At 42.8% G+C, this 144179-nt stretch overlaps 1 pseudogene; it reads right to left on the bottom strand.

The window, feature by feature from the left end:
- Positions 1–47959: 47959 nt before the first annotated feature.
- LOC122551046 (sestrin-3-like) lies at positions 47960–112680 on the bottom strand (annotated as a pseudogene).
- Between the last annotated feature and the right edge of the window lie 31499 nt (positions 112681–144179).

Below are 144179 nucleotides of genomic sequence, written 5' to 3'. Positions count from 1 at the left end.
AGATACACTTAATGCAATGTGCATGCAGGTCAGTGGTCCACTGCACCATGGGGAGATCAGCAACCTGTGCAAACCTTTGTGCAGGCTTCACCTGTTCTTCTCTAGTAAGAGGGAATAAGAATAAATCATTTCTCTTTACAAAGAAAAGCTCAGTGATATCCCTGATGAAGCAGTGCATTACACGCTGGGAGTTGTTTCTTGTATCTTCACAAACAGCGTGGATGGAGCCAAATGAATAAAATTACTTACAATCACAGTCACTGGGATCCTTCTGCAATTGGCAGATTTTAGGTGTTGATCACATTTATGAAGTAAAGACAGACTAGCTAACATGTCCATTTCTTAAGTTGACAGGCAAATGCTTCAGCACCAGCCAAACCACTATTATAGACTATCCAAACCTTGAGCTGATACAAGAAAATTTCAAAATATATATAATTGTATCAGCAGCCAGAAAAAAACTAATACAGCAATAAAGAATAAAGTAATGCATGATCCACTTAAATATCAGTAAAAAGAGGTCATGAATAACTCTGTGAGGTTAACTGGAGTGTGTTAGCTGGAGTGTGTAATAATAGCATGGCAATACTACCTCATAAATTATCTGCTGTGCCTACTGTTGGTAGTTACTAAAGTTATGTTACCTGTTCTCTCAGCAGCCATTGCACCATTTCTATGTGGCAGATCCAGCAGTACTGTTACTTCTGACTCCATTACCTATTTAGACTGCACACGCATAGACCATCTAACCTCTTCCTATCTGATGACCCTCTGGCAAGTCTAGAAACTAAACAAAACTCCCAACAAACTGTAAAGTACACCTAAATATTTGCAATAAATAATTAGCATACTTTCAATTATCCTTTTAAATAATGTTAATGTTGATTGCCCAAATTATACAGAAATTTTGTTGAGTAAGTAAAGGAAAGACACTGACTGGACATTCATTGTCCCAATTTATGATCATCAGTTGAATTTTTACACCTAAGTCACGTATGTAGAGTCACAAGAAAATTCCCAACTCCTTAAACCCAGCTGGGGACTGTTATGATTTTCATTCTGAGGTGAAGAGATGGAGGCAGTGGCTAATTGTAATCATACTTATGCCCCAGAAACTGTACAGAAGTAGACACAGAGGTTACTGAGTATGAAGGCAAATTTCTTAAAAGACTCACCTCAGTGCTCTGGCATTACATTTCATAGTTCCTTCCAATTCTAATAAAAACAGTGAGGCACACTAGTCCTCAACCCTCACAGCCTTATAGTCTCCACCACAGGCTTCTCAGGCCTCATCTGTGTCAATTCAAGCCACCTCATTCTCCACACTTACCCATGTTCCTTCACTATCCATGACAACCAATGGCCCTCTATCCAGTCCTCACAGCTGCTCATACCCTCCATAGCTTAGCACAACTCAGACCAATGTAGGGCCTCCCATTCATAGCTCCTATTCCAATTAACACTATCTCATGCCAACCCATAGTCTAACCATCCACCACCCCTATTCCACCCTTTCCCCTTACACTCCATGCCTATTTATCCAATATCCAACATGAACAGATCTGAAGAGCTATGTTGAGGTCACATAAAATTAAATTATATATGGAGAAGAGTATTAATTACTGATTTCACAATATTAAAATAGTGATGACATTGATAACAGCTCATTCAATGCATTTAATTTTTTAAAATATGTAATTCCTTATAAAAATAAACACTTTATTTATAATTCTATCAAAGACTTCTATCTCTTTTTAACCACTTGCAACAATCAATAAAATTGTGAAGGTTAGAGCATAGAAGCTGTCACACAGAACAAATCGGAGAATGGTAGCCTTCAATCTTCTGTCAACACACATCCACTCAAATTGTATGCACCAACTCCTTTCAACTGACAGTCCTATGAGAGGACATTTCTAGCCTATAACCGTGAATACCATGCATCTCAAGCGGTATCTCATGTATAATTCTTTAAACTTTAATGAACACAATACCTTGCCAATACCTTTTTATTCCCAATCTGTAGCAATTGTACAAATGGAAAGACAGGAATATTCAATTGAAGTTAGTAAAGGCATTCATTACATCTCAACATTGAAAAACATTGCTAAAATTCTTGAAGAAAATGGACCTTCACAAAGAACAACTCTTGGAACATATCAGAGGAAACTTTCCTGATGGAAAATGGAAGAAAGAAAGAATGCTAAGTTCTTCCATCAGAGTGAAGAACTAGTCAATTCAACCCCTTAACACTGCTTCGCCATTCCACCTGATCATATCTGATCTCATCTCGTCCTCAATTCCACTTTTCTGCCACTGTTCATAACTCTTCAACTCTATTAATTAAAAATCTGTCCATTGTCTCTTTAAGTTAACTCAATGTCTCAGCATCCATCACACTTTGGGGTCATCAATTCCACAGTAAACTTAGATGTTCAATTCCCAAACCTGGCCTATTTGTAATATCTCGGTAATCACTGCCAAAGCAGTGTAGCTTGTCCCTATTCACATAATTAACTCATCAATTTTAATCAAAATGCTTTGGGTATTCAAAGACAAAACCTTTAAAATTATTCTATTATCAAATTTCCCTGTTTTCGTACAATTTTTTGGTACGACATTCACACATTATATTCATTCCTTTAATTTGCTGATAGCGATTAGTTTCATCACTAATCTATACTCCAACCTTATCCTTGATTTCCTAATTTTCAATGCAACTAGATTGAATACCATTCCACAATTCCACTATTTAGTATAAAGTCCTATCTATAGCCCTAGTTATGGGATTTGTGAAGATTCTGGTCCCAGCATGATTCAGATGGAGCCCCTCCCGTGGGAAGAGCTCACTCCTTCCCCATGATGTGGAGGAGCCGGTGTTTGACTGGGGTAGATAAAGTTAGAAATCACACAAAACCAGGTTATAGTCCAACAGTTTTATTTGGAAGCACTAGCAGTGCTCCAAAAGCTAGTGCTTCCAAATAAACCTATTGGAGAATAACCTGGTGTTGTGTGATTTCTAACTTGCCCTACTACTAGTGCCAATGTCCAATGAATTCGAAACCATTTTTTCTGTACCAATCTTTGAGCCACACATTTTCCTTTTTAATCTTATTGAGCTTGTGTCAATTGGCTCATGGCTTAGGTAGTTGTAATCTGAAGACTATCACCTTTTTAGATCTGCTTTTAACTCATAAGATCCACCTTTTTCCTGGCTGTTTTCATCTGCAGGGCATTATACTAGATGAGTGCTGCATCTAGGTGGCACGTGAGGACTGGTTTCATCAACAGTAATCAGCTGCTGCACTATACAGGACACTGTTAGCAATAATGAGACCCTTCATTTTTTATAGCTGAATACAATGTTGTAGGCTTGAAATGTAGTCTTGGGCAGTTTGTTACTTCATCCTATGTGCACTCACAGTCCTGTGCTATAAGGTTCAATGTTTTTATATATTCTCTGAGTCAACTGGTAAATGATTTTATGCAGAAATGCAGCAGCAATATGCCAGTTTATCCCAACTCTGCAAATGGTACTTAACCATTGCTTGGTTGGCCACAAATAGTAAACATTGTTAGAAAGAAGCAAAACATAGCAGGTCATAGGGTCATAGAGTTTCAGAGACATACAGCACGGAAACAGACCCTTTGGTCCAACACATTCATGCCGACCCGATATCCTAAACTAATCTAGTCCCTATTGCCAGCGCTTGGCCCATATCCCTCTAAACCCTTCCTATTCATATATCCATCCAGATGCCTTTTAAATGTTGTAATTATGCAAGTCTCCACCATTTCCTTTGGCAGCTCATTCTGTACATGCAACACCCTCTGTGTGAAAAAAAGCCCCTTAGGTCCCTTTTAAATGTTTTCCCTCTCCCCTAAACCTGTGTCCTCTAGTTCTGGACTCAACCTCTATAACATCAGTCCTCAACCCTCAATGCTCTGAGAAAATAGCCCCAGCCTCTTCAACCTTTCCCGATAGCTCAAACCTTCCAACTCTGGCAACAACCTTGTAAATCTTTTCTGAACCCTTTCAAGTTTCACAACATCCTTCCGATAGGAGGGGACCAGAACTGCACACAATGTTCCAAGAGAGTCATAGAGATGTACAGCATAGAAACAGACCCTTCAGACGAACTCATCAATGCCGACCAAATATCCTAAATAAATCAGGTCCCATTTGCCAGTATTTGGGCCAAACCACTTCCTATTCACATGCCCACCGTGATGCCTTTTAAATGTTGTAAATGTACTTGCCACTTCCTCTGGCAGCTCATTCCATACACACATAACCCTCTGCTTGATAAAGTTGCCCCTTAGGTCCCTTTTAAATCTTCCCCCTCTCACCTTAAACCTATGCCCACTGGTTTCAGGTACACCCAAAATACCTTGTCTATTCACCCAATCCACGCCTCTCATGATTTTGTAAACCTCTATAAGGTCAACACTCAGCCTCCAACACTCCAGGGAAAACAGCCCCAGTCTATTTAGCCTCTCTCTATAGTTCAAACCCTCCAACCCTGGCAAACATCCTTGTAAATCTTTTCTGAACCCTTGCAAGTTTCACAATATCCTTCATATAGCATCTATGGTTCCACTAGCTTCTGCAATTTCTGATAAATGTTGATATCTCTCAGTTTCCTCTCAGCTGTGTTTCCCATGGTCTTCAGAACAGCAGACTGTGCTTTTGGTAAGGTATCTTCCTAAAAGTGATAATAGAGTTAAACACTGAGGAAATGACTCTCACTTTTGAGTTACTATGTGCTTTTAAATCCAGAAGCAACCATTCTTTGCTCACTCCATGATTTATTCCATGTTACACAGCAATTGTGTTCCAATGTAAACGTTGAGTCATGGACTGAGTTGACCCACAATTCAGCAGTGAAATTTTCTGCTTTGTCAGGATTACGCCAGTACAAATATGTTTATTTTTGACTGCACGGTTTTTGAAAATAGTAGAATTCACATTCGAGGGCAAGTATGCTTTCATGATTAATCATGATCAATAAACTAATATTTTATGATGGATTTATTATGCAGACAGAAATATAATGATTATGATGCCCCTCTATGCTTATTTGTTGATCATAGTCCTAAATTCAGCTACTCTGTGCTCCTGTCTCCATTTCTCGAACTCCTGTGGACAAATATTCTAAATGCTGTTTTGTCAAAATTGACTTTTTTCTTTGTCACACATATAGAGTGTCCTGAATTGAAATATTTTTTCAATCATCCTTTTGACCTCATCCTGTCTTCATGTTATATCTCATTGATGATTCAAAATATATTTTTGTATTCACTCTTTATTTGTTCAGAGGAATTTTGACCTGTGTGTTCATGTTACCAAAGACAGGCAGACGAACAAAATATTAGAGCAGATGATATGATGTTGGTCAGTTGTTAAAAACCAGTAAATCAAAAAGGCTTAAATTCAATCTTTTCCAGTTTTAGTTGGCTAGTTATTTATTATTTGCCTGGGTACCACCTCAGGTTAATTTTCATTTTAACCAGTTGAATGCAAAATGTTTTAAAATATTTTAAATGTTTTAAACCTTCTAATAAACCTGAAAGTGTGTTGTAATTTTTGCAGAATAAAACCAACAGTATTATATTTTGTTAACCAAAAAACACGTGCTCAAAGAAATAGGCAAGACACAGTTGTATTGGTACTATATTGATACAAAATACAGTAAATCAATCACAATATAATTCTTGTCATTGAGCTTAATGCCTTGACATACTTCACGTAAATAGTTAATAGTCTGAAACAAAGATGTTTTAATAGAAGAGAGAAAAAGCTGACATGCTGAGACTTCAATAATAAACAGTGTATAATAATTTGATTACATAGTCATATATGGACAATAGTAGCATGCTTTTCTTTAACATGACCATGATTCAAGTTCATACTTCAGGTTCTCTTTTGCTCTTTATGAAATATAAACAGACTGTTTGTAAACCCTGGAGTAGAATTAAATTAACTTTATTCATTGGTTGGCCCATATAATGCCTGAACTTTAAATGCCTGTATCAAGTAACAAAACAATGCATCAATCAGGATTGACAAATCCTAGCTCTAGAAACAAATTATTATAAGTAAGAGCATTTACTCTGCAATCTTTTCATATTTTACTAGGCGCCAGACCTCCCAACAATTGCCCACAGCCATTACACAATTTCTAAATGCCTCCTCCAGGGGCAGGTTGTCCATCTGCTGCCTGTCTCTCTACACTTCATCTGAAGACTCAGGCAAGATCTGGAACTTGTTCAAAGCATTCAAGCCAGCAAATAATGCTTGAAACACCAATCTTGAAACTACTGTGGTGATAATAGCAAATGAACAGATAATGGGCAGAATTTTGCAGACTCCAACATGTGGCGTACAAGCCAGATAAACTCAAAGAGTTAGCTTTGAAATCTAAGTATAGCTGCATCCACTGCGATATATGGACAGTCTCCAAGATCAGATAGTTAGCACTGCTTCTCTATTGTATTTTGTTCCAGTCTGTTTCTCTTACTATTAACAACTTAGGTTAACCAGGTATCCCTTAACAAGTGTAATATGGTTAATCAGCCTTGAGCTAGTATAACCAGTCATTTTAGTTAATATGCAGTAAACTACGTCTTGATACTCAGCAACTGCTCTTTTGCTAAAGAATTATTAGTGGTTAATCCTTCACTATTTAATAGTAGTAAGCACAATAGTCTAGTGTTATAAGAATTGATGACAGCATATTTATTAGAAAAGCAATCCTAGCAGAATGATGTACAGACATTTTTGCAACAGGAATGGCAAACAGTGTGATCTACATGTCGATGGAAGAAATCATGAACATTGCAAGAATCTACAGCTATCTATAGAGAAGGGACAAGAAATAATGTTAATGAAAAAGTAGTACTGTACCTCTAAGAATTCAGCACCGTTTAAAAAGGACCATTAATGCAATCAGCTCCTACAACAGTATCAGCTAACAGCAACAACCAGCATCTTAGAGATGGGAAATATGTAGCACAAAGCAATGTTGACCGTCCTTAATCAGTTGTTGCTTTTCCAAATGTGTGTAAATCCTTTCCCTCGGACTCCCCTCCAAAAAACGTACCCAGCACTGACATCAGACTCACTGGTCTGCAGTTCCCTAACTCTTCCTTACCACATTTTGTAAATAATGGCACCACATTAGCCCAACCTGCAGTCTTCCGGCACCTTAGCCCTGGCTATCAATGATGCAGATATCTCAACAAGAGGCTTCTTCCTGAGCTTCCCACAAAGTTCTAAGATACACTTGATCAGGTCCCAGGGATTTCTCTACCTTTACGTTTCAAAATCATGGATTCAGAAAAATTAACAAGTTAACTATTAAAGTGAGTTTTGAGAAGATTTTGAGAAAACTATTAAAGTCCCTCACATTCATCAACCAGAATACACATTCCCCTAATTTAAAATCCAAATTAATTGATATTACATGAAAATTATAAATCATTCATTATATCACAAAGAATGAACTTTGAAGCCTTTGTATGTTCCTTCCATTGGCATACATACAAGTCTTTTGGAGAGAGCTGATCAGTTCTAATTATTTAATGTGGTTGTTTTAGCTGTTAGGCTCACCTGTAGTGTTAACATGCATGTAACTTAGGTTAGCTGGATAGTTCTTAGGAGGTGAAAGTGAGGACTGCAGATGCTGGAGATCAGAGCTGAAAATGTGTTGCTGGAAAAGTGCAGCAGGTCAGGCAGCATCCAAGGAGCAGGAGAATTGACGTTTCGGGCATGAGCCCTTTTTCAGGAAGGGCTGATTCCTGAAGAAGGGCTCATGCCCAAAACATCGATTCTCCTGCTCCTTGGATGCTGCCTGACCTGCTGCGCTTTTCCAGCAACACATTTTCAGTTTCTTAGGAGGTGTATAATATAGTTAACTACTTGTAGCCTGCTTTCTTAGTATGTAATAAATTACTTCTTGTAAAGAAGGAAGCATATGTCAGCTATAGACAGGATAGATTGAGTGAATCTTTAGTATAAAGGCAGATGGGGTACATTTAAGAGGGAAATCAGGAGGGCAAAAAGGGGACATAAGATAGCTTTGGCAAATAGAGTTAAGGAGAATCCAAAGGGATTTTACAAATACATTAAGGACAAAAGGGTAACTCGGGAGAGAATAGGGCCCCTCAAAGATTAGCAAGGCAGCTTTTGTGTAGAGCCGCAGGAGAGAGGGGAGATATTAAACGAGTATTTTGCATCAGTATTTATTGTGGAAAAGGATATGGAAGATATAAAATATAGGGAAATAGATGGTGACATCTTGAAAAATGTCCACATTAGAGAGAAGGAAGTGCTGGATATCTTGAAACGCATAAAAGTGGGTAAATCCTCAAGACCTGATCAGGTGTACCTTAGCTAGGGAAGTGATTGCTGGGCCTCTTCCTGAAATATTTGTATCATTGATAGTCACAGGTGAGGTGCCGGAGGACTGGAGGTTAGCAAACGTGGTGCCACTGTTAAAGACAGTGGTAAGGACAAGCCAGGGAACTATAGACAAATGAGCCTGACATCAGTGGTGGGCAAGTTGTTGGAGGGAATTCTGAGGGACAGGATGTACATGTATTTGGAAAGGCAAGGACTGATTAAGGATAGTCAACATGGCATTGTGCATGGGAAATCATGTCTCACAAACTTGATTGATTTTTTTGAAGAAGTAACAAAGAGGATTGATGACGGCAGAGCAGTAGATGTGATCTAAATGGTCTTCAGTAATGTGTTCGACAAGGTTCCCCATGGGAGACTGGGTAGCAAGGAATACATGGAGAGCTAGCCATTTGGATACAGTACTATCTCAAAGGTAGAAGACAGAGGGTGGTGGTGGAGCATTGTTTTTCAGACTGGAGGCCTGAAACCAGTGGAGTGTCACAAGGATCGGTGCTGGATCCACTTCTTTTCATCGTTTATATAAATGATTTGGATGTGAGCATAAAAGGCATAGTTAGTAAGTTTGCAGATGACTGCAAAATTGGAGGTGTAATGGACAGCAAAGAAGGTTACCTCAGATTGCAATGGCATCTTGATCAGATGGGCCAATGGGCTGAGAAGTGGCAGATGGAGTTTAATTTAGATAAATGCGAGTTGCTGCATTTTGGGAAAGCAAATCTTAGCAGGAGTTTTACACTTAATGGTAAGGTCCTAGGGAGTGTTGCCAAACAAAGAGACCTTGGAGTGGAGGTTCATAGCTCCTTGTAAGTGGAGCCGAAGGTAGATATGATAGTGAAGAAGGCGTATGGTGTGCTTTCCTTTATTGGTCAGAGTATTGAGTACAGGAGTTTGGAAGTCAGGCCACTGTTGGAATATTACATGCAATTCTGGTCTCCTTCATATTGGAAAAAGATGTTGTGAAACTTGAAAGGGTTCAGAAAAGATTTACAAGGATGTCGCCAGTGTCGAAGGCTGAGGGGTGACCTTGTACATGTTTACAAAATCATGAGGGGCATGGATAGGATAAATTGACAAAATCTTCTCCCTGGGGTGGGGGAGTCCAGAACTAGAGGGCATAGGTTTGGGGTGAGAGGGAAAAGATATAAAAGAGACCTAAGGAGCAACGTTTTCATGCGAGGGTGGTATTTGTATGGAATGAGCTGCGAAGTGGTGGAGGCTAGTAAAATTGCAACATTTAAAAGGCATTTGGATGGGTATATGAATAGGAAGGGTTTGGAGGTATATGGGCTGGGTGCTGGCAGGTGGGACTAGGTTGGGTTGGGATACCTGGTCGGCATGGACAGGTCGGACCGAGAGTTTGTTTCCGTGCTGTACATCTTTATGACTCTGTTACACTATGTGTCTCTTCTGTTAAAGACACATTAGTGTTTAATTCTTCACGATTTAATACTAGTAAACCCCAACATTAGATTTAAGGAGGGGATTGGTGACAGCATATCTACCCAGGGGAGATGCCAGCAAAACCATGTGCTATGAACCAGAACAGACCCTTCAAAATATTCTAAGAAGGTAATCCAGACCCTAATTTCTTTTTATTTTAAAGGTAGATGGGAAGTGCGTGTCTGAGATGTGATGCGACTGTTAAACTACTCAACATTAAGCAAAACACAATTTATTTAAATACTATAGTTAAAGTACAAACAAAAGAAAGAGAAATTTAGAATAACTGTTGGGAAATTTAACCAAATAGTAGATTCAGTGCCTATCACTAATTAACTGTTCCAATATAATAACCTCCTGTAAACAGATCCCCTTGGCAAAAAGTTAAATTCAAACACAGATTCTTACATGAAGTTCTCCAATCCAGGAGGAAACTACATCAAGAGCAATTTCAGAAAAAGGAGCAGCTAAGAAACATTCAATGAAATTCCAACTCTTCTTAAACCCCAATCAGCTTCTGACTGCTAAAACTAAAAAAAACTAGAAAGTCTGGTCTGTGAGAACTGGCCACTCCCATTCAAGCTGCTTCCATTGTTCCAATTATTTTAAAATAAAAACCTAAAAGCCTTCTAAATTATTGACGTAGGCTGTCCCCAGTAGCCAGTTTGACACCTCTGCCTTTACAACCCCTCTTCAAAAAACCTAGGACAATATAACCTTTTTAAAGTGACAGCATCAACACACCATTTATCTATTTTCGATACCTTTTTTTTTAAGATTACTTACAGTGTGGAAACAAGCCCTTCGGCCCAACAAGTCCACAACAACCCGCCGAAGCATATACCACCCAGACCCATACTCCTACATTTACCCCTTCACCTAACACTAAGGGCAATTTAGCATGGCCAATTCACCTAACCTGCACATTTTTTTTGGATTGTGGGAGGAAACCGGAGCACCCGGAGGAAACCCATGCAGACATGGGGAGAATGTGCAAACTCCACACAGAGAGTCGCCTGAGGCGGGAATTGAACCCGGGTCTCTGGCTCTGTGAGGCTGCAGTGCTAACCACTGTGCCACCGTGCCGCCCACATACCTCTCACAACAACTTGCAGTGTCTCTGTAAAATACCCTTGGTAACCTTCATGTCACCCTCATGCCTATCCCAGTACTTCATAATCAAGACCTGTAGCCCAGTTGCGTCAGTCCCAGGTTTGTTCCTATTCTGGCCAATTAAAGGTCATGTCCCACTTTGACCTCAATTGTAAAACTAGCAGGAGGAGTTAAGCGGCAGGAACCTCTCTAAGTCATTCTGAACTGGCCTTGGGCAAGGGTGGGCACATCTCCCAATCCTCCAAGCAAATACTGCCCTCTGTGGATGTTGCTTCTCATTTTTCTTTCCAATAAGACATCTCTCAATGGATTTCTTCTCGCTTCCCCGCTGTGAGATCCCAATCATTTTGCCTGGGCCTGAAGTTCAGGTTTTAAAAACATGGGGCCTGCTTGTAGTCCCAGTCTTGGCCACTATTGGCACTGCTTGTACAGAGAGAAGTCCCTTTCCCAGTCATTTTATGTTCTAAGGCTTAAATGGCCATGGGATTGCTATGCTTAGCAGTGTCCTCTTCCCTGCTCACTCTTTGGGTGGCAGGGTGGGTCACTCCATCATCTGAAAGGTTCTGCCCAATACTCTTGTATGGAATTTACTGTATTATCTCAAAGCTGATGTTAACCCATTTATTTTTCATGGAATTAGTCTCTTTGCCAAAAATCAGGCAAGAATAAAAGTACAAATAAATTACTCAAGTGCTAATAAGAACCACGATTCCTTCAAACTCAAATTTAGAAAAGAGAATGTCATTAATCTGGTTTAGTTCCAGAATTGTTAGACAGTAGATAAGACCATCAGACATAGAAGCAGAAATTAGACCATTTGCTCCACCAATCAATCATGGCTGATTAGTTTTTCAACCCCATTTTCCCACTTTCGCCCCACGGCACAGTGGCTCAGTGGTTAGTACTGTTGCCGCACAGCAACAGGGTCCCAGGTTCAATTCCAACCTTGGGTGACTGTCTGTGTGGAGTTTGCACATTCTCCCCGTGTCTGCGTGGGTATCCTCCCACAGTCCAAAGATGCGCAGGTTAGGTGAATTGGCCATGCTTAAATTGTCAATTAGGTGCATTAGTCAGAGGGAAAAGGGGTTTTGATGGGTTACTCTTCGGAGGGTTGGTGTGGACCTGTTGGGCCGAAGGGCCTGTTTCCACACTGTAGGGAATCTAGTCATAACATTTGATCCACTTGGTAATCTAGAATTTATCTATCTCTGTTTTAAATATGCTCAGTGACATGGCCTCCACAGCCTTCTGTGACAATGAATTCCATAGATGCACAACTCTCTGGCTACAGAAGTTTCTCCTCATCTCCATTCTAAAAGGACTGCCCTTTACTCTAAGGCAGTGCCCTTGGTCCTCATCTCTCTTGCCAAAGGAAACTCAAAGTTCACTGTGTCCAGGCCATTCAGTATTCTGCTAATAAGTCATAAAGTATATTGTAAACATTATTTAGTTTCAGATTTATACCAATTCACTCTAGCTATATCCTGCATAATAGATCATAATTTAATGAAATTGCTATTCAAGGCTAGAAGAGGCTTATATAAGGAACATTTTCAAAAGAACAGTTACAGTATGAAACAAATAAAAAGGTTAATTAGTCTGAGCAATTGTTTCTATACTTAGCTAACCAATGATCATTTCAGTTTTCATGACAGTGGGAAAATGTCACATACCAAACAGTAAAAGATTCCTACTAAATGAAGCAGAAATCAGTTGTGCATTTGATTTTGATTTCTAGAAAATTAACAATTATCATTTAAAATTAAGAACATAGAACATAGAAAAGTACAGCATAGAACAGGCCCTTTGGCCCACATTGTTATGCCGAGGATTAATCCTAATGTAAAATAAAATAACTTAACCTGTGCACCCCTCAATGCACTGCTATCCATGTGCATGTCCAGCAGTTGCTTAAATGTCCCTAATGACTCTACTTCTATCACTACTGCTGGTAATGCATTCCATGCATTCACAACTCGCTGCATAAAGCATCTTCCCCTGATGTCCCCTCTATACCTTTCTCCTAATATCTTAAAACTATGACCCTTTGTGCCAGTCAATCCTGCCCTGGGGAAAAGTCTCTGGCTATACATGCCTCTCATTACCTTGTTTACCTTGATCTCTTCCTCCTTCTCTCCAGAGAGAAAAGTCTGCGCTTATGCAACCTCTCTTCATAATGCAAGCCCTCCAGTCCAGGCAGCATCCTGGTAAACCTTTTTTGCACCCTCTCCAAAGCCTCTGTACCTTTCCTATAATAGGGAGACCAGAACTGGACACAATATTCCAAGTGTAGTCTCACCAGGGAGACTGTAGCAAACTCTCGCGGGTCTTAAACTCGATCCCCTCTGTTAATGAAAGCCAAAATGCCATATGCTTTCTTAACAACTCTATCCACTTGGGTGGCAACTTTGAGGGATCTATGTACTTGAACATCAAGATCCCTCTGTTCCTCCGCACTGCCAAGAATCCTGTCTTTAATCCTAAATGCAGCATTCAAGTTTGATCTTCCGAAATGCATCGCTTCACATTTATCCAAGTTGAACTCCATCTGCCATTTCTCAGCCCAGCTCTTCATTCTGTCAATGTCGCGCTGCAGCCTGCAATAGCCCTTGATACTATCAAAAGCACCTCCAACCTTTGTGTTATCTGCAAATTTACTAACCCACCCCTCAACTTCCTCATCCATGTCATTTATAAAAATTACAAAGAGTGGAGGCCCAAGAACAGATCCCTGCGGGACACCACTCAACACTGACCTCCAGGCAGAATGCTTTCTACCTTCAACCACTCTCTGCCTTCTGCCAGCCAACCAATTCTGAATCCAGATAGCCAAATCTCCCTGTATTCCACACCTCCTATGAATGAGCCTACCATGGGGAACCTTGTCAAATGCCTTGCTGAAGTCCAAATACACCACACCGACTGCTTGACCTTCCTCAACCTGTCTTGTCACCTCCTCAAAGAACTCAGTAAGATTTGTGAGGCATGACCTGCCCCTCACAGAGCCATGCTGACTGCCTTTAATCATGCAATGCTTTTCCAAATAGTCATAAATCCTATCCCTCAGACTTCTTTCCAAAACCTTGACAAACCACAGACGTAAGACTGACTGGTCTGTAACTGCCAGGGATATCCCTATTACCCTTCATGAAAAGAGGATCAACATTCACCTCCTTCCAATCCTCCGGTACGGCTCCCGTGGAGAGTGAGAAAGCAAAGATCTTTGCCAGCGTCTTAGCAACCTCCTTTCTAGTTTACCAGAGCTGCCTAGGATAAATCTGGGGATTTATCAATCTTAATGTTTGCCAAAGTTTTCAGCACATCAACTTCATCAATCTTGATCTGTTCAAGACTATATCCCAGCTATATCCCAGCTCCTCTAAGTTCTCATTCACAGCAAGGTCCCTTTTCTTGAAGCAAAAAACTCATTTAGGGATTTCCCTATCTGCTCAGACTCCACGCACAAGTTCCTTACGACCTTCTCCCTGATCATTCTCTTATTCCTCACTTATGAGTAAAATGCCTTGGGTTCTCCCTAATCCTTCCAGCCAAGCCTTTTTTGTGCCCCCTCCTCACTGTCCTCAGTCCATTTCTGAGCTCCTTTCTAGCATGCCTGTAATCCCCTAAAACTGTGCTAGATCCTTGCTACCTCCACCTTACATAAGCTGCCTTCTTCCTTCTGTTCTTGTCATCCAAGTTTCCTTAATCTTAACCCTTACCTGTCTGAGAGGAACAAATTTGTGCATCACTCGCAATAACTGCTCCTTAAACAGTTTCCACATGTCTACTGTGCTATTTAGAACATAGAACAATAAAGCACAGAACAGGCCCTTTGGCCCACGATGTTGTGCCGAACATTTGTCCTAGCTTAAGCACCCATCCATGTACCTATCCAATTGCCGCTTAAAGGTCACCAAAGATTCTGACTCTACCACTCCCACAGGCAGCGCATTCCATGCCCCCACCACTCTCTGGGTAAAGAACCTACCCCTGACATCTCCCCTATACCTTCCACCCTTCACCTTAAATTTACGTCCCCTTGTAACACTCTGTTGTACCCGGAGAAAAAGTTTCTGACTGTCTACTCTGTCTACTCCTCTGATCATCTTATAAACCTCTATCAAGTCACCCCTCATCCTTCGCCGTTCCAACGAGAGAAGGCCTAGCACTCTCAACCTATCCTCGTACGACCTATTCTCCATTCCAGGCAACATCCTGATAAATCTTCTCTGCACCCTCTCCAAAGCTTCCACATCTTTCCTAAAGTGAGGCGACCAGAACTGCACACAGTACTCCAAATGTGGCCTAACCAAAGTCCTGTACAGTTGCAACATCACTTCACGACTCTTGAATTCAATTCCTCTGCTAATGAACGCTAATATTTCTGTGGAACAAATGCTCCCAGTCTGTACTTCCCAAGTCCTGTCTGATCACGTCATAATTTCCTTTTCCCGAATTAAATATCTTCCCTTGTTAGCTGCTCCATTCCCTCTCCAAAGCTATGATAAATGTGAGGTCACTGTCACCAAAGTGTCCTCCCACCGTGAGATCTGACACCTGTCCTGGCTCATTGCCAAGCACCAAATTCTAAATGGCTTCTCCCCACGTCGACTTGTCTACCTACTGAGTAAGGAAACTCTCCTGAACACACCTAACAAAAACGGCTCCAACCAAACCATCTGCATTAAGGAGGTTCCAGTCGATATTGGGAAAGTTGAAATTACCAATAACCACAACCTTGCTACATCTGCATTTTTCCAAAATCTGCCAGCCTATGAGTTTTTCAATCTCTCTACTGCTGTTAGGGGGTCTGTAGAAAACCCCCAGTGAGGTGGCTGTTACCTTGCTGTTCCTAACTTCCACCCGTACTGATTCACCAGACAAACCCTCCTCAACAATCTGTGCTTCTGTAGCTGTGATGCACACTCTGATTAGCAATGCTACACCCCGTCCTCTTCTTCCACACTCCCTGTTCTCTTTAAACGTTCTAAACCCTGTAACATCTAGCAACCATTCCTGCCCCTGTGAAACTCACATCTCCGTTATGGCCACAACATCATAGCCCCAAGTACTGATCCATGCTGTAAGTTCATCACTCTTATTTCTGACACTCCTTGCGTTAAAGCAGACACACTTTAACCGATCCCTTTGATTCATCACGTAAGAAACCTTCCCGATAGATTCACTACATCCTGTCACTGCCCCATCTACAACTGTCGCCCCCTCAGATATGTAGCTCTGATTCCCACCCCCTTGCCAAACTTAAACCCTCCCAAACCACACAAGCAAATCTCCCACCCAGGACATTTACGCCCCTTCAGTTCAGGTGCAACTCACCTTCATGTACAGGTCACACCTTCCCCAGAAGGCATCCCAATGTTCTAGGCATTTGAAGTCCTCCCTCCTGCACCAGCCTCACAGCCACGTGTTGAGTTGCATTCGCTGACTGTTCCTCACCTTGTGGCACCATTAGCAAACCCGAGATCACTACTCGACTGGTCCTGCTCTTCAGCTTCCAACCTAGCTCTCTGTAGTCACTTCTCAGATCCTCAATCTCTTTCCTGGTTATATCACTAGTGCCAATATGTACCATGATTTCTGGCTGCTGACCCTCCCCCTTCAGAATCCTGTAAACCCGATTGGCAGCATCCCAGACCCTGGCACCAGGGGGGCAACATACCTTCCGGGAGTTCCGTTCATGATCATAAAATCTCCTGTCAAGATGAAAGTGTACATAATTTTCAACTGTAGTCAATGTCAGACACATATTCATGTAATATAATATCTTCTCGGGACTGAAGAGGAACTTAGAGTGGGAGAGGAGGGATCCAGTTATTGTCGTTTATGTTGGAATTAATGACATTGATAGAGTGGAAAAAAGGTTCTGCTGAAAGAATTTGAACAGTTAGGAGCTAAACTAAATGTCAAACCTTCAAGATGATAAATTTGGCTTATCATTTGAACAACAGGCAAATTAGCAAGGAATCAACAAGGCATTAAATGTGTGGCTTAAAGATTGGTGTGGGCGGAATGTGTTTCAGTTCATGAGGCACTAGCAACCTATTGGGGTAGAAGGGAGCTGTTTCGGCGGGGTGGATTTCACTTCAGTTAATCGGGGACCAGTGTCCGAGTGAATTGAATAAGTCGAATGGGCTTTAAACTAATTGGAATGGTGAGGAAGATTTCAACAGCAAGAAACATAGGCTTACAAAACAAGAGTTTTGCTAGAAACTCTGCCAATGTTTATTCAGTTAGGGAGGGAGACAATAAAAATGGGGAAATGTTGAAGTCTATTACAATTGATGTAATAACAGAGTATTTAGAAAATCATAACAACATCACTGTCATCTTGGCTCATGAAGGAGCAAAGGTACCTGACAAATTTGTCACAATTCTTTGAAGAAGTAACAAGCAGGATCAGGAACAACTTGATGTAATATATTTGTACTTTTAAAAAGTTGAGCTACTGCACATCAGACTTCATAATGAGAGGCCATGGCGATGATGGGTAATATACGAACGTGGATCTGGATAACATGAAAACAGATGGGAAGGCAAGTGATGAGGATGACACAAAGTCTGCTATGAGATATTGGGCTCAAAAGTTATATCTTCAAACTAGACCATTAAGATTTAATCATTAAGGGTTAATGGCAATGCACAGAGTGGAAAAATAGGCTGATGTAAAAAATTGTCTATTGTGTCTGCAAAGTAACTGCATTGGCTCAATAATCAGTGAGAATTATTATTTTATGGAACTAACATTGAGCCACCAGAAAATCTGTTCTTTTTTTATGCACAACAGAATATCTGAAAAAGTACTGAAAGTATTACAAAATTGTTGTGGTTCTGTTCGCCGAGCTGGAAGTTTTTGTTGCAAACGTTTCGTCCCCTGGCTAGGCTTGGGAGCCTCCTGCGAAGCACTTCTTTGATGTTTCCTCCGTTGTTTATAGTGGTCTGTCCCTGCCGCTTCCGGTTGTCAGTTTCAGCTGTTCGCTGTAGTGGTTGGTATATTGGGTCCAGGTCGATGTGTTTGTTGATGGAGTTTGTGGATGAATGCCATGCCTCTAGGAATTCCCTGGCTGTTCTCTGTCTGGCTTGCCCTATGATAGTAGTGTTGTCCCAGTCGAATTCATGTTGCTTGTTGTCTGCGTGTGTGGCTACTAAGGATAGCTGGTCGTGTCATTTCGTGGCTAGTTGATGTTCATGTATGCGGATTGTTAGCTGTCTTCCTGTTTGTCCTATATAGTGTTTAGTGCAGTCCTTGCATGGTATTTTGTACACTACATTCGTCTTGCTCATGTTGGGTATCGGGTCCTTCGTTCTGGTGAGTTGTTGTCTGAGCATGGCTGTTGGTTTGTGTGCCGTTATGAGTCCTAGGGGTCGCAGTAGTCTGGCAGTCAGTTCCGGGATGCTCCTGATGTATGGTAGTGTGGCTAGTCCTTTTGGTTGTGGTATGTCCTCGTTCCGTGGTCTTTCTCTTAGGCATCTGTTGATGAAGTTGCGCGGGTATCCGTTTTTGGCGAATACCTTGTATAGGTGTTCCTCTTCTTCTTTTTGCAGTCCTGGTGTACTGCAGAGTGTTGTGGCCCTTTTGAATAGTGTCCTGATGCACTTCGTTTGTGTGTGTTGGGGTGGTTACTTTCATAGTTTAGGACTTGGTCTGTGTGTGTGGCTTTCCTGTGTACTCTTGTAGTGAATTCTCCGTCTGGTGTTCTCTGTACCATCACGTCTAGGAATGGGAGTTGGCTATCCTTTTCTTCTTCTCTCGTGAATCGGATTCCTGTGAGTGTGGCGTTGATGATCCGGTGTGTTTTTTCTATTTCCGTGTTTTTAATGATTACAAATGTGTCATCGACATATCTGACCCAGAGTTTGGGTTGAATTTGTGGTAGGACTGTTTGTTCTAACCTTTGCATAACTGCCTCTGCTATGAGTCCCGAGATTGGGACTCATAGCAGAGGCAGTTATGCAAAGGTTAGAACAAACAGTCCTACCACAAATTCAACCCAAACTCTGGGTCAGATATGTCGATGACACGTTTATAACCATTAAAAACACGGAAATAGAAAAAACACACCGGATCATCAACGCCACACTCACAGGAATCCGATTCACGAGAGAAGAAGAAAAGGATAGCCAACTCCCATTCCTAGCTGCATCAGGACACTATTCAAAAGGGCCACAACACACTGCAGTACACCAGGACTGCAAAAAGAAGAAGAGGAACACCTATACAAGGTATTCGCCAAAAACGGATACCCGCGCAACTTCATCAACAGATGCCTAAGAGAAAGACCACGGAACGAGGACACACCACAACCAAAAGGACTAGCCACACTACCATACATCAGGAGCATCCCGGAACTGACAGCCAGACTACTGCGACCCCTAGGACTCATAACGGCACACAAACCAACAGCCACGCTCAGACAACAACTCACCAGAACGAAGGACCCGATACCCAACATGAGCAAGACGAATGTAGTGTACAAAATACCATGCAAGGACTGCACTAAACACTATATAGGACAAACAGGAAGACAGCTAACAATCCGCATACGTGAACATCAACTAGCCACGAAACGACACGACCAGCTATCCTTAGTAGCCACACACGCAGACAACAAGCAACATGAATTCGACTGGGACAACACTACTATCATAGAGCAAGCCAGACAGAGAACAGCCAGGGAATTCCTAGAGGCATGGCATTCATCCACAAACTCCATCAACAAACACATCGACCTGGACCCAATATACCAACCACTACAGCGGACAGCTGAAACTGACAACCGGAAGCGGCAGGGACAGACCACTATAAACAACGGAGGAAACATCAAAGAAGCGCTTCGCAGGAGGCTCCCAAGCACTGATGATGTCGCCTAGCCAGGGGACGAAACGTTTGCAACAAAAACTTCCAGCTCGGCGAACAGAACCACAACAACGAGTACCCGAGCTACAAATCTTCGCACAAACTTTGAAGTATTACAAAATGGCGGTTCAGCAAGTAATCTGAAATTCACAATAATATTACTATCAGGGACTTTGCCTCACTCATTAAACTTTTCAACCATCAGGCTGGGGTTCGCAAGATTGGTGTCATGGAATCTGAAGTAGAGACCCAGATGTCACTATTGCCAAAGTCCCCAAAAGATAGAAGGCAGTTTGTGATTCAAATGTCACTTATATAGTTTAAGCTAATACATTCACTCATGAGTTTGCATATGTCTCTAATATATAGTAAGCAGATTAAGCTAATAAATTTGCCTCACATTAAAGTGCATGTGTCTTCTTGTATTAATTTTGATCAGTTGGGTACTTTCATCCCAACAATACAGATATCGACAAGTGAAAGGGCAAAAACTTGGCAGATGGAATATAACATGGATAAATGTGAGGTTATGTGGATTGGCAGAATAATTTAAGAGCTGAATATTAATTAATGGGGTAAGACTGTAGAAAGCTGCAGCAAAGAGGGATTGGGGTGCTGGTGCATGGATCCAAGTTCAGCAGGTAATAAGGAAGGCAAATGGAATGTTTATTTCAAAATAAATGAAACATAAAGATATGAAGTATAGAGTATGCCAAATTTATATAGGCATGATTCAGACCACAGCTGGGATATCATGAACAGTTTTAGTCCCCTTATCTTAGGAAAAATGTACTGCCATTGGCGGCAGTCCAAAGAAAGTTCACTAAGTTGATCACAATTGTGGATGGATCTTATGAGGGAAGATCAATCAGGTTGGGTTTCTACTCATTGGAGTTTAGAAGAATGAGAGGTGACATAATTGAAGTACAAGATTCTTAGGGAGCTTAAAAGCGTAGATGCAGAAAGGTTGTTTCCCCTTATTGGAGTGACTAGAACTAGGGGCATAATTTCAGACTGAGAAGTCACCCATTTAAGACAGCAATGAGGATGGCTTTTCTCAGAGGTTAATGAATCTCTGGTATTCTTTACCTCAGATGACTGTCAAGGCTGGGTTGTTAAGTATATTTATGGCTTAAATGGACAGATTTCTACTTATTCAGGAAATCTAGGTTTATGGAGGTAGGAAAGTGAAATTGAGGATTTTCAGATCAGCCATGATCTCAATGAGTGGCAGAGCTGACTCAATGAGCTGATTGACTAACCTTTGCTCATATTTCTTATGGCCTTTTGCATTATAGGAAACAATTTTCCTACACAAGGATAATATAGGAACATAGGAATGGGTATAGGCTATTCAACCTCTGGGCAGCACGGTGCCAAGGTGGTTAGCACTGTTGCCTTACAGTGCCAGAGACCCGGGTTCAATTCCTGCCTCAGGCGACTCTCTGTGTGGAGTTTGCACATTCTCCCTGTGCCTGTGTGGGGTTCCTCCAGGTGCTCCGGTTTCCTCTCACAATCCAAAAATGTGCAGGTTAGGTGAATTGGCCATGCTAAATTGCCCGTAGTGTTAGGTGAAGGAGTAAATATAGGGGAATGGGTCTGGGTGGGTTGCACTTCAGCGGGTCGGTATGGACTTGTTGGGCCGAAGGACCTGTTTCCACGCTGTAAGTAATCTAATCTAAAACCTCTCAAGCATGTTCCACCATTCAATGAGAATGGTGATCTGTGCCTTTGTCCCATATCCTTGCTTAACAATAACTTATCAACCTCAGATTTAGCACCAACAGCTAAATTTGTGGGAGAGAGTTCCAAACCTCTACCACCCCTATGTCTGTAGAAGTACTTCCTAGCAGCTCTTAGAACATAGAACATTACAGCACAGTACAGGCCCTTCGGCCCTCAATGTTGCGCCGACCTGTCATACCAATCTGAAGCCCATCTAACCGACACTATTCCATGTACGTCCATATGCTTGTCCAATGACGACTTAAATGTACTTAAAGTTGGTGAATCTACTACCATTGCAGGTAAAACATTCCAAACCGTTCTGAGTAAAGAAACTACCTCTGACATTTGTCCTATATCTATCACCCCTCAATTTAAAGTTATGCCCCCTCGTGCTCACCGTCACCATACTTGGAAAAAGGCTCTCCCTGTCCACCCTGTCTAACCCTCTAATTATCTTATATGTTTCTATTATGACATCTCTCAACCTTCTTCTCTCTAACGAAAACAGCCTCAAGGCCCTCAGCCTTTCCTCATAAGACCTTCCCTCCATACCAGGCAACATCCTAATAAATCTCCTCTGCACCCTTTCCAAAGCTTCCACTTCCTTCTTATAATGCGGTGACCAGAACTGTCCACAATACTCCAAGTGTGGCCACACCAGAGTTTTGTACAGCTGTAGCATAACCTCATGGTTCCAGAACTCGATCCGTCTATTAATAAAAGCAAAAACACTGTCTGGCTTCTTAACAACCCTGTCAACCTGGGTGGCAACTTTCAAGGATCTGGACACCAAGATCTTTCTGCTCATCTACACTACAATTAGCCCAGTACTTTGCATTCCGGTTACTCTGACCAAAGTGAATCACCTCACACTTGTATGCATTAAACTCCATTTGCCACCTCTCAGCCCAGCTCTGCAGCTTATCTAGGTCTCTCTGTAATCTACAACATCCTTCATCACTGTCCACAACTCCACCGACCTTAGTGTCATCTGCAAATTTACTAACTTTCTACGCCCTCATCCAGGTCGTTTATGAAAATGACGAACAGCAGTGGACCCAACACCGACCATTGCAGTACACCACTGGTAAGTGGACTCCAGGATGAACATTTCCCATCAACCACCACCCTCTATCTTCTTTCAGCAAGCCAATTTCTGACCCAAACTGCTATATCTCCCACAATCCCATTCCTCCGCATTTTGTACAATAGCCTACTGTGGGGAATCTTATCGAACGCCTTGCTGAAATCCATATACACAACATCAACCTGTTTCCACTCATCTACCTGTTTGGTCACCTTCTCAAAGAACTCAATAAGGTTTGTGAGGCACGACCTACCCTTCACAAAATCATGCTGACTATCCCTAATCAAATTATTCTTTTCTAGATCTTTATAAATCCTATCTCTTATAACCTTTTCCAACACTTTACCAACAACTGAAGTAAGGCTCACTGGTCTATAATTACCAGGATTGTCTCTACTCCCCTCCTTGATCAGGGAAACCACATTTGCTATCCTCCAGTCTTCTGGCACTATTCCTGTAGACAATGACGATTTAAAGATCAATGCCAAAGGCTCAGCAATCTCCTCCCTGGCTTCCCAGTGTATCCTAGGATAAATCCCATCCAGCGCAGGGGACTTATCTATTTTCAAACTCTGCAGGATTTCTAATACTTCTTCCTTGTGAACCTCAATCACACCTAGTCTAGTGGCCTGTATCTCAGTAATCTCCTCGACAACATTGTCGCTTTCTAGAGTGAATATTGTTGAAAAATATTCATTTAGTGCTTCTCCTATCTCCTCTGACTTCCCACTACTATCCTTGATTGGCCCTAATCTTACTCTTGTCATTCTTTTATTCCGTAAATACCTATAGAAAGCCTTAGGGTTTATCCTGATCCTATCCACCAACAACTTCTCATGTCTCCTCCTGGCTCTTCTGAGCTCTCTCTTTATGCCTCCTGGCTCTTCTGAGCTCTCTCTTTAGGTTCTCTCTCTTCTGAATGGTCTGTTCATAATTTTTGGGCTAGGCCTTCGAGTTATAGAACCCCAATTATATAGTTTATCATTATCCATCTAGCCTTTTTCTGTGGCTTAGTAGTTAGCAATGCTGCGTCGCAGCACCAGGGACACGGGTTTAATTCAAGCCTCGGGCGACTATCTGCGTGGAGTTTGCACATTCTCCCCGTGTCTGTGTGGGTTTCCTCTGGGTGCTCCGGTTTCCTCCCACAATCCAAAGATGTGCAGTCAGATGAATTGGCCATAGTGATAGGTGCATGAATAGGGGATTGGGTCTGGGTGGGTTACTCTTCGGAGCGTCGGTGTGGTCTTGGGCCGAAGGGCCTGTTTTCGCACTGTAGGGAATTTAATCTAATGTTGAAGACTTCAATCAGGTCACCCCTTAACCATCTAAAATCTAAAGAAAACAGGTCTAATTTGTATAACCTCTCATCATAAAAACAAATGTCTAAAATCCTTCTAAATTCTTCTAAACCTGTATTGTATTCCTCCAGGGCCAATATATCCTTTCTAAGATAAAGAAAAGAACTGTATATGTTGGAGTTCTGAAACAAAAATAGAAATTGCTGGCACTCAGCAGGTCTGGTAGCATCTGTGGGAAGAAAGCAGAGTTCACATTTCAAGTCCAGCAACCCTTCATCAATACTGCTGTTACACCTGCTGAGTTTTACCAACAATTTTTCTTTTTGTATCCTTCCTAGGTTTGGTGCCCTGATCTACTCTCATACTCCAAGTGAGGTCTAACCAGGGCATTGTAAGCTGCAACATAACTTCTGCACCATTACACTCTCCCAAAGGTTTAGATTAGATTACATTACAGTGTGGAAACAGGCCCTTCGGCCCAACAAGTCCACACCGACCCACCAAAGTGCAACCCACCCATACCCCTAACCTAACACTACGGGCAATTCAGCATGGCCAATTCACCTAACCTGCACATCTTTGGACTGTGGGAGGAAACCGGAGCACCCGGAGGAAACCCACGCAGACACAGGGAGAACGTGCAAACTCCACACAGAGAGTCGCCTCAGGCGGGAATTGAACCCGGGTCTCCGGCGCTGTGAGGCAGCAGTGGTAACCACTGTGCCACCGTGCCGCCCATGAAGGTTGTTAGCAGGAATCAGAAACATTCTTGATTTTGTACAGTCACCCTGGGAGGAAGTGACCTCGGAGGAGAAGAATGATATCAGATTAAAGGAGAGAGAAACAATATTGAAGAGGCTAATGGGTACAATCAATATCAACTAGCTCGCATTTCAAGAATTAATACAATGCTCAATTCATTCTCTGTCTCAATTTAACCCCACACAAAATATTAGTTCGGAAATTTTAATTACTCAAATTCCATTCAACCAGATTGTAAAATGACTAATTGAATGGAGTCCAGGACATAATGTAATTGCTGGTTTTCACAGAAACATTAGAATGCAAAGAGGCACCAATTGGCTCATCATTCCTGCAACTGTTTGATTATCTTATCCAACACTATTATTTAGTGCAAGTCTCTTGCCTTTTCCCCATATACCTGCACATCATTATCAATTGAACACACCTCCACCACATTTCTGGGTTGTACATTACATACTCTAGCAGGACATAGTGATGACTGCAGTTGCTGAAGATCAGAGTCAACCAATGTGGCAGTGAAAAAGCACAGCCAGTCAGGCAGCATCCGAGGAGCAGGAGAGTCAATGATTTGAGCGAATGTCCAGGATGGGGCCCAAGGAGTTAAATGGGAATGGGGTGGGGAAGGGGGGAAGGTAGTTAGGATTGCAAAAGGTAGATGAAGGTGGGGGGTGATGGTGATAGGTTGGAGTGGAGGATGGAGCAGATAGGTGGGAAGGATGATGGACAGGTAGGACAGTTCAAAAGGGGGTGCCGAGTTGGAGGGTTGGATCTGGGATAAGGTGGGGAGATGAAACGAGATGAGACGAGACAAGACGAGACGAGGAAACTGATATGATGAAATCAATATGATGAAATTGACATTTGGAGGGTCTCAAAGCAAAAGATGAGATGTTCTTCTTCCAGTTGTCGGGTGGCTAGAGATTGGCAATGGAGGAGGCCCAGGATTGCATGTCCTTGGTGGGAGGGGGCGTTGAAGGCCACAAGGAGGTGGAATTGTTTAATGCATGTGTACCAGAAATGTTTTCTGAAATTTTCTGCAAGGTGGTGTCCTGTCTCCCCACTGTAGAGGAGACAACATAGAGAGTAATGGACACAGTTGATGAGGTATTTGGGGGTGCAGGAAAATCTCTGCTGGATGTGGAAGGATCCTTTGGGGCCTTGGATGGAGGTGAGAGGGGAAGTATGGGTGCAGATTTTATATCTCTTGCGGTGGCAAGGCAAGGTGCCAGGAGTGGAAGATAGGTTGGTGAGGGAGCGTGGACCTAATGAGGGAATCGGGGAGGGAATTGTCTCTGTGGACTGCTGAAAGGGGTGGGGAGGGAAATATATCTCTTTGTGGTGGGATCTGATTGTAGCTGGCAGAAATGGCAGGGGAAGTTGCCATCTGGAGGTTAGTGGGGTAGAGGGTGAGGACTGGGGGTGTTCTGTTCTTGTTGTGGTTGGCAGGGTGGGTTTTGAGTGAGCAGTGTATGAAGTGGAGGAGATGTGCTGGACGGCATTGTTGATCATGTGGGAGGGGAATTGCAGTCCTTGAAGTAGGAGGCCATCTGGGATGCTCTGGAATGGAACTGGTCCACCTGGGAGCAGATGCATGAGAGGCGAAGGAATTGGGAGTAAGGGATAGCATTTTTAGAGGATGGGGGGTGGGAGGAGATGTTATACAGGTAGCTGTGGGAGTCGATGGGTTTGAGGAAGATGTCCATGTTGAGCCAGTCGCCAGAAATGGAGATGGAGGTCCAGGAAGGGGAGGGAGATGTCTGAGATGCTCCATGTGACCTTGAGGTCAGGGTGGAAGGTATGTGTGAAGTTGATGAACTGTTAAACCTCCTGTGGGAGCACAAGATGGTGCCAATACAGTCATCAATGTAACGGAGAAAAAGGTGAGGAATGATGCCGGTGTAACCGTGGAAGATGGACTGTTCCACGTACCTGACAAAGAGGCAGGCATATCTGGGGCCATGTGGGTGCCCATGGCTACCCCTTTGGTCTGAAGGAAGTAGGAAGATTTGAAGGAGAAATTGTTGAGGGTAGGACCAGTTCAGCCAATCAAATGAGTGTATCAGTGGAAGGGTACTGGTTGGGTCAGCGGGAAAGGAATAAATGGAGGGCTTGGAGGCCTTTGTCATGGCGGATGGATGTGTACAGGGACTGGATATCCATAGTGAAGATGAGATGTTGGGTCCAAAGAACCGAAAGTCATGGAGGAGGTGGAGGGCATGGGTGGTATCCTGAATGTATATAAGGAGATCCTGGACTAAGGGGGATAGGATGGTGTTAAGGTATGCGGAGATAAGTTTGGTGTGACAGGCACAGGTGGAGATGATGGGTCAACCAGAACAGTCAGGTTTGTGAATTTTGGGTAAGATGTAGAACTGGGTAGTGCAGGGTTCCCAGACTTTGAGGTCAGAGGCTGTGGGTGGGAGATCCCTGGAGGTGATTGAGATGTTAAAGGGTTAATTTGTTCTGCTGACATATGAGAAATTTGGATGTCTGGGGGCGTGGGGGTGTTTTTCTGTCTTGCAGGCAGGATGTAACAATTTAATCATACTCTGCAAAGGCTGTAGTTTAAGGAAAAACCTTATCGAACACTGTTTTAAGGAATAACCTAATCACACATTAGGTTCTTTCCAGAAACAATCACTTTCCATTGTTCTTGGGTGGCAAGTGACTATGAGGGAGTGGCAGGGGGTTGTGTCTTGCATACAGGACTGACTGTGATGTAAAACCCTGTATAAAGGGAGGACGGATCAGTTGTTCAGCTTGACACGCCCCGGAAGCATCACCAAGAGTGTTGAGTGATCCTCCAAAAGCTTACACTTGCTGAAATAAATCGTGACTGTTCACAGAAGTTGGCATGTTGCAGTTGCATCAAGCATGTAAGAATCGCAATTAGGAGCCTAACATTTGGTGATGGGAGTGGGATTTCAACATATACAGAGCTTCTAGCTGGACTGAGTAAGTGATCGCCTGTGTGCCAGTAATATGAGATGGATGGGCCCACTAGGTAAGATTTACCTTGATTTCTCTCACTAACTTATCACTCAGTTGATCCCTCATCACCAGTACTCTGTAGTGATGGAATCTCTGAGATAATCTTTGCACTTGTACGCGGACAAATTCGTCCCGGGGAAGTTAGAGCTCCTATAGAATTCACAGGTTAGAGTGATCATAACTATAAGTTCTTCGAAAGGGAGTTTAGAGTCCACCTGGAATTTGAAGGGTAGAGTCCTCAGAACTATAAATTACCGGAAAGGGAGGTTAAAGTTCCCCTGGAATTGGGAGATTAGATTAGATTACTTACAGGGTGGAAACAGGCCCTTCGGCCCAACAAGTCCACACTGACCCGCCGAAGCGCAACCCACCCATTCCTCTACCCCTACATTTACCCCTTTAACCTAACACTATGGGCAATTTAGCGTGGCCAATTCACCTGACCCTGCACATCTTTGGACTGGTTAGAGTCCTCCTGGAACTTGAAGGTTAGAGTTCTCTAACAGTGGGATTTGAGGCTCTGAAACATAGTATATAAGATAACGGATAACTACTGTGTCTGTCTCGATCACCCTGCCTTAGACTGGTTGTTAAGAGGGGAAATGTCCCATGCGAAGGCCTGGATCCTGAAGTGGGTGTGGAGACTGAACTAGTATATAGAGAGAAGTTAGGAAGTTGAGACATTTTAACGAAAAGGACAGACATTGGATAAGTCGGGTATCAGAACCCCTTTGCATCGGTTATGCTGGGATGACCCACAAAAAGAGGAACAGTTCAAGTGCCTGTCAGGATGTTTAAATAAAAAATTGGGAAATGAAATTTGGCCGATAGGAGGAACTTGGGATATAGATCTGTTTAAAAGCAGAGGAAGCAATTTGGAAATGTAATACGGGGACTAAATGGAAAACTTTAATATCTGTGTGGAGAAAGACTGCTGTGGAAATAATGAATAAATCTAAACAGGCCAGCTGGGAGAATAACATAGGTCAAAAAAGGAGTGTGTGATCATGAGGGAAATCTTACGTCTTGAGAGATGATGAAGGTGATAATATGAGCAGAGAAGAACAGGAAAAATTGAGATAGGAGAGGCAAAATAAGGAATCAGATTTGAAACGCCAAGCCACACTATCAAATGGGAATAAAAGCGAGGTACCTCCTGACATGTCTGGTCTGCCAATAATGTTTCAAAATAATGAGAGCGATGACCAGATATGGTGACAATGATATCTGACCTCCTCAAAGACACCTATTCAGAGCTCACTATATGTCCAAAATCTCCTCAATTCCATCCTCCTCCCCAAGCAATTGGCCAGAATCAAATGTGTCTCCCATGTAATGGACAATTCAGACATTAGCACTGGCAATGCCAGAGCTGATCGAGCTTTCAAAGATGCGGAAACCATTCGCAATTTTATTGTGTCCTCGATGATTTAGCGCCTGCTGATTCAATCATCTGCCTTGAAAACAACGAGCATACCAGACATTGTCATGGTCCAGTGTTTACAAGAGGATGCTCCTGACCCAGAAAAACAAATATGGAAGATGCATGTGTGTTCGCACTCTGCATCAAAAGGCCTCTGGATCACTCCAGTTTGCCAAGTGTGTATACCTGATGCTTTGTTACCAATGCTTATTGACTGTCTTCATACTGATACCCACCTTGGCAAGGAGGGAAAGAGAGGAAATGCAAAGATACTTTCAGCAGCTAAAATTGTCTCTAAAGTTTCTCCATTCACAGGTAAAGCATGCCTTTGGACCACCGCCCATCCCTCCACAACCTGATCCAAGTCCCACTCCACTTACCCAGCCCCCTGGAAATGTTACCCATTGCGTAAGCAGTGCCAGGTCACATTTCTGGGAACCTTGCTCAGCGCTTCTGATAGACAATTGACCCCGGAACATATCGCATCCATTCTGGTCTCCCAGCACCAGCATCGCCTGCCCAGAGTAGGGGGTCACAACAGATTCCATCACTGTTCGTGCTCATGACTGGGGAGCTGATTAAGCTAACAACAGTGAGGAGGAGGTCTGTATGCTTTTTGTCAGTGGCCTTCTTCTGGACATTAAACCACATGGGCTTTACCTTCTCTTTTGACCATGTAAGGGATTGAAAGTTCACTGATCAAGCTATCATCAAAACAGCCAGTTGGCTTTGTTACATTTGACAGCAGAGGCAGAAGCAGCAAAGAATGCATTAAAAGGCATTCAATTTGATCCCGAAAATCCTCAGACTCTCCAGTTAGAATTTGCAAAGGTGAATACGAAGATGGCAAAAAGCAAACTGATGGCTACACCTAACCGCACATATATACACTCTGTCTTGGGATCACATTTCATTGCACTGTACCCCAATGACCTTCTAGGAACAGCACTGTTCCCTGCACCTCTAGAGGCCTGGCCTGCCCGTCCACTGTACACAACTGAACTGACTCCTGTTCACCTACCCTGCTGCTGCAGCTGCAGCACTTCATGCTCAGATGCCCTGGTATCCTCCATCTGAAACATCTCCGCAATAATGGAAGTCTTGTCAGTTTTGTTAAGTATTTAACTGTCCTTGCCCACGAATTCAGATTTCTCCCTGGAGTGATGCGTAAGGACAGACTGGATTGTCTTTTTGTATAGTTGCAGCATGACACTATGGCTCCGGAACTCAATTCCTCTACCAATAAAACATAGAACATAGAACATAGAACAATACAGCACAGAACAGGCCCTTCGCCCCACGATGTTGTGCCGAACATTTGTCCTAGCTTAAGCACCTATCCATGTACCTATCCAATTGCCACTTAAAGTTCGCCAATGATTCTGACTCTGCCACTCCCACAGGCAGTGCACTCCATGCCTCCACCACTCTCTGGGTAAAGAACCTACCCCTGACATCTCCCCTATACCTTCCACCCTTCACCTTAAATTTATGTCCCCTTGTAACACTCTGTTGTACCCGGGGAAAAAGTTTCTGATTGTCTACTCTATCTATTCCCCTGATCATCTTATACACCTCTATCAAGTCACCCCTCATCCTTCGCCGTTCCAATGAGAAAAGGCCTAGCACGCTCAACCTATCCTCTTACGACCTATTCTCCATTCCAGGCAACATCCTGGTAAATCTTCTCTGCACCCTCTCCAAAGCTTCCACATCTTTCCTAAAGTGAGGCGACCAGAACTGCACACAGTACTCCAAATGTGGCCTAACCAAAGTCCTGTACAGCTGTAACATCACTTCACGACTCTTGAATTCAATCCCTCTGCTAATACCTAATACACCGTATGTCTTCTTAACAGCACTATCAACCTGCGTGGAGAAAGTGAGGACTGCAGATGCTAGAGACCAGAGTTGAAAAAGTTGGTGCTGGAAAACACAGTAGGCCAGGCAGCATCCGAGGAGCAGGAGCATCGACGTTTCGGGCATAAGCACTTCTTCAGGAATCAGGAAGGGCTTATGCCCGAAACGATGATTCTCCTGCTCCTCGGATGCTGCCTGGCCTGCTGTGTTTTCCAGCACCACACCTTTTCAACTATCAATCTGTGTGGCAACTTTCAGGGATCTATGTACATGGACTCCAAGATCCCTCTGCACATCCACACTACCAAGAATCTTTCCGTTGACCCAGTATTCTGCCTTCCTATTATTTTTTCCAAAGTGAATCACCTCACATTTAGCTACATTGAACTCCATTTGCCACCTCTCAGCCTAATTCTGCAGTTTAGGCTGCAACCTGCAACACTCTTCCACACTGTCCACTACTCCACCGATTTTAGTGTCATATGCAAATTTACTAATCCATCCACCTATGCCTGTGACTAAGTCATTTATAAACATGACAAACAGCAATAGTCCCAAAACAGATCCTTGTGGCACACCACTAGTAACCAGACTCTGGGCTGAATATTTTGCATCGATCACCATTCTCTGCCTTCTTCCAGAAAGCCAGTTTCTAATCCAAACTGTTAAATCACCCTCAATCCCATGCCAGTGCATTTTCTCCAACAGCCTACCATGTGGAACCTTATCAAAGGCTTTACTGAAGTCTATGTACATCATGTCAATTGTCCCACCCTCATCCACATGCTTGGTCACCTTCTCAAAAAACTCAATGAGGTTTGTGAGACATGACCTGCCCTTGACGAAACCATGTTGACTATCTGAAATCAAGTTGTTGCTTGCTAGATGATTATAAATCCTACCTCTTATAATCGTTTCCAAAACTTTTCCTACAATAGACACAAGGCTCACTGGGTCATTTCTATTGCTCTTCTTGAACAAGGGCACAACATTTGTAATCCTCCAGTCCTCTGGCACTAAACCTGTAGACAATGATGACTCAAAGATCAAAGCCAAAGGCTCCACCATCTCCTCCCTAGCTTCCCAGAGAATTCTCGGATAAATCTCATCCGGCCCAAGCACTTGTCTACTTTCACTCCTTCTAGAATTGATAACGCCTCTGGATTCTATTCTGCATGGACTAGTCATTCTTGTTGTTATAATCATTGTATGTTGTGTGTGAATACCTTGCTTAAATACTGGCTGTCAGATTAGAACATAGAACATAGAACATTACAGCTCAGTACAGGCCCTTCAGCCCTAGATGTTGTGCCGCCCTGTCACACTAATCTGAAGCCCATCCCACCTACACTATTCCATGTACGTCCACATGCCTGTCCAATGATAACTTATATGCACTTAAACTTGGCGAATCTACTTCTGTTGCAGGCAAAGCATTCCATACCCTTACTACTCTCTGAGTAAAGAAACTACCTCTGACATCTGTCTTATACCTATCTCCCCTCACTTTAAAGTTGTGTCCCCTCGTGCTTGCCATCCCCATACTTGGTAAAAGGCCTGTCCACTCTATCTAACCCTCTGATTATCTTGTATGTCTCTATTAAGTCACCTCTCAACCTTCTTCTCTCTAACGAGAACAGCCTCAAGGCCCTCAGCCTTTCCTCATAAGACATTCCTTCCATACCAGGCAACATCCTAGTAAATCTCCTCTGCACCCTTTTCAAAGCTTCCACATCCTTCTTATGGTGCGGTGACCAGAACTGTACACAATGCTCCAAGTGTGGCTGTACCAGAGATTTGTACAGCTGCAGCATAACCTCCTGGTTCAGGAACTCAATCCCTCTATTAATAAAGGCCAAAACACTGTATGCCTTCTTAACAACCCTGTCAATCTGGGTGGCAACTTTAAGGGATCTGTGTACATGGACACCGAGATCTGTCTGCTCATCTGCACTCCCAAGAATCTTACCATTAGCCCAATACTTTCCATTCCGATTACTCCATCCAAAGTGTATCACCTCACACATGTCCACATTAAACTCCATTTTCCACCTCTCAGCCCAGCTCTGCATCCTATCTATGTCTCTCTGCAACCTACTACATCCTTCGTCACTATCCACAATTCCACCAACCTTAGTGTCGTCCGCAAATTTACTAACCCACCCTTCTAAGCCCTCATCCAGGTCATTTATAAAAATGACGAACAGCAGTGGACCCAACACCGACCCTTGCGGTATGCCGCTAGTAACTGGACACCAAGATGAACATGTTCCATCAACTACAACCCTCTGTTTTCTTTCAGCAAGCCAATTACTGATCCAAACTGCTATGTCTCCCACAATCCCATTCCTCCGCATTTTGTACAATAGCCTACTGTGGGGAACCTTATCGAATGCTGGTAGCACCTTTTTCAACCCCATGAGTTGGTTATCATGGAATGATAAAAGGAGGGAATGAGATGTTAAAGGGTTAATTTGTTCTGCTGACATATAAGATATTGAATATCCGGGGGTGGGTGTGTGTCTTTATATCTTGCAGGCAAGATGTGACAATCTAAACGTACTCTGTAAAGGCTGTAGTTTAAGGAATAACCTAATCATACACTGATTTAAGGAATAACCTAATCTCACACTGTTTTAAGGAATATCCTAATCATACATTGTTTTTGGGTGGCATGTGACTATGGGGGAATGGCAGGTTGTGTCTTGCATGCATGACTGACTGTGATGTAAAATCCTGTATAAAGGGAGGATGGATCCCTTATTCAGAGAGCCTCGCTTGACACGCTTCATAAGCATTGTGAAGAGTGTTAAGTGATCCTCTAAAAGCTTGTACTTGCTGAAATAAATTGCAACTGTTCACAGAAGTCGGTGTGTTGCAGTTGCATCAAGCGTGTAAGAATCTCAAGAGGAGAACCTTACAGTGATGAGGTTGTGGATGGTCTGGGAGATGAGGACGTGCTCGAGGGGGGAGTAAGAGGAGATATCCGTGAGTTGGTGCCTGGCTTCAGTGGTGTGCAGGTCAGTGCGCCAGACTACCACTGCACCCCTCTTATCCACTGATTTGTTGGTGAGGTTGGAGTTGGAGCGGAGGAAGTGGAGGGCTGTGTCTTGTAAGGGTGAGAGGTTGAGGCAGGCAATGCCACGACAGCATTTCGAGATGAAGGGTGGGTAACAGACTAGCACGGCAAGTTCAAGTAGATGGAGTATGTTGGAGCCGGGAGAAGGGGTCTTCGGAGGTTGGGTGGAAGTCCTGATGGAAAAAAGTAAGCACAGAGGCGGAGGTAGTGGAAGAAAAATTTGATGTCACGACGTGTGTTGAATTTGTTGATCTGGGAACACAGTGGAATGAAGGTGAGGCCTTTATGGAGGACTGATCATTCACCCTCAGTTAGCAGGAGGTTGGGAAGATAGTAAACACAAAGTGGGGTGGGGGCTAGGTCCTGGTAAGGGGCTGGAGTTGGGAGTGGGGGTGGAGTCCGTCTCTGGACTGCATGTGATCGTGATATTGTGGGTGATGTCACCAAAGGAAGTGATGGGGTCATTATTCCCTGGGGGTCAGTGGGAGCGGATGTGGTGCATTCAGTGGCATTCGTGTGGGCAGAAGTGATGTTCCATGTGACATTGGCGATGTCTTCGGGAGTGGCTGCGTGTTTGTCAGTGGTGTTCTGGTGAGTGATATCGGTGGGGGCAGAAGTGGCTGAGGTGGCAGCAACTAGCAGGACAGAAGTGACGTGATGGGTAATGTTCACGGTGGTTTTGGCAGTGGTGGTTCTGGCAGCAATCGCAGAGGTGGTATAGTTGGCTGTGGCTGATGTTTGTGGGGTGATGGGGGGCGGGGGGTGGAAGCAACATCATTGTTTGCCGTGGTGGTGGTGGCTACAGCAGCCGCATGGCTAATGGTGTCTGTACGGTTCCAGAGACCAGGAGAAAGTTTTAGAATGATTGAGGAATCATGGGTTTGGAGGTAAATACATGAAAGTTAAGTGTACTTATGTTTCTCGATGTAAGCTGTAGAAAAGTGTTTGTTGAATGTGCGGATTCTTCTCAGGGTGAAGAACAGCAGAGTTCCTTTGCAGCTCTGGGAGAGTGTGACTGGGGCAGGGTTGACTGCAAGGACTGTAGGATGTGGTACATTGCTACGAATATGGAGTTTTCACATCACTTTAAATCTATGTTCTCTTGTTCTTGCTTCTTCTAAAAGCAGAATCCTTCATCCTATCTACTCTGTCCAGTGTGCTTGTGATTTTGAAAACCTCTGTATCTCCTCTTGGCCTTCTTTTCTCAAGGGAGAACGGTACAAACTTATTCAACCTATCTTCACAACTTAAATTTCTCATTTCTGGAATCATTCTAATAAATTGTTTCTGTACTCTCTTTAATATATTTTCATATTTCCTAAAACGTAGCACTCTCAATTGTACACAGTGTCTTGTATATGTTCAACATGACCTCAGTGTTCTAGTACTGTATTAATAAAGCTGAAAACACTATGCTTTATTTATTAGTCTTTCCACCTGTCTTGCTATCTTCAATGATGTAGGCACAATTATGTAGGTCCCTCAGCTACTCCATCCCCTTTAGAATTGTAGACTCTATTTTATATTGTCTTTCGGTGTTCTTTCTACCAAAGTGTATGACATCTTACTTCACATGATAGGCTTCAATGCATTGCCAGTTGGTCAATAATAATCAACTCAATTTCAACAGTTTGAAGGTGCCAATTCAAACTTTATCCCATAATTATGCCACACATGCATCAAAGTCTCAACCTCTAACTTAATGAATTTAAGCAAGTAGCTGTTATTCTTACTTATCCAATACCAAAGTGACAAGTAATTTCAGGGAATATTTGACTCCAAATTAAACAAAAGAAAGATCTATGAAGATGCTAACTTATTTCATGCTCTCTGCTACTAACTAACACTCTGTACATATTTTCAATTGTCTTTTTGTACTGATTTACATCATTTGTCATGTAAAATTACTAGAGTTGTTTAGGAATTCCATAAATGAAAAAAGGTAGAGTTCTGCATAAACTAGTTCAAAAAATAAACTCACCTTTTATTCTCCACTTTTACTTAAAAACCCCTCAAAGTGTTAGCATACTAATATTTGAGAGTCGTTGCTTCCAGAAATGAAAGCAATCACCATAGCAAAAGCCCTGGAAATTTACTTCCACCTTCTCTGTGTACTGCAAATAAAATCAACGATTTCATGTGAAAATTCAACACGTGCTTGAAGGAATTCAATTTGCATGGTTTACAGCGAATGAGAGATTGATTGATTGCTTCTCGGAGATTTGGAGGATTCATAGAGTCATGCAGCATGGAAGCAGACCCTTCAGTCCAAACAGTCCATGTCGACCATGTTCCCAAATTAAACTAGTCCCATCTGCCTTTGCTTGGCCTTTTTCTTCCAAACCGTTCCGATTCATGAACTTATCCAAATATTTTAAATGTTGTAATTATTATTTGCAACCACCACTTTCTCTGGCAGTTCATTTCACACATGCACCACTCCGTAAAAAACAAAAGTTGCTCCACGTATCCAAAGGTCAAATAGCTGACATCTGTGCCTTAGATTACTAACGTTTTGTAGGTGTTGCATTTAATTCTGGACAAAAACATTGGCATGAATAACTTGAGTAGTAGCAGCAATGTTACTCAAATGCTGTTGCATGCAAAACTCCTCCTGACTCAACTCGTCTGCAAATACCTTCAAGAATCTTTGAATCCCAGTTGTTAAAAGAATGCACAATGAGAAAAGACATAGTCCTATTTAGCATCACTAGCTGCTGTATTCAGACAAGTTTAAAGATCTTGAATGAGGGCTAGTGAATGGATGACAGGGTGAGTGAAATAAGTGGCAAGGTTCAGTCTCTCTTTTGGAGTGAAAAGAGATACAAGTTTCAGATGTTAGAACAGGTCCATTTTCTGGGTCACTATCTAGTTAAGTGGTGTAGATCTTCAACTCAAGATTAGGAGAATTGGAGAGTTTGCTATGTCCTAAAAAGCAGGAGAATTTCCTATCACAACTTTAAACTTCTCAGGCAATTCTGATGTAGGTCCTGGGTCAGAACTATCACAGACTCCTGTTGTATATATTCAGTTCTACGTCTATTCTCTGATTATCTGGAGATGAAGATTTGGGCATAGAAATTCTTGATAATCAAATTTTGCTACAATAAGGAGAATTGGGAATAGTTTGAAGTGATGGGTTACTGAAAATACAGAGCCATGAAAGGATCATTTATCTAAATCTGGCTAGCCTAAGATTTAAAAACAAAGTAGACAATTCACTTCCTCTATCACTCTCTTCAATACATGCTGCTGGAGTATTTTTGACAGCCAGAATACTCTGCTTTTATCATTACCTATTTCATTCAACTGATTCTTTTCACTAGATGCTTAAGAATGTTAACTTTTGCCCTTTAGAGTCAAAACTGTTTCCAAAACATCCACTCATGCTTAAAAAGAGCAATGTAAAGTTTTCTTTTATAATTTTATAAAAATGAAAATATTTTCTTCTTCACCATTAAACATTTTTAGTCTCAGCCAAAAAAGGTGCAGAATATCCTTCAGGTGGAAAATATTGTTCAGAACACACTCTCATTCTATGGTCACTCTGGCATGAAAGTAAACATGGTAAACTATCAGCCTTGCTCACTGAAGTGCAATGAAATATGCGATCTGTTCAATATCCACACATAATGTCTTTTATTTTGCAAGGATAAAACACAAATGTAAATATCACAGGTAAGAAACTTTGCGATATTGCAACGTTAAAATTTTCAGTAGAAAATGAGAAAAACAAACAATTCAGAAAAATGAGAATTTTGACAAGAATGCGATGAAATCCAAAACACCCTTATTGCAGCTGACACCATGCTGACCACTTTTTATATTAGCAGCTGAGAGGGATTATTTTCACTAAATGTCCACGTTTTCCTTCCCTATTTGCTCCTGCGTTATCTGCAGCAATATAAATCAGCAATACTTCTGCTGTTAAAGTGAGCTCACAGTGATGCTGCATTTCTCCAACAAAAACAAAAATTGCTCGAAAGGCTCAGCAGGTATGGTAGCATCTGTGGATAGAAATCAGAGTTAACATTTGGGGGTCAGTGACTCTTCTGTAGAACTGATGGTAGCTAGGAAAAAGTTGTTTTTTTTATGAAGTAGGTAGGGTGGGGATGGAGATAAGGAATGGTGATGGAGATAAATTCCAAAAAAAATAGTTGGACAAAGGAATGGGAGAGTGAATAGTTATTAGTGGATAACGATGGGTGGTGAATAGTAGCAGACCATATGATAAGAGCTGAAAATGTGTTGCTGGAAAAGCGCAGTAGGTCAGGCAGCATCCAGGGAACAGGAGAATCGACGTTTCGGGCATAAGCCCTTCTTCCGAATGGCTTATGCCCGAAACGTCGATTCTCCTGTTCCCTGGATGCTGCCTGACCTGCTGCGCTTTTCCAGCAACACATTTTCAGCTCTGATCTCCAGCATCTGCAGACCTCACTTTCTCCTCCGACCATATGATAAGGCCTGGAATGGGCGGGGGGGAGTGGGTTTGAGGTAAGGCCATGGGAGATGATGCCACAAGCCCTGAAATTGTTGAACTTAACATTGAGTCCAGAAGAACGCAGAGTTCCCAAGCAGAAAATGTGGTGCTGTTCTTCCAATTGCACTGAGCTTCAGTGGAGAATTGTAGCAAGCCTGCATTTCTGAACATGTACATTTGTTGCTCCACCTATTGGCAACATTGCTTATAAGCACAGCCTACTTGCAACACAACACAGAACAAGGAGGATGGATCGAAACAGAATGATCCACTTGTATCATGCAATACAGCATTTTTTTTTCATTTAATTATATAGTAAGACAGCATAAAACAAAGACATAAAGTGATGGCTTTTCTAATACTTATTGAATATATGTTATCAAGAAAGCATCCAATGGTATTTATAATACTGTTAGATCACATAAAAACACAAGATGAAAACAGCACACACCACAAAATGCTTGTTTCTTTTAAATTATCTTTTTACTTCAGTCATTACTTCCAAAACTTGACTCAGAGCATAGTTTCTGGAAGTAAAATTCAAATGCACATTCATTATATTTAGTCATGCAGAAAATTAAAGGCATGAGAGAAGATTTCAAGTTTTATGCATATTGTTTAATTTAAATCCAGTTGTTTAACCAGTACACAAGAAAACTGGTGATGTTGACTACACCATCTCTAAGTGGAGAACTTGCTGTTTCTGGGCTGGATACTTAATGTAGGTCATCGCCTGTGCAGAATTCTACATAGCTGAAGAAATAGAAAAATAATTGCATTTTTAAAAGATACTTTCAGAACCTCAATACATCCACATAGCATAATCACTGTTGCAAAGGACTGGTATAAGTTTACATTCCTAGAAATTTGCCAAGTGCCATTTTACAGTATGTGTGGAGACAATGCATCACAAAATTGCTATAAAGGTGAATCCTAACTGTGTGGTCCAGACAGGTTGGGAACTTGCAGCCCTTTGGATAATGTTTAATTAATTGTAAGCCATTGCACCTATCTAGGCGGTGAACTGGAACAGGCATTACAAATACTCTATTAATCCCAGAGAGTTTAATGCAATACTAGTGCTGCATTTATGACTGAAATGAGTTCTTAAATAAATTTGATGGATGTCTTTAAGCAACCACAAATCCCAAATGATAATAGTAGTGTTAATATGGCAAGGAAATTTGTTGGAACAGATCAAAACCATGACTAATTAAAATCATGACTGGGAGGTGCCGGTGTTGGACTGGGTTGGATAAAGTTAAAAATCACAACACCAGATTACAGTCCAATAGGTTTATTTGGAAATACTAGTTTTTGGAGCGCTGCTCCTTCATTAGGTCATTCACCACCTGAATGAGTGGTGCTCTGAAAGCTAGTGCTTCCAAATAAACCTGTTGGACTATAATCTGGTGTTGTGATTTTTAATTAAAATTAGTTAAGCAAACTGCGTTGATTTTTAACATTTGTGTTTTTGGAAACCACATGGCCCTTTTCTGATATGTGTAAAGTAAATTAAGGTTTAGTTAAGAACATTTGATACAGATGCTTAAACTATCAAGTTGAATTTTAATAGGATAAACCCATTTTGTAAATGCTGCCTTTACAAACAGTTATCCAAATTACAGAAGACTCCTGTTTCTTGGAAAACCAATATTTACAGTTGAAAACTGGCAATGTGTTCATTTTAGCAATGCTTGTATCGTGTTATGCAATTTCGACATATTTGATAATTTTGGCACAAAAGTAACTAGTATTTTTAATAATCTTATGAGAAGTCAGCATATCAAAACATCCACTATGAATGCCAAATCACTCCAGTTAGAATTAGATTTTATTGTCATGTGTGCTCAAGTATGAGTACAGTGAAAAGTGCACAAAGTCGTCATTCTTCGGCGCCATCTTGGTTACAAAAACCAGAATTAAAAAAACAACAAAGCCAAAGGAAAGAAAAACATCCAGATCTTAAGTCCCATCCCAATAAATGCTCATCCTCCAATGCAGGCATCCAAGCTGAGCTGCAGCCTGCAATTGCAGGCAAGAGATTTGCTGCTGCTGGTGCCCTGAGCGCTAAGAGGAGTCACAAATATTCTGTCCATCCCAATGCTGCTGATTTTCAGGAAGAGCTTTGCCAATTGATGGGAGGAGTCATGAACATCCTGACACCACCTCCAAATGCTGGAAGACAGCTGCCAATTCAGTGAACAGCCCATTCTCACCCCTGTGCTGATGCTGATGACCTCATCGCAGAAGGCTTTAAAGGAAAATAAAACAGAAAAAAAGACAAAAAAAGCAGATGGGAGCAGGCATGCCCCAGATCCAGAAGTCTGAACAGCTCTGCTACTTTGCCACCATCTTGTTTGTTAAATCCTTGAGTTTTTAATTTATCATTAAGTATTAATCATTAAACAGACATTCTAGATTATATCTATTCCTTTTAAGTTGCATTTTGGATCATAACAGGTACACAAAAGGTGTGTTAGTCACATTCATAGAGTCATAGAGATGTACAGCAGGAAAACAGACCCTTTGGTCCAACTTGTCCACGTTGATCAGATATCCCAATCCCATCTAGTCCCACCTGCCAGCACACAGCCCATATCCCTCCAAGCCCTTCTTATTCATATACCCATCCAGATACCTTTTAAATGTTGTAATTGTATTAGCCTCCACTACTTCCTTTGGCAGCCCATTCCACACACGCACCATCCTCTGTGTGAAAAAGTTGCCCCCACGTCTCTTTTATACCTTTCCCCTCTCACCCAAAACCTATGCCCTCTAGTTCTGGACTCCCGCCCATCAGGGAAAGGAACTTGTCTATTTATCCTACTTATGCCAGTCATAATTTTATAAACCTCAATAAGGTCACCCCTCAGCCTCCAACATCCAGGGAAAACAGCCTTAGTCTATTCAACCTCTCCCTATACCTCAAATCCTCCAACCCTGGCAATGTCCTTGTAAATCTTTTCTGAACCCTTTCAAGTTTCACAACATGTTTCTGATAGGAAGGAGACCAGAACTGCATGCAATATCCCAACAGTGGCCTAACCAATGTCCCGTACAGCTGCAGCATGACTTCCCAACTCCTGTACTCAATACTCTGACCAATAAAGGGAAGCATACCAAATACCTTCTTCACTATCCTGTCTACCTGCAACTCCACTTTCAAGGAGCTATGAACCTGCACTCCAAGGTCTCTTTGTTCAGCAATACTCCCTAGGACCTTACCATTAAGTGCATAAGTCATGCTAAGATTTGCTTTCCCAAAATGCAGCACCTCGCATTTATCTATATGAAACACTATCTGTCACTCCTCAGCCCATTGACTCAGATCAAGATCCTATTTTAATCAGAGGTAACCTTCTTCGCTATCCACTACACCTCCAATTTTGGTGTCATCTGTAAACTTACTATCCACACCTCTTAAGCTCACATCCAAATCATTTATATAAATGACGAAAAGTAGTGGACCCAGCACCAATCCATGTGGCACTCCACTGGTCACAAGCCACCAATCTGAAAAACAACCCTCCATCACCACCTTTAAGCCAGTTTTGTATCCAAATGGCTAGTTCTCCCTCTATTCCATGAGGTCTAACCTTGCTAACCAGTCTCCAATGGGGAACCTTGTCAAACTCCTTACTGAAGTCCAGATGGATCACGTCTACCGCTCTGCCCTCATCAATCCACATTAGTTGTTGTTTTGAATGTTTACAGCCCAGTGAACATTTGGATGGAATTCTCTTCACAATACAGTACATGGGAACAGCAATTTGAATAACATTGCTGGTGTCACCTTTTAAATTATACACCACATGGAGATTGTGACTAATATTAGTGCTCTCTGTATCCAAGTGTGTAAATGGACACCCAAATGTGCTAATAAGGAAACTTCACTACTGAATGTTGCTTTGCTAGAAGTAGCTGGCCAGATGCCAACAGTGTGGAAAGCATAAAAGCGAATTACTGTGGATGCTGGAATCTGAAACCAAAAGAGAAAATGCTAGAAAATCTCAGCAGGTCTGGCAGCATCTGTAAGGAGAGAAAAGAGCTGATGTTTCAAGTCTAACTGACCCTTTGGGTCAGTTAGACTTGAAACATCAGCTCTTTTCTCTCCTTACAGATGCTGCCAGACCTGCTGAGATTTTCCAGTGTGGAGAGCATCACTGGAGCCTATGCCAGACAATGAAGAGCTGCACCAGTCAGATTACAAGGATTTTCTTTTGGCGGTTTGCAAGCAGTTGCCGAGGTGTTGACTGAGGCAAGGCAAACCCTCCCAAACCTAACAGCAGGATGTCTTGGAATTTCTGTTGGGAAATCAGTTACTTATATCGCCTGCCAGGGAGGCAGGTAATTCCTGATGAAGGGCTTTTGCCGGAAATGTCGATTTCGAACTCCTTGGATGCTGTCTGAACTGCTGTGCTCTTCCAGCACCACTAATCCAGAATCTGGTTTCCAGCATCTGCAGTCATTGTTTTTACCAGGCAGGTAATTAAGCCAATGGAGATTTAAGTTCCTTAAGTTGTTGTTAATTGACCAAATAGGGACCTTAATTGGTGGCATATCAAGATGACCTTCCCACCCAGAACTTGATAGCTGAGGTGACAGGAACGATTGGGCAGCTCAGTAATACCCTACCCAATTATTTGCCCTGCCTATCACCTGCTGCATCATGTCTCAGGAGAGGCAAAACCTTGCTTATGTTTTTCCAAGTTCAGGCAATCCTGAAATCAATTAAGATCAGATATTGGATGGTGGTGTACATTGAGGTTGGGGTTGTTGATTGAAAGGGAGGGTAAAAGGATCTAAATTGTTGACCAATCAACAATTTGACACCTCACAAAAGGAACTCCTGTATATTTTCAAACACCACCCAAAATAGGGAAACTGTCGGTATTAATACTCATCTTTACTCACCTTCATACCTAATTTCATCATTAGTTCCAGTGGTCCAAACAAGCTTTAATATTATCATCAAACCTCATTTAGGCTATGAAAAGATATTAGGCACTAAATTAGATCAACCATCTGATGAATGTTTGTTTTAACAAGTTTTGCAGAACAAGAAAGTAAAAATTCTGAGGCATCTGAACTTGCCTTTGAAAAATTCCAACTTCGCCCTTCCTCACACCCTCCACCAAAAAAATTTCTTAAATAGTCATTGTTGGTCTTAAACTTGAGGAGATGCAAAATTTTCATTTCTGAAATTTTGCTGCACCATCTTCTGGCAATTTTTTTTAAAGTTTTGTGACAAACAGCAGAATGTACATTTTGAAGGTTATGGTATCTCAGCTTCTCCAGCCAAATACAAATTATGAATTGGTGAGATTGACACTATTGCTCCTAAAATGGAGCCACTGGAACCCAACTTCTCTCAACAAATGATCTAGTCTCAAAAGATCTCTTTTTCTTTTTGATTGTATTTGAAGAAAAGATTGTGGCAGATTAAAGTAGTCTTCAGCATGGTACCAGTTTCTCAGACTATAACTTCAACATTTAGTATTTATTATTTCATGTTTTAAAGTGTACAGCACTTGAATCTTAAAGTATTTTTCCCCAATTAATATTCTGAACTAAGCTATTGTAGACAAGTATTTTCAAGCACAGCCAATTCTTCAAATCTCAAATGTTGGTACTGTCAACGTCTGAAATCATTCTCCTGGCTCAAAGCGTTAAGCACTCAAACGTATAAAATTCAAGCAATGTTAAAGTAAATGTACTAAAACTAGGTATGAACTCCAACTCTTAGTATTGACTTAAGCAATACAAATTCTTAGGGAATATTTCCTCAAGGAAACCATTAACAATGTAATATAATAGTAGCAAATAAAGGACAGTGAACTTTAGCAAACAGTTTACAGCAAGGTGTCTTGATTATCGTACGATACAAATAAATATCTAAAGTTACTATAACCCAACTTCAACAATTCATTACCTACTGCCAATCAAATAACTTAGTAATCTTATCAAAATTAACAAGCTTTTGATTTGGTTGAGATAATCCTGTCATTGACATTAAAGTGGATCATTTCTTTGTTCAAATTTCATTCTGGAAATTACAATTCTCGTCAAAAGAAATACTTGTAACAAATTGAATACGACGGAGGATGATAAACAAGTAAAACAAAACTCAAATCAGGTTATCGATCTCTCTCTCACACACACACAAACACGTTTTAAATTTTAAAAATCACAACATCAGGTTTTGGTTCAACAGGTTTATTTGGAAACATTAGCTTTCGGCGTGCTGCTCCTTCATCAGCTGGTTGTGGAGAATAAGATCGTAAGACACAGAATTTATAGCAAACGCTTACAGTGTAATGTAACTGAAATTATACATTGAAAAAGATCTGGAATGTTTGTTAAGTCTCATCTTTCGGAATGACCGCGTTGCTTTCAGTTCTTTCGTATGTAAATCGCAAAATTTTTAAAAAGTTACATTCGCAAGTGAACTTTAACAATTAGTGTCATATCGGCCTAGTTAACGTATTGAAGGTGTGAGCTTCCTTGTGTGGGTCTGTCTATGCCACAATGGTCAGACTGATTCTAATCTAAAAACAGATGTACGGAATTTCACATGAATTCATGCAGTTTTTGAGCAAAGTAATTCTGCAAGTATAAATTCACCCCACAAACTTTTATATATGTGTGTGCGTCCATGTGTGAGTGGAGGGGTTATGAGTGTCTTGTGAGAAGGTGTGTGAGTGTAAAGGGGTTTAAGTCTGTGAGAATGCGTGTGGAAGTGTTTACGTGAGTGTATGAGAGACAGTCTGCGATAGTGGGTGTGTCTGTAGGAGAGTGTGTATGTGTATCTGTCTTGTATCCCCATCTGTCTGCTTGTGTGTATAGTGCAATGGAGTCACCTGTAGTGTGACAGGAAACCAAGGTCCCGGGTGAGGCCATCCCCATGGGCACCGAGCTTGGCTATCAGCCTCTGCTCAACCCTTTTCGTTTTTGCCTATCCTGAAGACCACCTTGGAGGACGGTCACCCAAAGGTCCGAGATAGTGTGTCTCGGACCGCTGAAGTGTTCTCCAACTGGGAGGGAACACTCCTGTCTGTTGATTGATGATTGAGGGGGCATCTTTGCCTCCTCAAGAGACAGACACAAGCTGCAACCAACAGGGTACCCTTTGATGGCCAGTACTTCCCAGGAGCCAAAACACTACGCCATGTTCTTCGCAGCCTGCAACACATTATCAATGAGGAAGAGCATCTTGCCAAGGCCTTCCCGACACCTCCACTTCTCACCTTTAAACAGCCACCAAACCTCAAACAGATCATTGTTCATTGCAAACTGTCCGGCTTTCCGGACAATACCAAACAACCTTGTCACAGTAGACGCAGCAAGATGTGTCACAGAATGTTGACATGGATACCACCATTATGCATGGGGACACCTCCCACCATGTACGTGGCAGGTACTCATGCGACTCAGCCAAAATTATTTGTCTATCTCATACACTGCAGGCAAGGATACCCTGAGGCATGGTACATTGGCAAGACCAAACAGAGGCCATGGCAATGGATGAATGGACATCACACAACAATCAACAGATAGGAGTGCTCTTTCCCAGTTGGAGAACACTTCAGCGGTCTGGGACAGTGAACCTTGGAGCTTCTGGTGACCGTCCTCCAAGGCTGACTTCGGGATAGGCAACAGTGAAAAGTGGCTGAGCATAGGCTGATATAGCCAAGTTTGGTAACCATGGGGATGGCCTCAACTGGGACCTTGGGTTCATATCACATGACAGGTACCCCATTGCACTATATACAGACAGACACACACACACAGACGCCATCTCACTCACACACCCTCTCTCAGACTTAAACCCCTTTACACACTCACACATACACCCTCTCACAGACAATCGTAACCATCCTCTTCCCCCCCCCCCACCTCCCTCACCACACACACACACACACACACACACACACACACACACACACACACACACACACACACACACACACACTCCAGAATCACCTGACCATTATGGTACAGACATACCCACACAGGGAAGCTAACACCTTCAGTATAATATCTGGGCCGACATGAAACCAGTTGTTAAAGTTCACTTGAGAATGTAACTTTCTAAAAAACAACGTTTTGCAATTTACATATGAAAGAACTGAAACCAACATGGTCATCATAAAAGATAAGAGACTTAAACAATCCAGGTCTTTTTCAATATATAATTTCAGCTACATCACACTGTAAACATTTGCTATAAATTCTGTGTCTTACAATCTTATTCTCCACAACCACCTGATGAAGGAGCAGCACTCTGAAAGCTGGTTTCTAAATAAATCTGTTGGACTAAAACTTGGTGTTATGTGATTTCTCGGAGAAAGTGAGGACTGCAGATACTGGAGATCAGAGCTGAAAAATGTGTTGCTGGAATGGCGCAGCAGGTCAGGCAGCATACAAGGAGCAGGAGAATTGACGTTTCGGGCATAAGCCCTTCTTCAGGAATGAGGAGGGTGTGCCAAGCAGGCTAAGAGAAAAGGTAGAGAGGAGGGACTTGGGGGAGGGGCTTGGGAATGCACTCGGTGGAAGGAGGTTAAGGTGAGGGTGATAGGCCAGTGCTGAGTCCGAGGCTTGGGACTGAGATAAGGTGGGGGGAGAGGAAATGAGGAAGCTGGAGAAATCTGCATTCATCCCTTGTGGTTAGAGGGTTCCTAGGCAGAAGATGAGGCGATCTTCCTCCAGGCGTCGTGTTGCCATGGTCTGACGATGGAGGAAGCCAAGGACCTGCATGTCCTTGGTGGAGTGGGAGAGGGAGTTAAAGTGTTCACCCACGGGGTGGTTGGGTTGGTTGGTTGGTGCGGGTGTCCCAGAGGTGTTCTCTGAAACGTTCCGCAAGTAGGCGGCCTGTCTCCCCAATATAGAGGAGGCCACATCGGGTGCAGCGGATGCAGTAAATGATGTGAGCTTAGTTTATGAAGGTACATGTGCAAATACAATTCAACTGTAATGCAAATGTGGAAACAACTCATAGAAAGGTAAACTGCCCATGCTAGTTTTAAAAGCAACAATATATCTAGAAATTTTATGATTCAATTCACATTTTACAAATCATTAAGGTTGTCTTTCACCCCATATTTCACAAACCACTTCACATTACAACTGATTGCAAATAGAATAGCACAGGCAAATATATTAACTAGGTTATGTGAATCAGTGAGTTATTAGTTGTGACATTAGTTTTCAGTGTTAATCCTAGGAACATTTTCATCATTCTACAGTATTAACTGTACATAATAGCAAAAATTCAGGACAAGCTTCTAGAACATGTTCATCATCACAATCCTGATACAATTCAGAATCAGCATTCTTTCACATCTTCATTAGTCAGCAAGCAAAATTCCTGGAGAAAATATCTTCCCTGAATTTCAAGTCATGTACTGAGTTATAGCACGCAGGGCATACAGAAGTTCTGCTTGCATATGTGCTTTCATCAATAGCAAATTAACATGGATCTGAAAGAAAAGGAGAATAGACTTTGACTGGATTCTCTTAGGAATAAGAAGTTTTGATAGATTTTTTAAAATGTTGTCAATACTTGAAAGTCACTGCATTAGCAAAGATTGGATAGGTTAGGGTTGTTTTCCTTAGAATAGTAGAGGCTGAGGGGCCACTTACTTGAGATGTACTAAATAAAGTGGAGCTTGGATAGAGTGTATTGGAGAGGACAATTGCCAGAGACACAGATTTAAGGTGACTGCAGGGACCATGAGGAGAAACACTTGCACCCAGACAATGGTAAGCACATGGAACTTGTTGTCCAGTTTGGTGGTTAAGGTGGAAACCATCAACACTTGAAAGGAATCTGGATCTGAACCAGAAACACGAAGCTGCAAGGTTACCGACCAAGTAAAGTTGGAAAGTGGGATTAAAATGGCTGACTAGTTTATTCAGCTGGCACAAACATAGCTGAATGTTACCTTCTGTGCTGCATTTGAAGTTGGTGATCTTAATTATGTTCCATTGGGAAGACGCAATGTAAAACATTTCTTTCAAAAATATGAAGGGATTCTGCCTGAAACTTCGATTCTCCTGCTCCTAAACTGCCTGGTCTGCTGTGCTTTGATGCTCACACTTTTCGACTCTGATCTCCATCATCTGCAGTCCTCACTTTCTCCAAAGTGAAAGTTTACTGGCATATCCAAATTTAAAAATCCATTCACTCTTCCAAAATGAGGATTCAGAATCACACATTTACAGCATGGAAACATACCCTTTGGTCCAACTCATCCATGCCAACCAAATAATCTAAATCAATCCAGTCCCATTTGCCAAACTTTGGCCCACATTGATCTACACCTTTCTGTTTCATATCCCCATCTTTTAAATTTTGTAATTGTACCAGCCTTCGCCACTTCTTCTGGCAGCTCATTACATGCATGCACCATCCTATTGTGTGAAGAGGATGCCCCTCAGATCCCTTTTAAATCTTTTCCCTCTCACCTTAAACATATGCTCTCTAGTTTTGGACTCCCCACCCTGGCAAAAATATCTTGACTATTCACCCCTATCCATGCCCCTTATAATGTTATGAGTTCTATAAAACTCCTCTGATGCTACAGGGGAAATAGCTCCAGCCTATCCAGCCTCTCCTTACAGTTCAACCTGTCCAATCCTGGCCAAACCAATGTTATATACAGCTGCAACATGACCTCAACTCCTACACTTAATGCACTGACCAATAAAGGCAAGCATACCAAATCTCAGTTTTGCTACCCTGTCTACCTGCAACTCCACTTTCAAGGAACTATGAACCGGCATCCAAAGCTTCTTTGTGCAACAACGCTGCCCAGGACCTTACAGTTAAGTGTACAAGTCTTGCCCTGATTTACTCTACCAAAACACAGCACCTCATTTATCTAAATTAAATTCCATCTGTCACGCCTCAGCCCACTTACTCACCTGATCAAGACCCATTGTATTTGGAGGCAACCTTCTTTGCTGTCCACTACATCACCTATTTTGGTGTCATCTGCAAAGTTACAAACCATATTTACATTCAAACTATTTATATAGATGACAAAAATCAGTAGACCCAGCACTGATCCATTGTGGCACACTGTTGGTGACAGGCTTGCAGGCTGAAAAACAATCCTTTACCACCACGTTCTGGCTTGAAGGTAGGACTTAATCTTGTATCCAAATGGCTAGTTCTCCCTGTTTTCCATGTGATCTAACCTTGCTAACCAGTCTATCATGCAGAGCCTTGTCGAACGCCTTACTGAAGTGCATAGAGACAACGTCCATTGTTCTGCCTTCAATCTTCTTTCTCACTTCTTCAAAAAACTCAATCAATTTAGTGAAACACTGTTTCCCATTCGCAATGCCACATTAATTATCCCTAATCAGTCGTTGCTTTTCATTTAAAAGATGTATTTGGAAAGGCAGAAGTAAAAAAGGAAAAATATTAAAAGGTAAATTGTTTTGTCAGCACAAGTCAAATCTTCAACACAAATTTACTAGTGAAAAAGGTATCTTGAATATCTGTGCGTTATGATAAACTAGGCAGCTAATTAAGTACAAATTAATATTAATAAATTCAATGAAAGGAAACCATTTACAGCTTTTAACTTGAAATTAACAAAGCTACAGATCTAAAGCTAAAATCAAGATCAAGTTTAAAAACTAAAGTATAACCTGCATTCAATTATATATTACACCATTTCTGAACAATTTATTTTTAAAACCGATATTTGGATTAAGCAAATTTTGATTCGATTTGATTTTTTAATTGTCATATAGAACATAGACCATTACAGGGCAGTACAGGCCCTTTGGCCCTCAATGTTAGGCTGACCTGTGAAACCAATTCAAAGCCCATCTGACCTACACTATTCCATTTTCATCATAATGTCTATCTAATGACCTTTTAAATGCCCTTAAAGTTGGTGAGTCTACTACTGTTGCAAGCAGGGCATACTACGTCCCTATTACTCAGAGTAAAGAAACTACCTCTGACACCTGTTTATCACCCTTCAATTTAAAGCTATGCCCCTTGTGCTAGCCATTAACATAAGAGGAAAAAGGGTCTCACTGTCCACCCTATTGAACCTTTTGATTATCTTATGTCTCAATTAAGTCACCTTTCAACCTCCTTCTCTCCAACAAATACAGCCTCAAGTCCCTCAGCCTTTCCTCGTAAGACCTTCCCTCCATAACCAGGCAACATCCTTGTAAGTTTCCTCTGAACTCTTTCCAATTTAGAACTTCAACTTTTAGATCTGGTTTATCCTTTTCCATCATTATTTTAAATCTAATAGAATTATGGTCGCTGACCCCAAAGTGCTCCCCCACTGACAGCTCAGTCACCTGCCCTGCCTTATTTGCCAAGAGTAGGTCATGTTTTGCACCTTCTCTAGTAGGTACATCCATATACTGAATCAGAAAATTGTCTTGTACACACTTAACAAATTCCTCTCCATCTAAACCCTTAACACTATGGCAGTGCCAGTCTATTTTTGGAAAGTTAAAATCCTCTACCATAACCACCCTATTATTCTTACAGATAGCTGAGATCTCTTTACAAGTTTGTTTCTCAATTTCCCTCTGACTATTAGGGGGTCTATAATACAATCCCAATAAAGGTATCATCCCTTTTGTATTTCTCAGTTCCACCCAAATAACTTCCCTGGATGTATTTCCGGGAATATCCTCCCTCAGCACAGCTGTAATGCTATCCCTTATCAAAAATGCCACTCCCCCTCCTCTCTTGCCTCCCTTTCTATCCTTCCTGTAGCATTTGTATCCTGAAACATTAAGCTGCCAGTCCTGCCCATCCCTGAGACATGCTTCTGTAATTGCTATGATATCACAGTCCCATGTTCCTAACCATGCCCTGAGTTCATCTGCCTTCCCTTGTTAGGCCCCTTGCATTGAAATAAATGCAGTTTAATTTATTAGTCCTACCTTATCCCCGCTTGCCCTGACTGTTTGACTCACCTCTGTTCTCAACTGTACGAGTTTCAGATTGATCTCTTTCCTCACTATCTCCCTGGGTCCCACGCCCCACCTTACTAGTTTAAATTCTTCAAAGTTTGTGCGAAGATTTGTAGCTCGGGTGCTCGTTGTTGTGGTTCTGTTCGCCGAGCTGGAACAGTTTAAATTCTCCTGAGCAACTCTAGCAAATTTCCCTGCCAGTATATTAGTCCCCTTCTAATTTAGGTGCAACCCGTCCTTCTTGTATTTTGTGTGCAGTAAAGGCGAATCATACCATACAAAGATCACAGGGTGCTAGAACAGGCGAGAAATACAAAGTTTGGCTGCAAAGAAGGTACACAAAAGCATGATTTGAAATTTAAGGAAGTCCGTTCAGAAGTCTAATAACAACAGGGAGGAAGCTGTCCTTGGACCTGTTCATACATGCATTTAAGTTTTTGAATCTTCTACCTGACGGAAAGGGTTGAAAGAGATTATAACTGGATGGGAGGTGTCTTTGATGATGATGGCTACCTTTCTGAGGCAGCGAGAAGTGTAGATGGAGTCAATGAAAAACAGGTTGGCCTGTGTGATGGTCTGGGCTATGTTCACAATTATCTGCAGTTTCTTATGGTCCTGGGCAGACCAGGGGCTGTGCCAAGCTGTGAAGCATCTAGATAGAATTCTTACTATGGTGCATCTATAAAATATGGTGATACCCAGCAGTGAACCCCTCTGCTAATTAAATCAAACACCCAGAAAAGCTCATCTCACCTCGTAATCTGTTGAAGTATGAGTGACAGAACTCCCAAATTCCACTATTTAACGAAAAATATCAATTTATTCGTTAAATCTAAAATTGCACATTAAACAATTACATTTATAACTATAAGCCTTCTTTCTTTTTCTACCTCAAACTCTCTCAAATATACTGTTCCAATACACACCCCTATTAAAATTACATCAGTTTAATTTTCAAAATCAGACAGCAGCAATCATCTTCGGTGATTCCTTCCTCTGGTTGTAGATGGGACCCTGGGCATCATTGGTCTTTTGCTTCATATGAAAAATGTACCATTTGAAGTGTGTTTTGAATGGCAGTCTCTCGCTCTCTCTTTGGCTAACCTCAAAATGCCTGCTTCTTTATACCCCCAAAACATTGGATTGCCTCATTGAATTTATTGTTTTTGACAACCAAACTTGATTGGGTTTTAGTATCTGAGGCATATTTTAAATTGATTGGTTAGATTTGAATGGTGGTCAAAACAACGAAGGTATCTAGTTATATATTTTGAATTTTCTAGTACATACAGATAGCTAGTCAGTCGCATGACAGTTGCCTGCAAGTTTTATGTAAAACAGCTTTCACTCTCAAAAGGTACAGTACATGCCTTCAACTTTATAATGATGTCAAATTTCCTTAGCCTCCTGACCTTCCCATCAACATGTGTGGTCCAGGACAGATTGTTGATAGTTACTCCTAGGAACTTGACCCTTTTCACCTCAGGTTCATTGATGTAGATAGGGGCAGGCCATCCTCATTGCTTCCTGAAATCAACCAGCTCTTCAGTTTTGCTGACGTTGAGGTAGAGGTTGTTATCTTTACACCACACCACCATGTACTCTTTACTATATTCAGTCTTGTAATTGCTTAATATCCAGCTCAGGAAGTCAAGGATCAAGTTGCAAAGGATGGAGCAGAGACTTAGGTCTTTGAATTTAGAAATTAGTTTGTTTGGGATTATAGTGTTGAAGGCAGAGCTGTATTCAATAATTAGAAGCCTGACATAGGTATCCTTAATATCCAGACATTCCAGAGAATGAGGGAATGAGGGCAAGGAAAATAGCATCTGCCATGGACCTGTTCCAGCAGTAAGCAAGTTGTAAGGGATCAAGGCACACTGGGAGGTGGGAGTTGGTATGAGCCATGACTAACCTCTTGAAGTAGTTCATAATTATGGAGGTCAGAGCCACTGGATGGTGGTCACTGAGGCATGTTGCATGTGCTTTCTTTGGTACTGAATGATGGTGGTTTTCTTGAAGTAGCTTGGCGACCTCTGGTTGTAGCAAAGATGTTAAAGATGTCAGCAAATGCAGCTGGTCCACACAGAATCTGAATGCATTTCAGTTACTTTCCATAGGTTCAATCTCAAGAAGGTCAATCTGATGTCTGCAAGTGACTGAGAGAACAGGTGCATCTGAGGCTGTCAGGGGAGATGAGATGGTTTCACTGACCTTCTATTCAAACCAAGAATAGAATGTATTGAGTGCATGAGGGGAATGGGCAGGGGCGGGATTTATTTTTGTCCACTATTCTGTTCTGCTTCACTTTGTAGTCCATATATCATGTAGGCCTCGCCACAGACAGCAAATGGTTAGTTTGGGTCTCAAACGTAATCCATACTGCTGCTGCTCATCTTATTCTTCAGCTGAGCTCCATGGTAAAGGTGCTTAAGTGATATTTGTACTCAACTGATGTTTAATAGATGGAAATTATAAATGAAATATACTAGGTTCCAAAGGAACAGAAATTTTCTCAAAGTAAAGATAGTACAATTACAGATAAAATCCTTTGTCTCTTGGCATCTCTAATGGCCTTATGAAGGTCGTATCTGAATTTCCTGTAAAGGTTATGGTCATCTGACTTGAACACTGCATACCTGGTCTTCAGTTGTCAATAGATTTCCTGGTTCAACCAGTTTCCAGCGTGGAACATACAGGTCGAGTTCTTTGGCATACAGTCCTCTACATGCTTGCTAATGAAGTCCGTGACAGTGGACATACTCACCTCGGTTGGAAGTTATATTCTGGAATATGGATCAGTCCACCAATTCAAGCAGTTCTGCAGAAGCCTCAGACCAGCACTGTATTACTTTCTATAATGGGTCCTCACATTTCAACTTCTGCTTGTAAGCTGTGAGGAAGAACAAAATCGTGCGATCTGAATTTCCAAAATGTGGACGGGGTATGGAGTGGTAGGCATCTTTGATCGTTGTGTAGCAATGGTTAAATGATTAGACTATATTAGATTACTTACAGTGTCGAAACAGCCCTTCAGCCCAACAAGTCCACACCGACCCGCCAAAGCGCAACCCACAGAGACCCATTCCCCAAATGATGTTCAGCCCCCTGGTGAGAGTGGAGATAGGTTGATGATATTTTGGTAGCACCCTCGAGGTTGGCTCGATTGAAGTCTCTGTTTGTGATAGAATGCTACAAAGCCTTACCTATCTCGAGTACACCATCTCATCAAGAGCATTTCCACATTAGGAGCCATGTAGACTGCTGTCAGGATAGCAGAGGTAAACTCAAATGGCATTTCACTGTTAGATATTCTAGGTCCAGGGAGCAGTAACTCACCAGGGCCCCTATGACCCTGCACCAGATGGTGTTGGTTAGGAGGCAGACTGCACCGCCTCTTGTCTTCCAAGGATGCTGTACGGTGCATGTGATATATAGAGAAACCTCCAGGTTGTGTTATAAAGTAAATTTCAAATCTCAAAATATAGGATATTGTTGTCATAAATCTAAGTCATAACAGAACACTGTCTTTGGAGATTATGCACATTCAAGATGCACCAGTTCAGTACTAAATACTGAACAGTGATCATGGGATAAAATGCTGAAGATGATGTTGAACTAGAAATCATCATACTTCATCAATCACAATAGTACAAGTGTCAGCTTGGTTCAGTTGATCATGTACATCTTAATAGTGTTATTCAGACAGGTTACGATATACATTTATGACATGAACCCAGGTACAATGGCTCAGAGGTAGGGGCACTACCACTGCACCACATTCCATGAACACATGTTAAATCAATCTATTCATGGATGTTATTACAAGCCACTGGGGCAGGTGGAACTTTTCATTTGTACATTAACTTTCTGGTCTAGAGACAGCCCTCTTTTAGTTGGTACACCTGCTCAAATTGGAAGGTTGAGGGTCCAAGCCACAATATGGCTGCACTTCACAACTAACGAATTATTTTATGTGTACTTGGAGACAACTAGCACATTTGGTAATCCATTGAATCTTGCTCTAATGGTTGTAACGTTAACATTTAATTGGATTAGAGCAGATGAACCACCACATCAAATACACAGCTGCTCTAATAGTCAGGATCAAACAATTGTACGGAGCTCTTGTGGCAGAGTGGGTCAGGTTCAAGTCCCATCTGCTCCAAAGTGTATAATAACATCTTTGAACAGAGTAATCAGAAAACATGCAGCAGTGGAAGCACAAATTATGAGGAGCCTCAAATTGTTTCATCAGTTTAAAACTGGAAAAATATCTGATGGAAAAATACAAGGAGAAAGCACCTGGTAAAGTTATTGTTTTAAAAATAAATCGCACTTCCAAATGTAGAAATAATTTATACATTGTAAATCGTTAACAAAATAAAATGGTACACTAATTAGTTCTGGAGAATTTCAGCATTTCACAGTGGTTTCTCTTAATGTTAGAGATTCTAGTATAAATGTTAATTTTTTTCAAAAAGCCTTACCTTTTGTCTCAAATTCCTGGAGTTACTGAGGATTTTTTGATGTCAAAGTTCCTAACATATTCTCAACTAGTTTAAAGCATATCTGTATTGATGTTTTGGCACATTAAAAAAAAATTAGGAGCAAGTTCTCCAAACAATTAGTGAGCAATTTGGGTATGACAGGAGTTAATTTGTAAATCCACATGAATTTCTAGCTGTATTAGAATGAGGTAGTGTGTTTTAATTAACTTCAGAAGTAACAATCAAATTATTTAAGATCTGTTTTCATTTATTCTTATTCAAGAAAGTAGTCAGGTTAAAATAAAAAAATGCCAAGCCACTGTGACGATATTATGGCTTTCAGAGATGTATTTTGTCCTCGTTTTGTGAAGAGCGGTTTTAAGACAGAGGTGAAATGTGAAGCTTTTTTTAATATAATAAGTTGGAACAATAGAAGCAGCCTGAATAGGTGGGGCTAAGCTTCCGCAGAACCGAGATTTTTAGTTTTAGATTTTTAGTAGCAGTTGCTGAGATCTTGAAGCTGGATGTGGAAGTTGTTTTTCCTCTGTTGCAGATAAAAACTGGGAGTTCTCTTCCTGTTGCTAGAATTGTATGAGACAATCTGTATTACTTACTCAGTTGGCCTTTGCCAAAAGTGTGTTTATGGAGGATCACTATATTAGAACAGTTAATGTTTAGATTAGATTCCCTACAGTGTGGAAACAGGCCCTTCGGCCCAACAAGTCCACACTGACCCTCTGAAGAGCAACCCATCCAAATCCATGCCCCTACGTTCACCCCTGACTAATGCACCTAACACTACGGGCAATTTAGCATGGCCTATTCACCTAACTTGCACATCTTTGGACTGTGGGAGGAAACCCATGCAGACATGGGGAGGATGTGCAAACTCCATGCAGACAGTCGCCCAAGGCTGGAATCAAACCTGGGCCACTGGCACTGTGAGGCAGCCGTGCTAACCACTGAGCCGTTTTCACCAAAAAGTTAGGCTATTCCAATTTCTTCTTTCTTCTGTTTGTATTTTAACTATAGTGTATGAATAAAGTGTGTTTTGCTTCAAATTTTGTAGTTTGACTAATTAAAATGCATCTGGACCACAATTCCTGGCACTTGCCTTTAAAATAAGAAATAATTTGGGTCTAGGCTATCCTCTTCATATAGTTTGAAGGGGTTTGGTCTGGTCCATAATAACAAATAAACACATTCATATGCTGGTTCAGCAGAGTTTCTGTGAAAAAGTAATGTGGCTGAACTAGCATTACCCTGGAGGCTTTATTTGGAAATAGAATCTGAGGATGTCCCCATTCTGTGCCAAGAAAGATAAAGCAACAGAGTTTAGCCAAGGATGGGAACAAAGCATAGGCTTCGGAGAGAAGATAGCATGGAAGCTGGGAAGATAACAAGTGGTGAGACCAGGGTAGCAAATACCTTACCCCTTTTAGCATGTTTGAAAAACAAGATGCTTGCCTAAAACAGACCATTCTGGAAGTTACGTACTGTCTACATGACATGCAATGCATAAATATCTGATGAATCTTCTGAGGAACAGTACTATCTTAGAATCATTTCTGGCTCAATAGATAATAACTGACTAATCTCAAGGTTCCGGAGAATATTTTGTAAAATAATATACTTAAGAATTTGTGGTAGATTAAGATGAAATGCAATCCGAGAGACTAAGGAGCGAAATGACAATTAAAGTCTAGGTGTAATTCACAGCCACAGCAAAATTGTATTTATATTGTGCATCCAACATAGGAAAACAATCCAGGATGGTACACAAGAGTGTTATCAGACAAGAAGATAAACATCATTTGGGTGTTATTCATGCAGGTAAATGAAAACTTAAATCAAAAACAAAGGCTCTACAAAGTGTGCCTTAAAATAACCAGAGTTGGAGAGGCTTATGGCAGGAATTGTGAAGCAGAGAACTTTGATAGCGGATTGTTGTCCAAGAAAAAGGTGCTGGGTGTTTTATGTTTTGGCAGCAGCCACTGGTATAGTCGAAAACTGTGGCAATGGAAAAGTGTAGCAGATCAGACAACATCCAAGGAGCATGATAGTTGACATTTCAGGCATAAGCCCTTCATCAGGAATGATCCTGAAACATCAACTTTCCTTCTCCTCGGATGCTGCCTGACCTGCTTTTCCAGTGTCACACTTTTCAACTCTGACTCTCCAGCATCTGCAATCCTCACTTCCACCATCCACTGGTAGCTCAAAGTTGGGGTACAGAGCTGCTGACAATCCTCCTTTCGAATATTGAAAATGAATCAAATTAAGTGAACAACAAAAAAAGATTAGCAGCCCCTTGAGGGTACTACAAAAAAAATCATAAACCAAAAGAAACTTACAAATTTAAATCAAAATATAATTTTTGAGGTGGGGGAATGGTGACACACTTCAGCAATTCTCGTCTCTTAGCTGATCCTATCTAATTAGCAGTGAAAATACAAACACCATTGAGCCTTAACAAGATGAGGCATATCTTACAAAGTGCATTGAATTATAAGATAGCAAGCATTATAGGGTACATTGACTAGTTAGGCATAATTACAAGGACCACGAGAAACTAGAAATGACATATTTGTCACTATTCAGGCCTCATGCTGAAAATCAAAATACTGTGAATTCTGGAAACCTGAAACAAACACTCAGAATGCTCAAGAAACTTAGATCTGACAGCATCTGGGGAAAGAGAAACAGAGTTAATGTTTTGATTCCAGTAGGACTTTTCTTCATAATACTATTTTATTAGCATGAGGTCGTAGTGGAGGTGAAAAAGAGAAACATACAATTAGAAGATGCTACTTTCTAAAGTGTGACACCTGAATATCGATGGATTTCAATCCTGAAAAAAAATTCTATGGAGGTTGATCTCCAGACTCTTAGTTTCAGTCTGTCAGAGCAACAGTGTAGTGCTTCAGGAAATTCATCTGAACAGAGCTGTTGCATTGTAGATAGAAGAGAATGGAATGCAGTGCAAATTTTACTTATCACTCATTACAGCTATAGCTCGAACAAAACCATTTGTTATAGAACCAATAAAGTGAAGTCCGCACTGAAAGGCTGATGAAGAGTACAACTTATAGGTTAACCATTCACCCATGATAGCAGGTGATTTTCATTATTGCCCATACTACTGTCACAATCAGTGGATATTATACTTACAACCAAGGCTCAAAGACTAAATAATGGTTACTGAAAAAAAAATGGACTCTTGGTGCTACAAAACGATAACTTGATGAGTTAATGCCCACAAAATAGAATGGTAGGGAAAGAATGTTCAACATTTATCGTTCATTTATATAAAAAGAGGAATGTAAGATTTGTTTTGCATTTTTGCTAAAAAGTATGTTCGATTTCCAACAGACCCATCGAGCTCAACAAGAAATAATTTCTCAAGTTAGATGCACTCACCTTTTCAGAATGTTTGAATTGGTGCCAAAAGCTATCATACATGCATTTTGTGTTTTTTTCAGGGTAGCAGGTCACTGTCTTAATATAAACCTTCAGGCTTCGCTCTAATAACTGATTGACTTCACCATAATCATAATCGTCATACCTTGAACAAAACAAAGTAATCAATTCCAAATAGGAAATCTTCTAGAAGTCTTAAGTAGCAATTGCAAAATAAATAAAATCACAATTGGAGTTTATTTCACATTGTGACTAAGATTGTGTCAAAATCGTGATAGTCCCATCATCATAAAAGCAACCACATGCCACTTCTATATTTACTTGTCTCACTATTTCTGACATTTAAAATTGCAAGTATCGGTATTTTGCATGGAATGTGTGAAGGGTAGGTTGTGCCTTACAAACCTTATTGAGTTCTTTGAGAAGGTGACCAAACAGGTGGATGAGGGTAAAGCAGTTGATGTGGTATATAAATTACAGTAAAGCGTTTGATAAGATTCCCCATGATAAGCTATTGCAGAAAGCATGGAATTGAGGGCAATATAGCGGTTCAGATCAGAAATTAGCTAGCTGTAAGATGACAGAGGGGGGTGGTTGATGGAAAGTGTTCATCCTGGAATTCAGTGGTGTACCACAGATCTGCTTTGGGGCCACTATTGTTTGTCATTTTTACAAAATGACCTGGATGATGGAATAGAAGGATGGATTAGTCAATTTATGCATGACACTAAAGTCAGTGGAGTTGTGGACAGGCTGGAAGGATGTTGTAGGTTACAGAGGGACAAAGATAAGTTGCAGAGCTGGGCTGAGCAGTGGCAAATGGAGTTTAACATAGAAAAGTGAGAGGTGATTCACTTTGGAAGGACTAACAGGAATACAGTGTACTGGGCTAATTGTAAGATTCTTGGTAATGTGGACGAGCAGAGAGATGGCTGTGTCCATGTGTATAGATCCCTGAAAGTTGCCACCCAGGTTGATAGGGTTGTTAGGGAGGCATACAGTGTGTTAGCTTTCATTGGTAGACAGATTGAGTTTCAGAGCCATGAGGTCATGTTGGACCTGTACAGAATTCTAGTGCAAATACACTTGGAGTATTGAGTATAGTTCTGGTTGCGGCATTATATGAAGGATGTGGAAGCATTGGAAAGGGTGCAGAGGAGATTTACCACTATGTTGCCTGGTATGAAGGGAAGGTCTTATGAGGAAAGGCTGAAGGACTTGAGGCTGTTTTTGTTGGAGAGAAGGAGGTTGAGAGGTGACTTAATTGAGACATACAAGTTAATCAGAGGGTTAGATGGGTGGATAGTGAGAGCCTTTTTCCTCAGATGGTGATGGCTAGCAATAGGGGGCATAGCTTTAAATTGAGGGATGATAGATATAGGACAGATATCAAACATAGGAGAAAGTGAGGACTGCAGATGCTGGAGATCAGAGCTGAAAATGTGTTGCTGGATACTGCCTGACCTGCTGCGATTCCTGAAGAAGGGCTTATGCCCGAAACGTCGATTCTCCTGTTCCTTGGATGCTGCCTGACCTGCTGCGCTTTTCCAGCAACACATTTTCAGCTCAGATATCAGACCTAGTTTCTTTACTCAGTAGTAGGGGCGTGGAACACACTGCCTGCAACAGTAAAAGACTCACCAACTTTAAGGTCATTTAAATGGTCTTTGGATAGTCATATGGAAGAAAATGGAATAGCATAGGTTAGATTGGCTTTAGATTGATTTCACAGGTCAGCGCAACATTGAAGGCCAAGGGGCCTGTACTGCGCTGTAATGTTTTATGTTCTATGAATGCATACATCTGCCTTTATATCACCCAAGATATAAACATCACTGGCAAAGCCATTATTTGTTATTTATTCCTAATCGCCCTTATGCAATGATTCCTCAGCCAATTTAGAAGATGGTCAAGAATCAACTACATTGCTGTGGGCCTTGTGTCACATGTAGGTCAGATGAAGCAAAGATAGCCAATCTCCCTCCTCAAAAGGATAATAGTGAACCAGGTAGAATTTTACAACAATCGATTGTTATAGTTAACATCATTGAGATAACATGATATTTATTATTGCACTTTAATTTCCTGTAAAAAGTTCTGAACCCATCTCCACACTTCATTAGCTTGGGCCTCTATTATTAGTTCAGTGATGTTACTGCCATATCTAAAGAGCCTCTGTTCAAACAGGGAGACTGTGTGGTAATGCTGGAACATCACAGTGCTGAAACGTGCTTGAAGAAAATTAATTCAAACACCAGATCAGAGCTGATGTCCAAAGTTTGCAGAAAATCAGCCTCACAGCTCAGCAATGCCTCCTGCAGGTTCTCCTCCAGGCCTTTAGGCAAAGCCAGGTAACTCTTCCTGTTAACAACATCAGATGGTCATCTGACCAAATATGATAAGTAGTCTGGATGGAAGTGAACAACTGTGTGGTAATGTGCAGAGTTTACATGCAGTGCAGGTAACAACCTGGCCCAGTCTACCAAGATAAGTGCCAGTGTTGCATCTTCAGCAGAAATCTCTCCTGTGGTCATCATGAATTCATATGTATGGATGAACAGCAATGCGGAATAAAAGGATGACTTGGTAATTGAAGCAGTTTGTGGAATTGTACCTTGTGTGCATCTGAATGTGAAGTGGGCCTGACAGGCCTATCTGAGAAATAAGGATGCATGCATTCAGTGAGGTTTGGTGTCACTTCATATGTCACTAAGTCTATACTTTATCATGCAGGACAAACAAGACACAATGGCCAGGAGAAGAGATAGATAAGGAGGAATCAAGGTGATGTAAAGGAGATCATTGATCAGATTCTGATTTCTCCAATAACAGGCAAGGTGACTGGAATATCCAGAAGTAGGGAGGTAGACAAAGTTAAAAATCACACAACACCAGTTATAGTCCAACAGGTTTAATTGGAAGCACACTAGCTTTCAGAGCGACGCTCCTTCATCAGGTGGTTGATGACAATTAAACCTGTTGGATTATAATCTGGTGTTGTGTGACTTTTAACTTTATACACCCCAGGCCAATACCAGCATCTACTAGGGAGGTAGAGGCACTCTTTTGCTGGTACCAATTGAGCATACAGGATGGATTTGATTAACTGTAATGATTCTTAACAACATTCTTTATTATCTCTAGTCCTCACCAGGCAAGATCAGGCCACAGGAAAAGCTGTTCAAAGACTCCACATTGCTCTTGAGATTACACCATCACCTGCTTCATTGGCCATCTCCACCAGCACAGTTACTTTCCATTAATGGATGATTCAATATAGGTTTGGGAACACAGTGTGGTGAGCACAGTACAGTCAAATCCAAGCAACTGAGGGATGATGTGACATGGAGACCCAAGATGAACGGATGAGTGTTAGGAGCAAGACCCTTGCTCGGTGCTATGATGATGGCAACCCTTTGGTCATCACCACAAAAAGCCTTCTGGAGTTGTATTAAATGCATTAGTAAGTATGGCACAGATTGCAGGGATAACACGCAACTTTACATGGGGTGTGGAGGATACCATGCATGCCACGAATTCTGCCATGTCCAAGGCATTTGAATGCAGGGCTTCATTCACGTGTAGTGACTACCACAGAAAGTCAGGTTGACATACTCTGATGGGCATTTCATTTCTCTACCCATGTGCTGAGTGCAGCAGGGGCTAGGCAAGAGGATAACAAATGACTTGGAACTCCTCCAGGAGTGCAGTAACTTCAGGGAGGGAAGGGGGGTGCCATAGCACACTCAGAGGATTAGAGTCCCAGCTGTCACAGGGTCTTAAACCAGAGTGCCACAGGTTATGAATCTGAGCTGGAGTCTAAAGTGAGGGAAACAAAGATGCAAATGAATGATAGAAAAATAAAAAGCAAAAATGAAAAACTAAACAGGGACTAACAGTAAACAGGGTTACTGTTTTAAAAAAAAGTGCAAATCTACAAGGTATTAAATCTAAACGCATGGACACTCGCAATAAAGGTGGACAAATGAACTATTATATAAATTATTTGAAAGACTATGATTGCAATTAGAGATATCTACAGGGACACACACAAAGATGATTTTTTGGACCAACATGATGAGAACCAACTAAGGAACGGCTAGTAATAAATACTGTGGATGTTGGAAATCTGAAACAAAATCTGAAACAGAATGCTGGAGAAATCCAACAGGTCTGGAAGTATCAGTGGATACAGAAACAGAATTAACCAGTTGTTAGAAGAAATCTTTCAGTTCTGAAATAGTTTCATACGAGATTCAAATGGTATCTATTTCTCTCACCACCGATGCTGCCAGACTGCTGAATTCCTCCAACATTCTGTGTTTGTAGGGAACACACGATCCTAGATTTGGTTTTCAGAAGGCGGTAATTAATAATCTTGTTGTTAGGCGTTATTTAGGACAAAAAAGTAACTATAACATGATGGAATTTATTATTGAGTTAAAAAGTGAATATGTCCAATCTGAAATGAGAGTCCCAAATTCAAACAAAGGGAACGCTGAAGTTATGAGGGATGGGTTGGCTGCAATTAACTGGGTAACTTCATTACATGATGTAACACTGGATAGGTAAGTATTTAATATTAATGAAGTGATTGTATGCATTGTAATAATTATACATTCCTTTTCAGTGAAGGACTACAACTTAAAAACTGGCCCAACAATTGCAAACAAAATACACTGTAATATAAAATTCCCAACAGTGTGGAAACAGGTCCTTCAGCCTAACAAGTCCACACTGACCCTCCGAAGAGCAACCCGTCCAATCCCATTTCCCTCTGACTAATGTGCCTAACACTATGGGCAATTTAGAATGGCAAATTTACCTGATCCGCACATCTTTGGACTGTGGGAGGAAACCAAAGCACGGGGAGGAAACCCACACAGACACAGGGAGAATGTGCAAACTCCACACAGACAGTCACCCAAGGCTAGAATCGAACCTGGGACCCAGGTGCTGTGAGGCAGCAGTGCTAACTACTGAGCCACCATGCCGTCCTAAAGAGGAGCCATTTAAAGTTTCTAGAAGCATCAGTACGGCAGTGATTTGGGAACAATTTAGAGTTCAACAAAGAAGCATAAAGTTGTCAGTTAAGGGTAGAATAATAGAGCACAAGAGTAAACTTACAAAGAACATAAAAGCTGACTGTCAGAACTTCTATAAGTGTGTAAAAAGGGAAAGAACATGGATGAAGACAAACGTAGGCCCCTTATAATCTGAAATGAAGAATTGATAACGGATTAAAAGGAAATGACAACTCTTCACAGAAGACAGCAAAAAAATCCCTTCTGAGATATGCCTGGAAAGCAAGGATTAGTCACAGGTATTAGAGTCATGCAGCACATGTTGACTAAAATATCTTAAACTAGTGTAGTCCCATTTGCCCCATATCCCTCTAAAACTTTCCTATTCATATACCCATCCAGTTGTCTTTTAGATGTTGGAACTGTATCAGCCTCCAGCACTTACTCTGACAGCTCATTCCATACATGCACCAACATCTGCGAGGAAAGTCGCTTTAAAAATCTTTCTCCACACCTTAAACCTGTGTCCTCTAGATTTGGACTCCCCTACCCTGGTGGAGGTGGGGGGGGGGGAGATCTTGGCTATTCATCCTATCCATGCCCCCAATGATTTTATAAATCTCTAAAAAGGTCACTCCTCAGCATCCTACACTTCAGGGAAGAAATGTCCTAACCTATTCAGCCTCTCCTAATAGCACAAACTCTCCAGTCTCAATAACATATTTTAAATCTTTTTTTGTACCTATTCAAGTTTAACAGCATCTTTCCTATAGCATAGAGGCCAGAATTGAATGTCTCAACAATGTCCTGTACAGATGCAATATGATGTCCTAACCCCTTTACACAATGCACTGACCAATGAATGCAAACATGCCAAAATGCCTTGTTCACCACTCTGTCTACCCCAGAGTCCACTTTAGAAAACTGTGCACCTGAACTCAAAAGATCCCTCTGTTTCACTACACTCCTTAAGGCTCTACCATTCACTATGAAACTCCTACCTTGATTTGACTTTCCAAAATGCAAGACGTCACACTTGTTTATATTAAACTCCAATTACCATTTCTTGGCCTACTTCCCTACCTGGTCAAGGTTCTGCTGCAATTTCTGATAACCTTCCTCATTGTCCATGATACTGCCTAGTTTAGTGTCATTTACAAACTTACTAATCATGTCTTGGATATTCTCATCCAAATCATTGATATAACAAACAGTAATGGGCTCAGCACTGACCCCTGACACACCGCTAGTCACAGGCCTCTAGTCCACCAAGCATCCTTCCATTGTTACCCTCTGCTTCCTACCATCAAGCCAATTTTGTATCCAAGTTGCTAGCTCACCCTGGATTCCATGCAATTTAACCTTCTAGAGCAGCCTACCATGTAGAACCTTATCAAAGGCCTTACTGAAATCCATATAGACTATGCCTACCATCCTACCTTTGTTAACATTTCTGGTCGCTTCATTAAACAACCTTAACAAATTTGTGAGCATGATTTCCTACACACAAAGCCATGAATGGCTACTCCTAATCAAACCCTGTTTTTCCAAATGCATTTATATCATCTCTCAGAATCTTCTCAAGTAGTTTACCTACCACAGATGTTAAACTTGCTGGTCTACAGTTACCAGGCTTTTCTTTGCAGCCCTTCTTGAATAATGGTACAACATGCACTACCCTCCAGTCTTCCAGGACCTCACCTGTGGTTAATGATGATGCAAACATATCAGCCTCTTGCAGTATTCCTGGATATATCTGGTCAAGACCAGGAGATTTATCTGACTTCATGTATTCTACTACATCCAACATCTCCTCTACTATGATATCCCTAAGATATCACCACTAACTTCAAGTTCCCATGTCTTCATTTCTTTCTCCATGGTAAACACAGAGGAGAAATTTTCATTGAGAACCTTATCCACCTCCTGTGGTTCCACAATTATATGTCCACTTTGGTCGTTGAGGGGTCCTATTCTCTCTAGCTATTCTTTTTCCTTTAATATACTTAAAGAATCTCTTTGGATTCATCCTAATCTTCTCAGCCAAAGCTATCTCATGCCTGCTTTTTGCCCTCCTGATTTCCTTTTTCAGTAAGCTCATGTATTCCCTGTATACCTCCAGGGATTCCTTTGATCCCAGCCACCTATACTGGAACCGTGCCTTTTTTTCTAGTCCAAGTCTCAATATCTGTTGTCATCCAGGGTTCCCTATTCCTGCCAACCTTGCCCTTCACCGTTCACCCTCACCTGGAATTCTAGTTATCACACTTTTAAAGGCCACCCGCTTTTCAGAGGTCCCTTTGTCTCTAAACAAAGTATTCCAATCAAACCCTGCAAGCTCCTAATTTCATCAAAATTCACCTTGCCCCCATTTAGAACTTGAATCTGTAGACCATTTTTGCACTCTTGAAAACAATTTTAAAATTCCTAGAAGTATGGTCACTGGTCCAAAAGTCACCCACTATCACTTCCGTCACCTGCTCTGTCCTATTTCCCAAGAGTAAGTCGAGGTTTGCCCTTTCCTGAGTAGGACACTCTATATACTGTTTGAATAAGCTTTCCTGAATGCACTTAACAATTTCCACCCCATCTAAGCCATTAAAGCTCTGGCAGTCCCAGTCTATGTGAAGAAAATTAAAATCCCCTATGACAACCCTTTTGCTCCTGTAAGTTTCCCCAGTCTCACTGCATATTTGTTCCTCTAATTCCCATTAGCTACTTGGGGGCCAAGAGTACAACCCCTTCTTATTGAATGATCCTTCAGTTATTTCATCTGATTTATGCTGTGATATTCGCCTCAATCAAAAATGTAAATTCCCCTCCTCTCCTTCTTTCACCTCTGCCCCACCTAAAGCACATATACCCTGGCACATTAAGCTGCCAGTCCTGTCCCTCCCTAAGCCATGCTTCTGTAATGGCTAGAATATCCCATTCCCATGTACCTATCCATGCCCTGAGTTCATTGGCCTTACTCATCAGCCCTCTTGCATTGAAATAAATGCAATTTAATCCGACACTCCCTGTCATGTCACTGGATTCTTCCCTCATTGTATGGCTTTTGTGAATTCTAGCCCCAGGTAGAACCATTGGCTGGTACCATTAGTATTGTGGACATTGAACATAGAAATTCCCCCCTCAGTATGCTTTTATTTACTTTTGATTTGGAGATGCCGGTGTTGGATTGCAGTGTACAAAGTTAAAAATCACAACACCAGGTTATAGTCCAACAGGTTTATGTGGATGCACTAGCTTTCAGAGTGCTGCTCCTTCATCAGGTCATCGGACAACCACCTGATGAAGTAGCAGCACTCCAAAAGCTATTGCTTCCAAATAAACCTGTTGGACTATGTATATAAAAAAAATCACAACACCAGGTTAAAGTTTATTTACTTGGCTCAACTTGAACTCTAGTACTTATTGTAATACCAGTGAAAACTATTCCCTTCATCATGGGCAACATGGTGGCTCAGTGGTTAGCACCACTGTCTCACAGCGCCAGGGACTCAGGTTCGATTCCAGCCTTGGGCGACTGTCTGTGTGGAATTTGCACATTCTCCCCGTGTCTGCGTGGGTTTCCTCCAGGTGCTCCGGTTTCCTCCCACAGTCCAAAGATGTGCAGGTCAGGTGAATTGGCCATTCTAAATTGCCCGTAGCAGTAATTAGAGGGAAATGCATCTGGGTGGATTACTCTTCAGAGAGTCGGTGTGGACTTGTTAATCCAAAGGGCTTGTTTCCGCACTGTAAGTAATCTAATCATGAACACCACCAGCAATTCACATTTTCATTGTAATCAAAAAGATATAAAACAAAATGTGAGCACGTAAAGGGACATCCATTTCCTGTACGACCATCAGGGATGGTGCACCATGTAAACATTTGGCCCACTTGATTCTGACTACTGTACACTTTGCACATGTTATGCCTTCAACGATTGCTTTTCTATCAATTTTGAATTGTCAAACTGTCAACATCCTGACCTTCCACCATTTTATAAAGTAGAATGATGCCACATGATTTCACTTTCATAAACAAAACAAATGAATTTAAAACAAAACAAGCTATTAACAATGTAGTTTATAACTACATACATTATTCACCCATTTTTGCTTTCTTCTTCCCAAGGATTTTATTGCACTTCATGGTATCAGAGACATATTTGGTTTTCTGATCATCCAAAGGTATGCAATAATGCTCTGGAAATCAATTCAACTCAAAACTTTCAGCTATTCTCAGAAGTAGGGATTCCATTTACTACTTTGTGGATGCCTCCTTTCCTTCCTAGTTACCTCCTCAATGCTTCCAAGCTAATTTGCCAAGTACCTTCTTCTACCACAAGAGTCAGTGATACTGCTCTTGTTCCAGTCCCCCATCTTAAAATCTTTCAGCTTCTTTTCCCCTATGAAATCAAAACAAAGGTTAAGCCCTTGAGATAGTAAGGACTGTAGATGCTGGAAGTCGGAGTCGATAAAACAGTCAGCTGGAAGAGCACAGCAGGTCAGACAGCATCAGAGCAGGAATGTTTTCATTTTGTGTCCTTCATCAGGCCTGGGGAGGAGGAAGGGAGCTCAGAAATAAGTGGGGGAGTGCGGCTGGAGGAAAGATAGGTGGGGTGATAATAGGTAGAGTCAAGATTACAGTAGTGCTGGCAAAGCATAGCAGGTCAGGTAGCATCCGAAGAGCAGGTAAATCGATGTTTTGGGCAGGAGCCCTTCATCAGGATTCCTGATGAAGGGCTCCTGCCCGAAACGTTGATTTTCCTGCTCCTCAGATGCTGTCTGACATTGCTTTTCCAGCACCACTGTAATCTTGACTCAGATCTCCAGTCCTCACTTCTGCCCTGATGATAGGTAGACACAGGCAGGGGGTTATTGTGATTTGGTCAGTGGGAAGGGTGGAGCAGGAAGTGGAACAGATTAGGTCAGGTCAAAGAGGTGAGGAGAGGGAGGGCTGGAATGGGATGAGGTTCGGGTGGGGAGATTTTGAAGCTGGTGAACTCTATGTTGAGGCCATTGGTCTGCAAACTCCCGAGGCAGAATATAAAAGCTGTTCCTCCAGTTTAGAGGTGGCCTCATTTTGACATTAGAGGTGGCCCAGAATCGACATGTCATCAAGGGAGTGGGAGACGGAGTTGGAATAGCTGGCGACCAGAGGTAGTGTTTATTGGAACGTATAGAGTGCAGATGCTCTGTGAATTGGTCCCAGAGTTTGCGCTTGATCCTTCAATGGAGCGGAAACCACATCGGGAGCAATGGATACAATACATCATGTTAGAAGCCCTACTTGCACTCCATACAGTGAAAATGAAGTTAATTTTTTTTCTGCTCATGTTCTATCATTTACTTTGGCTAATCTCTCAGAGCTGCAAATTGCACAGATCAGATCTAAGCTGCACCTCTCTCAGCAAACATCCAGGCAATAAAACAGAGAAATTCCAAGTTCTACTTAACTTAATTCTGACATACTTTGCTTCAAGATATTATCAGATATTTAGCTCAATATCTCCAACTTAAAATTCCTTTGTTAAGAAGGAAATGGATTTTATAATTTTTCAGGGTTTATACACAGGATTGAAGTTCACAAGGAGGTGGTGTTAGCAATTCTGGAAAGTGTGAAAATAGGCAAGTCCCCTGAGCCAGATTGGATCTATCCTAGGGTTTTCTAGGAAACCAGGGAGGAGATTGCCAAGCCTTTGGCTTTGATCTTTATGTCATCATTGTCTACAGAAATAATGTCAGAAGATTGGAGGATAGCAAGTGTTGTTCCCTTGTTCAAGAAGCGGTGTAGGACAATCTTGGTAATTATAGACCTGAGAGTCTTACTTCACTGCTTTTTGTCATTTTTATAAACAACCTGGATGAGTGTATAGAAGGATGGGTTAGTAAATTTGCCAATGACACCGGTGGAATTGTGCATAGTTCCGAAGGATGTTGCAGGTTACCGGGGAACATAAGTAAGCTGCAGAGCTGGGCTGCGAGGTGGCAAATGGAGTTTAATGCAGAAAAGTGAGAGGGGATTCATTTTGGAAGGAGCAACAGGAATGCAGAGTACTGGGCTAATGGTAAGATTGTTGGCAGTGTTGATGAATAGAGTGTTCTGCTCTGTGTTCTTGTACATGGATCCCTGAAAGTTGCCACCCAGGTTGATAGGGTTTGTTAAGTTATATGCTGTGTTAGCTTTTATTAGGAGAGGGATTGAGTTTCGGAGCCACGAGGTCATGTTGTAGTCTGGTGTGGCTGCACTTGAAGTATTGCATACATTTCTGATCAACGCATTGTTGGAAGAATGTGGAAGCTTTGTAAAGGATTCAGAGGCAATTTACTGTAAATTCAAAACTAAGATTAAGCCCTGGAGATAGTAATGGCTGTAGACGCTGGAAGTCAGAGTCGATAAAACACTGAGCTGGAAGAGCACAGCAGTTCAGACAGCATCGGAGGAGGAATGTTTTCATTTTGTGTCCTTCATCAGGACTGGGGAGGAGGAAGGGAGCTCAGACATAAAGGGGGGTTAAGGAAAGAAGTGCGGCTGAGGGAAAGGTAGGTGGGGTGGTAATAGGGAGAGCATAGCAGGTCAGGCAGCATCCGAAGAGCAGGAAATTCGATGTCTCCATTATTGGAAGGATATGGAAGTTTTGCAAAGGATTCAGAGGCAATTTATTAGCATATTGCTTGGTATGGAGGGAAGGTCTTATGAGGAAATGTTGAGGGACTGGAGGCTGTTTTCGTGAGGGAGAAGGTTGAGAGGTGACTTAATTGAGATATATAAAAGATAATCAGAGCGTTAGATAGAGTGAATAGTGAGCGCTTTTTTCCTCAGACAGTGATGGCTAGCATGAGGGGACGTAGCTTTAAATCGAGGGGTGATAGATATAGGACAGATGTCAGAGGTGGTTTCTTTACTCAGTAGTAGGGGCATGGAATTCCCTGCCTGCAACAGTTGATGACTTGCCAACTTTAATGGCATTTAAATGGCCATTGGATAAACATATGAATGAAAATGAAATAGGTGTAGGATAGATTGACTTCAGATTGGTGCAACATCGAGGGCCAAAGGGCCTGTACTGTGTTATAAAGTTATATGTTTTATGTTCTAGAGTGATTTTACATCAATTTAACTTTAACTCCCAGAACAAAACTATCTGTGGACTGCAGACAGGGCACTCCTGCATTCCCTGTTGGGAATTCATTCAGTTTCTCTCTACACCTAAATGCTTAAATTGTAGGATGTCCACATCAATAATTGTGGCATCAACAAAGCTCTCAACCTTGCAACTGGTGTCATTATAGCGAAAGCTCAATCCCAAAAATCAAGCCACTGCAGTTTGATACTTCCTGCACATACAATGATCTGAAATGCAAGAAATGTCCTGGAGTCTCATGGAATAGGATGTGCACTACAGACTTTGCCCTGCCATTTCTCAATATATTAATTATTTAAAATTATGAACAAAAACATACCAGCTACTTGTTTTTCTTCTTCTATGGACACAAATATAGAGGTAATTGGAATGCTGTGTAAAAATGCTGTACCCATTTTTATAATGGAAATATATAAGGGCAAAATAATGGTCTGTGAGGTTACCCACATGATTTCCATCTGCTAGCCTAAACAGAGAGTCTCAGAATGCTATTTGACTACTCCACCCCATCCTGTCAACAGACATAAAGACATGTAATTCATGTACCATTCGCTGATAGGCCAAAGGCAGATAATTGTAGACCGATTAGCCAAACCTTAGTGGTCTGTAAGATCCTGGAGTCCATAGTCAAGAATAAGATTCAGAGTATAGAAATGTACAGCATGGAAACAAAACCCTTTGGTCCAACCCAAGTCAGCGAGTCGTGAGTTCATGGAATGCCCTGCCAGTAGCAGTGGTGGACTCTCCCTCTTTATGGGCATTTAAACGGGCATTGGATAGGCATATGGAGGATAGTGGGCGAGTGTAGGTTAGGTGGACTTGGATCGGCGCAACATCGAGGGCCAAAGGGCCTGTACTGCGCTGTATTTTTCTATGTTCTATGTTCTAACCCGTCCATGCCAACCAGATATCCCAACCCACCTGTCAGGACCCGATCCATATCCCTCCAAGCCCTTCCTATTCAATTCCCCATCCAAATGCATCTGAAATGTTGCAATTGTATCAGCCTCCACCACGTCCTCTGGCAGCTCATTCCATACACGTACCACCCTCTGCGTGAAAACATTGCCCCGTCGGTCTCTTTTATATCTTTCCCCTTTCACCCGAAACCTATGCCCTCTAGTTCTGGACTCCCTGAGCCCAGGGAAAAGACTTTGTCTATTTACCCTATCCATACCCCTCAATTTTGTAAACCTCTATAAGGTCACCCCTCAGCCTCCGACGCTCCAAGGAAAACAGCCCCAGCCTGTTCAGCCTCTCCCTATAGCTCAAATCCTCCAACCCTGGCAACATCCTTGTAAATCTTTTCTGAATCCTTTCAAGTTTCACAACATCTTTCTGATAGGAAGGAGACCAGAATTGCACGCAATATTCCAACAGTGGCCTAACTAATGTCCTGTACAGCTGCAACATGACCTCCCAACTCCAGTACTCAATACTCTGACCAATAAAGGAAAGCATACCAAACACCTTCTTCACTATCCTATCTACCTGCGACTCCACTTTCAAGGAGCTATGAATCTGCACTCCAAGGTCTCTTTGTTCAGCAACACTGCCTAGGACCTGACCATTAAGTCATGCTAAGATTTGCTTTCCCAAAATGCAGCATCTCGCATTTATCTGAATTAAACTCCATCTGCCACTTCTCAGCCCATTGGCCCACCTGGTCCAGATCCTGTTGTAATCGGAGGTAACCTGCTTCACTGTCCACTACACCTCAAATGTTGGTGTCATCTGCAAACTTACTAACTGTACCTCTTACGCTCGCATCCAAAGCATTTATGTAAATGACAAGTAGAGGACCCAGCATAAATCCTTGTGGCACTCCACTGGTCACAGGCCTCCAGTCTGAAAAACAACCCTCCACAACCACATGTATCCAAATGGCTAGTTCTCCATGTATTCTGAGTGATCTAACCTTGCTAATCAGTCTTCCATGGGGAACCATATCGAACACCTTACTGAAGTCTGTATTGATCACATCTACTGCTCTGCCCTCATCAATCCTCTTTGTTACTTCAAAAAAAAATCATGTTTGTGAGACATGATTTCCCACGCACAAAGCCATGTTGACTATCAGTCCTTGCCTTTCCAAATACATGTACATCCTGTCCCTCAGGATTCCCTCTAACAACTTGCCCACCACCGACGTCAGGCTCACTGGTCTATAATTCCCTGGCTTGTCCTTACCACCCTTCTTAAACAGTGGCACCACGTTAACCAAATCTCCAGTCTTCCGGCACCTCACCTGTGACTATCAATGATACAAATATCTCAGCAAGAGGCCCAGCAATCACTTGTCTAGCTTCCCAGAGTTTTATGGTACACCTGATCAGGTCCTGGGGATTTATTCACTTTTATGTGTTTCAAGACATCCAACATTCCTCCTCTGTAATAGGGACATTTTGCAAGATGTCACATCTATTTCCCTACATTCTATATCTTCCATATCCTTTTCCACAGTAAATACTGATGCAAAATACTCATTTAGTGTCTCCACCATTTTCTGAAGCTCCACACAAAGGCTGCCTTGCTGATCTTGGAGGGGCCCTGTTCTCTCCCTAGTTACCTTTTTGTCCTTAATGTATTTATAAAAACTCTTTGGATTCTCCTTAATTCTATTTGCCAAAGCTATCTCATGTCCTCTTTTTGCCCTCCTGATTTCCGTCTTAAGTATACTCCTACTTCCTTTATACTCTAAGGATTCACTCGTTCTATCCTGTCTATACCTGACATATGCTTCCTTCTTTTTCTTAACCAAACCCTCAATTTCGTTAGTCATCCAGCATTCCCTATACCTACCCTATACCTTTCCTTTCACCCTGACTGGAATATACTTTCTCTGGATTCTTGTTATCTCATTTCTGAAGGCTTTGCATTTTCCAGCCATCCCTTTACCTGCGAACATCTGCCTCCAATCAGCTTTCAAAGGTTTTTGACAAATACCATCAAAATTGGCCTTTCTCCAATTTAGAACTTCAACTTTTAGATCTGGATTATCCTTTTCCATCACTATTTTAAATCTAATAGAATTATGGTCGCTGGCCCCAAAGTGCTCCCCCACTGACACCTCAGTCGCCTGCCCTGCCTTATTTCCCAAGTGTAGGTCAAGTTTTGCACCTTCTCTAGTAGGTACATTTCTGAATACTTGGAAGTATATAGTAAAATAGGGCAAAGTCAGCATGGTTTCATCAAATCTGCTAGAATTCTTTGAGGAAGTAATGCGTGAGTTAGACCAAGGAAAGCCAATGGAAATGATCTACCTTGACTTCCAAAAGGCCTTTAACAAGGTGCCATGCAGGAGTAAGATAAGGGTCCATTGTTTAGAGGCAAGGTGCTAGCATAGATAGAAGCTTGGTTGTCTGGCAGAGAGTGCAATAAAAAGGATCCTTTTCAGAATGGCAGCTGGTGACATGTGGTGTTCCGCAAGGCTGAGTGTTGTGACCACAACTTTTCACTTTATACATTACGATCTGGATAAAAGAACTGAGGGCATTCTGGCTAAGTTTGCAGACTATACAAGGATAAGTGGAGTGACATGTAGCATTGATGAGGTGGGGACGCTGCAGAAGGATTTGGATAGGTTAGGAGAGTGGGCAAAGAAGTGTCAGATGGTGTACAAAGTGGGCAAGTATGAGGTCGTGTACATCAGTAAGAATAAAGGCATGGACTATTTTCTAACTGGTGAGAAAATTCAGAAGTCTGATGTGGAAGGAGACTTGGGAGTTCTAGTCCAGGATTTTCTTGAGATAAACTTGTGGGTTGAAGCATTATTTAGGAAGGCAAATGCAATTTTGGCATTTATTTTGAAAGAGCTTGAACATAAAAGCAGGAAATGTACTTCCGAGGCTCTAAAAGGCTCTGGTCAGACCACATGTGGAGTATTGTGTGCAGTTCTGGACCCCATATCTCAGGATGTACTGGCCTCTGAGCTTGTTCACAGGAGGTTCATGAGAATAGTCCCAGGAATGAAAAGCTTAACAATGAGGAATGTTTGAGGATTCTTGGTCTAAACTCCAAAGTTTAGAAGGATGAGCAGGAATCTATTTGAAACATTCAGAATACTGAATGACTTGGACAGAGTTAGGAAGATGTTTCCATTGATGGGAGAGACTAGGACCTGAGGACGTGGCCTTTTTGAGTAAAGCAAAGGCCTTTTAGAACAGAGATAAAGGAGAGATTTCTTCAGATGGAGAGTGTGATGAATGCATGGAATTCATTTCCACGGAAGGCTGTAGAGGCATGTCATTGAGTACACTTAAGACTGAGATAGATAGGTTCTTGAGTGTCAAGGGGATCAAGGATTATGGAGAGAAAGCAAGAGAGTGGGGTTAAGAAACTTAAGAAACATTATTGAATGGTGGAGTAGACTCAATGGGCTGAATGGCTTAATTCCTGCTTCAACGTCTTATGGTCTTACAGCTATTTCTTTCCTTTAACCCACAAGTGGAAACAAAATGTATTCCTCCAGAAGTAAACTATTTTGATTGGAGATCAAATATAGCTTATACTGGTTTATTGGCTCATTTAATGAGTACAAAGAGAAACTGTGACCTGAGGTTTATCTCAAGATTCAGGAATTTCTAGTCCATCATTAGTCATTGACAGACTACATGGTCTGGTTTTAAATAAGGGTCAATCTCAGTGCACACTGTGTATACTTTTCAAGCAAAACACTGAAACTATCCCTGTTCAAGTCAATTTGGAGGAACAACATTTCCACAAATGCAATCTGAAATAATGGCTGAAGATCACTGTAACCTAGCATCAGTATTACTAAGTAAACATGCAAATAGCTTAATATGTAAGTTGTTGATTCCCACTAAGCTGACAAGTAGCTCACTTGTGTATAACCATAAAGGATTACTTCACTGCAGACTGCAATTGACCTAATGTCACAGCTTGGAAACACTTTAGTTGTCATCATTTTTTTTTCATTATTAAATGATTACAACCACATTACCTAATTCCCTCATTTGTAGTCTACACATTTATGATGCATGTGCAAGTTTGATAGATTGGTTTCCATTGGCAGGACTTTCAGTAAGAGGTCACAGATTTAAGGTCATTGGCAAAGTCAGTGGGAATTTTTTTTCCCACAATTTATGCTGATAATCTGAAATGCAATACCTGTAAAGACTGTGGAAGGAAATACATGAATTATTACTAAAGGAGAACAAAATAACTGGTGGTCATCTGGACTTTCAAGCCGACTTTGTCATTCAATAAGATCATGGCCGATCTTTTCATGGCCTCAGCTACACTTACCCACCCTCTCACCAAAACCCTCAATTCCTTTACTGTTTAAAAAATTCTTAACTTTAAAAAATATTCAATGAGAAAGCCTCAACTAATTTACCGAGCAGGGAATTCCATAGATTCACAACCTTTTGGGTAAAGAAGTTCCTCTTCAATTCAGTCCTAAATCTCCTATCCCTAGGTTTGAGACCATATTCTCTTATTCTCATTTCACCTGCCAGTGCAAACAAACATTCTCCCTGATCCAATCTTACCTATTCTCTTCATAATTTTACATGCTTCTGTAAAATTCCCCCCATATTCTTCAAAATTCCAATGAATATAATCCCAGTCTACTCATAAGTCAACCCTCTCAACTCTGGAACCTACCTAGTGAATCTTCTCTGCATACTCTCCAGTGTCAGTACATTATTTCTCAATTCGGGAGACCAGGTGTGACCTCACCAGCATCCGATACAGCTCTAACAACCTGCCTGCTTTTCAATTCAATCCCTCTAGCACTGAAGGACAACTTTCTATTTGCCTTAACTACCTGTTACATCTACAAGCCAACCTTGTGATTCATTCACAAGGACACCCAGGACCCTCTGCACAACAGCATGCTGCAATGTTTTACCATTCAAATAATTGTCCTATTTATTGTTATTCATACCAAAATAGATGACTTCACATTTATCAACATTGTACTTTATATGATAGACCTTCACTCAATCACTTAAACGATGTCCCTTTGCAAACTTTCAGAATCCTCTCCAACTGACCTAAACTTTGACACATGGTCCCCAATTTCAAATCATCTATGTAAATTGTAAACAATTGTGGTCTGTTTTTTTTTGTGATCAAACAGTGAAGGGGAGGGTAGGGACATTCCTGTTTATATTTTTTTTTCTTTTTCTCTTTCCCACACTACCACCTAAGTGTGGTAGTGCTTATTTTTTCCCCAGCACCCATGGTGTGTGTGAGTGCAGGTGTGAGACACAGTGACAGACACAAAGTGCACGAATCTTTATTCAAATTCCACCACCAGGAAGATAGGAAAACACCCGGGTGGCCAGTGACAAACACTGCCCTTCACATCAAAGGGCAATGCTGTGTGATCAAAAACAGTGAAGGGGAGGGTAGGGACTAAATCAAAATAGAGTTGGAGGGAGAAATAATGCACTCCACTCCCTGCGGCGCCCACCTCTCCCTGAACAACTCCAGGGTGTTGGTGGACACCGCGTGCTCCTTCTCCAAGGACATCCGGGCCCTAACGTAACCGCGGAAGAGGGCAGGCAGTCGGCCCTAATGACCCCCTCCACGGCCCGCTGCCTGGACCTGTTTATGGCCAGTTTGGCCAGGCCCAGGAGCAGACCCACGAGGAGGTCTTCAGACCTGCCCTCCCTCCTCCGTACCGAGTGCCCGAAGATCAGAAGCGTGCGACTGAAGTGCAATCAAAAGCAGAGGAGGAGGTTTTTCAGAAAATCAAAAAGGGAGTGCAAATGCCCACACCCAATATATACATGGTCCACAGACTCCACAGCGCCACAGTGAACCACCGCAATCTGCGGTTGCAGGGGACTGCTGTGTGCAGCATCCTCCACCCCAGATCCCCGAGAGAAAGGGGGAGGACTCCCGCATAGAGAGCCCTCCACTGGGGATCCCCACCGCCCGGTGGCAAATGGGCAGGCCAAGGCGTGTCCGGATGGTGGATGAGGGAGAAGAGGTGGATGGTGTGCAGCAGCAGTCTATACAGGGCCCTCCTTTTTACATCCTTGAACGAGACAAAATTAAAATTCCGGAGGCAGCTCAGGTTGTGGGGCACAGGCTCCTGCGGGAAGTAAGGGACCTTGGGGCCAATGTGAAATTCCGTCCGGGCTGGGGTGAGCGCGGACGGGATCCCACCGCACACCTGAGCATCCTCCAACTGGTGCACTACGTCGGGTCCGAGCACCGCCGTTTTAAGGCGTCGGATGGCGGTGGCCACGTACCGAACGTCTACCGCTGCCCTGCTAACAATTGTGGTCTTAACACTCATCCCTGAGGCATGCTACTACACACTGATTGTCAACCGGAAAAGCACTCATTTATCCCCATTCTTTGTTACCTGTTAATTAACCAATCCTATTCATGCTAATACATTGCTCATTAGGGAGTGCACCTTTATCTTATGCAGCAGCCTTTATTTTATGCACACCTTGTCAAATGTGTTTTGGAAATCTAGATACACCTCACCCACTGGCCCCGTCAGTCACTGCACTCAATGTCTTCATAGAATTCCAGCAAATTAGTTAAACATGTCCTGCCTTTCGTGAACCAGTGTTGCCTCTGTCCAATGGGACAATTTCTATCTAGATGTCTTTCGATTTCTCCCATGATGATCGATTCAAGCATCTGCCCATTACAGAAGTTAAGATAACCAGCAATTCCCCAACTTTTGTCTACCTCCTTTTCTAAAAAAAAACAGTGGCATCACATTTGCTGTATTCCAATCTGCTGGAACTGCCCCAAAGTAAATTTTGGAAAAAATTACCACCAATGCATTTGCTATTTCACCCACTGCCTCTTTTCATACTCTGGGATGTGCTGCATCAGGGCCAGGAGACTTGTCTACCTTTAGCTCCATTAGTTTGCCAAACACTACCTCTCTCATGATAATGATCATTTCTAGGTCCTCACCTACCTTAACCTTTGTCAATTACTGGTATGCTGTTAGCGTTCTCCACTGTAAAAACAACACAAAATACCTGTTCAAAGCCTGTTATTTCCCATTATTAAATTCCCCTTCTCATCCTCTAAAGGGCCAATATTTACCTTAGCCACTCTTTTGCTATCTGTCTTTGAAAGTAAACTAGCTCAGAATATATCTTATTTTCCATTATAGCTTTTTATTTAAATGGCTTTCTGTTGGCCTTTTAAAGTTTTGCCAGTCTTCTAGTTTCCCCACTGGTCTTTGCCACTTTTTATACCTTATCTTTCAATTTGATAGCCTATTTCCTTAGATATTCATGACAGATTATCCCCTTTCCTACAATCCTTCATTTTCCCTGGTATATGCTCTTGCTGAACACAACAATTGCTTTGAAAGACCTCCACTGTTCCTCAGCTGTCACACCATAAAGTCTTTACTACAGTCTATATTAGCTAACTCCTCCCTCATTCAATTGTAGTCGCCTGCGTTTAAGCACAGGACCCTGGTTTTGGAGTTTATCTTCCCACTTTCCATCTGTATTCTAAAGTCAACCATCTTATGATTGCTCCTTCCAAGAGGATCCCTAACTATGAGATAGTTAATTATTCTAGTCTCAATATACAGCCCCAGGTCTAGGAGAGCTTGCTCCCTTGTTAGTTCCATTAAATACTGTTCAAGAAAATGATCACAGATACATTCAGTGAACTCCTCCTCAAGGCTGCCTTGAGCAACTTGACTCGTCCCATCAACATGCAGATTAAAATCCCCTATGATAACTAATTCCTGTGAAAATATCAGTTATTTCATTGTTTATTGCCCACCTCAATATGTTGTTACTATTTGGTGGCCTATTCCTACCATTGACTTTTTCTTAGAATTTTTTTGGCGGCAGTTGCAGTGGGAGGAGTGACAGCGAGGATCAGGGGCCTGATGAGAAGGTAAATTTACAGGTATAAAAGCTTACCTGGTGTACAGGCAGTGCAGACATGGGACTGATAGGTAAGTGAGGTTATATATTTGAGCAGATGCTTTACCCAAAACAATACTTGGGTAATGTCTCCTGCCCATCCTCCTCTAACAAAAAGAAAAAAAGGTTCTGTATGCCAGATTGGTAAGGTGACAATTTTTTATTTATATTTTTCAGTACTGTTGCTGAGAATTCAGAATAGTGGGAATGGAGGTTAGGGCAGTTGAATGTTCCTCCTGCAGAACATGGGAGGTAAGGGTCACCACTAGTGTCCCTGCTGACTGCATCTTCGGGAAGTCTACCCAACTCCAGCTCCTCAAAACAGCTTTAGGAACTGGAGCTGCAGCTGGATGAACTTTGGATCATTTAGGAGGCAGGGGGCATGATTGAGTGGAGTTACAGGAATGTAGTCACACCTCAGGTACAGGGAGGTGGTAGGTGGGTTACCATCAGGGGATGGAAAGGGAGCCATCGGGCAGTGCAGGGATCCCTTGTGTTCCCCTCAACAAAATATACCATTTTGGGGTGGAAACGACATACCAGGGGTAAGCAATGGGGCACACATCTCAGGGACCAATTCTGTTCCAGTTGCTCAGAAGGGAAGGTGAGGAGGAGCAGAGCATTAGTCATTGGGGACTCCATAGTTAGGGCGACAAGATAGGAGGTTCTGTGAATAAGAGACACTCATGGTTGGCATGTTGCCTCAGAGGTGCCAGGGTATGCGATTGTGTTTTTGGGATCCTTGAGGGGGAGGGGAGCCACCCCAAGTCATGGTCCACATAAGTACCAACAACCTAGGCAGAGAGAGAGAGATGGGGATTTAAGACAGAAATTCAGGGAGCTAGGGTGGAAGCTTAGTGCTAAAACAAACAGTTGTTATCCTCCAGTTTGTTGCCAGTGTTATGTGCTAGCAAGGCGGGGAATAGGGAGAGAGAGGAGATGAACATGAGGTTACAGGCATGGTGCAGGTGGGAGGGTTTTGGATTCATGGATAATTGGTGGGATAGGTGGGATCTCTGCAAACAGAATGGTCTTCACCCGAACCGAGAGGTACCAGTATCCTGGGGGAGAAAATATCCCAATGCTCTCCAGGAAGGTTTAAATTTAGCAGAGGGATGGGAACCTAAATTGTAGTTCCAGTATACAGGAGGTTGAGAGTAGTGAGATCAGAAAGAAGGTATCACGGTCACTAGTGGGCACCAGCAAGTAAGAAGTTGGTTGAAGTGTGTCTCTATTTCAACACCAGTAGCATTGAAATAAGGTGGGTGAACTCGCAGCATGTATTTATACCTGGGACTTCGATGTTATGGCCATTTCGAAGATTTGGATAGAGCAAAGACAGGAATGGCTGTTGCAGGTTCTGGGATTTGGATGTTTCAGTAAGAACAGAGATGATGGTAAAAAGGTGTAGCATTGGTAATCAAGCGAGTTTTGAGAAGATTTGTAGCTCAGGTTGAGGTTTTGGATGTAGATTTCCTCGCTGAGCTGCAAGGTTTATTTCCAGACGTTTTGTTATCTTATTAGGTAACATCTTCAGTGGGCATCAGACGAAGCAATGCTGAAAATTCCTGCTTTCTATTTATATGTTTTGGGTTTCTTTGGGTTGGTGATGTTATTTCCTGTAGTGAAGTCACTTCCTGTTCCTTTTCTCGGGGTGGTAGATGGGGTCTAACTCGATGTGTGTAAGGTTACCTAGTAAGATAATGAAATGTCTGGAAATGAACTTTGCAGCTCAGCGAGCAAACCTACATCCAATTGGTAATCAAGGACAGTATTACACAGTGGCAGAAAGGATGTTTGAGGGCTCGTCTACAGTGGTAGTATAGGCTGAGGTTAGAAACAGAAAAGGAGAGGTCACGTTGTTGGGATGACTAGGGTAAGATTAAAGCCAATCAAGGATGGTGGTGGGACATTGTGTATGGAATCGGAAGAGACAGCGGAAGCGCTAAATGAATATGGTCTTTTTCTAGTGTGAATACTGATGAAAATGTTCTCGAGGAGACTACGAGATACAGGCAACTAGACTAGATGGTATTGAGCTTTGCAAGGAGGAGGTGTTAGTAATTCTGGAAAGTGTGAAAATATGAGTCCCCTGGGCCAGATTAGATCCTTCCTAGGATTCTCCGTGAAGCCAGGGAGAAGATTGCAGACCCTTTGGCTTTGATCTTTATAGAACATAGAACAATATAGCACGGAACTGGCCCTTCCGGCCCTCGATGTTGCGCTGACCTGTGAACTATTCTCAGCTCGTCCCCCTACACTATCCCAAAATCATTCACCATTGTCTACAGGATGAGTGCCAGAAGACTGGCAGATAGCAAGTGTTGTTCCCTTGTTCAAAAAGGGGAGTAGAGACAACCTTGGTAATTATAGACCAGTAAGACTTACTTCACTTGTGGGTAAATTGTTGGAAACGTCTACAACTGATAGGATTTATAATCATCTGGAAAGGAATAAGTTGATTGGGGATTGTCAACACTGTTTTGTGAAGGGTAGGTCGTGCCTCACAAACCTTATTGTGTTCTTTGAGATGGTGACCAAACAGGTAGATGAGGGTAAGGTAATTGATGTGGTGTATATGGATTTCAGTAAAGTGTTTGATAAGGTTCCCCACAGTAGGCGATTGCACGAAATACAGTGACATGGGATTGAAGGTAATTTAGCAGTTTGGATTAGAAATTGGCTAGCTGAAAGACAGAGGTTGGTGATTGATGAGAAATATTCACCCTGGAGTTTAGTTACTCGTCATGTACCGAAAGAACTGTTTTTGGTTCACTGTTTTGTCATTTTTATGAATGACATGGATGAGAATGTAGAAGGATGGGTTACTAAATTTGCAGATGATACTAAGGTCGGTCGAGTTGTGGATAGTGCTGAAGAATATTGCAGGTTACAAAGGGACACAAGCTGCCAGCTGGGCTGAGATAATGCAGAAAAGTGTGTGAGGTGATTCGCTTTGGAAGGAGGAACAGGAACGCAGAGTACTAGACAAATGGTAAGATTCTTGATAGTGTAGATGAGCAGAGAGATCTCAGTGTCCATGTGCATAGATCCCTGAAAGTTGCCACCCATGTTGATAGTACTGTTAAGAAGGCATATGCGGTGTTGGCTTTTATTAGTAGAGGGATTGAGTTCCAGAACCATGAGGTCATGCTGCAACTGTACAAAATTCTAGTGCGGCTGCACTTGGAGTATTGCGTACAGTTCTGATCACTGCCTTATAGGAAGGATATAGAAGCTTTGGAAAGGGTTCAGAGGAGATTTACTAGAATGTTGCCTGGTATGGAGGGAAAGTCTTATGAGGAAAAGCTGAGGGACTGGAAGCTGTTTTCGTTAAATAGAAGGTTGAGAGGTGATTTAATTGGAGACATGAGATAAATCAGCCGGTTAGGTAGGGTGGACAGTAAGACCCTTTTTCCTCAAATGTTGGCTAGCATGGAGGGGCAAAGCTATAAATTGAGGGGTGATAGATTTTAGGACAGCTGTCAGAGGTAGTTTCTTTACTCTGTAGTCGGGGTGTGGAATGCAGTGCCTGCAACAGTAGTAGACTTGCCAATTTCAAGGGCATTTCAATGATCATTGGATAGACATATGGTCAAAAAATGGAATAGTGTAGGTTAGATTGGCTTCAGATTAGTTTCATAGGTCAGCACATCGGGGGCCAAAGTGCCTGTACTGCGCTGTAGCGTTCTATGTTTTATGGTCCTCCATAGCAATGCATATAAATTTTAATTTCCCATTAAAATCATCATTCTATCAATATGTCCCTATCATCCATGATGAGCAGTTGACCCCAATGCAGATTACAAGCTTATTTTAGGGATCAAGGTCAGATAGACAAGAAGGAGATACAAAGTGAAAACATGTATGATTGTTCTATAGATTACTCTGAGACCACAACTTTGATCAATTAGGAAAAATTATTTAAAGGCAGAATTGCAAATGTTACAAATTTTTAAAAAGCTTAAGATTATAAATAAAAGACTGAATTACCTCCAGTAATTACCAAAAGGCTCTCTTTTTTCTCTTTTTCAAAACGTGTTGCCATCTCTTCTTGTGATGCTTCTTCCTCATTTTCCTCCTGAAGTTTCTTCATTCTCTCCATTAGAACCTCCAATTCACTGACAGAATCTGAAGTCTATGAAACATTTTAGAACTGTGCTGAGTTGCAGAACTTGGTATTCAGGCCAAAATTGAGATAGTAAATGCTTAAATTACTTCAGCTATTAAAGATGTTTTTGCTTAATTAGAAACTGCAGAATAAATTTATTGTGAGGTCACCTGGATGATATGCTATAAACCTAATGCAACATTACAAATACAAGAGGGAATCAGTTTCACAAATATTGCACAAACTGGAAAGTACTGTCTTGGTTAAGGAGATGCATTTTGATGTTAAGTGTGAAAGAATAGAACACAAAATCATGTTTTAAGGAATTACCAAAGAATTAGTGTAGAATTTTAACCCAGGAAAGAAAAAAAAGTCAGTTTCTTGTCCTTCATATTGTGTAAGTAACTCAGATTCTTATGAGCAATCTTCCTCTTAGATGCTGCGTTAAGAAAGCTTTCAGCCATTCTAAGATACAAAATCACTGTCTATAATTTAGTGCACCTAAAAGTAGTGATTGCCCCGCCCCTAAAAACGGTCATGATAGGATTCAGATAGATATTTCCGAGCAGCTTGTACTTTCATTTCCAAAGTTTTCTTTTCATTTACCAATGTTTATGTAGCAGACCCATGACCACCTAACTACAGTCAAAAACTTCAGTATGGAAATTGAATAGTGTCTCCAAAATGCCCTAAATGACAGTACCTAGAAATTCTTCTAGGAAAAGAGCAAACACATTTTAAAGGAGAGATCAACAAGGACAACACTTAAGCACTTGGCAAAGTTTGGTGGGAGCTAGAGCACATTAAAAGTGATTAAATGTGTGATACTGAATTCTATAGCTGCAAACTGGATGTAATGCCTGCACTTGCGTGAATGATGAGTAAGTGATAATACAATAGTCACCAGCTCAATAGAAATAATTTCGCAAATCTTCAGTATTATAGAAACTGCACATGTGCACTGACTTGCTTTTGTAGCACAATGGTAGTTTCCCTACCTCTGGGTCAGCAGGTCAACCTACCATAGAGGTGCATCATAAAACAGCCTAAGAGGATACTTAAGGAAGTGATCCTAGAAATAGTGAATGTATTGATGATCATCTTTCCAGATACGGGTGGTGTACTGACATGGATAGAAAACTGATTGACAGACAGGAAATAAAGGATAGTAATAGATGAGTCATTTTCTGAGTGGCAGCCAGTGAACAGTGAGGAATCACACCAATCAATGCTTGCACCCCAGCTATTTATATTAGAGGACAACCTTGGTTATCCGAATGTCAATTATCCAAAATTAGGATTATCTGAACAAGATCTCAAGGTCCCGTAAAAATGTTATCCAAACAATCAGTTATCCAAAAAGAATACTCGTTGCTCGTCTCATTTGGATAATCAAGGTTGTTTGTATATTTTAATGATTTAGATGTGTGGACGGAATGTAATTTCAATGTAGTGATTGGAACAAGGCGGACCTTACCAAGAGGTTCTTTATTGAAGTTGTTAACCTGGGCCAATCATCACAGCCTTGGCTGACCAATTTAACCAGGATAATGGAATCCCCTCAGTTGAAGATTAAAAAAAGCATAACCAAGAGATTAGAATATCCTCAATTCAGGGACTGACTGAAATCCAGCGTACTGTGGATTTGTGTGTTTGGTTTTATTTGTTTGTGAGGGAATTGGCTTTTGAACTGGCTTTTGAATCATCTCCGTTGAGGACTAATTCCAAGCTGGCTGGCCACAGCCATTGTATTGTGAACTAGTAAATAAAGGGTGACTTGGTGTCAGGGCACTGGCCTCTGTAGTTATTTTAGTAGTGACGGAAGATGTGACTAAATAACATCCGCTTGCAACTGGAGTTGGGGTAAGCATTTCTGGCATCATGCCTCTATTTAGGAAGCTTGACTCCTTTGACCCTGTTGTCAATGATTAGGCCCCGTATGTGGAAAGAATGCAATATTTTTTTTCTAGGCAAATGACACTGGGGCAGATGAAAAGAAACGAGTAATCCTTCTAACTGTGGACCTGCAACATTTTTGGTTACAAGGGGCTTAATTTTTCCTAGAAGCACCAGACAGTAAAACCTTCCAATAGTTGACAGTTGGTTAAGAAATATTAAAACCCCAGACCTCCTCTAATCCTGAGATGCTATTGGTTTTATTCAACTGTTAGAGAACCGGGGGATTCCATATCGGGATTTTTAACAAGGTTACAATGACTGACCGAGGCATGTGATTTTGGGTTAAGCTTGAAGGAGACCATTTGGTACATGGGATTAGTGACAAACATGCAGAAGGCCTACTAGCTGAAGCCCAACTGGACTTCAAACAGGCACTGCAGCTGGGTCATTAGAAAATATGGTAAGTGGAGCATGGATCTACAGGGCATCCCAACAGAAGTGGATATCCTCACCTACCCAACTGAGCTTGGGGAACACCACTAAGTGTAGGCAACCACAGAACCTCACACAGGACATGTCCTTAGCAGAGGGTCACTAGGCTAAGCCACAGCAAAACTCCACAACAAACAGTCTCAGCCAAGTGGTGAAACATTTCTTCATGATTTGGGCTGGCAAGCTACTGTAGTTGCTGTGGGATGCGGACTGGAAACAGTAAAGGAATCCTATAAAGCCTGACTTAAGTAGGAAAAAAAAATACCCCAGTACTCAGGAGAATGCAAACCCTGGAAAGCTCTCTTACATGTGGGTTAGAACAAATAAATTACTTTAGTGACACCAAAATTGGAGTCAATTAATATTCATGCTTGGTTTAAATGAACACCCAGTTCACATGGAGTTTGATACTGGCACAGCTGTATGTATGGTTGTGAAATCTGTCTTTAACAACATTTACTTGGGACTCCAACCCTTAAAATTTATGGAAGGCCTCAGCCAGACTGAGAACATACACTGGGGAACAGTTGCAGATTAAGGGTACAACTTAGGTACTAGTCTATGAGAAGCATTTGGTGCAGTTACCACTGATGGTAGTAAAATGCTTGAGCCCAAGCCTATCAGAGCAAAATTCACCTTGATAGGCTCAACATTTTTTCATTGGAAAATGGCTGCCTCAGTGAAATACCCATGAGATTTTCCAAGAAAGGGTGGGACTATCAAAGGAGCCAAAGCCACTTTACATGTTGACCAGGATACAATTTCAAGATTTTTTAAGGCACGCCCAGTGCCATTTGCCTCATGGAGGAAAGTAGAGATGGAAATCAGGAGGCTAGAGAGAGAGCTAGAATCATCAAAATAATGCAGTTTGCAGAATGGGCAGCACCGGTTGCACTGATTGGGAGTCCTGATGGCTAAGTTCTCCTTTGTGGGGATTTTAAGCAGATGGTAAACTGCTTCTTGCAGCTGGATAGATACCCCATCCCTTGCATAGAGGACTTGATGCAAAGTTGGGGGGGGGGGGGGGCACTGTCCTTTACAAAGCTGGATATGAACTATGCCTACCTAAAATTGCAACTAGATGAGAATTCCTAGAAGTATATCACAATTAATACCCATATGGAGTTCTGATTTAATGTGATAGTTCCATTCTTGTGCAATGTTATGGTAAGAAAAGTGTGCAATAGCCGCAACATGTAAACTAATGGAGCTGGAATCGCTTTATAGCCAATACAGCTAAGGGAAGCTAACGTTCTACAAATTACGTTCAAACTTCAATTGCATTAAAGCCCATTTGCATTGAAGGCACACGTTATAGCAGAACCAACTACAAGACTGCTTTTGGGGTATCAGCCTGCACTCTTTTCCAATGGACCATGGAGAACATTGTGGGCTAGCCCAAGTTGTCATTTATCTGGATAACATACTGATAACGGGAAGACCAATAAAGAGCACTTCAACTGGGACATAATGCTTAAACATTTTTCCCAGGTGGTTATATGCCTTAGATGGGGAAAAAAAAATCTGTATTCTAGGTACCCCAAGTGACCTACTTGGGTTACACCCATTGGAAGCGTAAGTGAGGGTGACCAAAGGAGCCCTGGCTCCCATATCCATTGGCATTTCCTTGGGTTAGTGAATTATTACATAAAATTCATACATAACCTGCCGTCCATCTTGGCACCCTTACAACTACTATTGAAAAGGGGTCAGCCTCAGAAATGGTCACAAAGATAAGAAACAGCATTTATGGAAATGAAAAACCAGCTGTCGTCATCTATGATCCAAAGCGAGAAGTCATGCTGATGTGCAATACCTCCCTGTATAGTATTGGGGTAGTGTTGGCTCACCAGTGGCCCAGCGAGGAATGGCCAATAGTGCGCGCTTCCCGGACTTTGGCTGATGCTGAATGCAAATATGGTCAGCTAGAGAAGGAAGGTTTAGCAGTCACATTTGTGAAGAAGTTCCACCAGTACCTTTATGGGTGTGAATTTTTCATAGTAACAGATCACATACACCTGCGAGGGCTATTGAAGGGAGACAAGGAGTGTCACCCATAGCTTCTGGTAGAATTCAGTATTGGATCCCTATTCTCAGGTGCATACAAGTACAAGTTAGAGTACCATCCAGGAAGCCAAGTGGCTAAATGCGGATGCCTTGAGCCATCTCCCACTGGCAGATACTAGACCGGTGGTGCCTTCTCTGGAAGAGTCAGTTTTGCTTTTAAAATTTCTGGATACCTTTCCAGTCACCACTGATAATATCCAATTGCAGACACAAAATTCTTTCTCAGCATAACTGGAACAACTTCAATTACCGCCCCAGGTGACTGTGTGGAGTTTGCACATTCTCCCTGTGCCTATGTGGGTTTCCTCCAGTTGCTCCGGTTTCCTCCCACAATCCAAAAATGTGCAGGTCAGGTGAATTGGCCTGGCTAAATTGCTCATAGTGTTAGGTGAAGGGGTAAATGTAGGGGAATGGGTCTGGGTGGGTTGCGCTTCGGCGGGTCAGTGTGGACTTGTTTGGGCCGAAGGGCCAGTTTCCACACTAAGAAATCTAATCTAAACTGGTGGAAATGGAGGAAACAGAAGGGCTATTGCAACCAGGATTGAAACCTTTCTGGATCTGGCAACACCAGATTACTGGAGAGGATCACATGTTACTATGGGGAGCGAGGGTGTTTATCCAAGCAAAGGTAGCCGCCAGATACTGGCCAAACTCCACCAAAGTCATCTGGGGGTTTCCAGGATGTTAGTGGGGGAGTGCCCACAATGCTAACAAGGCCAAAACTTGCCACCAGCAACACTCCCATATTAATGGGAATGGCCGTGTAAACTCTGGACCCAGTTGCATATCGATTATGTTGGTCCTTTCATGGGATGAATGTTCCTGGTCATTGTGGATGCCCAAAGTGGTTGGACCTGCAAAACTTTCATTCAGCAAACTCAGGAATGGCAACTGAGAAGCTGCGAGCATCATTAGTGATACACTGACTTCCGCAAGCATTGGTTATGAGAAAATGGGACATCATTTACCAGTAGGGAATTAAAATATTTCCTAAAGTCCAATGGCATTCAACACACAAGGACTGCTCCGTACTATCCATGTAGTTTCTAAGATCTAGTGGAATGAGTGGTCCAAATATTCAAGACAGGCTTAAAGAAGCAGCCTACAGCACCAACTGAGACCAAACTGTCCTCATTCCTATTTGATTATAGACACACTCCACATGCAAAAATAGGTATAGCTCCAGCAGAGTCACCAATAGGAAGAAAAGTCCGCACCAGTTTAAACCTGATATTTCCAGACCCTAGGGGTGGCAAAATGGCAGCAGGAATGCTAATGCCTCCTCTAAACAAGAGAGAAAAAAATAATTCAGGGGTTGAATTTTGGTGCCCAAACTATGGAAATAGCCTTGTATGGGTACATGGCAAGGTTGATGCAAGGTCAGGTCACATGACTTATAAAGTACAGGTAGATGATACAGTCTTGAACAAACATGTGGATCACCTGAAAGACTACTTCACAAACAGGACAGGAGCAAAATATACCTGGCCCCTCAGAACAGCCAGAAGGCCCAGCAGAAACAGGTGCTCCCACTCCATCTAGTGTCAAGGAAACCTCAGTCTGAAATAGATGCAGCCTCAATGTCGTTGCTGCCCAGATGAAGAGGAGGATGCTCTTCAGACACAGTCTGGACTCAAGACACAAGACAAACCAAGACGAGTCTGATTTGGAAAAACCATACCGGAGGCGAAAGCATTGCAAGAGAAGATACCAGGCTTACATTCCTGGACTTAGGGAGGTCGTGACTGGAACCAGGTCGACCTTGTTGATGATGATACTCTTGATTGGGATTGTTAACCTGGATCAGTGGAATCAATCTGAAGCCTAAGTATATACAAAAACCAGAAAATTAGAATCTCCTCAGTTCAGGCGACTGACTCCAGAAAAAAAGTAATATACATAAAATCAGGACAATAGAATCTCCTCAGTTGAGGGCTCACTGACCTGGCTGGCCACAGCCACTGTACTGTACACTAGTAAGGAAAGGGTGACTTGGTGATGAGACACCCGCTTCTGTGCAGGAAATTTAATTGCCAAGCTTCAGGATGATAAATCTTTGTGGGAGGATGAACTAAGAGAATGCAGTGATGCTATAGTGTGATTTGGCAAGTTGAGTGAGTGGACAAATTTGAGGCAGATGAAGTACAATGTGGATGTATGCGGGATAATCCACTTTGGTCACAAACACAGGAAGGCAGATTATCTGAATGGTAATGGATTCAGAAAGACCGAGGTGCAATGAGACCTGGGTATTCTTGTATAGTCGCTCAAACTGAGTATACAAGCACATCATGTGATGGAGGCGGTAAGTTGACCCTGAGAGCAAGATGATTTGAATACAACATCAAGGATGTCTTACTGCAATTATACAGGGCACTGGTAAGAACGCATCTGGAATACTGTGTGCAGTCTTGGTCTCCTTGTCAGAGCAAGGATGTTCTGGTTTATGGGGGTAGTGCAACAATAGTTTATGCAACGATTCTGGGATGGTAAGTTGAACATTTTAATGAGTGAATTAATTAGGAGCTGAAAATGTGTTGCTGGAAAAGCGCAGCAGGTCAGGTAGCATCCAAGGACCAGGAGAATCGATGTTTCGGGAATGAGTCCTTCTTCAGGAATGCCTGAAACGTCGATTCTCCTGCTCCTTGGATGCTGCCTGACCTGCTGCGCTTTTCCAGCAACACATTTTCAGCTCTGATCTCCAGCATCTGCAGTCCTCACTTTCTCCTGAATTAATTAGGACCATGTTTGCGAGAGTTTGGAAGAATGAGAGGGAAATCTCAGAAACCTATAAAATTATAACAGGACTGGACAAGATTAAAGCAGGAAGAATTTTCCTGAAGACTGAGCTATCCAGAACCAGGTCACATTCTGAGCAGTAGCCCATTTAGGTCCGAGGGGAACAGAAATTTCTTCACCCAAAGAGTGGTTAGACTGCAGAATTATCTGCAGAAAGTGACTGAGACCAAAATATTGAATGTCTTCTCCAAGTTAGATTTAGCCCTTAGGGCTAAAGATATCAAAGGATACAGGGAGAATGTGAGAATGGGGTACTGAGTTGGATGAACAGCCATCATATTGAATGGCTCAAAAGGGCTGAATAGCTGATTCCAGCTGCTATTTTCTATGTTTTTATGAAACATACTTTGATCTAACAATAAAAAGAAAGGAAGTTATTAAATAAGTGAAATTTCAAAGTTAGGATGGGTAATAAACTTGGCCTCTATTATTCTTTGCATAAAATGTTGGCACATAGAATTTTCTTAGAAGTTTCCTTAACCTTGCTTCTCCTAGAGTTTAAATTGATGAATGGTCACCAATTTTGGGAAAGCAAATCTTAGCAGGACTTATACACTTAATGGTAAGGTCTAAGGACTGTTGATGAACAAAGACCTTGGAGAGCAGGTTTATAGCTCCTTGAAAGTGGAGTTGTAGGTAGGCAGGATAGTGAAGGTGTTTGGTATGCTTTCCTTTATTGGTCAAAGTATTGAGTACAGGAGTTGGGAGGTCAGGTTGCGGCTGTACAGGACATTGGTTAGGCCACTGTTGGAATATTGCATGCAATTCCAGTCTCCTTCCTATCGGAAAGATAGTGTGAAACTTGAAAAGGGTTCAGAAAAGATTTACAAGGATGTTGCCAGGGTTGGAGGATTTGAGCTATATAGAGAGGTTAAATAGGCTAGTACTATTTTCCCTGGAGCATCAGAGGCTGGAGGGTGACTGCATAGAGGTTTATAAAATCATGAGGGGCACCGCTAGGATAAATAGACAGACATTTCCCTGGGGTCGGGGAGTCCAGAACTAGAGGGCATAGGTTTCGGGTGAGAGGGAAAAGATATAAAAGAGATCTACGGGGCAACTTTTTCACAGAGGGTAGTATGTGTATGGAATGAGCTGCCAGAGGAAGTGGAGGAGGCTGGTACAATTGCAACATTTAAAAAGGCATTTGGATGGGTATATGAATAGGAAGGGTTTGGAGGGATATGGACCAGGTGCTGGCAGGTGGGACTAAACTGGGTTGGGATATCTGGTCAGCATGGATGAGTTGGACTGAAGGGTCTGTTTCTGTGCTGTACATCTCTATGACTCTGACTATAACTGCCCGCCCTGCACCCTCTCCAAAAATAAACTTTATATTCATCCTTCAAACATGATTTTAAAAATACTAATAAAACTCATTTAGACTTCAGTTGCAAAAAGGAAGAGTACTAATATTTCCAAGCACGTTCACAATCTCTTTTAAACTGATATAAATCAATAAAACTTTCCATAAACTTTCTTTAATGACATTCAAAGCTGCACATAGCTCTTTTAACTGCGGATCAACTACTGTCTTATAAAAATTCTATCCTTTTTGTTTAGACCATGTGATCTGGATGTTTGGGGATGAACTTTATAATCGTATTCTGCATCATTTCAGCTGAGGAGAAAAAACACAGTCAGTAACAAAATAAATAGGAAATCTGTAATAATGTCTTACATGAGCATAAAATCTAGATGGCAAGAAGAACATAGGTAAAAGTAGGAATGAAACAAAAAGAAACCCATTGGATCCCAATAATTTCTGAACAAGGAAATGAACACTCAGTTTTGCAGTTGGTTTTGAAAAATTTCCTTAGTTGCAGAATTAGTGTATCTAACACGAATGGAATATTCTAAAAAAAACTATTTCTTATGCAGTTAATTAACATTTATCATTAAAAATGTGGAATTTTATAATTTCAATGATAAACTAAGCAAAACTAAATATATGATCTGATTTTAGTTGCCTATTTTAACAAATATTAGCTTAGAGTACTTTGGCTCAGTGGTTCACTGCTGCCTCCCAGTGCCAGGGACTGGTGTTCAATTCCAGCTTCAGGCGACTGTGGAGTTTGCATTCTTCCAGTGTCTGCATGGGTTTCCTCTGGGTTCTCTGGTTTTCTCTCAGAAGTGCAAGTTAAGTAGATTGACCATGATAAATGCCCTAGTGTTCAGGGAAGTGTAGGTTAGGTGGGTTAGCTGTGAAAAATCTTTGAGGAGAAAGTGAGGTCTGCAGATGCTGGAGATCAGAGCTGAAAATGTGTTGCTGGAAAAGCGCAGCAGGTCAGGCAGCATCCAGGGAACAGGAGAATCGACATTTCGGGCATAAGCCCTTCTTCAGGAATGAGGAAAGTTTGTCCAGCAGGCTAAGATAAAAGGTAGGGAGGAAATGTGATAGGTGGAAAGAGGTCAAGGTGAGGGTGATAGGTCAGACTGGGGTGGGGGCGGAGAGGTCAGGAAGAAGATTGCAGATTAGGAAGGCGGTGCTGAATTCGATGGATTTGACTGAGACAAGGTGGGGGGAGGGGAAATGAGGAAACTGGTGAAATCCGAGTTCATCCCTTGTGGTTGGAGGGTTCCTAGGCGGAAGATGAGGCGCTCTTCCTCCAACCGTCATTTTGTTGTGGTCTGGCGATGGAGGAGTCCAAAGACCTCCACCAAGTCCCTCCTCCCTACCTTTTATCTTAGCCTGCTGGACAAACTTTCCTCATTCCCGAAGAAGGGCTTATGCCCGAAACGTTGATTCTCCTGTTCCCTGGATGCTGCCTGACCTGCTGCGCTTTTCCAGCAACACATTTTTAGCTGTGGAAAATGCCAAGTCATAGGATGGGTCTGGGTGGGATGATTTTCAGAGGGTCACTATGAGCTTGATGGGCCAAAAAGCCTCTGTTTATATGATAGGCATTCTATGGAGGTCTTGTCCTATGAGGAGCAGTTCAGGACTCTAGGTCTGTATTCAACAGGGTTTAGAAGGCTGAGGGGCTCTCACATTGAAAATTGCAGAATACTGAGAGGCCTGGATAGAATAGATGTGGAAAAGATGAAAGAGAGACTAGGACCCAAGGATATAATCTCAGAATGAAGGAATGGTCCCTTTAGAATTAAGATGTAGAGAACTTTCTTCAGAGAGTGTACAGAATCTGTGGAACTCTTTGCCACAGAAGGCAATGGAGTCCAAGTTTTTTTTTGAATGCATTCAAAGACAGAGATAAATAGGTTCTTGAATAGTAAAAGGATGAAGGGTTATGGTAGTAAGCAGGAGATGGGATTGAGATATCAGTCATGAACATGATTGAATAATGGAGCAAACTCAATGGGCTTGATATCCCAATTCTGGTTCTATTCTTATGGATAAAATCTAATTAGAATCCTTATTTTCATACACTAACTCCAGGACTGTTGCACATCAATGTGACTTCTTCCATGTTGCTCTCATTGCTGGCATTGCACAGACAGAAGTTGCTGACAGCTGGTGCTCCATCTTGGTCAATCTCTGGATTGATGCCACTTCCAAACACAAAGCTGGTCAATGTGTGATAATGAGCTTAAAAGACCATAGCAGGGACCAACTCAGCAAGAGACCAGCTGTTCTCCCCAGTTTTAAGCAATTTCTAAAAATGAAAACATAAAATTAGTTTTTGTTTACTGAAACTATACAATTTTGAAACTTTGAAATATAGTCAGAAACACTCAAAAGACAGACATAGGCAACATAATTGATTCAGAGACTGATTATAAACCTGAAAAGTACAAAGAGGTTTTCATAATTTGAAGATAATTTTACAAATCCAGGTGTAAAATCAAATTGAAAACAACCACCAGAAGCTATTTCTGGATGATTAGCATTAAAGAAAGGGAATTTATATTGAACTTTTATTAAACTGTATGTCTGGTTAAGTGGAGTAAACAAAAGACCACTGTGGTTGCCATATTAAGAAAAGGATATTAATAAAAATGGAAAGGGTGCAGTGAAGATTTACGATTGATACCAGATATGCATGGATACAAATCATCAGAGAAAAGGTTGACTGGCTGAGTCTCTTCTCTCAAAGGCTAAAGAGTTACATAAGTGTATTTAAAATTATGAAAAAATTTAGTAGTGCAGATGCTTCAGCGCTGAGGGGGAGTGTTTATCTAGGAAGCATCAGCATATGATAGGTCACAAAGAAATCTAAGGGAATCCTTAAGCAGTCTATTCTCTCAGACTGGGAGGAAGATGGAACTCAGCAAGGAGAAAGTTAAGCAAACAGTGTTTAACTGTAGCAAATAGATGAAAGGAACTAAATAGCTATAATGTTAGACTTTGATGAGAAAAGATCAAGGAGGTTCAAATGGAGCAAAAACACAAGTATAGACCTAATGGCCAGTTTCAATGCTATATATTCTAGTTAATCCTGCAATCAGACGATCAGGCAACATTCATGGAGAGACAGAAAACTAATGTTTTGAGTCTAGATGATTCTTACGAATTCATAGTGTGAAGGGAGAAGCATTTATACCTCTCACCCACACTAATCTGTTCCCTTCTAAAATTGCTGTACTTCACTCTTTCAGGTCCAACCCTAACTTTGCTATCAAACCACCGGCAAGTGTGGTACCATTGTAATCTGGCACACTGAACATTTCCTTGCAGAGGCTCAATGTCAACTCTAAAACTTCTTACCTCCCCTGGACCATGACCCCACATCCAAACATCAAGCCAATATTGCCAGGACTGTCACCAACCTCATCACCTCTAAATCATCCCCTCCACAACTGCCTCCAACCTTATAGTTGATAGTCCACTTCTACATCCTTCCCAATGTCCATAAAACAGACTTTCCTGGTAGGCCCATTGTAAAGAGCTTGTTCCTGCCCTACTGAGCTCATTTCCTCCTACCTTGACTCTATCCTCTCTCCACTTGTCCAGAACCTGCTAACCAACATGCACGATTCCTCTGCCATATTGAACAGTTTCCAGTTCCCTGGCCTCAACTGCCTCCTCTTCACCTTTAATGTCTAAGCCCTCTATCCCTCCATTCCCTAACAGGATGATCTGAGCACTCTCAGCTTCTTCCTCAACCAGAGGCCTGCCAATCCCTATCCATTACCACTTTTCTCTGCTTCACTGTTTGGAGAAAGAACAAGTTCAATCTCTCCTTTAATTCATCTCACTTCTGCCAAGTCAAAGTAGCAGCTATGGGCACCAGCATGTGTACTGCTTATGTCTACCTTTTTGTTGGGATACCTCTCAACTCTTTTCAACAACTGTTTCAGTGCAACTTCATGCTCCTATTTGGACCTTGAAAAATGTGTTCATTTTGCCTCAAATTTCCACCTCACTGTAACTTTCATATGGTCTATCTCTAACACTTCCCTTCCTTTCCTTGACCACAGTTTCCATTTTGGGGAATAAACTTCCACTGCCATCCACTACCTTCACAACACTAACTCCCATCACTACCTTCCCTACAGCTCTGCACATCCATGTCCTCTAAGGATTCCATCCCATTCTCTCAGTTGCTTCATCTACATTGCATTTGTTCAGATGATGCCACTTTCCAAAACAGCACTGCTGCTATGGCTTCCTTCTTCCATAAAGAGTTTCCCACCCACTGTGGTTGAAAGACCCTAAACTGCATCTGACCTGTCAACCATGCTTCTGCCCTTGCTCTTTCCTATCACTTTCTACATGATTGGGTCCCCCTTATCCCGACTTTCCATCCAAACAGCTTCTGCATTCAAAGAGTGCATTTCAGGTAACTTCAGCAGAATACCACCACCAAACAAATCTTCCCCTCAATCCTCCATTTGTATTTCACAGGGACCCTTTCCTCCAGGACACCCTAGTTCATTCCTCGACTACCAACACCACTCCCCCTCTCCATGATACCTTCCTATGTAACCATACAAGGTGCAACACTTGCCCCTTCATCATCTCCCTGCTCACCATCCAAGGGCTTAAAGTCTTTCCAGGTGAAGCAGCATTTCACTTGTACCTTCTCCAATCTTGTGTATTGCATTCGCTGCATCAAAAGTGGCCTACTCAGTTATTGGAAAAACCGAAACCAGACCTGGTAACCGCTTTGTGGAACATCTCCAGTCCGTACGCAAGCATGACCTAGACCTTTCCATAGCTGGTAATTTTAACACTGCATGCTGCTCGCATGCCCACTTTGTTTATCCTTGGCATACTGCAATGCTTCAATGAATTACAGCACAAACTTAAAGGAACAACATCTCTTCTTCAGACAAGACACTTTTCAATCTTCTGGATTTACTATTGAGTTCAACACCTTCAGATCGTGAACCCACTCCCGTTCTTTTTCCTTTTAGCTTTGTTTTTTTAAAAGCTTTATTTTTTGCATGCTCTGTCAGCATGACCTCTCTCCCCCTTCTCCAATTCCAGAAGAACTGTCTGTTTTTTCCAGGTTGTCAGTTAGACACACCATTGGAATGTGAGAACAGCAGAACAATCACTTAATCTACACTGTCTACACCCTTTCTCCCCCAATACCCAATCCCCTTCCCACCACTGCATAAATGCTGCCCTCTCCACACTTTATGATAATCCTGTGTAACTAATCTGAACCTAACCATTGCTTCCTCTGATTTCTCATCTGTGTTGCCGCTTGGCAATTTTACCCAAAACATTACATTAGATTCCATACATATGCTGACAACAGCCAACGGTACCACATTACCACCTCACTCAGCCAATTCTGATTTCTCACACCACTTATCCAGCATCCAGTACTAAAATAAGTAGAAATGTTTTCCAATTAAAATGTTTGCCTTATGCCCCTTCTTTCTTATAGTTTGAGACTGTAGATTAAACCCATGTGATCTAGAATTTAAAAGAACACAAAATAAGCTCATCGAAATATGGGAAATTCTTACAGGTTTTATAGGGGAAATCTGAAGAGATGCTTCTCCTGATTGGGAATTCTTGGGGTCTTTAAACACACTGTCAATTTCAGAAATTAAGTGTCAGCCATGTAGGAATGAGACAGAGATATGTTTCCAAAGACTTGTATATCTTTGGAATTCTCTACTGCATAAAGTTGTGGATATCACTGGATATATATTCAAAACATCAATGGTACTCTGGGAATTTGGGAAAATGGAAATGGGTTGAAATGGAAGATCAGCCATGACCTACTTGAATGCACAAGCACACTCAAAAGGCATTCTCCTACTTCTATTTTCTATGTTCTTGTACATCCACTTTGTTAGAGGACCCAAACTAAAATTGTAATTAATCAATCTTAATTCAGTTAGATATTTGCAATTCAATTTGTTTGGGAGTATCTCCAGTGGGGTCAGTGGAAAGGTTTACATTGGTTTGTTGTTCTAAAGTTTGGTCAGTGTTGCTAAGAAAGCTATGACTATCGAGAACAAAGAACAAAGAAAATGTACAGCCCTCTAAGCCTGAGCTGATCCAAATCCACTGTCTAAACCTGTCGCCCAATTCCTAAGCATCTATATCCCTCTGCTCCCCACCTACTCGTGCATCTGTCCAGATGCATCTTAAAAGAATCTAACATGCCTGCCTCCACTACCTCTGCTGGCAATGCATTCCAGACATCTACCACCCTCTGGGTAAGATACTTGCCCCATGTATCCCCCTTAAACTTTTCACCTCTTGCTTTGAAAGCGTGACCTCTTGTTATTGAATCCTTCACTCTGGGGAAAAGTTTATCTACCCTGTCTATACCCTTCATGATTTTGTAGACCTCAATCAGGTGCCCCCTCAAATCTTTTTTTACTAATGAAAACAATGCTAACCTATTCAACCTCTCTTCGTAGCTGGCACCTTCCATACCAGACAACATCCTCATAAACTTTCTCTGCACCCTCTCCAAAGCGTCCACATCCTTTCAGTAATGTGACAACCAGAACTGTACACAGTATTTGAAATGTGGCCAAACAAATATCTTGTACAATCTTAACATCACCTGCCAGCTCTTATACCCAATACCCTGACCGATGAAGGCAAGCATACCATGCCTTCTTGACCACTCTATCCAATTGTGCAGTAACCCTCAGGGTACAATGGACTGAATTCCCATATCTGTCTGCTCATCAACTTTTCCCAAGGCTCTTCCTTTTACAGTATAATTCACTCTAGAATTGGACTTCCCAAAATGCATCACCTCACATTTGCCTGGATTGAACTCCATTTGCCACTTCTCTGCCCAACTCTCCAGTCTATCCATATTCTTCTGTATCCTTTGACAGTCCCCTGTGCTTTCTACTACTCCAATCGTCATGTCATCTGCAAACTTGCTGATCATACCAACAGTGCCCTTTTCCAGATCATTTATGTATATCACAAACAACAGTGGTGTTTCTCCATTTTGAGAAACTCCCTTCAACTACTACTATCTCCTGTTGCTCAACCAGTTCTTTATCCGACTAGCTGGAACACCCTGCACACCATGTGCCTTCACTTTCTCCGGTAGGTTTACCATGGGGAACTTATCAAAAGCCTTATTAAAGTCTACAGCCCTTCCTTCATCTATCAGCTTGGCCATTTCCTCAAAAGAACTCTCAAGTTGGTAAGGCATGATCTCCTCCGCACAAAACCATGTTGCCTATTGTGCAGGATAGGGGACTCTGCGACCCCCATCAGGCACTCTGCTTCCCTTCCCAAGAACAAAGACACGGAGGAGTTCGTCCAAAACTATTTATTCAATTCTGCAGAACCGGGTGTTACCTCAATGGCTTCCCACGAGGCACACACACAGATTGTAATCCCCGCACGTTATATACATGTAGGAGTGGGCTGGGCCTTCTACTGTCTCAGCCAATGAGTGTTAAAGTTCCCCACTGTCCTCCTGATGGATGAGATTATTTGGATATTCACCCAGCCAATCAGTGTTCGAGTTCCCCGCTTCTCCCTTATATGGATGATGACGTACAGCCGTGGTTGTGGGCGGTCCCTCAGCCACGAGGAAAGCTGTTTCCATTGTTCCATTCATGAAAATCTGGGGGAGTGTCTGCTCGTGCTTACTACAAGGTAGAGAAGACTAAAACGGTGGCTTTGTACTTACTATGTGCTTACTACAACAGTTAATGATTTAAAAATTACACCACCCCCTACAAATCCCCCGTGTCTTTTCTTACGGTTTGTAATTTTTAAACTGGGAGTTTCTTCTCCAGGGCGTCCAATAGCTCCCGAGCTTGTTTATCAAGCTGCCCGTCTCTAATGCTACCCCCGCCCAAGAGGGATTCAGACTGTTCTATCTCGAGGTTCATCCTTTCGACCTGCCCATAAGGAACATCCCTCTTAGTAAGGGCGGTTTCGATCAGTCGCTGAGTTAACCCCCTGGCGCAGGGAATGATGCAACACCCGAGGGCAGTTAGTACCCCTGCCACCACTATACATGAGACGAGAAAGGAAACGACCACCCCCTTCCATTTACCGAACCAAGCTTCCAACCAACCCGTGAGGCCAGAATCGATGCCCGAGTTTTCGGCGAGTTCATCCGCCAATGTGGTGAGCCCATCCAGGGCGCGGGTGATGGACCCATCAGGGGCTGTGTTGTTGGGGATGAAAGTGCAGCACTGAGTGCCTATCATGACACAAACACCCCCCTTCTCTGCTAACATCATGTCCAGGGCCAACCTATTTTCCCACGCCATTCTGCTAGTGGCGTCTAGTTGTTCTGCTATTCCCTTCACTGCATCCCGAGTATAATTAATGAACCTCTGCTGATTGTAGTAAATATAATTAATCCAATCCACGTTCTTATTGATGGTAACCCACCAGAACAGTGACGACTCAAAACCCGCCGCTATCTGGTTCCTAGCCTTGTATTCATCAGGAACACCCCTGGGGACCCCTATGACATCTAAATATATATTATCATCAAAAGAGGTCTCCAAAGCTCTCTCAGTTCTTCCACTGGAACGGGGTTGCTCTTGTTTTTCGAATGCCACGGTGAATAGGATGGCCAATTGAACGATTGCACAAGTGCCCGCCCATTTTTGGGGCAGGGTCGGTCGCAGAATCCTCCCACCACAGTACCACCAGAGGTCTGCCCTAGGCACATGAATGTGGGAGTAATTCCTGCCCCCGGTAGTTTCGTTGACCCGCCGAATTGATCCGCTGCACTTGTCAAATGTCCCCACATCATTGTCCCATTGTGGTCCCGTCCCGTGAGGAAAATTCAAACTTAAGGGTCGACAAGTGGGGTCGTTCCAGGCCTCTCGGTCCTGGTACAGCCTTACCATGCAGTCCAAGGCTTGTGGATGTTTCTCCCATCCCAGCGGGAATGGGACCACCTGAGGGTTAGGACGGGCACCCGTGCATGCGTAGCAATCACTCTTTTTCATGCTCCTTACCGTATATTTGACCCATTCCATCCAGGCATTCGCCTCCCCGTATCCCGTTTCTATTTCAAAGGTCCTTTCCAAGTCCATCACCTCAATTATCCTAACCTTTTCCTGCTCATCGGGGGTGGATGAGGCCCCAGACTCAGCTTCAATGACTGTTATGGTTGTGCAGCACAGCTGCAACCCCTTCTGTCCTGCCTGGCCCCCAACCCTAATACCCAGGATCGTTCCATTAAGGCTCGTCCCGTTGTTCCCCAAGGTCTTTATGGTCAGATAGAGCGGATTGCACTGATTCTGCTCACAATTCCGCCTAGGGGTGATGGGATCACGGACAATTGACACCATAGCCTGGACCCCGGGGGCCGGAGGCCTATTGATGCCTTCTTTGCCATGCAACTGTAATACTAACGTCTGACCCTGGAATCCCCTTTCTCTCTCTAGGTTACGCTTAGTCTGATTCAGTTCACTTTTAGTCGCACAGGGCACCAACCCACATAGGTCTAAACTAAGTGTCTGTGTTGGCTTGTTGGCGGGAACGGAGATGGAGAGCCACCGACGGTCCTCTGCCTGTTTTTTCCCAGAGGCCGAATTGGGTAACACGCACACTATGACCCAGCCGAAGGATAATGGCAAAGCAAGTTAACAATACGATTGACAGCATTTTGTTGCAACACTCGTGTCCGGCCGGAGGACACAGTCCTTTAAACTCGCCAAAGTCCAATTAGTCTGTTCTCAGGGTCTCTGTTCCTTAGATGCCTCTGTCAGAGAGGTTTGTTCGTCCTCCGTCGGTTGTGGCACTGGTCCCTTGATCCGAGTATAATGTGTCCAGCCCTTTTCGGCCGTGCGGACAGCCGTTTCGGTAGTCAAAAGTACTAGGAAGGGACCGTCCCAAGTTGGTTCGAGGGTGCGTTGCTTCCAGCTTTTAATCAGGACCCACTGACCCGGCTTGATGGTGTGCACCGCAAACTCGAGGGGCGGCGTCTGTGCCAAAAGTCCCTGTTGGCGTAAACGAGATAGAGCAGACCCCAGAGCCACCACATATTTTTGCACAAACATGTCCCGAGACTCGAATAAGGGAGGTTCTCCCTTCGGCCCATGGAACGGGAGGCCAAACAGCATTTCGTAAGGGGAGACGCCCAAATCCCGTCTTGGCTGGGTGCGAATTTGCAACAGGGCGAGGGGTAGGCATTTGGTAACTGTCTTCAGGCCCTGCCTCCCTTCCCAAGAGATGGGGTATTGGCGCACTCTGACGTCGGGGCTCTGGGGCTTTAATTTTACCTCCACAGGTCGAATTGCGAGCCCCTCCCGGTTCCCTTTGGCGACCCAAACCCTAGGGTCTATCTCTGTCAATCGGGACTCACTAAGGTATGACATGGTAATGGCTAATTCTTCCTCTTCTCTCACTTCTATTCGTAGTCCGAAACGGACTATTAAATCCCGTCCCAACAACCCATAGGGAAGGTGCGGGAGGTGAAGGAGTTCCACTTGGAGCTCCTCCTCCTCCAGCCGCAAGGGTTGTGGTTCAAATATTCTTGCACTGAAAACCCCACCCTTTACTCCTGAAATGTTTAATGTTTTAGCCTGGAAGCCAACCCCCCTAGGATGGAGGGGGATTGAGGACCTGCCGGCGCCTGTGTCAACTAAGAAAGTAACATCTTGTCTAAATGGGCCCACCCGTAAATTTACCAGGGGTTCTTGGTAGGCCCGTGTTCCGATCCTCCCCTGACTTCCCTAATCCATTTGTTCGCGCTCCATTTCATACATCCCTTCTCGCTCCCTTTTAAAATCGGGACAATCCCTCTTGAAGTGTCCCAATTTCCCGCAATGGTAACATCCGGCCGCCTGAGGCCATTTGATTCCATAAGATCCTCCTCTCCCACTTCTGCCCCGTCTCGCTCCTCTCCCTCTCCAACTTTCCCTCGACCTTCCTCTTTCCATCCCATAACCTTCTTCCCCCATTCCGGTGGATTTACAAGCTTCCCGTACAGCTGCCACCATCATTTTTGTCTTCTGTTTCTCCCTTATTACATCCCTCTGAACGTACACCTTCTGTGCTTCCCGTAATAATTCTGCAACATCTTTTTCAGCCCAATCCTCCACTTTCTGTAATTTCTTCTGAATGTCAGGCCATGACTTAGTCACAAAGTGCACCTTAAGCATGCCCTTGCCTATTTCCCCATCGGGGTCTAAACCTGAATACTTTCATATGGACTCCCGCAAACGGTCTAAAAACTCACTCGGGGATTCATCCTTTTTCTGTCCAACTTCGAATGCTTTCGCTAAATTCCGCTGTTTAGGCACGCAGGTTTTGATTCCCCTGATTATAAGGTTTCTGAGGTCTGTCATATTAGCCCGTCCCCCCTCATCATTATGATCCCACCGGGGGTCCTCTAAAGAGTACTTCTGCTCTCCATGCTGAGGGCCGTCCTGATGCTCCCTATCCCAAATGGCCATTGCACTATTCCGGATCATGACAATTTCATCGTAATTAAATAGTATTCTCATCATGGCCTGCAATTCGGCCCATGTGTATATACTGGGCTCCAGAAATTGATCTAATTGTGTTCCCACACTGACGGGGTCGTCCAGTAGACGGGGTAGTTCATTACGGAGTTGTCGGATATCCCCAGAATTTAAAGGTTGTACTACGAATTCGGTCCGTTCGTTCCCAAACGGCACCTCTCGTAAAGGGTTCATCTGTTCAACATTGTTAACCCTCTCAGCACCCAATCTCTCTTCTTGATCTCTCCGCATCTCAATTCGGGCTGATCTCCTAATGCCTGGGGTGGGCTCTTCTTCCCTTCCTGTGCCCCCCCAGCAGGCTCTCCCTCACTGAGCATGACCTGCCGGGAACCGGGATTATCCGACGCAGGAGGGAGGTCCGCGCTGGACGCCTGGCCGTGCGCGGGTTGTACATACGGGGGCGGGGCAGAAGGGGGCAAACCATCGGTGAGGACGTCCCAAGACTTCTGGGGCTTTCTCGGGTCTGTTTGGGGAATCAGAGGATAGAGACTCGTGGGGTCCCCGCAGTCACTCGCCAACCAGGCGGCGGCGTATTTGCTCTCTTCTGGGTCAAACGGTTGTTTTCTGTTAACATATATATTTAGGAGTTGACACACCCAGTCTTCATCAGACCCATACTCGGGCCAAACTACCGAGGGGGCGTGGATAGTTTCTTTGGTCCATATAAAACAACAATATTTTATCATGGTCTCTTTCTTTAAGTCCTTTGTCCTACTGCTTTCCGTCCATAAACTCAATTTCCGACCTAGTGGACTATCGGGGGGGTATTTCTTTTCCATTTACAGTCCTCCCTGACTTGTCCTTAGTGGACCTAGAAGTCTGATTTCCCATGGTCTATCTTCGGTCCTGGTCTTAAACGCCTAAAGCATTTTCACAGATAACCGTCAAAACCACAATTTCCCATGGTCTATCTTCGGTCTTGGTCTTAAACGCCTAAAGCATTTTCACAGATAACCGTCAAAACCACAATTTCCCATGGTCTATCTTCGGTCTTGGTCTTAAACGCCTAAAGCATTTTCACAGATAACCGTCAAAACCACAATTTCCCATGGTCTATCTTCGGTCCTGGTCTTAAACGCCTAAAGCATTTTCACAGATAACCGTCAAAACCACAATTTCCCATGGTCTATCTTCAGTCTTGGTCTTAAACGCCTAAAGCATTTTCACAGATAACCGTCAAAACCACAATTTCCCATGGTCTATCTTCGGTCTTGGTCTTAAACGCCTAAAGCATTTTCACAGATAACCGTCAAAACCACAATTTCCCATGGTCTATCTTCGGTCTTGGTCTTAAACGCCTAAAGCATTTTCACAGATAACCGTCAAAACCACAATTTCCCATGGTCTATCTTCGGTCCTGGTCTTAAACGCTTAAAGCGTTCTCACAGATGACCGTCAAAACCACGCGGCCAACAAGGAAGAACAAAAAGAAACTCTCTCACCTTGATTCGTGCACGAAGTTGTCTGGCCTTTTTAAATGTGTGTACCCCCCGCGTATAGTCATTAACCGGTCGTCCCAGCACTCGTCCGTGTGTTCCTTTTCTCGGGATCCAAAATTATTTTAATGAGCCGGGTCACTCTCTTGGCCGACGGCTGACGGACCAAGCCGATCCAGTGAGCAGTATAAATATATACCAGACGCGTCTTTTTGTATCAGACTTGATCCACGAGCCGAAGAGAGCCCCGGCAATAATTATTGCATCCCGGACGAGCCCCCAATTGTGCAGGATAGGGGACTCTGCGACCCCCATCAGGCACTCTGCTTCCCTTCCCAAGAACAAAGACACGGAGGAGTTCGTCCAAAACTATTTATTCAATTCTGCAGAACCGGGTGTTAACTCAATGGCTTCCCACGAGGCACACACACAGATTGTAATCCCCGCACGTTATATACATGTAGGAGTGGGCTGGGCCTTCTACTGTCTCAGCCAATGAGTGTTAAAGTTCCCCACTGTCCTCCTGATGGATGAGATTATTTGGATATTCACCCAGTCAATCAGTGTTCGAGTTCCCCGCTTCTCCCTTATATGGATGATGACGTACAGCCGTGGTTGTGGGCGGTCCCTCAGCCACGAGGAAAGCTGTTTCCATTGTTCCATTCATGAAAATCTGGGGGAGTGTCTGCTCGTGCTTACTACAAGGTAGAGAAGACTAAAACGGTGGCTTTGTACTTACTATGTGCTTACTACAACAGTTAATGATTTAAAAATTACACCACCCCCTACACTATCACAGATAAGCCCACTCTTTTCTAAATATAAATAGATCCTATCCCTTTAGTACCCTCTCCAGCAACTTTCCCACCAGTGACATCAGGCTTACTGGTCTATAGTTACCCAAAATATCCCTACTACCCTTCTTGTACAGGGGACAAGATGAGCAACTCTCCAGTCCTCCAGTACCTCACCTGTGTTTAAGGATGCTACAAAGATATCTGTCAGGGCCCAGCTATTTCCTCTCTTGCCTCCCTCAGCAACCTGTGATAGACCCAATCCAGTCCTTGGGGATTTGTCCACCTTAACCTCTAGCCTACTCAACACATCTTCCCTACTTATGTCAATGTGATCCAGAGCAATCAAACTTCTATCTCTAATCTTAACATTCATCATCTCCCTCTCCTCAGTGAACACTGATGCAAAGTGATCATTCAGCATCTCACCCATTTTCTCAGGTTCGACACAACCTTCCTTCCTTATCCTTTAATGGACCAGTCCTTTCTCTAGTTATCCACTTGCTGTTTATATAAGAATAAAAGGCTTTGGGATTCTCCTTAATTCTGTTCGCTGGAACTATTTCATGATCCTTTTTAGCTCGTCTGATTCCTTGTTTAAGACTGGTCCTACTCTCCCACTATTCCTCTAGGGCACATTCTGTTCTTCGCTGCCTGGACCTTATGTATGCTTCCCTTTTCTTTTTGGCGAGTCATACGATTTCTCCTGTCATCCACTGTTCATGAATCTTGCCTTTCTAATGCATCACTTTGTATGAAAAAGCTTAATGATGATAGTGGACAAGAGCGAATGAATAATCAATTCCTTTGCCACAACAAAATATATTTTTATATAAAAACACAAAACATTGAGCTAAATTTAAAACAATGGTTGCAATTTGTCATTTGAAAATTCAAATGATGTTGAAAAATCAACAGAAAATTCTCCAACAGTAATAGGGAACTTCATGGTTATCTGGTACAAGTTTATTTTCAGCTGATGACATATGAAAGACTCCTGATATTTTTAAGGAGAAGAGGAAGTGAAATTTGTACACAGTGGAGGAACAAAAAAATTTCTCAACTCACCAAAAATATAATGTAAAATGGAAGAGAAAAAAAACAAATTATTGGCATTATAATATAGGGTAGCAAATATTTAAGATAACATTACGTTAGCATTTTACTCAAATTGCACAACCAGCATTTTCTCCATTGATTTATGAAAAATAAATCAGTTTTTCATTCAGTACAGATATATAGTTACAGAACATACAATGCCCAGAATATGGAAGTTTACTGGAAGCCTACAATTAAATCATTCAAACATCAGTTGAAGATTTACCTTGATGTGCTCCTTTGTGATCAGCCAAGGTCTGTGTGCAAGGATTTTGTTGACTTCATTGATATTTTTCAGTTTCTGTGGGACATACTCCAAGCCATTTAGCCACTCCACTTCTCCACCAACCTGCAAGAACTCATTTACATGAGTGTTTACCAAATGGGAACACTGGTGCCTGGCAGCAGCCTGGTTAGGGAATATCAAAAACAAGTATATTAGCACTGAACATGCAGAGGAAAGAGCTGTCATTGTTTTATATTAAATTTTGATCACTTCAAATTGCTCTACAATGTTGCCAGAGTTGGAGGATTTAAGAAAAGTTTGAGAAGAGATGGCTAAATAGGCTGGGGTTATCTTTTTCTGCAGCATTGAGGGGTAACCTTACAGAGGTTTAGAGAATCATGAATGACATGGATATGGTGAATAGCCAAGGTAGTTTCACCAGGGTAGGGGAGTCCAAAACTAGAGGGCATAGGTTTATGATGAGAGGGGAAGATTTAAAAAGAGATCTTGGTGTTTTTAAAGCAGAGGGTGGTATGTGTATGGAATGGGCTGCCAGAGGAAGTGGTGGAGGCTGGTATAATTGCAACATTTAAAAGTCATCTGGATGGGTACATGAATAGGAAGGTGTTGGAGGAACACAGGCCAAATACTAGCAAATGGAACTAGAACAATTTAGGATATTGGGTTGGTATGGACGAACTGGATTGAAGGGTCTATTTTTGTGCTGTACAACTCTATGACCCTATACACAATCACCATTAGACCTGCTTTAATTACAGATTTTATTGAATTTCATCATTCGCTATGGTGCGATTCGAACCTTTTCCCTCAAAACTTTAGTCTGGGTCTTTAGCCAGATACTCACAATACTGCAATGCTACTGCCTCCCTACTTGGCAATGATGTGTTCACTCAAATTGTTTAACCTGAGGATTTCACAAAGCAACACTTTGCAAAGTCCAATTGAACAACCGTTTCCTTTTTTATGAAGTACCTCATACTTCAATGAACTAATGACACAACCTAGTATAAAAAGAAAGACTGCATGTGTTAGTGGTTACTTATTCAGTAACATCCCAAACAGTAGAAAATATGGACGTATAAAATAGAAGAGAATCACTTTAGACATGCCCAAATATAAGCATAGTTCTCATTTTGTTTTCAGTGAATAGTCTTGGGAGCTCCAGGTTTCCTTATTCTGATGACATTCTAAACATACTGTCATTCTCAAACATTGATTGCTGAAAGAAAACAAATCTTGCTTAAAAATTCTGATGTGAATGAATGCGTTGCATTTATGTGGCAATTGCTGGAGAAACTCAATTGATCTGACATCTGTGGAGAGAAAGCAGAGTTAATTTTGAGTCCTCTGACCCTTCATCAGACTTGGAAGAGGGTCACGAGACTCAACATTGTCTGCTTTCCTTCCATAGGTGCTGCCAGACCTGCTGAGTTTGTCCAGCATTTTGTTTTTGTTTCAGATTTCCAGCAAAGTTAGAACATAGAATATAGAAAAGTACAGCACAGAACAGGCCTTTTGGCCCACGATGTTGTTTGTTTTTCTTTGTTTTATATTTATGCATTTAGATGGCACTTGTTATTACATCATGCCATCTTAAAGTTCTTTACAGCTAATCAAATACTTTTGAAGTGTGATCATTGGTGTAATATAGGGGAAACAAATTTACATGTATCAAGGATCCACAAACTGCAATTTGATGATGGATGAATAATCTTTTAGTGATGGCAATTGACAATACTGGCCTTAACACTGGGGAAAACACCTCTTCTAGTACTAGACAATAGACAATAGGTGCAGGAGTAGGCCATTCAGCCCTTCGAGCCTGCACCGCCATTCAATATAATCATGGCTGATCATTCCTAATCAGTATCCTGTTCCTGCCTTATCTCCATAACCCTTGATTCCACTATCTTTAAGAGCTCTATCCAACTCCTTCTTAAATGAATCCAGAGTGTGGGCCTCCACTGCCCCCTGTGGCAGAGCATTCCACACAGCCACCACTCTCTGGGTGAAGAAGTTTCTCCTGAGCTCTGTCCTAAATGGTCTACCCCATATTTTTAAGCTGTGTCCTCTGGTTCGGCACTCACCCATCAGTGGAAATATGTTTCCTACTGCCAGAGTGTCCAATCCTTTCATAATCTTACACGTCTCAATCAGATCCCCTCTTAATCTTCGAAACTCAAGGGTATACAAGCCCAGTCGCTTCATTCTTTCAGTGTAAGATAATCCTGCCATTCCAGGAATTGACCTCGTGAACCTACGCTGCACTCCCTCAATAGCCAGAATGTCTTTTCTCAAATTTGGAGACCAGAACTGCACACAGTACTCCAGATGTGGTCTCACCAGGGTCCTGTACAGCTGCAGAAGCACGTCTTTGCTTCTATACTCAATTCCTCTTGTTATGAAGGCCAGCATGCTATTAGCCTTCTTCACTACCTGCTGTACCTGCATGCTTGCCTTCATTGACTGGTGTACAAGAACACCCAGATCTCTCTGTACTGCCCCTTTACATAAATTGATTCCATTGAGGTAGTAGTCTGCCTTTCTGTTCTTGCTACCAAAGTGGATAACCATACATTTATCCACATTAAACTGCATCTGCCATGCATCTGCCCACTCACCTAACTTGTCCAGATCACCCTGTAATCTCCTAACGTCCTCATCACTTTTCACCCTGCCACCCAGCTTTGTATCATCAGCAAATTTGCTAATGTTATTGCTGATACCATCTTCTATATCATTAACATATATTGTAAAAAGCTGTGGTCCCAGCACGGATCCCTGCGGTACCCCACTGGTCACTGCCTGCCATTCTGAAATGGAGCTGTTTATCACTACTCTTTGTTTCCTATTAGCCAACCAATTTTCAATTCAATCTAGTACTTTGCCCCCAATACCATGTAACCTAATTTTACTCACTAACCTCCTGTGTGGGACTTTATCAAAAGCTTTCTGAAAGTCCAGGTACACTACATCTACTGGATTTCCCTCATCCAATTTCATAGTTACATCCTCAAAAAATTCAAGAAGATTAGTCAAGCATGATTTCCCCTTCATAAATCCATGCTGACTCTATCCTATCCTGTTACTACTATCCAGATGTGCAGTAATTTCATTACAGTACTGGGATATTTTTACATGCAATTGCAAGAGGGTACAGGCAGTACCAAGGTTGGAAATTTTTATGTTTAGTCCTAACCAATTGCATCAATCTAGATTGTGCGCTCAAATTGCCTGAGTTGGATACAATGCAGGTGCAGTTTGTATGGCCCCACTGAGCTAACAAAAACATATTTAAAGTGGCTAAAAATCTGAAAAAGTATACATGATTTGGATGTATAGCCGGTGTTGGACTAGGGTGTACAAAGTTACAAATCTCACAACACCAGGTTATAGTCCAATAGGTTCCAATTGTGTGTTATATGGCAAATAGGTGTAAACATTACCACTGGGTGGCATTAACTGTGCATATGCATCATGAAATCAAGTAAAATGCTGATTTGACACCTTTATTATGAAAGAGAAACCAGGGATTTAACAAATGTTAAATTCAAATGAAGTTCAGCATTTGCAGTACTTTGTTGTTGTATTAATTTGAATATTCTGCATTAACAATGAGCTTGACAACAGGACAGAATTTTCTCACAGGTTCACCTATTTAGAGAAATGGGGTGAATTTAGAAAAGCCGATTCTTAGCTATGGTTCTGTTCACTAATTATTTTACTTGTGCTGTTTCTTCAGCTTCTTTTTCACTTTCCCTCAGGTTTCCTTCTTAGCCACTTTGCAGAGGTGCCTTTCCCCTTGTCAGCACAAGGGAGCTTGTCTCCGGATACTGAACCTGACCTCAGACCAGGGCTTCTTCACATCAGCCCAGCTGCCAGCCAAAGCTTTCTTCACGGTGCACATAAGATCCCCTACAACTTGCCAAACACCTTACAGTTAATTAAGAGTTCAGGTAAAAGTTGCCATCTGTGCACATCCAGGTGATGGCCATCTTTGTTGCACTCTTTGCACAGGCTCAAGTGGCAGCCATCTTTGCCAGACATTTTAGTGTTTGTTGCACAAACAGGAAACTATGGTACTTAAGTGTCAGTAAAGCAATTAAATTTTGTCATTTGTTTGGTGTACTTAATTGACAAAACCCCAGCAATAACTTTAGCTGCATAATTAAATGCTCAGTGTTTACATTCCATTTACTTTACCATTATTGCCAAGTAATGCCTGTATTCAAAGGGGAATGGTCCATCCATGCCTTGTATGTAGTACTGGGTCCGAAGAAAAGATTCTAAGTATTGATGGTACAAACCCATAATTCGTGTGGTATTGTCATGGTGCCTTGTGGTGGAATATTCTTCCAGGATTAGCAAGTTGGTATTCCCATCTACAGGATTATTTTGGACGATCTGCAACACGAATAAAATAATTAGATGGTAGAAAGGGGACAGTCAGTCAGTCAGTCAAGTCCCTGCCAACTGTTTCAAGAGCAACTTTGTTGGTCCCACTGCTTCACCCCAACCCTTGTGGATTTTTTTTATGCTTACCCAATTTTGTAATAAAAGAACCTATTGAATCTGCTATCATATACATTTAATGTACTGCATTCAATATCCTTAAACTCTCATTTAGTAAAAGTTTATTTTCATGTCACCATTGATTCTTTTGCAAATCACATTAAAAATTTGTGTCCTTGTTTTCTTGACCCTTCCACCTTTAAGAACAACTTCCCACTACCTTATCGAGACTCCTTCTGATCAAATCTCCTCCCAACTTTCTAAAACAAAAACCCCAATGTTTCCAGTCTATGCGCATAAATGAAATCCTTCACATCCTCCCTGAAATGCTGTGCAGAATTAGACACTATTCCAAGTGGAGGACTGATTCATTACAAAAAAGGATAGTCATATCCCTCATTTTTGGTCTCATAAATGCCCTGTCTATGCACTATGCACACAATTTTCTGAATTTGCCCCACAGTTAACAAATTTATGCACCTTTCTTCACACTCTCCTCTTTTGTTCCAGATCTTCTGTTCCTAAAGAATGGTATTCTTCAGTTAATATCGCTGCTCCTCATTTAGGAAAACATGCATCATTTCCCACTCCTCTGTATTAAGTTTCATCTGCCACATTTCCAAGCATTTCACCAGCCTATATCCTCTTGAAGTCATTACTCGTCACACGTCCAAAATTTGGGTCAGCTGCAAATTTTGAAATTGTGCACACGCATATCCATGTCCAAGTTGTTAATAATATTTCAAAAATGCTTTGACAATTGGCTGCTGGAGGAACTGTTTACCTTCCTTCAGTATAAAAACCAACATTCACCAATAGTCTGTTTCCTTTTTCGGCAGCCAAAATTGCATTCATGCTGCCATTATCCCTTTTATTCTATAAACCACAACTTAACTCAAATCAATTTAGAAGCACCTTATCAAAAGCTTTGTGAAGTCCATGTACACCATATCATCTGCTGCCCTATTAAACCCTTTCCAGAACAAAAAAACTTAATCATATTAGTTATGCACAAATTGCCATTGACAAATTGGTAGCAATTTTCTTTAATTAATCCATGCATCTAGTGACTTAGTTATACTTTGCAGTATTATTTTCAAAAAGTTCTCATTATCAAAAAAAGTTAAACTAACTGGGCTGTGGTTGCTGGGTTATTCCCCTCATTTTTGGAGCAAAAGTTTAGAATTCTCTGACACTTTATGACCTTACACGTGTCTAAGGAAGTTTTTGGAGACTATGATCAGTATTGCTGCAATTTCACCCCTTCTTTTCTTAGCATCCTTAGATTATTCTACTCGAACCTAGTATCACCGTTATGACCAACCTTTCTAATACCTCTCTATCAACTTTTAATCCATTTATTATCTTAACATGTTCTGCTTAATACAACTGAACTGAAAATGTGTTGCTGGAAAAGCGCAGCAGGTCAGGCAGCATCCAGGGAACAGGAGAATCGACGTTTCGGGCATAAGCCCTTCTTCTCCCTGGATGCTGCCTGACCTGCTGCACTTTTCCAGCAACACATTTTCAGCTTTAATCTCCAGCATCTGCAGACCTCACTTTCTCCTGCTTAATACAACCCCAACTGTGTTGTCTTCCTTGGTAAAGACAAAGTAATAAATTAAGACATTGAAGATCTCGGTATAGATTATAGACTTTATTTTTGGTTCCAAATCAGCTTCTCTCTTCCTCTTACAAACCTTTCAATTATATTCCTATAGACATATTGAATTATATGTTAACTGTCCATCTCTTCCCACACATTTTTCTTATCACTTTCTATTGGTCTTATCTACCCGACATGTCATCTATCACATAAAAAGTCATGAAGTTTAAAAAGGATGCAATTTTTCCTCTCTGCTTCCTCAGGAGACAATTCCTTGACCTTATCCAATCAAGATCTTCACTAAGCACCTTAATTTTATTATAGTCTTACTCGTCAATCTTCCATTCCAATTTACTTTGGACAGATCAACCCATCGACTGGACCTCTTCCAATTAAGCATTTTTACCATAAATTGCTTGTTGTCCTTCTCCATAGATAAACTAAAAACATTTTAAAACTATGAAAACAATTGACTGAAATGTTCCCCAACTGATGGTACTTTACTTAATCCACCATTATCATGAGAACCAGATCTTTCCTCATCGTATTGGTAATAAATTGATCAAGAAAATTCCCCAGAATACAATTAAAACGTTCACTCCCATTCCTATCTCATTTAATTATCCGAATATAGACATTGATAGCAAAGTAAATTCCTCTCTTCCAAAATTATCAATATCCCTTCATTCTTACAGCTCTAGTTTTCTTAAAATCCTGTGCCTCTGTATTTTGGCATTAGTAGGTGGCCTCCAAAACAAGCTAACTGCACCACTAGTCCATTTTAACTCAAAACATGACCCAGTAAATAATATCCTTAATTTGCCTCTCTCTAGCATGGTAGTAATTCCTTAACTAATATGGTTACCCCTTTTTCCTTTTCATTCCCAACTTGCTTTAACATCTTGTGTCAAGGTGTATTTTAGGAACCTAGCCCTTTGCGATAGGCCTCCATACCCAAACATCATATTCCCATGTACCTGATGATGTCTTCAGCTCACCAACCTTATTTTCAGACTTTGTGCATTTAGATAAACCTCATCAGCTCCATTCCTTAGTCTCAGTGCACCTTATTTCCACAGTCTAGTACTATAAGTCTAATCCCACCCAATCTTAAATGCATCTCATTTATCCTTTCAAGCCAAAATAATTTAAAGTATCACCAACCACACCAGAAAATGGATCCAGTGTAATGTTGGTCTCAGCCCTACACAGGTGTCCCCCATAGGCATTGCCTAGGTTCCAACTCCCCAACAACCTTTCATAACATCCCAATAATTTAATGCCCTCCTCCTCACATTTCTCCAGCCATATATTTATGTGCAACTATCCTCCTACTTCCATAGCCTGAAACATATGGCACTGGGAATAATCCAAAAATTGCTAATCTTCTGGTCCTGCTTTGACATCTCTATTCCAAGATTTTAAAATTTGCCTATAAGACCACAATCTGTGCTGTTGTTATGCATTTGGACGATGTCTACTGACTGTTCAGCCTCAATTGATTACATCTGTTCCTGAACACTGACACTACAGAAGCACATTACCTGGAAATTGCAAGAAAACAAAATGTCCTTTGATGAATAAAATTACAGAACTAAAAATTTTACACACTATGATCAGACATAACAGAAAAATTATACTGGCACATAAAAAAAAACAAAAACAAAAACAAAACCTTGATAAAAAATATGACCTGCTTTGTGGAAGAGACAGGGAAAGTCAATGAAATTCAATATTAGATATTTGGGATACAAAGCAGTTACGAAGAAGGCTGTGAACAAAATCATTTTGTCAATAATTGTATGACTTTATTACGGAAACATTTCATGGATAGTGTAGGTGTTCAATCTTACTCATTCTAGCAATCCTATTGAAGAATACGCTACATAAACAGAAAACAACTGAAACATTACTTACAGTTTATTCAGTTTCCTCATCCAGCTTCATGTAATTGACCAAGATGATTTTCTAGGCTAGTTATTAATGTATTCAACAAAATTGTGCTGCATAGCTAATGCTTGAACAATTTTCTTTCTTATGACCCACTTAAGAGAATGTTCTAATTTTCAAGCCCTACAACTCCCAGGGTCACCACAAAAAAGTTAATTCAAAGTCCCTTTCTTGAACTTGTTTGTTGGATTCAAGTTAATAGCAAACACTGACCAGGTTCCTGTATTTACTAAAAACTAGTGCTTAATACAAACAAGTAAATTCTAATCATAAATAACCAGTAAAATGTTAAAAGTTAGTGTAGCTTATAAAGGCAATGAATCAACAACATTTTGTTCTAATAGTTACATCTCCAATCCCCGGCTAAAGTGATATCAATGGTATCTGAACCCCGTAAAACCATTTTGCAGAACAATGTACAGCTAGTTAAATGACAAGGCCTTAAAAAGGGACACACAACAGGAGCAATAGTAGAAAAATGCAAATGTTCAGAACACAACTGATGAGTAAAACCATTTTTGTTTTAGTATTAATGATGTTTAGATTTTTATTTCACTAAAAATATTGCTGTTATATCATTCAAGGTCCAGGAACAGCACTTAATGCTAACTAATAGTGAGTTACTCCTACCCTGGCTGCATACGTCTTCGAGCATTACCACAACAGCAGCAACCACCATAGCACCTTTAATGATACAAAAGCGTCTGAGGATTGCACCGGAGGGGTTAGGAATTAAAGTATCTCTCAAATCTAAAAACTACATAAAGCTGTCAAAGAGATAGGTCTAAAGACTTGTTCAAAAAGAGGAAAGTGAGGTAGAGAGATGTGGTGAAAGAATTCTGGATTTTGGCAAATGAAGGCAGAGTCAGTAATTGTGGAATAATTATAATAGGAATTTACAAGATGACAGAATTAGAGGTATGCAGGTATCTTAGAGGATTGAGAGGCTGGAGATATTACAGACATAGATGTGCAAGGTCAGCAGCAATTTGATTTTGACAGTGTTAAAATTTTCAGCGAGTACAGGGATAAGGAAATTAGACTTGTTGCAAGTTAAGATATGGACAAAGTTTTGGATGGCCTCAAAGAAAAGCCTACTTCTTCATTACTGAAATAAAGGCCCATACAAATAAGTGCACATGGCACAAAACAGGCTGAGCCTTCTCTTGTCTCATCCTGTTAAAACATACCAAGCCCCTGCAGGCCTTATGCTTTTTCTCAAATGATGCACAGTTCTAGAATTATCCTAAAAGTGAAGTGAAAATAATCTTCACATTTTTTGTCTACACTATGAAGTGCTCTTTTAAATCCTTCCCTTTCCTTTCTCCAGCTCACAAGTGCAAGGAACAATTTTGTTTTCAAGGTTATGACCTCCAATCAACTATCACTGCTGATCATTTCTGCAAACTACTTTCCTCTCCTTGGTTTATCTCTTGTCCATCAAATCGAACATGCTCCCACCAACACTAACTCTCTCTAAAATTCCATTATTTCTGTATTCTTGCAGAAATTATAACAGTGAAGCAGTCTGAGAGGAGTGTCCTTACAGTCGGTGTCATGGTGAAGTAGACTAGGAAGAGAGTATTCCCCCTTACTTGTTGGGGAGAAACAAAAAGCTTTCTCTGTAGGAAAAAGGAGGATGGATCCAGCCATGGGATTCCCTGAACAAACTGTCAAAATCATTTGGCAGAACTTTTCAAATAAGTACCAAGTTGTAGCTTGGCCGGTGGTGAAAAGTGCACTTCCCGTTAGATCCTTCATGAATGGCATGTCTGTGTATGCCACTGCAAACTGCCCCATGCTTTATGGTCTGTCCCCTGGGGCACACACAAACATAGTCCTCCAGGTGTAGTCAATCAACTGGGTAAATAAAGCAACAGTCTTCCTAACCTGCAATCTTCTTCCTGACCTCTCCGCCCCCACCCCACTCCGGCCTATCACCCTCACCTTGACCTACCTGCACCTATCGCAATTCCAACGCCCCTCCCCCAAGTCCCTCCCCCTACCTTTTACCTTAGCCTGCTGGACACACTTTCCTCATTCCTGAAGAAGGGCTTATGCCCGAAACGTCGATTCTCCTGTTCCTTGGATGCTGCCGGACCTGCTGCGCTTTTCCAGCAACAGATTTTCAGCTCCTCTCCTCAGCATTCAACACCCTCTTCTCCATGTCAGACCTATAAGGATCAGTTAGAAGTGTGGTCTTTTTTGTATGAAGTTTTAATTTGAAAGAAGCGAAATGGGCAATTCATATTTCTGAGCCAACTGGTCCCTTCGACTAAATAACCCAGGCAAGATACGCCCCTAGCTGTCCATAGTTTAAACCCACAGCCTATCATTCCTGACTGAAAGCCCACATACCAACTATGGGTGTCAAAAATGATGTTTTGGCAATATTGCTCTCATCCTGATGCATTGCCCTCCACACCTTGACAGTATTGATGACTATTGGGCTATGGCAACAGTCCTTAACTTCCTCATTTTGTCTAAGAACAGCAGACTAATAAGCGGGCATCTTGCCAGAGATGCTTCACATGTCCAAAGTGAGTGAGGATCCACCCCGAGCCCAATCATTCACGTAAGATAGCAACAAGCTTACCTGATAGTTTTTGATATCTGGGAGGGGTGGGTGGGTGGGTGGGTCGGTCAATGTAATAGGGGCTGCTTGAGATTCAAGGTAGAAGAACTAAACCAGCTGTTCATTCCTTTGACTTTCTCGGTGGCAGTTGAGTGGGATGAGCAACAGCCAGGACCAGAGGCCCAACAGGAAGGTAATTTTAAAAAAAAAATTATATGAAAGCTTACTTCAGGAGTCCAGCGTTCCTCTTTTTGTTGACAGCATTTGGAGGAGGAGGAGCAACAGCGAGGGTCAGAGACCTGACGGGAGGGTAAAATTTAAAAAGATATAAAAGGTTTACCTCGTGTTTAGGTGGAACACACTGAGCTGGAGCAGACATGGTACATTGGTTAAGTGAGGCTTTATATTTGGGTGGCTGCTTTACCCAAAACACTACTCAGGTAGTGTCTCCCACTCAGCCTCCTCCTCATTTAAGAAAAAAAAAATGTTCTGTACACCAATTGGCAAGGTGACTTTTTAAAAAAAGGTTTGCAGTAGTTTTGTTGGGAATAGCATAGTGGGAATGGAATTTAGGGCAGTTGAATGTCCCTCCTGCAGAATGTGGGAGGGTAAGGGTCACCACTAGTGTCCCTCGGACTGCATCTGTGGGAAGTGCACCCAACTCCACCTCCTCGAAAACAGTGTTAGGTAATTGGAGCAGGAGCTGAATGAACCTCAGATCAATTGGGAGGCAGAGGGGTTTATTGAGAGGAGTTATAAGGAGGTAGTCACATCTCAGGTACAGGAAGAAGGTGGATGGGTTACCGGTAGGCAGTGCAGTGAATCCCTGTGGCCATTCCCCTCAACAAATATATAACCAATAACTATTCTATCAACAATACCATTTTGGATACTGTGGAGGGGGACGACTCATCAGGGGTAAGCATGGGGCATGGGTCTCTGGCACAAAATCTGTCCCTGTTGCTCAGAAGGGAAGGGAAAAATGGGGAAGAGGAGCAAGTTATTGGGCACTCCATAGTTAGGGGGCAAATAGGAGGTTCTGTGGGAACTAGAGAGAATCACGGTGTGTTGCACCCAGGTACCAGGGATTGTGATGTCCATGATCGTGTTTTCAGGATCATTGAGAAGGGGAGCAGTCCAAAGTCATGGGACACATTGGAACCACGGACATAGGTAGGAAGAGAAATGCGGATTTAAAGCAGAACTTCCGGAAACTAGGATGGAGCTAGGACAAAGTTGTTATTTCTTGTTTGTTGCCTATGCCACACAAAGCGAGGAATAGGGAGAGAGGAGTTGAACAAGTGGCTACAGGGATAGTGCAGGGGGAGGATTTTGGATTCCTGGATAATTAGGGCTCTTTCTGGGATAGGTCGGACCTCTACAAACAGGATTTTCTTCACCTGAAGAGGAGGTGGGTGGAATTTGCTAATGCTCTTTGGATGGGAACTGAAAATTGTAGTTAGAGTATACAGGAGATTGAGAGTAGTGAAGTCAGAACTAAGATTTCAAGATTGAAAGAAGGCACCGGCAGGCAAGAAGTTGGTTTGAAGCGTGCCTACTTCAACACCAGGAGCATCTGGAATAAGGTGGATGAACTTGCGGCATGGGCTGGTACCTGGGATTTCGATGTTGTGGCCATTTCAGAGACACATGTGGAGCAGGGACAGGAATGGTTATTGCAGGTTCCAGGATTTAGATGTTTCAGCAAGAACAGAGAAAATGGTAAAAAAAGAGAGGGGGTGGTGCGGCACTGTTAGACAAAGACAGTATTATGGTTGCAGAAAAGACGTCGAGAACTGGTCTACTGAGGTAGTATGGGCTGAGATTAGAAACAGGAAAGGAGGTTACACTGTTGGTAGTTTCCTATTGGTGTCCAAATAGATGTAGAGGATAGGATAGCAAAGAGGATTATTGATAGGAGCAAGAGTAACAGGATAGTTGTTATGGGGGCTTCAACTTTCCAAATATTGACTGCGAATACTATAGTTAGAGTACCTTAGAGGAGTCAGGTTTTGTCCAATATGCACAGGAGGGTTTCCTGATACAGGCCAACATGTGGTGAGGCCATATTAGATTTGGTATTGGGTAATGCACTCAGCCAGGTGTTAGATTTGGAGGTAGGTGAGCACTTTGGTGATAGTGATCACAATTCGGTAATATTTAGTGATGGAAAGGGATAGGTATATATAGCAGGGCAAGAGTTATAGCTGGGAGAAAAGCAATTATAATGTGAGGCAAGATTTCTGATACATTGGATGGGGATGGAAATTGCAGGGTATGGGCACAATAGAAATGTGGAGCTTATTCAAGGAACAGCTACTGCGTGTCCTTCATAAGTATGGACCTGCCAGGCAGGGGGGAGGTTGTCGAGGAGGTTTACCAAGTTAAATCTCTCTTCAAGAGGAATGAGGCAGCTTATGTTAGGATGAGATGTGATGGTTCAGTTAGGGCACTTGAGAGTTACAGGTTAGCCAGGAAAGACCTAAAGAGAGCGCACAGAAGAGCCAGGAGGGCACATGAGAAGTCATTGGCGGATCGGATGAAGGAAAACCCTAAAAAGGATTTCTATAGCTATGTCAAGAATAAAAGAATGACTAGAGTCAGATGAGGGCCAATCAAGCATAGCAGTGGGAAGTTGCATGTGGAGTCAGAGGAGATAGGGGAAGTGCTAAAGGAATAGCTTTCATCAGTATTAACACTAGAAAAAGACAACCTTGTCAAGGAGAATACTGAGATACAGGCTACTAGACTAGATGGGATTGAGGTGCATAAGGAGGTGGTGTTAACTATTTTTACACTTTCCAGAACTGCTAAGTCCCCTGGGCCAGATGAGATTGATCTAAGGATACTCTCAGAAGCTAGGGAGGAGATTGCAGGACCTTTGGCTTTGACCTTTATGTCATTCTTGTCTATAGGAATAGTGCCAGAAGACTGGACAATAGCAAATATTGTTCCCTTGCTCAAGGAGGGGAGTAGAGACACTTTGATAATTGTAGACCTGTGAGCCTTATTTTGGTTGTGGGTAAAGTATTGGAAACTGTCATAAGAAATGGAATTTATAACCATCTGGAGAGGAATACGTTGATTAGGGATAGTCAGCATGGTTTTGTGAAGGGTAGGCTGGGCCTCACAAACCTCAAGTTCTTTGAGATAGTGACCAAACAGGTGGATGAAGGTAAAGCGTTTGATGTGGTGTACATGGATTTCAGTAAGGAGTTTGATAAGGTTCCCCACAGTAGGCTTTTGCACAAAATACTGAGGCATGGGATAGAGGGTGATTTAATGGTTGGAATCAGAAATTGGATAGATGAAAGACGACAGAGGGTGGTGGTTGATGGGAAATATTTATCCTGGAGTTCAGATACTAGTGGTGTACTGCAAGGATCGGTTTTGGGTCCACTGCTGTTTGTCATTTATATAAGTGACCTGGATGAGGGCATAGAAGGATGGGTTAGTAAATTTGCAGATGACACTAAGGTTGGTGGAGTTGTGGACAGTACCAAAGGATGTTGTAGGTTACAGAGGGACATAGATCAGCTGCAGAGCTGGGCTGAGAGATGGCAAATGGAGTTTAATGCAGAAAAGTGTGAGGGGATTCACTTTGGAAGGAGCAACAGGAATGCAGGATACTGGGCTAATGGCAAGATTCTTGATGGTGTAGGTGAGCAGAGAGATCGATGTCCAGGTACACAGATTCTTGCCACCCAGGATGATAGGGTTATTAAGGCGTGTTAGCTTTTATTAGTAGAGCGATTGGGTTTTGGAACCATAAGATCATGTTGCAGCTGTATAAAACTCTGGTAATGCGTACAGTTCTGGTCACTGCATTATAGGAAGGATGTGGAAGCTTTGGAAAAGGTTCAGAGATTTACTAGGTATAAAGGGAAGGTCTTACAATGAAAGGCTGAGGGACTGGAGGTTGTTTTCATTAGAGAGAAAAGGCAAAGAGGCGACTTAATTAAGACATAAGATAATCAGAGGGTTAGATAGATTGGACAGCGAGAGCCTTTTTCCTCAGATGGTGATGGCTAGCATGCAGGGACATGCTTTAAATTGAGGAGTGATAGATATAGGTCATATGTCAGAGGTAGTTTCTTTACTCAGCGTAGCAGGGGCATGGAATGGGCTGACTGCAACCGTAGTAGACTCACCAATTCTCAGGGAATTTACATGATCGTTGGAGAGTATATAGACAAGAGTAGAATAGTGTAGGTTAGATGGGCTTCAGATTGTTGCGCTGACCTGTGGAACCACCGAGGGCTGAAAGTGCCTGTACTGTGCTGAAATGTTTTATGCTTAAACAGGAGTACTAAGCAATTTTCCAGTTCTCTGCGATCTTCCTGGGTTCTCATGATTCTTGAAAGATCACCACTAATGCCTCTGCTATCTCTACAGCTATCTACCTTAGAACTCTGGAGTGCAATCCATCTGGTCCAGGTGATATATCCACCTTCAGGCCAGTTTTTCTAGCATTTTCTCCTTGGTGATGATTACCATACTCAGCTCTGCCCCTTCACACTTGAAAGTTTGGGATAATACTCATGTCTTCTGCCTAGAAGACTGACGCAAAGTAATTGTTCAGTTCCTCAGCCATTTTCTTGTTCCCCACTACTATCTCTCCAGTGTCATTTTCCAGCAACCCAATGTCCACTTTTGCCTTTATAAATTTAAATAAATTCTTAGTCTTTTATTTTACTGGCTAGCTTACTCGCAGTTAATCTTCTCCCTCTTTTATTTTTTCCCCTCTGTTGGTCTTTGTAAGCTTCCCAATCCTCTGGTTTTCCACTGCCCTTCATGTTAAATGCTACTATTTCTGACTTCCCTAGTCCGCCATGGTTGCCTCATCCTTCCTGTGCCGTGCTTTTTCATCAGGATGAATCTCTGCCATATCTCCTGAATTACTCCCAGAAACTTCTACCATTGTTATTCCACTGTCTTTTCTGCTAGGCTCTTCTTCCAGTCAAGTAGGTATTCTATTCCCGATGATGGGTTTTTGCCTGAAACGTTGATTTTCCTGCTCCTCGGATGCTGCCTGACATGGTGTGCTTTCCCAGCACCACTCTAATCTAGATTCTTCTTCCAGTCAATTCTACCCAGCACCTCCCTCATGCCTATGTAGTTACCTTTATTTAACAGTATTACTGTTACCTCTGATTCTATTTTGCCACTTTCAAATTGCAGAGTAAATTCAATCATATGATCAGAGCCTCCCCTAAGGCTTCCTTTTTCTTAAGTTCACTTAAGTCTGCCTTATTGCACAACATTAAACCCAATATTGCCTGTTCCCTAGTGGACTCCATGACAAGCTGCTCCAAAAAGCCATCTTATAGACTTTCCACAAATTCATTTTCTTGAAAACCACTACCAACCTGATTTTCCCAATCCACCTGGATATTGAAATCCCTAATGATCAAGGTAACTTTGCCTTTCCTACATACCTTTTCTATCTCCTAGCATATCTTACACCCCAGCTCCTGACTCTTGTTTGGAGGATTGTTTATAACTCCAACTATGTTTTTTTTAAAAACATTTCGCAGTTCCTCAGTTCTACCACACAGATTCTACACCATCTGACCCTACTTTGTTTCTTACTATTAACTAAATTTCATTCTTGCCAATAAGCCAACCCCACCCCCTCTGCCCACCTGCCTCTCTTTTCAATAGAATGTATACCCTTAAATATTCAGCTCCCTACTGCATACATTCAGATACAACATCTTCAGTCCTGAATGAACCGTCCCTCTTCTCATTGTCATTCACTTATCCAGTGTACTTGAAATTTGATTGCTAATCCTTTCCATATATTCTGTCCTATTTGTGTCCGTGGATATTTTAATAACCTCAGTTTTGCACTCTTAGCTCCTCCTTTAATTCAGATTCTCTCATTTTCCCTATAACTGAACACTGCCACCTCCCCCCGCCCCCTCCCACCACTTCCATTTAGTTTAAAGTCATGTCTACAGCCTTAGTTATGTGATTCACTAGGACTCTGGTCACAGCACGGTTCGGATGAAGACTATCCCATCAAAACAGGCCCCACAGTACTGATGCCACTGTCCCATGAATTCAAACCTATTTCTCCCACACCAATCTTTCAGCTACACATTTACCTACTTAATCTTACTGATTGTGTGCCAGTTGGCTCAGGTAGTAATCCAGAGATTACCACCTTTTTGGTTCTGCTTTATAATTTAACTCCTAGCTATTCATAGTCCCTTAGATTAAAACTAGGGCAGAGGTTCTGTTATGTTACTAGTACCTACATGGACCATGACCACTGGATCTTTACCCTCCTACTTAAAGTTTCTCTGCAGGCCAGATGAGATATCCTGAACCCAAGCACCAGGCAGGCAACACAACCTTCAGGTCTCTCTATCCTGGTCACAGAATAGCATCTAACTGTACTATTAAACCATTTCTCTTCTCTCCCCCCACTTAAATGGCTTCCTGAACTACGGTGCTTCGGTCAGTCAGCTCATCCTTCCTGTGAAATGTTGGATGAACATATGGTTGAAGAGATGGAGAGAGGAAAGGCTTCAAATTCCTGGGACATTGGTACTGTTGCTAGGGGAGGTAGGACCAGTATAAACTGGGTTGGTTACACCAGGGCAGGAGCTGGACTGTTGCTCTTGGGGCAATATTTGCTAGAGTGGTTGCAATGGGCTTTAAACAAAATTGATGGGGTGGGGTGGGGCAGGAACCTATGTTCAGGGTAATGGAATCAAAAGACATGAACAAACGTCAGAAAAGGGAAATAAGTGGTAGGCAGAGGAAGAGAAAAAGGCCAGAATCAAACAAACAAGGCCACAGTAAAAAAAACCCACAAGAGATGGGACAAGAAACGCTAAAAGACAAGTTGAAATTTTGTCCCTCAACCACAGAACATGCTATCATGGACTAGATGTTATGCAGTGAGAAAGGAATAATTGGTAAATGTACTTGTGAATATCTATCAGCTTCAACATCTCGCTCCAAACCCCAACTGAAAGCAAAACTAATGCTCCTTATATCTAATTGAGTCATTATTTGTTTTAAAGAGCTAAAAGCTGTTTACCCACTGCTTCTAATGCAGACAGACATTCTGGCACCTTTGTGGCATACCCTCTCTGCAAGAGAAATAGCAGAAAACAAATCTCTCAAGGAACAGTACCATTGCAGCTCATCTGTCACAAATGCCAAAGTTGCCTTCACTCTTGGATAAAGATACATACCAGTATTCTTTGACCAAATCCAGCTTAGAAATACAAGTTGCTTGTCACATCTTCTCGATACACAGTCTTCCAAATATGGAACAAGATACAAATCGGATTGTATAACTGCATTGATTTTCCAGTAGTCCACACAATCATCGAGTGCCATCTGGTTTTGGCAATATCACTATGGGTGAGTTCCATTCACTGCAGCTGACCTCACTTATGCTTTTAATCTCTATGGGAACCTGTTCCAGTTTTACAGGGTTAAGCCTATGAGGATATTGCTTAATCGGAACAAGATTGTGCAGATGTAGATACAGGAAATCAGTTTAGTATTCCCCAGCTTATTCCCACATATGATTTGTAATAACTCTTTCAAGGTAAATCAGTAATTTATCCCAATTTTTCAGAACTTCCTCATTCTTCAAATTAAATGGGACAATGCTAAATTCAGAATCCTCTGAATTTGGTTCTGCAGTTTGAGTTGTAACCAGTAACATATTTTCCTTTTACTTTCCTATCAAAAGGACCATTTGAGCATATTCACGTGACAGCTTTCCTATCTGGCATTTTTGTCATATTTTCACCTCAATTTTCTTGCAATTTTATTAGACCCACTCAATCTTGCTTTGAAAGGTTCACCTACAATCTGTGATAATAGTAACACTATCTCCACTAATGAAACTACAAATTTTTGATAAAAACCAAAACAATGCAGGATGTTATAAATCAGAAGTAAAAATAAATTGCTGAAAAAAACGCAGCATCTGTAGTGAGAAATCAGAGTTAACATTCTGAAGAAAGAGTTACTTTACTTGACCTGAAATGTTAACTCCAATTTCTCTACAAAGATGCTGTCAGACCTACTGAGCTTTTCCAGCCATTTGTTTTTGTGCAGGAATTTTTGATCTTATTTGCTTCCTGGTTCATGGCATGTTGTGCAACTTAATTGCTATCATCCATCCTATTTAATCTCTCCTAGCACTTGACAGTCCAAATGTCTTTGAATTCTCGCTCACTGATTTCTCCTTAATTTCAGTGGTTCTCTCACCTCACACCCCAAAATTGCTTCAAAGTGAATTGAATTTAATTGATTCATTAAGTGCATTCATAATTACTAGAAAAATTAAATTCCTTTATCCCAATCCTCAGGATAGTCTTAACTTTAAGCCCTGAACATGGTCTTTAAAGTTTGATACCGCAGTTCTATTGCTGTCAGCAATTCTGGACAGTGCACACAATTAGTTTACTCTAAGCTAGCCATAATTTCCTTAAATAACTTTGATCCTTTATCCGATTGTATCTCTGTGGGTAGTGTGTATCTAGTAAAACATTTGATTATCTCTTCTGCAATGCTTATAGCAGTGATATTGCAAAACAGAATGGCATCTGGAAATTCATTATGGCCAACAAATACAGATTCCCATGTTTTCTTTTAGGGAGGGATTCTATACAATCAATTAAGACTCTTTCAAAATGTTCCGCAAATGCAGGAATGAGAATGAAGAGTGCTAGTTTTATCACTGCCTGATGTTTTCCTATTACGCAATGTGAGAGACATGTCTGGCAAAATTCAATCACATCTTTACGCAGTCCAGAGCATTAAACGTTTTGTATTTTGGCTCTAGTTTTCCTTACTCCGAAATGACCTCTGAAATATCTCCAAAGATGTGCAGTTCAGGTGAATTGGCCATGCTAAATTGCCCATAGTGTTAGGTGCAATAGTCAGAGGGAAATGGGTCTGGGTGGGTTACTCTTCGGAGGGTTGGTGTAGACTAGTTGGGCCAAAGGGCCTGTTTCCACACTGTAGGGAATCTAATCATCTCAAAATCTTCATTTCATTACTTATTCCTCCTGATACATACAAATAAACCTTACCCATACAATACATTTTTGAAAGAGATCTGGCACTTTCTGACGAGTAAGTCCAATAGCCAAGGCAGGCAAGAGCAAGGCAGAGAGAGACTGAAATTAAACTGCATTTATATCAAGGCAAGAGGCCCGATATGTAAGGCAATTGAACTCAGGAAATGGTCGAGAACAGGGGAAGGGAAGTCAGAATTATTATAGGAAACACTCAAGGAAGGGCAGGATGGACAACTTAATGTGGGGTGGGTGGGGGGGGGGGGGGGTGGGTGAGCGGGGAAAGGGGCGGATATTTGGTTCGGGATAACATTATGGCTGTACTTATGGAGGATATTCTGGGGAGTACATCCAGTGAAATTATTTGTGTGGAACTGAGAAATTCCCCCCCCCAGTAGTCAGCTGGACATGGACAAGCAAATTTATAAAAAGGAGATCTCATACCTGTAAGAAGAATGATGATATTGCTTTAATAGCAAGGGATTTTAAGTTTCCAGACGTAGACTGGGACTGCCATCATGTTAAAGGGCTTGGATGGAGAGGAATTTGTTAAGTGCATACAAGAAAAGTTTCTGATACAGTATGCGGACATACCTGGAACACGACTGGATTTAAAATAGTTATGGAAATAGATAGGCCTGACCTAAAAAGTTAATATTTTTAAATTGGAGAAAAGCCAATTTTGATGGCATTAGACAAGAGCCTCCAAAAGGTTGATTGGGGAAGGCTAATCCCAGATAAAGGGATGGTTGGAAAGTGGGGCCTTCAGAAATGAGATAAGAGAGGCAATATATATTCCTGGTAGTTTGAAGGGTAAGACTGGTAGGTGTAGTGAATGCTGGATGACTAGAAAAATTGAGACTTTGGTCAAAAAGTACAGACAGCTGGCATCATTTGAATCCCTAGAGGAGAATAAGGGCAGTAGGAGTACTCGAGGGAAATCAGGGAGGGCAAAAATAGAACATGAGACGGTTTTGACAAATAGTGTTATGGAAATTCCAAGAAGAGTCACAAATACATTAAGAGAACACATGAGAGAGAGAGAGAGAAAACACGAGAGAGAGAGAGAACACATGAGAGAGAGAGAGGGAACACACGAGAGAGAGAGAGAACACACGGGAGAGAACTCAAGAGAGAGAGAGAGAACACACGAGAGAGAGAGAGAAAACACACGAGAGAGAGAGAATACAAGACAGAGAGAACACACGAGAGAGAGACAGAAAACATGAGAGAGACAGAAAACACGAGAGAGAGAACACACAAGAGAGAGAGAACACACGAGAGAGAGGGGGAACACACGAGAGAGAGAGCACACGAGAGAGAGCGAGCACGAGAGTGAGAGAACACACGAGAGAGAGCACGAGAGAGAGAGAGAAAACACGTGAGAGAGAGAACACACGAGAGAGAGAGAACACACGAGAGAGGGAACACACGAGAGAGAGAGGGAACACACGAGAGAGAGAGAACACACGAGAGAGAGAACACACGAGAGAGAGAGATTGAACACACGAGAGAGAGAGAACACACGAGAGAGAGAGAACACACGAGAGAGAGATTGAACACACGAGAGAGAGAACACACAAGAGAGAGAGCACGAGAGTGAGAGAACACACGAGAGAGAGAGAACACACGAGAGAGAGGGAACACACAAGAGAGAGAGGGAACACACGAGAGAGAGAGAGAACACGAGAGAGAGCACGAGAGTGAGAGAGAAAACACGTGAGAGAGAGAACACACGAGAGAGAGAGAACACACGAGAGAGAGGGAACACACAAGAGAGAGAGGGAACACACGAGAGAGAGAGAGAACACGAGAGAGAGCACGAGAGTGAGAGAGAAAACACGTGAGAGAGAGAACACAGGAGAGAGAGAAAACACACGCGAGGGAGAGAGAACACGAGAGAGCGAGAGAACAAGAGAGAGAGAGAACACACGAGAGAGAGAACACACGAGAGAGAGAGAGAACACACGAGAGAGAGCGAGAACACACCAGAGAGAGAGAACACACGAGAGAGAGCGGGAGAACACGAGAGAGCGAGAGAACACACGAGAGAGAGAGAGAACACACGAGAGAGAGAGTATACGAGAGAACACACGAGAGAGAGGGGGAACACACGAGAGAGAGAGCACACGAGAGAGAGAGAGCACGAGAGTGAGAGAACACACGAGAGAGAGCACGAGAGAGAGAGAGAAAACACGTGAGAGAGAGAACACACGAGAGAGAGAGAACACACGAGAGAGAGGGAACACACGAGAGAGAGAGGGAACACACGAGAGAGAGAGAACACACGGGAGAGAGAGAACACATGAGAGAGAGAGAGAACACACGAGAGAGAGAGCGAGAACACACCAGACAGAGAGAACACACGAGAGAGAGCGGGAGAACACGTGAGAGCGAGAGAACATGAGAGAGAGAACACACGAGAGAGAGAACACACGAGAGAGAGAGAGAACACACGAGAGAGAGCGAGAACACACTAGAGAGAGAGAACACACGAGAGAGAGAACACACGAGAGAGAGAGAACACATGAGAGAGAGCGAGAACACACCAGAGAGAGAGAACACACGAGAGAGAGCGGGCGAACACGAGAGAGCGAGAGAACATGAGAGAGAGAGAACACACGAGAGAGAGAGAACACACGAGAGAGAGAGAACACACGGGAGAGAGAACACACGAAAGAGAGAGAGAACACACGAGAGAGACAGAGAACACACGAGAGAGAGAGCACGAGAATGAGAGAACACACGAGAGAGAGAGAGAGCACGAGAGAGAGAGAAAACACATGAGAGAGAGAACACACGAGAGAGAGAGAACAAACGAGAGAGAGAGAGAGAGAGAATACACGAGAGAGAGAGAACACGAGAGAGAGAGAGAGAACACACGAGAGAGAGAACACATGAGAGAGAGAACACAAGAGAGAGAGACAGAAAACACGAGGGTCAGAAAACACGAGAGAGAGAACACACGAGAGAGAGAGAGAGAACACACGAGAGAGAGAGAGAAAGAACACACGAGAGAGAGAGAGAACACGAGAGAGAGAGGAAACACACGAGAGAGAGAGAGAACACACGAGAGAGAGTGAGAGAATGCACGAGAGAGAGAATACACGAGAGAGAGAGAGAACACATGAGAGAGAGAGGGAACACACGAGAGAGAGAGAGAACACACGGGAGAGAACTCAAGAGAGAGAGAGAGAACACACTAGAGAGAGAGAGAACACACGAGAGAGAGAGAATACAAGAGAGAGAGAACACACGAGAGAGAGACAGAAAACATGAGAGAGACAGAAAACACGAGAGAGAGAACACACGAGAGAGAGAGAACACACGAGAGAGAGAGAACACACGAGAGAGAGGGGGAACACACGAGAGAGAGAGCACACGAGAGAGAGAGAGCACGAGAGTGAGAGAACACACGAGAGAGAGCACGAGAGAGAGAGAGAAAACACGTGAGAGAGAGAACACACGAGAGAGAGAGAACACACGAGAGAGAGGGAACACACGAGAGAGAGAGGGAACACACGAGAGAGAGAGAACACACGGGAGAGAGAGAACACATGAGAGAGAGAGAGAACACACGAGAGAGAGCGAGAACACACCAGACAGAGAGAACACACGAGAGAGAGCGGGAGAACACGTGAGAGCGAGAGAACATGAGAGAGAGAACACACGAGAGAGAGAACACACGAGAGAGAGAGAGAACACACGAGAGAGAGCGAGAACACACTAGAGAGAGAGAACACACGAGAGAGAGAACACACGAGAGAGAGAGAACACACGAGAGAGAGCGAGAACACACCAGAGAGAGAGAACACACGAGAGAGAGCGGGCGAACACGAGAGAGCGAGAGAACATGAGAGAGAGAGAACACACGAGAGAGAGAGAACACACGAGAGAGGGAGAACACATGGGAGAGAGAACACACGAAAGAGAGAGAGAACACACGAGAGAGACAGAGAACACACGAGAGAGAGAGCACGAGAATGAGAGAACACACGAGAGAGAGAGAGAGCACGAGAGAGAGAGAAAACACATGAGAGAGAGAACACACGAGAGAGAGAGAACAAACGAGAGAGAGAGAGAGAATACACGAGAGAGAGAGAACACGAGAGAGAGAGAGAACACACGAGAGAGAGAACACAAGAGAGAGAGACAGAAAACACGAGGGTCAGAAAACACGAGAGAGAGAACACACGAGAGAGAGAGAACACACGAGAGAGAGAGAGAAAGAACACACGAGAGAGAGAGAGAACACTTGAGAGAGAGAGAGAGAGAGAAAACACGAGAGAGAGAGAGAACACATGAGAGAGAGAGGGAACACACGAGAGAGAGAGAGAACACACGGGAGAGAACTCAAGAGAGAGAGAGAGAACACACGAGAGAGAGAGAGAACACACGAGAGAGAGAGTATACAAGGGAGAGAGAACACACGAGAGAGAGACAGAAAACATGAGAGAGACAGAAAACACGAGAGAGAGAACACACGAGAGAGAGAGAACACACGAGAGAGAGAGAACACACGAGAGAGAGGGGGAACACACGAGAGAGAGAGCACACGAGAGAGAGAGAGCACGAGAGTGAGAGAACACGAGAGAGAGAGACAGAAAACATGAGAGAGACAGAAAACACGAGAGAGAGAACACACGAGTGAGAGAAAACACACGAGAGAGAGAGAACACACGAGAGAGATGGGGCACACACGAGAGAGAGAGCACACGAGAGAGAGAGCACGAGAGTGAGAGAACACACGAGAGAGAGAGAGCACGAGAGAGAGAGAGAAAACACGTGAGATAGAGAACACACGAGAGAGAGAGAACACACGAGAGAGAGGGAACACACGAGAGAGAGAGGGAACACACGAGTGAGAGAGAACACACGAGAGAGAGAGAACACACGAGAGAGAGAGAGAGAACACACGAGAGAGAGAGAGAGAACACACGAGAGAGAGAACACATGAGAGAGAGCGAGAGAGAGAACAGACGAGAGAGAGAGAAAACACACGAGAGAGAGAGAGAACACACGAGAGAGAGAGCACGAGAGTGAGAGAACACATGAGAGAGAGAGAACACACGAGAGAGAGAGAACACACGAAAGAGAGAGAGAACACACGAGAGAGAGAGAACACGAGAGAGAGAGCACGAGAGTGAGAGACCACACGAGAGAAAGAGAACACGAGAGAGAGAGAAAACACGTGAGAGAGAGAACGCACGAGAGAGAGAGAAGACCCGAGAGACAGATTGAACACACGAGAGAGAGAGAACACACGAGAGAGGGAGAACACACGAGAGAGATATTGAACACACGAGAGAGAGAGAACACACAAGAGAGAGAGCACAAGGGTGAGAGAACACACGAGAGAGAGAGAGCACGAGAGAGAGAGAAAACACGTGAGAGAGAGAACACACGAGACAGAGAGAACACACGAGAGAGAGGGAACACACAAGAGAGAGAGGGAACACACGAGAGAGAGAGAGAACACGAGAGAGAGAGCACGAGAGTGAGAGGGAAAACACGTGAGAGAGAAAACACAGGAGAGAGAGAGAGAACACACGAGAGAGAGCGAGAACACACCAGAGAGAGAGAACACACGAGAGAGAGCGGGAGAACACGAGAGATCGAGAGAACACATGAGAGAGAGAACACAAGAGAGAGAGAGACAGAAAACACGAGGGTCAGAAAACACGAGAGAGAGAACACACGAGAGTGAGAGAGAACACACGAGAGAGAGAGAGAGAACACACGAGAGAGAGAGAGAGAACACACGAGAGAGAGAGAGAACACTTGAGAGAGAGAGAGAGAGAGAAAACACGAGAGAGAGAGAGAACACATGAGAGAGAGAGGGAACACACGAGAGAGAGAGAGAACACACGGGAGAGAACTCAAGAGAGAGAGAGAGAACACACGAGAGAGAGAGAGAACACACGAGAGAGAGAGTATACAAGGGAGAGAGAACACACGAGAGAGAGACAGAAAACATGAGAGAGACAGAAAACACGAGAGAGAGAACACACGAGAGAGAGAGAACACACGAGAGAGAGAGAACACACGAGAGAGAGGGGGAACACACGAGAGAGAGAGCACACGAGAGAGAGAGAGCACGAGAGTGAGAGAACACGAGAGAGAGAGACAGAAAACATGAGAGAGACAGAAAACACGAGAGAGAGAACACACGAGTGAGAGAAAACACACGAGAGAGAGAGAACACACGAGAGAGATGGGGCACACACGAGAGAGAGAGCACACGAGAGAGAGAGCACGAGAGTGAGAGAACACACGAGAGAGAGAGAGCACGAGAGAGAGAGAGAAAACACGTGAGATAGAGAACACACGAGAGAGAGAGAACACACGAGAGAGAGGGAACACACGAGAGAGAGAGGGAACACACGAGTGAGAGAGAACACACGAGAGAGAGAGAACACACGAGAGAGAGAGAGAGAACACACGAGAGAGAGAGAGAGAACACACGAGAGAGAGAACACATGAGAGAGAGCGAGAGAGAGAACAGACGAGAGAGAGAGAAAACACACGAGAGAGAGAGAGAACACACGAGAGAGAGAGCACGAGAGTGAGAGAACACATGAGAGAGAGAGAACACACGAGAGAGAGAGAACACACGAAAGAGAGAGAGAACACACGAGAGAGAGAGAACACGAGAGAGAGAGCACGAGAGTGAGAGACCACACGAGAGAAAGAGAACACGAGAGAGAGAGAAAACACGTGAGAGAGAGAACGCACGAGAGAGAGAGAAGACCCGAGAGACAGATTGAACACACGAGAGAGAGAGAACACACGAGAGAGGGAGAACACACGAGAGAGATATTGAACACACGAGAGAGAGAGAACACACAAGAGAGAGAGCACAAGGGTGAGAGAACACACGAGAGAGAGAGAGCACGAGAGAGAGAGAAAACACGTGAGAGAGAGAACACACGAGACAGAGAGAACACACGAGAGAGAGGGAACACACAAGAGAGAGAGGGAACACACGAGAGAGAGAGAGAACACGAGAGAGAGAGCACGAGAGTGAGAGGGAAAACACGTGAGAGAGAAAACACAGGAGAGAGAGAGAGAACACACGAGAGAGAGCGAGAACACACCAGAGAGAGAGAACACACGAGAGAGAGCGGGAGAACACGAGAGATCGAGAGAACACATGAGAGAGAGAACACAAGAGAGAGAGAGACAGAAAACACGAGGGTCAGAAAACACGAGAGAGAGAACACACGAGAGTGAGAGAGAACACACGAGAGAGAGAGAGAGAACACACGAGAGAGAGAGAGAGAACACACGAGAGAGAGAGAAAACACAGGAGAGAAAGACAACACACGAGAGAGAGAGAGAACACACGAGAGAGAGGGAGAACACGAGAGAGAGAGGAAACACACGAGAGAGAGAGAGAGAACACACGAGAGAGAGAGAGAGAATGCACGAGAGAGAGAGAATACACGAGAGAGAGAGAGAACACATGAGAGAGAGAGGGAACACACGAGAGAGAGAGAGAGAACACACGGGAGAGAACTCAAGAGAGAGAGAGAGAACACACTAGAGAGAGAGAGAACACACGAGAGAGAGAGAATACAAGAGAGAGAGAACACACGAGAGAGAGACAGAAAACATGAGAGAGACAGAAAACACGAGAGAGAGAACACACGAGAGAGAGAGAACACACGAGAGAGAGAGAACACACGAGAGAGAGGGGGAACACACGAGAGAGAGAGCACACGAGAGAGAGAGCACGAGAGTGAGAGAACACACGAGAGAGAGCACGAGAGAGAGAGAGAAAACACGTGAGAGAGAGAACACACGAGAGAGAGAGAACACACGAGAGAGAGAGAACACATGAGAGAGAGAGAGAACACACGAGAGAGAGCGAGAACACACCAGACAGAGAGAACACACGAGAGAGAGCGGGAGAACACGTGAGAGCGAGAGAACATGAGAGAGAGAGAACACACGAGAGAGAGAACACACGAGAGAGAGAGAACACACGTGAGAGAGCGAGAACACACTAGAGAGAGAGAACACACGAGAGAGAGAACACACGAGAGACAGAGAGAACACACGAGAGAGAGCGAGAACACACCAGAGAGAGAGAACACACGAGAGAGAGCGGGCGAACACAAGAGAGCGAGAGAACATGAGAGAGAGAGAACACACGAGAGAGAGAGAACACACGAGAGAGAGAGAACACACGGGAGAGAGAACACACGAAAGAGAGAGAGAACACACGAGAGAGACAGAGAACACACGAGAGAGAGAGCACGAGAATGAGAAAACACACGAGAGAGAGAGAGCACGAGAGAGAGAGAAAACACATGAGAGAGAGAACACACGAGAGAGAGAGAACAAACGAGAGAGAGAGAGAGAATACACGAGAGAGAGAGAACACGAGAGAGAGAGAGAGAAAACACGAGAGAGAGAACACATGAGAGAGAGAACACAAGAGAGAGAGACAGAAAACACGAGGGTCAGAAAACACGAGAGAGAGAACACACGAGAGAGAGAGAGAGAACACACGAGAGAGAGAGAGAAAGAACACACGAGAGAGAGAGAGAACACATGAGAGAGAGAGAGAGAGAGAAAACACGAGAGAGAGAGAGAACACATGAGAGAGAGAGGGAACACACGAGAGAGAGAGAGAACACACGGGAGAGAACTCAAGAGAGAGAGAGAGAACACACGAGAGAGAGAGAGAACACACGAGAGAGAGAGAATACAAGGGAGAGAGAACACACGAGAGAGAGACAGAAAACATGAGAGAGACAGAAAACACGAGAGAGAGAACACACGAGAGAGAGAGAACACACGAGAGAGAGAGAACACACGAGAGAGAGGGGGAACGCACGAGAGAGAGAGCACACGAGAGAGAGAGAGCACGAGAGTGAGAGAACACGAGAGAGAGAGACAGAAAACATGAGAGAGACAGAAAACACGAGAGAGAGAACACACGAGTGAGAGAAAACACACGAGAGAGAGAGAACACACGAGAGAGAGGGGGCACACACGAGAGAGAGAGCACACGAGAGAGAGAGCACGAGAGTGAGAGAACACACGAGAGAGAGAGAGCACGAGAGAGAGAGAGAAAACACGTGAGAGAGAGAACACACGAGAGAGAGAGAACACACGAGAGAGAGGGAACACACGAGAGAGAGAGAGGGAACACACGAGTGAGAGAGAACACACGAGAGAGAGAGAACACACGAGAGAGAGAGAGAACACACGAGAGAGAGAGAGAGAACACACGAGAGAGAGAACACATGAGAGAGAGCGAGAGAGAGAACAGACGAGAGAGAGAGAAAACATATGAGAGAGAGAGAAAACACACGCGAGAGAGAGAGAACACACGAGAGAGAGAGCACGAGAGTGAGAGAACACATGAGAGAGAGAGAACACACGAGAGAGAGAGAACACACGAAAGAGAGAGAGAACACACGAGAGAGAGAGAACATACGAGAGAGAGAGCACGAGAGTGAGAGACCACACGAGAGAAAGAGAACACGAGAGAGAGAGAAAACACGTGAGAGAGAGAACGCACGAGAGAGAGAGAAGACCCGAGAGACAGATTGAACACACGAGAGAGAGAGAACACACGAGAGAGGGAGAACACACGAGAGAGAGATTGAACACACGAGAGAGAGAGAACACACAAGAGAGAGAGCACGAGGGTGAGAGAACACACGAGAGAGAGAGAGCACGAGAGAGAGAGAAAACACGTGAGAGAGAGAACACACGAGACAGAGAGAACACACGAGAGAGAGGGAACACACAAGAGAGAGAGGGAACACACGAGAGAGAGAGAGAACACGAGAGAGAGAGCACGAGAGTGAGAGGGAAAACACGTGAGAGAGAAAACACAGGAGAGAGAGAGAGAACACACGAGAGAGAGCGAGAACACACCAGAGAGAGAGAACACACGAGAGAGAGCGGAAGAACACGAGAGAGCGAGAGAACATGAGAGAGAGAGCACACGAGAGAGAGAACACACGAGAGAGAGAGAACACACGAGAGAGAGCGAGAACACACCAGAGAGAGAGAACACACGAGAGAGAGCGGGAGAACACGAGAGAGCGAGAGAACATGAGAGAGAGAGAACACACGAGAGAGAGAGAACACACGAGAGAGAGAGAACACACGAGAGAGAGAACACACGAAAGAGAGAGAGAAAACACGAGAGAGACAGAGAACACACGAGAGAGAGAGCACGAGAATGAGAGAACACACGAGAGAGAGAGAGAGCACGAGAGAGAGAGAGAAAACACATGAGAGAGAGAACACACGAGAGAGAGAGAACAAACGAGAGGGAGAGAGAATACATGAGAGAGAGAGAACACGAGAGACAGAGAACACACGAGAGAGAGAGAACACATGAGAGAGAGAACACAAGAGAGAGAGACAGAAAACACGAGAGTCAGAAAACACGAGAGAGAGAACACACGAGAGAGAGAGAGAGAACACACGAGAGGGAGAGAGAGAGAACACACGAGAGAGAGAGAGAACACACGAGAGAGAGAGAAAACACAGGAGAGAAAGACAACACACGAGAGAGAGAGAGAACACACGAGAGAGAGGGAGAACACGAGAGAGAGAGAAAACACACGAGAGAGAGAGAGAGAATGCACGAGAGAGAGAGAGAACACACGAGAGAGAGAACACACGAGAGAGAGATAGAGAATACACGAGAGAGAGAGAGAACACACGAGAGAGAGAGAGAACACATGAGAGAGAGAGAGAGAGAAAACACGAGAGAGAGAGAGAACACATGAGAGAGAGAGGGAACACACGAGAGAGAGAGAGAATACACGGGTGAGAACTCAAGAGAGAGAGAGAGAAAACACACTAGAGAGAGAGAGAACACACGAGAGAGAGAGAATACAAGAGAGAGAGAACACACGAGAGAGAGACAGAAAACATGAGAGAGACAGAAAACACGAGAGAGAGAACACATGAGAGAGAGAGAACACACGAGAGAGAGAGAACACACGAGAGAGAGGGGGAACACACGAGAGAGAGAGCACACGAGAGAGAGAGCACGAGAGTGAGAGAACACACGAGAGAGAACACGAGAGAGAGAGAAAACACGTGAGAGAGAGAACACACGAGAGAGAGAGAACACACGAGAGAGAGGGAACACACGAGAGAGAGAGGGAACACACGAGAGAGAGAGAACACACGAGAGAGAGAACACACGAGAGAGAGAGAGAGAACACACGAGAGAGAGAGAACACACGAAAGAGAGAGAGAACACACGAGAATGAGAGACCACACGAGAGAAAGAGAACACGAGAGAGAGAGAAAACACGTGAGAGAGAGAACACACGAGAGAGAGAGAGAAGACACGAGAGAGAGATTGAACACACGAGAGAGAGAGAACACACGAGAGAGAGAGAACACACGAGAGAGAGATTGAACACACGAGAGAGAGAACACACAAGAGAGAGAGCACGAGAGTGAGAGAACACACGAGAGAGAGAGAGCATGAGAGAGAGAGAGAAAACACGTGAGAGAGAGAACACACGAGAGAGAGAGAACACACGATAGAGAGGGAACACACAAGAGAGAGAGGGAACACACGAGAGAGAGAGAGAACACGAGAGAGAGAGCACGAGAGTGACAGAGAAAACATGTGAGAGAGAGAACACAGGAGAGAGAGAAAACACACGCGAGGGAGAGAGAACACGAGAGAGCGAGAGAACAAGAGAGAGAGAGAACACACGAGAGAGAGAACACACGAGAGAGAGAGAGAACACACGAGAGAGAGCGAGAACACACCAGAGAGAGAGAACACACGAGAGAGAGCGGGAGAACACGAGAGAGCGAGAGAACATGAGAGAGAGAGAGAACACGAGAGAGAGAGAACACACGAGAGAGAGAGCACGAGAGTGAGAGAAAAAACGAGAGAGAGAGCACGAGAGTGAGAGAACACACGAGAGAGAGAGCACGAGAGAGAGAGAGAGAAAACACGTGAGAGAGAGAACACACGAGAGAGAGGGAACACACGAGAGAGAGAGAGAACACACGAGAGAGAGAGAACACACGAGAGAGAGAGAACACACGAGAGAGAGCGAGAGACCACGAGAGAGTGACATAACATGAGAGAGAGAGAGAACACGAGAGAGAGAGAACACGAGAGAGAGAGACAGAAAACATGAGAGAGACAGAAAACACGAGAGAGAGAACACACGAGTGAGAGAAAACACACGAGAGAGAGAGAACACATGAGAGAGAGGGGGCACACATGAGAGAGGGAACACACGAGTGAGAGAGAACACACGAGAGAGAGAGAACACACGAGAGAGAGAGAGAGAGAGAACACACGAGAGAGAGAGAGAGAACACACGAGAGAGAGAGAGAACACACGAGAGAGAGAGAACACACGAGAGAGAGAGAACACACGAGAGAGAGCGAGAGACCACGAGAGAGTGACATAACATGAGAGAGAGAGAGAACACGAGAGAGAGAGAACACGAGAGAGAGAGACAGAAAACATGAGAGAGACAGAAAACACGAGAGAGAGAACACACGAGTGAGAGAAAACACACGAGAGAGAGAGAACACATGAGAGAGAGGGGGCACACATGAGAGAGAGAGCACACGAGAGAGAGAGCACGAGAGTGAGAGAACACACGAGAGAGAGAGAGCACGAGAGAGAGAGAGAAAACACGTGAGAGAGAGAACACACGAGAGAGAGAGAACACACGAGAGAGAGGGAACACACAAGAGAGAGAGGGAACACACGAGTGAGAGAGAACACACGAGAGAGAGAGAACACACGACAGAGAGAGAGAGAGAGAACACACGAGAGAGAGAGAGAGAACACACGAGAGAGAGAACACATGAGAGAGAGCGAGAGAGAGAACAGACGAGAGAGAGAGAAAACATATGAGAGAGAGAGAAAACACACGAGAGAGAGAGAGAACACACGAGAGAGAGAGCACGAGAGTGAGAGAACACACGAGAGAGAGAGAACACACGAGAGAGAGAGAACACACGAAAGAGAGAGAGAACACACGAGGGAGAGAGAACACACGAGAGAGAGAGCACGAGAGTGAGAGACCACACGAGAGAAAGAGAACACGAGAGAGAGAGAAAACACGTGAGAGAGAGAACGCACGAGAGAGAGAGAAGACACGAGAGACAGATTGAACACACGAGAGAGAGAGAACACACGAGAGAGGGAGAAAACATATGAGAGAGAGAGAAAACACACGAGAGAGAGAGAGAACACACGAGAGAAAGAGAGCACGAGAGTGAGAGAACACACGAGAGAGAGAGAACACACGAGAGAGAGAGAACACACGAAAGAGAGAGAGAACACGAGAGAGAGAGCACGAGAGTGAGAGAGAAAACACGTGAGAGAGAGAACACAGGAGAGAGAGAAAACACAGGAGAGAGAGAGAGAACACGAGAGACCGAGAGAACAAGAGAGAGAGAGAACACACGAGAGAGAGAACACACGAGAGAGAGAGAGAACACACGAGAGAGAGCGAGAACACACCAGAGAGAGAGAACACACGAGAGAGAGAGGGAGAACACGAGAGAGCGAGAGAACATGAGAGAGAGAGAGAACACGAGAGAGAGAGAGAACACACGAGAGAGAGAGCACGAGAGTGAGAGAAAAAACGAGAGAGAGAGCACGAGAGTGAGAGAACACACGAGAGAGAGAGCATGAGAGAGAGAGAGAAAACACGTGAGAGAGAGAACACACGAGAGAGAGAGAACACACGAGAGAAAGGGAACACACAAGAGAGAGAGGGAACACACGAGAGAGAGAGAGAACACGAGAGAGAGAGCACGAGAGTGAGAGAGAAAACACGTGAGAGAGAGAACACAGGAGAGAGAGAAAACACACGCAAGGGAGAGAGAACACGAGAGAGCGAGAGAACAAGAGAGAGAGAGAACACACGAGAGAGAGAACACACGAGAGAGAGAGAGAACACACGAGAGAGAGCGAGAACACACCAGAGAGAGAGAACACACGAGAGAGAGCGGGAGAACATGAGAGAGCGAGAGAACATGAGAGAGAGAGAGAACACGAGAGAGAGAGAACACACGAGAGAGAGAGCACGAGAGTGAGAGAAAAAATGAGAGAGAGAGCACGAGAGTGAGAGAACACACGAGAGAGAGAGCACGAGAGAGAGAGAGAGAAAACACGTGAGAGAGAGAACACACGAGAGAGAGGGAACACACGAGAGAGAGAGAGAACACACGAGAGAGAGAGAACACACGAGAGAGAGAGACAGAAAACATGAGAGAGACAGAAAACACGAGAGAGAGAACACACGAGTGAGAGAAAACACACGAGAGAGAGAGAACACATGAGAGAGAGGGGGCACACACGAGAGAGAGAGCACACGAGAGAGAGAGCACGAGAGTGAGAGAACACACGAGAGAGAGAGAGCACGAGAGAGAGAGAAAACACGTGAGAGAGAGAACACACGAGAGAGAGAGAACACACGAGAGAGAGGGAACACACGAGAGAGAGAGGGAACACACGAGTGAGAGAGAACACACGAGAGAGAGAGAACACACGAGAGAGAGAGAGAGAACACACGAGAGAGAGAGAGAGAACACACGAGAGAGAGAACACATGAGAGAGAGCGAGAGAGAGAACAGACGAGAGAGAGAGAAAACATATGAGAGAGAGAGAAAACACACGAGAGAGAGAGAACACACGAGAGAGAGAGCACGAGAGTGAGAGAACACACGAGAGAGAGAGAGAGAGAGAACACACGAGAGAGAGAGAAAACACAGGAGAGAAAGACAACACACGAGAGAGAGAGAGAACACACGAGAGAGAGAGAGCATGAGAGAGAGAGAGAAAACACGTGAGAGAGAGAACACACGAGAGAGAGAGAACACACGAGAGAGAGGGAACACACAAGAGAGAGAGGGAACACACGAGAGAGAGAGAGAACACGAGAGAGAGAGCACGAGAGTGACAGAGAAAACATGTGAGAGAGAGAACACAGGAGAGAGAGAAAACACACGCGAGGGAGAGAGAACACGAGAGACCGAGAGAACAAGAGAGAGAGAGAACACACGAGAGAGAGAACACACGAGAGAGAGAGAGAACACACGAGAGAGAGCGAGAACACACCAGAGAGAGAGAACACACGAGAGAGAGCGGGAGAACACGAGAGAGCGAGAGAACATGAGAGAGAGAGAGAACACGAGAGAGAGAGAACACACGAGAGAGAGAGCACGAGAGTGAGAGAAAAAACGAGAGAGAGAGCACGAGAGTGAGAGAACACACGAGAGAGAGAGCACGAGAGAGAGAGAGAGAAAACACGTGAGAGAGAGAACACACGAGAGAGAGGGAACACACGAGAGAGAGAGAGAACACACGAGAGAGAGAGAACACACGAGAGAGAGCGAGAGACCACGAGAGAGTGACATAACATGAGAGAGAGAGAGAACACGAGAGAGAGAGAACACGAGAGAGAGAGACAGAAAACATGAGAGAGACAGAAAACACGAGAGAGAGAACACACGAGTGAGAGAAAACACACGAGAGAGAGAGAACACATGAGAGAGAGGGGGCACACACGAGAGAGAGAGCACACGAGAGAGAGAGCACGAGAGTGAGAGAACACACGAGAGAGAGAGAACACACGAGAGAGAGAGAGAGAACACACGAGAGAGAGAGAGAGAACTCACGAGAGAGAGAACACATGAGAGAGAGCGAGAGAGAGAACAGACGAGAGAGAGAGAAAACATATGAGAGAGAGAGAAAACACACGAGAGAGAGAGAGAACACACGAGAGAGAGAGCACGAGAGTGAGAGAACACACGAGAGAGAGAGAACACACGAGAGAGAGAGAACACACGAAAGAGAGAGAGAACACACGAGAGAGAGAGAACACATGAGAGAGAGAGCACGAGAGTGAGAGACCACACGAGAGAAAGAGAACACGAGAGAGAGAGAAAACACGTGAGAGAGAGAACGCACGAGAGAGAGAGAAGACACGAGAGACAGATTGAACACACGAGAGAGAGAGAACACACGAGAGAGGGAGAAAACATATGAGAGAGAAAACACACGAGAGAGAGAGCACGAGAGTGAGAGACCACACGAGAGAAAGAGAACACGAGAGAGAGAGAAAACACGTGAGAGAGAGAACACACGAGAGAGAGAGAGAGAAGACACGAGAGAGAGATTGAACACACGAGAGAGAGAGAACACACGAGAGAGAGAGAA

The sequence above is a fragment of the Chiloscyllium plagiosum genome, unplaced genomic scaffold (assembly GCF_037043375.1).
Source record: "Chiloscyllium plagiosum isolate Xiang-an unplaced genomic scaffold, Cpla_swu_hap1 HiC_scaffold_6, whole genome shotgun sequence".
Classification (NCBI taxonomy): domain Eukaryota; kingdom Metazoa; phylum Chordata; class Chondrichthyes; order Orectolobiformes; family Hemiscylliidae; genus Chiloscyllium; species Chiloscyllium plagiosum.
Note: the sequence above shows the minus strand (reverse complement) of the source record. Positions and strands in the feature narration are given on the sequence as shown.